The 115,620-nt window shown below is 41.1% G+C and overlaps 6 protein-coding genes across 8 annotated transcripts; 1 reads left to right on the forward strand and 5 right to left on the reverse strand.

Annotated features, from left to right (window-relative positions):
* Positions 1 to 17,471: 17,471 nt before the first annotated feature.
* c16h2orf42 (chromosome 16 C2orf42 homolog) lies at positions 17,472 to 25,486 on the reverse strand. The gene is made up of 8 exons (XM_028600929.1): positions 24,248 to 25,486; positions 21,870 to 23,049; positions 20,776 to 20,895; positions 20,064 to 20,168; positions 19,059 to 19,166; positions 18,273 to 18,373; positions 17,920 to 18,082; positions 17,472 to 17,843 (listed from the first exon to the last, which is right to left on the reverse strand). Exons 2-8 carry the CDS (start codon positions 22,996 to 22,998, stop codon positions 17,611 to 17,613), a joined length of 1,959 nt encoding a protein of 652 aa, XP_028456730.1. The 5' UTR covers positions 22,999 to 23,049; positions 24,248 to 25,486; the 3' UTR covers positions 17,472 to 17,610.
* Positions 25,487 to 26,426: 940 nt separating this feature from the next.
* On the reverse strand, positions 26,427 to 38,062 carry LOC114570599 (nucleolysin TIA-1). 2 transcript variants are annotated; one of them, XM_028600932.1, is made up of 12 exons: positions 37,828 to 38,062; positions 34,022 to 34,118; positions 33,071 to 33,169; positions 31,251 to 31,305; positions 30,495 to 30,582; positions 29,860 to 29,935; positions 29,603 to 29,708; positions 29,189 to 29,287; positions 29,003 to 29,087; positions 28,732 to 28,870; positions 28,455 to 28,606; positions 26,427 to 27,577 (listed from the first exon to the last, which is right to left on the reverse strand). In XM_028600932.1, exons 1-12 carry the CDS (start codon positions 37,851 to 37,853, stop codon positions 27,439 to 27,441), a joined length of 1,161 nt encoding a protein of 386 aa, XP_028456733.1. In that variant the 5' UTR covers positions 37,854 to 38,062; the 3' UTR covers positions 26,427 to 27,438. The 2 variants fall into 2 exon arrangements, with proteins under 2 accessions (XP_028456733.1, XP_028456732.1); XM_028600931.1 differs by having other exon boundaries at positions 28,455 to 28,609.
* Positions 38,063 to 38,686: 624 nt separating this feature from the next.
* On the reverse strand, positions 38,687 to 44,805 carry dtwd2 (DTW motif tRNA-uridine aminocarboxypropyltransferase 2). Its single transcript, XM_028601768.1, has 6 exons — positions 44,179 to 44,805; positions 43,801 to 43,891; positions 42,954 to 43,048; positions 42,647 to 42,845; positions 40,328 to 40,456; positions 38,687 to 39,444 (listed from the first exon to the last, which is right to left on the reverse strand). The coding sequence occupies exons 1-6, from the start codon at positions 44,340 to 44,342 to the stop codon at positions 39,265 to 39,267; spliced, it is 858 nt and encodes a 285-aa protein (XP_028457569.1). The 5' UTR covers positions 44,343 to 44,805; the 3' UTR covers positions 38,687 to 39,264.
* Positions 44,806 to 45,652: 847 nt separating this feature from the next.
* Positions 45,653 to 49,638, reverse strand: si:ch1073-398f15.1 (cardiomyopathy-associated protein 5). Its single transcript, XM_028601734.1, has 2 exons — positions 49,219 to 49,638; positions 45,653 to 48,417 (listed from the first exon to the last, which is right to left on the reverse strand). Exons 1-2 carry the CDS (start codon positions 49,341 to 49,343, stop codon positions 46,146 to 46,148), a joined length of 2,397 nt encoding a protein of 798 aa, XP_028457535.1. The 5' UTR covers positions 49,344 to 49,638; the 3' UTR covers positions 45,653 to 46,145.
* Positions 49,639 to 52,336: 2,698 nt separating this feature from the next.
* homer1 (homer scaffold protein 1) lies at positions 52,337 to 85,318 on the forward strand. 2 transcript variants are annotated; one of them, XM_028600814.1, is made up of 9 exons: positions 52,337 to 53,323; positions 71,828 to 71,984; positions 75,053 to 75,184; positions 75,311 to 75,403; positions 78,718 to 78,857; positions 79,360 to 79,519; positions 80,819 to 80,929; positions 81,014 to 81,094; positions 84,026 to 85,318. In XM_028600814.1, the coding sequence occupies exons 1-9, from the start codon at positions 53,319 to 53,321 to the stop codon at positions 84,212 to 84,214; spliced, it is 1,068 nt and encodes a 355-aa protein (XP_028456615.1). In that variant the 5' UTR covers positions 52,337 to 53,318; the 3' UTR covers positions 84,215 to 85,318. The 2 variants fall into 2 exon arrangements, with proteins under 2 accessions (XP_028456615.1, XP_028456616.1); XM_028600815.1 differs by lacking the exons at positions 52,337 to 53,323; positions 71,828 to 71,984 and adding an exon at positions 72,819 to 72,992.
* A 3,736-nt stretch (positions 85,319 to 89,054) lies between these two features.
* Positions 89,055 to 114,126, reverse strand: jmy (junction mediating and regulatory protein, p53 cofactor). The gene is made up of 10 exons (XM_028601602.1): positions 112,741 to 114,126; positions 105,289 to 105,462; positions 97,373 to 97,523; positions 96,553 to 96,722; positions 95,052 to 95,217; positions 93,716 to 93,906; positions 93,538 to 93,618; positions 92,122 to 92,217; positions 91,492 to 92,017; positions 89,055 to 90,860 (listed from the first exon to the last, which is right to left on the reverse strand). The coding sequence occupies exons 1-10, from the start codon at positions 113,617 to 113,619 to the stop codon at positions 90,550 to 90,552; spliced, it is 2,745 nt and encodes a 914-aa protein (XP_028457403.1). The 5' UTR covers positions 113,620 to 114,126; the 3' UTR covers positions 89,055 to 90,549.
* Positions 114,127 to 115,620: the final 1,494 nt, after the last annotated feature.

Here is a 115,620-nt window from a genome sequence, read left to right on the forward strand (position 1 = left end):
ACTTTTAATTGTAGTGGAGTATTTTCATGGTTCACTTCTCCGTGAACCATCACCTTATCGTGGTGGAGAGGTTTGTGTGTCTCTGTGAACCTGAGGGCTGTGTTGTCTGGAGCTTTGTGCTCCTGGTAGGGTCTCCCAAGGCAAAGTGGTCTCAGGTGAGGGGCCAGACAAAGAATGGTTCAAAAACCCCAATGAAGAAGCAAGGTAGAGATGGAGTGACCCTGCCCGGAGGAAGCCCGGGCCCCGCCTGGAGCCAGGCCCAGACGGGCGGGCTCGCCGGGCGAGCGCCTGGTGGCCGGGTTTGCCACGGAGCCCGGCCGGGCACAGCCCGAACAAGCTACGTGGCTCCCATCTCTCCAGCCCATGGGCCCACCACCTGTGGGAGGAACCGTTGGGGTCGGGTGCGATGCCACATGGGTGGCAGTGAAGGTCAGGGGCCTCGACGGACCAGACCCGGGCGGCAGACGCTGGCTCTGGGGGCGTGGAACGCCACCTCTCTGTGGGGAAGGGAGCCGGAACTGGTGCGGGAGGTGGAGCGCTACCGGTTAGATCTGGTGGGGCTTACCTCTACGCACAGTCTCGGTTCTGGAACCATACTCCTGGATAGGGGTTGGACTCTTTTCTTCTCCGGAGTTGCCCAGGGTGTGAGGCGCCGGGCGGGTGTGGGGATACTCACAAGCCCCGGCTGAGCGCCGCTGTGTTGGAGTTTACCCCGTGGACGAGAGGGTCGCCTCCCCACGCCTGCGGGTTGTGGGGGAAAACTCTGACTGTTGTTTGTGCATATGCACCAAACAGGAGTTCGGAGTATTCGGCCTTCTTGGAGACCTTGACTGGAGTCCTGCATGGGGCTCCAGTGGGGGACTCCATTGTTCTGCTGGGGGGGACTTCAACGCACACGTGGGCAATGATGGAGACACCTGGAGAGGCGTGATTGGGAGGAACGGCCTCCTGATCTAAACCAGAGTGGTTGTTTGTTGTTGGACTTCTGTACTAGTCATGGATTGTCTATAATCTAACACCATGTTCGAACATAGGGATGCTCATAAGTGTACCTGGTACCAGAGCACCCTAGGCCGAAGGTCAATGATCGATTTCATAATCGTTTCATCTGATCTGAGGCCGTATGTTTTGGACACTGGGTGAAGAGAGGGGCAGAGCTGTCAACCGATCACCATCTGGTGGTGAGTTGGGTCAGGGGTGGGGAAGACTCTGGACAGACCTGGTAAGCCCAAACGTGTAGTGGGTAAATTGGGAACGTCTGGAGGAGGCCCCTGTCCGACAGACTTTCAACTCACACCTCCGGGCGGAGCTTTTCGTGCATCCCTGTGGAGGCTGGGGGCATTGAACCCGAGTGGACAATGTTCAAAGTTTCCATTGCTGAAGCTGCGGCGAGGAGCTGTGGTCTTAGGATCTTAGGTGCCTCAAGGGGCGGTAACCCACGAACACCGTGGTGGACACCAGTGGTCAGGAAGCCGTCCGACTGAAGAAGGAGTCCTTCCGGGATATGTTATCTCGGAGGACTCCGGAGGCAGTTGCAGGGTACCGAAGGGGCCGAAGGGCTGCAGCCTCTGCCGTGAAAGAGGCAAAGCAGCGGGTGTGGGAGAAGTTTGGAGAAGACATGGAGAAGGACTTTCGGTCGGCACCAAAGTGTTTCTGGAAAACTGTTCGCCACCTCAGGAGGGGGGGGGAACCATCCAAGCTGTGTACAGTAAGGATGGGACACTGTTGACCTCCACTGAGGAGGTAATAGGGGCGGTGGAGGGAGCACTTTGAGGAACTCCTGAATCCGACTAATACGCCCTCTATGTTAGAGGCAGAGCTGGAGGATAACGGGGATTGTCGCCGATTTCCCAGGCGGAAGTCACTGATGTAGTCAAACAACTACACAGTGGCAAAGCCCCGGGGATTGATGAGATCCGTCCAGAAATGCTCAAGGCTCTGGGTGTGGAGGGGCTGTCCTGGTTGACACGCCTCTTCAACATTGCGTGGAAGTCTGGGACGGTGCCAAAGGAGTGGCAGACTGGGGTGGTGGTTCCTCTTTTTAAAAAGGGGGACCAGAGGGTGTGTGCCAATTATAGGGGTATCACACTTCTCAGCCTCCCTGGTAAAGTCTACTCCAAGGTGCTGGAAAGGAGGGTTCGGCCGATAGTCGAACCTCGGGTTGAGGAGGAACAATGCGGATTCCGTCCTGGTCGTGGAACAACGGACCAGCTCTTCACTCTCGCAAGGATCCTGGAGGGAGCCTGGGAGTATGCCCAACCGGTCTACATGTGTTTTGTGGATTTGGAGAAGGCGTATGACCGGGTCCCCGGGAGATACTGTGGGAGGTGCTGCGGGAGTATGGGGTGAGGGGGTCTCTACTCAGGGCCATCCAATCTCTGTATGACCAAAGTGAGAGCTGTGTCCGGGTTCTCGGTAGTAAGTCGGACTCGTTTCAGGTGAGGGTTGGCCTCCGCCAGGGCTGCGCTTTGTCACCAATCCTGTTTGTAATATTTATGGACAGGATATCGAGGCGTAGTCGGGGTGGGGAGGGGTTGCAGTTTGGTGGGCTGGGGATCTCATCGCTGCTCTTTGCAGATGATGTGGTCCTGATGGCATCATCGGCCTGCGACCTTCAGCACTCACTGGATCGGTTCGCAACCGAGTGTGAAGCGGTTGGGATGAGGATCAGCACCTCTAAATCGGAGGCCATGGTTCTCAGCAGGAAACCGATGGAATGCCTTCTCCAGGTAGGGAATGAGTCCTTACCCCAAGTGAAGGAGTTCAAGTACCTTGGGGTTTTGTTCGCGAGTGAGGGGACAATGGAGCGGGAGATTGGTCGGAGAATCGGGCGCAGCGGGTGCGGTATTGCATTCAATCTATCGCACCGTTGTGGACGAAAAAGAGAGCTGAGCCAGAAGGCAAAGCTCTCGATCTACCGGTCAGTTTTCGTTCCTACCCTCACCTATGGTCATGAAGGCTGGGTCATGACCGAAAGAACGAGATCCAGGGTACAAGCGGCCGAAATGGGTTTCCTCAGGAGGGTGGCTGGCGTCTCCCTTAGAGATAGGGTGAGAAGCTCAGTCATCCGTGAGGAGCTCGGAGAGCCCGCTGCTCCTTTGCGTCGAAAGGAGCCAGTTGAGGTGGTTCGGGCATCTGGTAAGGATGCCCCCTGGGCGCCTCCCTAGGGAGGTGTTCCAGGCACGTCCAGCTGGGAGGAGGCCTCGGGGAAGACCCAGGACTAGGTGGAGGGATTATATCTCCAACCTGGCCTGGGAACGCCTCGGGATCCCCCAGTCGGAGCTGGTTAATGTTGCTCGGGAAAGGGAAGTTTGGGGTCCCCTGCTGGAGCTGCTCCCCCCGCGACCCGACACCGGATAAGCGGACGAAGATGGATGGATGGATGGATGGATATTTTCACAGTGTGGACTTATGTTATACTTCTACTCAAGTAAAGGATCTGAGTACTTCTCCCACCACTGGAGGTGACTATTAGTTGAGAAAACAGTATCTATTTCTCTGATTGTTTGTGTGAATCTAGAAAGAAGACGCCCTCTCTCGTTGTTTCCAAGAAACTGACAACTGTTGATGTATTTGGTAGCTGGAAAATGTAAGCAAACTCTGCTCGAAATATAATGAACGTAACATCACTTCATGCACATTTGATGTGGTGTTAGCGAAGAAAAACATACCAGGAAATATCAAAAAGTCGTTTTTTTAAGAGCATTTTAATAAGCGTTTTAGCATAAATGTTCCCCTGAAGCCTCCCTCCTCTGCAGTGAGAGAATTTGGCATCTCTGCCGCTGCTTTGCCGGTCTTTATGTATCTGTATCCACAGGACATCATCCATTATAGCTGTGATTTCCAGCCTTTGATTCCCTCATATGTCTCATAAGTCGCTGTTTGGAACTCCTTCGGGGCTGGAATGACACCAAAGCATAAATACAACAAGCTAGGTTTATCCACAGTGCTCTACTCAAACTTTTTTCAAACTCCTCCCGGAACCGTCCCAAAATACAATCTAAGCTGTCCCAAAATTCATGTGGACCATCCTGAATTTAAAGTCTTTGTTTTTCTACATTATCCTTAGTTAGACTAATTGAAATTGACCTTTAACATAAATTACATTATAAAAAGGATTAGATGATCAATCATAAAACAAAACAACAGTGCTGTCCTGCTCAAGGAGAAGCTGGCCCTTTTTGAGGTCCAAAAGGGCGAGACTAATGCATTATTGGATTATATTTATCAATAGATAAATGTAGGTATCACTTTTATATTGCAGCTGGTAAAGGTGGGGCTAATTTTGTAACTTAATTTTATTTGTCAATAATATATTGTATCATTAATCTAAGAAACAAAATGTATCAAAGAAATGTAGTGCAGTAAAAAGTACAATATTTCCCTCTGAAATGTAAGTATAAAGTAATATACAATGGGATACTTAAGTAAAGTAGAATTACCTCAAAATAGTACTTGAGTAAATGTACTTAATTACTTTCCACCACTGCAAACATGGTGGTTGTAGTAATCTCCTCCCACTATAAAGCACACTACCTGTATAATTTTCTAAACAGGGTAGAAGTGACCTGCGACAGCAGCATAAGTTGGGGGGGGGGAGTGGTTCTACATGCAGGCGAGTCGAGTGAAAAGATGAAAGTAGTCATCTGAACGAGGGATGAGAGGTGAGGAGGAAACAGAAGGAGGAGCTGAAGCCAGACAAGCTCATTAAAGAGAGGGCAGCGGTGTGACAAATGATGCATGGAGCTGGCGGCATTGATCTCCCCCCTCCTCACAAGGGTTAGGGGGGTGTCTGGGCAGGGAGACGCATGGAAAAGTGTGTGTGTGTGTGTGTGTGTGTGTGTGTGTGTGTGTGTGTGTGTGTGTGTGTGTGTGTGTGTGTGTACGTACACTGAGTAACACTCAGGTGCCACTGCCCTAATGGAGAGGCCAGAGCCGCCTGCCCATTGACAGATGACTTGTCAGAGGAGGGGAGAAGGAAAAAGAGGAGAGGTAGTGATTAGATAGTCGTGCTAATGCTTGACCTCCTCTACCCCGGTGCCTGTCCTTCATCTCCACTGAAGAAGAGGGGAAAAATAAGTGAGGAGAAATGCTGAGATGGGGGGTATAAGTGGCTTTCTTGGCACTACATCAGCACATTGTTCAGACGGTGAAAGCTGAAATAAATTTCAGGGATTTGTAAGTGTGACAGCATACACAGCTTAAATCTGGGCAATCATTTAAATCACCCTACATCATATCCTGTCTCATGCTTCTTGTACTTGAAGGTTGTATTAATAATTCATTTTCTCCAAAACTGTCCTTTAGTAGCCTACTATCTTCATTTAATAAGAAACACTATGGGCTTCCATATAGAAGAAACACCTGTACAATTAAATGTTATAAATACTCTGCAACAAAGTTTATAATGGGCAGTTTGTTAAGATTAGATCCCAGAGGTGTTGATTAAACTGTGGTAAATTCCGAGGCCCTACTCTGTGGAGTTAATGCATTGGGTTACATGATATTGTAAGGTATACCTAAACTACAGCCTAAAGAAATGTGTGAAGTGATGTACCAGGCACAGCGCCACCGTGGTTGGCTACGAAAAAAGCCGAGCAGACTCACTGTTGGCATCTTGCTGTATAGGCAGCTGCTGTGAGTAACATCCAATGTCTGTAGAATATCTAAAGGTTATCAAAAATCAAGTTAAATGTAGCACTAGACCTGTGAACGATGAATGAATGACTGACAATATAACACCCCTGTTTTCAAATCCTGCCGTCAGATATTCCACAGCAGCAGAAATTTAAAACGTATTGTCTTCCTGTTAGGAGAACTCTGTGGATCAGTTTGAAAAAAAAACACACAAGTTAACAGCTTGTATAAAACAAAGAAGTTTAAAATACACTGACCAACAATAAAGTATTCCCTAACAAATACTTTGTGAAAGAAGCCTGTTGTACGACTTTTTTTTAAATAATAACTGCTTGTCAACAAATGCACCAAAGAAGCTTTAATTTACCTAAGTTTACTGACAACTTGCCATGTAGCAAACATGACTGTTTAAAAAGGGGGTTTGTCAATTTTATTATAGGTTGCAGTAAGGGCATTTTCCCAGAAAGACAGCTTTATGTATTTGTGTGCGTTTGTGCAAAGATGCAGTGTATTATTGGGAGATGAGCAAAGACAACTGCAAGGACAAAGTAAAAAGATAACAGTTTGCAAAAGAAAGGCTGTCATGAAGGGAAGAAGGGAGCAGGGAAAGAAAGAAGAAGAAAATAAATGAGGGGGTTTGTTGCGATTCAGGCAGCCACACCGGGACTATCATTACCATACATCAGGACAATGAATGAGGCTTTCAGCAAGCGGTAATAAGAATTTGATAAATCATGAGCCGAGAATTAACTAGACGCCAAAACAATGAGAGCACCCTGATAGATGAAGAGAGGATGATGGCATAGATTAGTCAGAGCAGAACGTAGTAGAGGAGAGAGGGGAGGTAAAGAGAAGAAAAAGGGAGTCTACACAAGGTCAGGAGAGGGTAAGGAAGGGTCAGCAGCAAAGAAAACGGTAGTTAAAACTAACGCAAAAAGGGGAAAGAGAAGGCTGGATAATGGAAGACGGATGACACGGTGAGGACATTTTTTCCAACGGTTAAAGGGGAATTATGCTTTTTTTTAGCTTAATTTACTTTAACTGAACAGCTTTGGAGTTATTGGAATGGTTCTATGACTTTTTTCGAGTTGAATGGTGAATGGTTTTTGCTGAGACATTAAAACCTCCCTGCACCATCGCCTTGTCTGTAAACTCTCCTCTCTACATCTATCCTTAAAAGGACATTTAATATCTGTATCATATTCCTTGACAATCCATCGAATAGTTGTCAAGATGTTTCAGTAAAAACTAAACAAAAAATATGACCCTCTTGGTGGCGCTAGAGGAAAGGCCAGGGGGATCACCTAAGTCCGTAGGATTTACGCTCTGGGGAGCATCCGTGTTTGCACCAAATTTCATGTAAATCCATATTCATATTTGATGAGATATTTCAGTCTGGACCAAAGTAGTGGAACGGCAGACTGACACTTCCATCCCTACAGCTACGCTGCTAGCAAAACAGCCCTGCGAGCGATTCTGCAAGAGCATCAACTGAAATTTGGCAAATGATTTGACTTTGATTGACACGTTTTTCATTAACATTTCACTTTATTGTCTATCTTACTCATACCTCCTCTCCTCTTCACCCCTCCTGCCTCGGCTACTCCTCTTCTTGCAGGGTGAGGGATCTGACAGGAGGATGTTTATTTAATGAGAGCAGTCTGGAGGGGGTAATGAAATCTACCCTAACACCATTAACAACCAGGCTTATCAGCTCGCGGGACACACGTCAGCATGCTGCAGCCTTTTGTTCTCTGGCTCGAGGCTGCCACCGACCTAAAGGACAGATTAAGGATTCCCTGAATGCCGTTGACACCTACCTTGAGAAATTAAAAACGGACCACCAATCTCTGCTGAGAACTAACTATATCATTTTTCACTTAGCTCATTATAAAATGACATGGATGGCATTAAAGAAGACGGGGTAGGTGGGCAGGTGTCTGACAGGTACATGTAAGTTATCTGCAGAGTGAGTGTTGGAGTGCGGGAGGTGGTTGGTTTGTTACTTGACCACACACTCCCTCTGTGTCGCGGTAATTGATGCTGATGGATAGATTTCTCTTTCTCTAACACAGACAAGTACAGACAAGGCACAAGACAGGAAGTCTGTGTCTATGTATGGCAACGCGTAGAGGGACAAAAAAAAAAAAAAACTATCTTCTTGCAAATATATCCAATTCCTAAACCTCCTTTTCCTGCCTCGTTTCAGATCCATGTTTGTGGCGTTTAGTGCCATCCCGGTGCCGCTGTTCCACCCTTGAATCGTACAATATTCAGTGAAAGGCTCATTTTCTGAGCACTACATTAGAGCCAAGCTGCTGATGGCCACACAAAAGCCATGTAAATGAGCTGCGAGAGAGGCCCATCAGTCATCATGCCACATGCGCTCTCCCATTATTATTTATGGCCATAATTGGCCCATGTTTCCTCAGGCAATGACTCTGCACTGATAGATCTGATGATGACTCCCGCTCAGCTCAACAATCAGGAGGAAGTCAGAAGGGAGAAAGTTAATGTGCAGTGGTGATGCATGTATGAGAAAAGCAGTTTATATGTTGCAAAATGGTTTCTAAGGATAGCTAGAGTAAGTACTACTGTTGTGAATATTAGGATGTAAATATTACAGATTAAAGATTTGTGATATTGGGCCATCTAAATAAAACTGACTTGAGTTTTAGGTGTTGGTGATGTTCATTTTCCAGTCGGGTGCCATTAGACATTAAGAATGTACCAGCTGCACCTCAAATGAAGGAAAAACATGGACAATGTTTCAACTCAGGTTTTCTATGCGTAATTTAAATATATTCATAAAAACAGGTAGATGGAAACACACTAATCGACAATGTGGTTTGTTCACTTTTTTTCTAAGCTAAGCGATCGCATTACCGCCAAACGCACTTCAGCTCGCACATCAGTAAGTAAACGCTTCACTGTCCACACCGCCACAACGTTCAGCACACATTTTGCAGACTGATCTCAGAAAGTGGCGTTATGTATGACACACCAATTCGTATGCCATTTTGGCGTGTTATCAAGACGCGTAGTCGATTTTTAGCGTGTTTATCAACGCCGTTTGGCCTGCATTGACCTACATTACGTGTGAATTTTTGCCGTAGTGAGTAGTATGAAAGGATGCAAGTCCGCAGAGGGAGGTTGACTGGGGCGGTGGATGGGTCTAACAGGACTTTCACCCAGGAGAGCCGCATGTGGCATTTATCAAATTTTTTTTTTTAAGCCTTCCCCGATGTTTCTTTCCTAAACCCAACTGCGTTTGTCGTTTTTGTGTGTTAGTAAAGCCTTTCCCAATGTTCTTTTCCTAAACTCAACCTTTATTTATTTATCTTTATTTTTTACACACGTTCTCGCGATAACACAATGTGGTGCGTATGTTTACGTCCGCTGTATACAGCGTAAACCTACACGTGGAGAGCTCAAAATGAGTGCAGATAACACACCATTTGGCTTTAGGAAAGTGGCGTGTATGTTTACACAAAGTCATGATGCCATGTTGGATTTTGACATCTTCAGAAGTAAGTTCAGTCTTTTGCTGGTTCAAGCAACCAATTATTCAAAACAAAGTTGCATCATGATTGTTTCTGTGGCTTTAAAACTTTCAGTAAGCTTTCAACTAGGAAGTTATCAAGGCTGAGCTGACAAGAGTGGTCTCAGTCACCAGTGAGGAGCTACTCTGCTAAAATCTACTAACTGTGTTAAAAACTCCCTGGAACATGTACTTAACACCTTTACTTGGTTGAGGGTCTAATACACGAGATAGTGACAATGCAAGGCCAAATCGAGTCACTCCACAAAGTCATCCATCATTCAGGGATGATTTAACCCTCCTAATATGTGGTTATCAATACGGGTTGTTGTGCGGCCAGTGGCAGTCATGGGAGACAGGTTGGGGAATTGAGATATGGATTGTCAGGGGATTGACTTTGGATTTGGATGGTTGACTGGAGGATTGACAGGCAGGGTTCAGAGGCCGTTAGGTAAAGGGTCCATCGGCTCATTATTGCCTCCTCTCCCGATCACTTTCTCTGTCTGGTCCTGCCTCAGCCATGAGCTAATGACTTTCTGTTGAGGTAGGGTGAGTGGAGTTTGTATCGAGGATGTAGAAATGTTGCAAGTTTGTCGTCAGTCATCACGGATGTGTTAACAAGTCCTGTCAGTCTGCCTCTACCTCTTCCAGTTGGCAGGTAGATTACTTGTTGGCAGGTCTACTTCCCCCTTGTCTGACACCGAAGGGCACCACATTAGATTAGCGTGTGTGTTGTTGAGTGCAGGTGCACGGAGTATGCATATCTAATACGTGTGACTGCCAGGCAGGCTCGGTTCATTTGTTTTGCCATGTTCATTTGGCTCAGAAAACGCTGACCTCTGTTACTGATGAAAAGTGTTTCCTCAAGGTTTTCCCCCTTTTAATGTTTTAGTTTCTGCTCGGTAGCACGGTATCTACTCATTGCGTGCAGATTGTAGTAACCTTTCTGACATTATTATTATTATTATTATTACACAGTTGACTTGAGAGATGAGGGACTATCCCTCAAGACGCTGCAACAACAAACTAACGAAGTAAAATAAAGAATAGATTTGTACCTTCGAGGATTTTAGAGTAGCGTCTACATTTATAATGCTAAAATTACATTGCTCGATGATTGAGGAGAAATCCACCAAGCAAACACACAGAAGATATTTTGCTTTTTTTTTTCATGATGATGATGTGCAATTAATGGATGTCCTCACTGAGTTTATTTGTATATGGACAACATTTAAAAACAGTGTTGTTTTGCATAAGAACGTGTTTCCTTTGTAACACAGATGTGCATCAAGAAAGAGACAATGACATAAGCTTATTGTGTATGACAAAGAGACAACAATTGATATGTTTGCACTTTATTGGTCTTTACCTTAATGTTCTTTGGCCTTCAATACAAAATCAATACCTGAATGGTTTTTAGCCATGCCAGGAGCTTGGCTCTAGAGATGGAAATGTTGGTCGATCCACCACTTTAGTCCGGACTGAAACATCTCAATCGTTTGATGGATTGCCATGAAATTTGGTACAGACATTTGTAATCCCCAGAGGATGAATCCTAATGATTTTGGTGATCCCCTGGCTTTTAATCTAGCGTGTCGCCATTTGTTTATGACCAAATACCTGCAAAACTAATGACATTCCCATCGACCTCAGCTGTACTTTGTGTTTAGTGTTAATTTGCAGATGTTAGCATGCTAACACGTTAACTAACATGGTGGATGTGGCAAACATTACAGCTCTCAAACATCAGCATGTTAACATTGGTATTATTAGCTGGATAGCATAATGTCATGAGAACCTGTACTTTGGTACCAAAATTCTGAAAACGTGACAGTACTCGTTTCTCTACAGTACCGTAGGTACCGAGGGACGCACTTTTTCCAGACCTGACGGGGTCAGTATACGCCGACAAGTGTTCTAGTCTGCCACTAAATGCTGGAGAAGAAGAAGAAGAACGCCAACTAGCACAGAAAAACAGAGCGCCTCATCTCTGTGCACGGCTTTACCGTACATAACATCTACAGCAACGGCTTTCACGACTTCACCTGGAGCTCACAAACAGAAAGTAAGTCTGTTTCTCTCTGCCGTTGTCTGTCACAGCCTAACGTTAGCTGACATTAGTTAACTTTAGCGCTTGTTTTAGTGGACGTCTATAACATCAGTTAAGTCAGAGACAGTTTAGAAACGAGGGCGCACCAACTCAGAGCAGTTTCCTGTATCTGTGTCACGTGGGCTCCGCCACAGCCACGCCTCTTTAGGAGACTAGCGGCAGGTCCTCAGTGTATTGATTCCAACGGGAGAAGTGAACGTGAACACAGATTTGGAGCAATTCTTTCGCCCCATAGTCACTAAAGTACAGTACACGCCAAAAGTTTGGACACACCTCATTCAATGCGTTTCCTTTTTATTTTCATGACTATTTACATTGTAGATTCTCACTGAAGGCATCAAAACTATGAATGAACACATATGGAATTATGTACTTAACAAAAAAGTGTGAAATAACTGAAAACATGTCTTATATTTTAGATTCTTCAAAGTAGCCACCCTTTGCTTTTTTTATTAATAAGGGAAAATAATTCCACTAATTAACCCTGACAAAGCACACCTGTGAAGTGAAAACCATTTCAGGTGACTACCTCATGAAGCTCATTGAGAGAACACCAAGGGTTTGCAGAGTTATCAAAAAAAGCAAAGGGTGGCTACTTTGAAGAATCTAAAATATAAGACATGTTTTCAGTTATTACCACTTTTTTGTTAAGTACATAATTCCATATGTGTTCATTCATAGTTTTGATGCCTTCAGTGAGAATCTACAATGTAAATAGTCATGAAAGTAAAGAAACATTGAATGAGAAGGTGTGTCCAAACTTTTGGCCTGTACTGTATATATTGGACCCATTTTTCAAAAGCCACATATCTCCAGAACATTTTGACACTAAAATGGCATTTTTCAGACTGACACATCAGGAGAAAATGAACTTAGTTTGAGACCTGTTTCTGTCTCAGGAACAAACTCTCGCGAGATCTGGCAACACAGAGAAGCTAACGTCAGCTAACGTTCGTGAACACCTTAACAAAACTAATCTCTGTGATGCTAAATATGTCTTTTAGCTGTGTAAATATCTAACATTAGCAAAAGAACATATTAATGAATCATTTAAATATAACTATTCATCCATCCATAAGACGTTCACTACACGTTCAAACAAGGCCACGCCTCTGTAGGAGACAGGAAGTGTGTACCGTTTTATACCATTGGCACTGCTTGAAATGCGCTCTTTAGTATTTGGTTAAGTTAACTTTAACCAGCCCAGTTCTATGTGAAAAACAACAACAGCAGAGAGAAACAAACGTTCAAATCTTTAAAAGTATCTAATTTACTGACTGACAGTCTTATAGCATTAATGTGCACAACAACAGCAATGTACATTATCCTAAAACCAATGACCTTAGAGGATAATGAAAGCAATGTGCAACATGTAGATTAATGAACAAAGACTAGTTCTGATTAATGAGAACATGAAACATCTGTGATGGGCTGTTTCCAAATGATGTAACCTGCTCTCAACCCCAAATATGCTATTACAAAAGACAGGAAAAAGGTACAGTTAGATCACAACCTGTGTGTCAGTAAATGCAATTTATATGATCTTGGAAAACATTTGTGTGTAGATAATGTGTAGTGACAGAGCTAGAAGAGAGCTGTCGGCTCAGTGCTTGTCTGTTGCCTGGTGTTGACAGACATGCAGTTATGGTCAGCCGTATTTTGGCTGCTTCCACTCACTCAATCATACAATAAGATAGACATTGCTGACTTGGCCATGAACTTTGTCACATTCCACCTGACATGTGGTTGCGAAAATTGCTCCTTTCTCCTTTTTTTCCCCCCCCTCTCTTTACCAAACTCGTTTTAGCCATGATGGCTGTAGAGAGGGCAAGGTCCACTTTGGTTTGGACATTTCGCAGCAAATATTCAATGGACTGCTATGAGATTTTGTAAAGACATTCATATTTCCCAGAAGATGAAGCCTACTGACTTTTCCTCCAGCACCACTAACTGTTAGCAAGCTAGCTAGCACTACACACAACGGTGAACAAAATGCCATCAAGGAGTAAACTAAACAGTAGAGCGAAAATAGAGAGAAACAAATTCTGATAGCGATTTTGGCTCCTAACAATCACAAAAACAATGTAAACGAGAAAAAAACTATTATTTTGAACATTACAATTTGTAAGTAGACTCCTATTTTGTCTTGTGCTGTGAAGGGGAATTCAATAAGTTCAACAGGAAAAGTATTAAAGGGACATTTTATAGTTCAAGGTAGTTTTTACTGTTGATTTGTTTAACGGTTTGTTTTTTTAAGTTCAATAAATGCAAAATCTTTCCAAAAGTCAGATGAGTAATCGTGTTAAATAATCAGGATTTGAATTTTGGCCCAAATAAATGGGATGACTTTTTTCCATAAAAGCCCTACTTTCTGTTGTCCAGAATTTTTTTCCTTCTCTCTTACTCACAGGAGGAGGAAGTCTCTCTGTCTCAGTGGGCTTGCTATTCCTTCCAGGAGAGGATTGATGCGTCTCTGTGACTGACAGAATACATAAACAGCTAAATGCGTGGCTCAGAGCTGTCTGGCAGCCGGGCCCCCTGTGCAGGCAGAGGCTGTACTCAACACTAATGTCCTGGGGGCCTGTGAGGGAGGAACGAGGCCAGGGGGCTGGCAGTGTTCTTATACGCCTACACCCCCGATGTAGATACACAGTGTGCAAGCTGCTATTCTGAGGAGTGCATATAATTTGGCATGATGTTCTCATGGTATTAACTTGTAATCTTAATTAATTCATGAACATTTGGACACATTTTGGAAGCATCTGTGATGTTTCCAGTGATATATCTCACAGCAAGTGTGTAATTCCTGCTTTGTGATGCCCAGAAGGGAAGAAACCAGTTCCAGCCAAATTAGAAAACGCAGTTAAACACTGAATTTTCTTCTATATTTGTTCTTTTTCTGACACAGAAACGGAGTACAACGAGACACTGGTTACACTGATTTTCACAAAGTAAGGCTGTTTGAATAGTCCTTTCATGTATTCCACCTTCTCTGCTTGGGTTTCCTTGAAAAGCATTAATCCAATGTCCTGTTGGGAAAAGAGCAGGCTTATGTCTCCATCTGCTGGTGAAAATGTGGGTATTAACTAATGGAAGTTGGGGAGGTAATACAGAATAACTTCTTTTCCACAAAAAGTGCCACCAACATTCAGCACTAACAACAACACACATCTCTTATGTGGAGCAGGTCCTGAGTTGCAAGATATTGAGGACTTTCAGCACTTTCACATCTCCAGTCAGCGTCAGGAAACAGGCAGGAACCATTAAGGTCACTCCAGAAAGCTTCAAACTGGAAATAAACTGTTGTTTAAACGCATTGAGCAATAAAATACAACACATCTTTGTAGCGTCCATGTTGTTTCCACATTATACTAACATTAAAAGATCAGGGACACAAAGTCTACTTCCCAACTTGGAAATGTGACCATGCCAGGAGCACGTGCATGCAGCACTGCTCTGAGGAGCTAGCTAAATGCTAACGTCAGCTAACATGCTGATGTTTAGTTGGTTACTGTGGTGGTTGTGGCGATTTTAGGTGGAAATAAAATGCTGGGGCAACAACTACGTTGAATATAAACAAAACCAGAAAACACAACTCGACATAATGCCACATTTCACACAGCTTAACACAGGTGATAATGTGGCTGCTGGGCACATACCTGTTCTCCACAGCTGGCTGCTCAATTCCACGTTTGTATGCGCGCTGTCAACCTGGGCTAGCTAAATCCACTTTTAGATGTTGTCCTGCAGCTTTCATGTTTTGGTAATCCTCTCAGAAAGATGCTTGAGATCCTGAAAGCCTGTTCTTGACCAAGAACCATCCCCTCCGGTGAATTAACGTTACACACGGCGGGAAGCGGAAAAAAACGTCTCATCTGACAAGCTAGCAGTTAACATTTAGCCATTTTGTCCTGGAGAACCACTCTACCTTATATCTGATTATTGATAGCAGAGGTTTGTTTTATAACATGATTTCGCATGGAGGGGTTTAATTAGGGATGGCTGAAGTGAAACTGACGTTCCGAAGCTTTGTCGAGATCCCGAAGCGCAGATGTTTCGCGTGATTCAAAATACCCATGTCACGTGACTACGGCTAAATGAAACATCGGAGTGTTTCATAAGTGTTTCAACAGGTGGCATGAATCAGCGTTTGATTGACAGGGTCGGGAACACACAATCGCACATCAGTATAAAAGTGAAGTCAACGCATCTTGACCTCGTGGGTTTTTGTGAGAGGAGTTTGATTTTGAGATAGCGGATTTTTGGTGATATAGTGTCATTCATAGTGCGAGTTGTTTAGTTATATTTAGGCTTACATTTAAATTTACACATTGACTGATAGGCTAGAGACAGAGTATACATACAGTGACACATTAATAGATAGATACATATATATAGATAGATAAATATGGAAGCTCCGTTTTCATTTTCATTCAGAGCCACAAATGTCAACATCAGGCCCGTCATAATCAACATCAACACCAGTAGAAACACAGGACAGTTTATGGGATGATCGTATCCGTAAAACCCAGATGATACACAATGCTACAGCTGATGCCACAGTGGAAGTGAAAAAATACCTCAACTATGCATTTTTTGCCCAGAACTCATAATCCCCTAACTTACTTGAAAGAGAGAGCAGTAATCTTTCCTCATTTGTATGTCCTTGCTAAAAGATATCTTTGCATGCCAGCAACAAGTGTCCATTGTGAGAGGATATTTTCAAAGGCTGGAGAAATTATCTGTAAAAAAAGAAAGTCCTTCCACAGCAGAGAAATTATTTTTGAATAAACATCTATAAAAAAGTGAGACATTGTGGCTTGATTTCTTTTATTAATATTCATTTTTCATGACCAAAATAACATTATGCACAGTGAGTAGCCTACAGGCTTCACATATTAGAAAAATACAATTGTTTTTTGTTTAATGGCTCATTGTCAAGGTTGTTTCAGATCAACACCTGCAAGTGACCACTAGGTGTCATCGTTGAGACGGGTGTCGGATTGTTTCGAAGCCTCGACACAATATGGCACATTTGCTTCAACTGTTTCATTGTTTCACGAAGCCTCGATCTGCCCACCACTAGGTTTAATCTGTTCTCTTTTTTTAAGTAAGACTTTAGCTAGCTGTTGTTCTGTAGAAGATAATCCACATCCTTCATGGTGACTGACCCATAGACAGTATATAAGGACTGACCCCATCTATCTTCTAAAATACTAACGGCTGCCAACTACGAGCCAATGAGGTCACCAGTTTGGTAAACGGCCAATCAAACTGCAGCGGGGCAACGGCCAATGAGCATTAAGCACAATTAAAACACTTTTTAAACTATTTTATCATGTCATGCACTTTATACAGTCTATGGGCATGCATTCATCCAGAATGATATTATTTCTAAATTTCACTGTACCACTAAAACCACAATTTATTCTGAGGCCAGCAGGTATAATGTTTACCATGTTCACTATCTTCCTACATTTGCTAATTAGCACTACAAACAAATTACAGCTGAAGCTGAACATTAATTCATTCTGAAAGGGAACATTTCATGGCGATCCATCCATCAAATAGTTGTGTAGACATTTCACTAAAAACCAAACATGTCAGGCGGCCTCTAGCTCACCCAGTACGAGCGTTCGTCCCATGCAGGCGGAGTCCTTTGCAGCAGCGCAGGTTCAAATCCAAATTGTTGCCCTTTGCTGCGTGTCGTCCAGAAGAAAATCCATTCATCTATAAGAGGGCTACTTATCTTTGACAATAAAAAGACATTTTATCCATTAAATGTTTTTTATTTTCTTAATGCTTACATTGCAAAACAAAAATCTTTCTGAGAGTTTTGAAACACAGGTTTTACTACTTTAGGAATAGTTGGGTAATTAGATAAAGTTAATGTGTCTTGTGTGACGATGTGTCACCAATTGATAAAAACAAACAAAAAGTTCTTATTTTGTTTTAAATGCTTGTTGTTTCTTTACATTCTTTCTGGTTGTATGCTCTGTCTTTAGTTAAAAAAGTGTATAGGTCATATGTGTTTAAAAAAATAGATATTTTTCTTTAAAACATACTTCCTTTTTTGTTGTTTTTTGTGAGTTTGACATTATACATCTTTTAAGGAAAATGCATTATGACGAGTGCTCCACTACAGACTGGATTGTCTAAAAATACTGTTGATCCAATTGTACATGACATGGCAATTGATACGTTGCATAATATAACATGGATATATGAGGTAAGTCACATACTGTACATGTAAATATGAGTTATATTCCTCCATATCTGTCATGACAAAACGCATTGTTGCAGGTGTTGACACGGGTTACTCTTAGACAACCATCTGAAGTATGTCAACAGCCTTTTTGTGTTTGGATTGGGTTAGGTCCGACTTGTTACGACCGCCTTTCTCCGCCGCACTCGTTTTCTCACAGTTCTCCGGCTGACCACTCTGCTGGTGGCCAAATTCAAAGCTGATCCGGAGCTCTCCCATCTGACAGCGAGGGAGAACGTCTGGGATCCACTCGATCACAAACGGACTGACCTCCTTCTGATCTGCTGGTCCTGCACAGATACACAACAGTGTGAATATACAGCGGACTCCGTGGTGCTACATCGCGGCTGAAAACAAGTCACTCACCGACTTTGAGGAAAGTGCGGAGCTCCATCGGTCGTATGGCCTGCGGCCGATCCGTCCTGTATCCGTCTGGTAGTTCTTGTTCAGGCGGAGGCTCAGGGCAGCGAAACCGCGAATAGGAGCCGTCGGCGTTCTTTACAAAACTCTGAGAGAGCTCCAGAGGCAACTGGAGGGAAGTACAGAGGTAAGAATGGTGTAAAGGTTGAATGTATGAACACTTTTGTCCACTCATAGCTTCTCTGCTTTCTAGCAGCTTGACTGTAAGAGAACAATGTTCAGAGAGGTTTCACTCAAAAGATCCAACCTGAAACCGTAAAAGCCGGGGGCACAAACACTGAAAATGGACGCGTTTTTACCTCTGAGGTGTCGAAGATGCGTTTGACCTGCATGAGATTGGTGATGTGCCAGGTGTACTTGGAGAAAGAGCCGAGAGGAAGGCCATCATTTCTCACAAACGCTGACGTCCAAACAAACAGACACAGAGAGACAGAGAGACAGAGAGAGAGAGAGAGAGAGAGAGAGAGAGAGAGAGAGAGAGAGAGAGAGAGAGAGACCATATTTATTTATATACTGCTGGGTAGCTTAATTTTTTAATAATACATTATGATTTATTTGTTGATTATACTTTGTATTGATAAACTCTACAAAGTAAATAGTAACTAAAGTTTTCTAATAAATGAAATGAAGTTAAAAGTGCAATACTGTGGGGCGGCCTCTGGCTCACCCAGTAGGAGCGTGCGCCCCATGTAGGCTGAGTCCTTTGCAGTGGCCCGGGTTCGAATCCGACCTGCGGCCCTTTGCTGCGTGTCATCCCCCCATCTCTCTCCCACCTTTCCTGTCTATCCACTGTCACTATGTAATAAAGGGAAAAGCCCCCAAAAATGGAAATATTCAAATTCCTAAAAATAGTATTTAAGTACAGTACTTGAGTAAATTTACTTAGTTACTTTCCGTGAGATAACTGGGTGTGACGCAGCACAAACACTTGTAGCTCCAGATTTCCAGGCACGCAAGTGTGATAAGAATTATGTTATTAATGAGGTCTAATGACATCATTGATATCATGTAGTGAATGATGGTTGTTCCACCTGTGAGGTCTAATGACATCATTGATATGATGTAGTGAATGATGGTTGTTCCACCTGTGGTGAAGTTGGGCAGCCTCCTCTTCTTGGAGCCCAGCGACAGCCGCTGCTGCAGGGCGTGGAAGAACTCCTGGGGGATGTGGTACACCAGAGGTTGTGGTTTCCCTGATGGAACGACACCAACAACAGATTACTGTATGCAACAAGGGACCAAGGCCAGTCATCCTGCAGACAATTACAGGTTTAGGTGCAAAAAAAAAAAAAAAACAGTTAATAATGCTTTGTATATCATTATGTAAGCCATGAGTACGATTTATGGGTTGCCGGATTCTAAGAAATCATTTTTTTCTCTCTCTCATTTATTAAAGGAATAGTTAGACACGTTGGGAAATATGCGTATTCTTTTTTTCTATCCAAGACTTAGATAAGAAGATCGATGACTCTCCCATGTCTGTATGGTAGTGAGCGTAGCTTAGCATAAAGACTGGAAACAGGGAAACACAGCTAGCCTGGCTCTGTCCGAAGGGAACAAAATCAATTTGTAGCATCATACGGCCAGAACACAATCTTTTTTAAAGCTATTTTTAGGGCTTTTTCCTTTATTTAGAACAGCTGAAGAGAGACAGGAAATGGGGGAGTTGGGGTGGTGGAGGGGGGGGACATACAGCTAAGGGCCCTGGGTCGGATTCGAATCCAGGCCGCTGGCAAGGACTTAGCCAGCATGGGACACGCACTCTACCAGGTGAGCTAGAGGCCGCCCCACCAGAACACTATCTTATGGCCACCCATAAATTGGTCTCGATATGGAGCTGTAACGCATTATTCCTCCAGAGTTGAAATAATATTGACGTAGAAGAATATTTGATTAATGAAAGTTATTACTACTGATTTAGGAAATCCTAATCCTAGTATTGAAGGCATTACGTCCTACAAAGTATGCCTCTATTCCTTTGATTAATATTATGTTACAGAAGTTATTAAAATCATTACTAAAGGATTCTTCCACTACGTCAACTTTGGATATGCTGCCAAAGAGAACAGCCTAGCAAGCTGCGGGTTTACCATCAAACTGGTAGTGCATCGCCTGGTGGATCCTCTCGGTGACGCTGGCCAGCCACTGCTGGAAGCCCATCGCCACTGTGCGCTCATCCACAGCCTGCGCACTCCCTGAGACATAAAAACACACAAATTAGAAGATCAAGTAACACAACAAAACACTCATTCATTATCTTCTTTCTTTCTAAGTGGACCACCCAGCAACCAGTCATTTAGTCTGCTAATCTTTTGCCTGTCAACTTCAATTAAAGAAGCCTGGAAATGTTTTCCAATTAAATGTTACACTACGCTCTGTGTCCGCTACAGTGCGGCCCTGTTCTTTTCGGGATTAGTGCTGCAGGATTAGACAGAGGGATGATAAAGGTAGAGACAGATGTCTAAGACGATGTAAGGCTCTTTAACAGACAGATTTAGGCAGCAGAAAGATGAAAAGGCAGGGAGGGGAGGGCAGACAGGCAGCACCTGGAGCCTTCAGCCCACCAGCACAGGGGGCTTTCCTCTGACCAGCCTTCGTCAGGCCGCAGGCTGACACTCCCTCCTTCCCCACCCCAGAGACAGAGGCCACTGAGGGGGCTACACGGAGGCAGGAAATTAAAGAACAACAGGTTGAGAAAGATAGACAGAGAAGGGAGGACAGTGGAAGATTCAGACAAACATGCTTTGGAGAATCATCCTGCATGAATGATAAATACTTCAGGAGGTATTATGATGCAACCACCAGAGAGAGTGTCATCCAGGCGAACTTTCTTTGTTTTATGATGAGAGCTGATGGGTCCAGCCTGTTGCAGAGGCTTCTCACTGGGACTCATTAGTCTACTGGTAGCGTTATGCTGGACACCTGGAAGGAAGAACATTCTTATTAAATCAAATAGCACATCAAAGGAAAAGTTTGGCATTTTGGGAAATATGCTTATTTTCTTTGTCTTTCTTGCTGAGCCTGGAGCCACCGGACAATTAGCTCAGCTGAGCTTAGGGTGAAGACTGGAAACAGAGGGAAACAACTCGGCTTAAAAGTTTTCTCTGAAAAATATTAGCGTAGGAGTTACTGATGTTAATCATCTTTGATTTGGTCGGTTTTTTTCTTTTTCAGGTTTGTGGACCTGATGTTAAGATCAGGACAGGAGTCCTGGGAGGGTGGATTAGATGTAAATACATTCAGTGGCCAGTTTATTAGGTACACCTAGCTAAAACTAGAGCAGTCTAATAAAAGAGTTGTGCAATAAGTCCTTCCTTCATGAAGGTTATAATGTTTTAGAGGTGGGTTTATGATCATTTTGGAGGCTGCTGTTTGTGGTGCTGTTAAACTGTACTGTGTTAAACTGTTTCTATTATGTTGTCCAACCCGTTTATATCAGTGAGGGCAGGCAAAATAACAGAAGCACCTCTCTAAAACAGAACCGTATAACCCTCATAAAGGGAGGATTTATTACAGTAGTTTTAGATAGGTGTTCCTAATAAACTGGCGACTGAGTGCATGTCCCAGTTTTATGATTTGTCAGAAAGTGGTCTAGGTGGGAAGGTGGTTTCTTTAGAGGGAGAGAGAAGTGTGAAAATGTTTTCTTTCTTATTTTTTTTTTTCAATAAAAAAATATATTGCAAAAACCGAAAATGACGAGTTCAGGTTCTAGTAAATGTCTTGGCTGGGAACAGTGACCTCCTTGAGTCCAGTCATCACCCTGATATCGCGAGGAAAGGCAGTGGAGACTCTTATCCTCTCGGCGAGAAACCAAAGAAGCGCGTTTTACCAAAACGTGAACTATTCCTTTCAGACCGGTTGAAACTGACAGAAACCAACAGGATCAGTTACGGTACCACTCGGGGTGTAGCTGATGAAAGCAGCAAACTCTGACGCCAGTTTCTCATCGCTTGCAAAGGCGCACACACAGGCGTAGAAGTGCAGGCAGGGTTGTGACGTGGCAGCGCTCGGAGGTGGGGGGTGAGAGTCGGTGGGTCCACCGGCTCCATCGACACCAGCTCTACTTCTTCTGCTGCTGCTGCTGACCTGACAGGCACAGTGAAAGACGGCCTGCTGCTGCTGCCGCTGCTCTCGGCCCCTTCTCTCGCTCTTCCAAATCCCAGACAGTCCGCCTGCGCCCACAGTGAGATGCAGCAGCCCCAGAGGATGCTGGGAACACGTGTGGCACTTCACCACCATGCGGTCTTTTGCGACGCGCTGCACCAGGGGCCCCGGGGACTCTGTGGCCAGCCTCCACAGCTCCTCCCTGGCTTGTATGGAGGCCTGCAGACCCTCCAGGACCGAGCTTTTCAGCGTCAGCGGAGTCGCACGGCTCTGGCACTCTATGGCTTGCTTGATGTGGACGCAGAGGCTGTCCGAGGACTGTTTTGAGCCGGCCTCTGCTGATTCCGTCTCGCCCTGATTTGACCTTTGACCCTGCCTGCACGACGGCAAAAAGCAGCGGCCCAGGTTGATGCGGGTAAGCAGCGTGGCGCCGTCCCCTGTCGCTATAGCCGTGTCGGTGGGGACGAGCTCGACAAAGCCCAACTGCGTGGCTGTGGCTCCTCTTCCTCGGTGACACACCGAAAACACCTGCACTCCCCCACCTGAGCCGCCGCCCAGGTCTCCTCCACCCTCACGCTCATTCCCAGCTCTCTCCTCGCTGTCTATGATCACCTTCACCACCTCCAACGCACATTTCTTGCTGTTCCTGCCCGCCGCGGCGGAGGCATTTCTGAGGGAAATCCCACAGGCTTTGTTCTTGCAGCTGAGCCCACGGGTGCCGTTGTAGACGCCACACTGCGGACACTTGCGGATCCCCCGCAGGGTGGCCCTCCCCAGGTTGGAGAGGAAGGCGGGAGTCGTGGATGTGGTCTTTCTGCTGTCTCGCTGCTTTGCTGCCAGATTGGCCTGGGCGGTCAAAGCGTGCGGAGCGGAGGACGAGGCCGCGCTCAATGAGGTGGTCACGGTTACTTCAGTTTCCATTTGTGGATTCTCTATCACTAACGGTTTAGTTGGAGGTGAAGGGGTTGAAACCTGGGAAAAGAGGGAAAAGAAACAATACATTTCTTTGGCGATAACAGGAAAAATGTACCTACGCTACCGTTCAAAAGTTTGCAATCTCCTGCCACAAAAGTTTGATTGAGTCCAGTCAGATGTCTGAAAGGACTCTATGTGTCTGAATGGTCTTTGGTGCTTTTGGGTTGTAGAAAGCCCTCTTTACAAATAGTTATTTTGTATCAAGGGTTTGTTTAGTACATGGAGAACAAAATGCTGTACAATGGCTCGACCAGACTGACAATTGAAAGGGCAGAAAGAGACAAAGATCCCTCTGAGCAACAGTTTAAGAAGAATAAGAAGTCAGAGAAAAGAAATCAGCAGTCATTGGTAAAATAAACTGTAAGCTTAACCTCAAAATGGGTGAAGATTTAAATAGGAACGGGTTCCTGTTTCAGTGTCAAGTGCACAATAGGCTCTTCTTCAAACTTTACAATAGAAACAGAAGGTTAGTCTAGGGTTAGCACTGTTGGAATAGCAGCTGATCATACTATGAGCTGAGTAATAACAGAAACCTCATATCTGTTGTGCTTCAATAATTACCGTGGGTCTTCTAACATTATTTTCCTCTGTCGTGCAACACTGTGAGGAACTCCACTATATAGGAGGTTCTAATCATTTACTAGTTCTTCTTATGGTGGCAAATCTACTTAAAATGTCTGAATTTTACTGTATTTCTTTTTTTATTTCTGTTAAAACAGCAATAATTGAAGTTAAAGAAAACATCAATATGACAGCTGATTCCAAACTGGTGGTAATAACTATAAATATATAAATCCTATTATGTAGACAGGTTTGAACCAGTGAGAAACCAGTGCAGTAGAATCATACAGTGTATGAGTATTAGTACTGTATGTACGGTACCAATATAATATCAGTATGGCAGTAATATAGTGACATTCATGTATCATACAGTGCGTGTAAAGTGACTAAGAAAAGAATAATCAGTCTGTTTTTTTTTTTTACACAATTAAAATTGCATTCAACTTTATTTAAAATCACATTGCTTTCTTAAGTTTTGCTAACAATTTGACTTCACTATTAACAGTTAAAATGCTTTGTAATGCTTTAAATGTATCATGTGGGTTAAAATGCCGCTCCAGCTCGCTGTAGACACACCACCCCGCGGCACACACGGTGTAACGGTGTGGGTTTTTAAAGCAAATGTTTAAACTACCTGTGTTCAGCTTCTGTTTGGTCACATTCAGCTCTACTCTGGCGTCCAAAACCGTGTCGACCGTCGCCATTCCTCCTTACATCCCGACAACCGCATTGCGCCTGTAACGACAGTCCCCATTGGTCGGAGACCATCACGTGGGGGGAAAGAAGGAGGGCGGCCTCTCTGGGAGCGCTGCATCATTGGAGGTGTAGTTCATGTAGATTGGCGGGCAGACGTTTGAGTTTACATTAGTTTGCAGGCGTTTCCTTTTGACTTTGGCCTTTACAAATAAAATTAACTAAGAGAACACTCACTTAAATTCTTTTCGATTTTATTTTATGATGAATCAATTGATCCGTTTTGTCTATAAAAATGTGTGAAAACTCAGAAGAATGTCAACCGTGGTTCCCTGAAGTCTCCAGATGTCTCGTTTTGTTCGACCATAAGTCCGAAACCCAAAATAAATTCAGTTTACAATGACGTAAAACAGAAAAATGCAGTAAATACTCACATGGGAAAGCTGAAATCAAAGAATGGTTGCAGATTTTCTAATGATTGCCAACTAATTTTCTGTAGATCGACTAATGGACTAATCAAGTAGTCTAATTCTATAAAGATCTTGTAAGTTGTATTTAGCCTAAATGGGACAGTTAAGAAACCCAACAACTGCTCATAAACTCAACACAACTAACCGGCCCGGATCAACGTTAAGTCTCCCTGAGCACAAACATCTTAAAAAAGTTCAAATGTTTGTCCGACCAACAGTCCAAAACCTTCAAATATTCAATTTATAGCGAATATAACAGAGAAAAGCAGGTTATCCTCACAATGGAGATGCTGAAACCAGTGATTTGTTTTAGTCATTTTTGCTTCATTAAAGCTGCTGTCGATCATTTCAATTCCAAGCCCAACTAAAATTACGGTCCTACAACATTTGTCTCCATTTTCTATTTATTAAGTACCAGGTTACCAATTTCGCAAAGTTGGTTAATTGTAAATTACAGCTCCATAAAATAAAGCATTGCAGTAACAGGAATACAATTCAGGTGGAGTGCTGAATTTTGTTTGTCAAATTGAAATGTGTATAAACAGAGGCCTACTGGAATCATCCTACAAATCATTTTAAAAAATCCATAAAAGGACATGATCCACAGTCTCCTCAATGCTACAACCATAGGCAACTAATAGTGCATTGTACTGTATTAGATCAAACGTATGACATGCTTGAGACACTTCTGGCTCTACAGCAGTGTGCTATAAAGGAAAGTGGAACACAACAAACTAAGTGTTGTCAAACCTTCCATTCTCTGCACTAAAATGGTCCACCTAGTTTTAAAGAGGAGATGCAAACAGTGTAACTGGGAGCTGTTTTAAGCATCAGCATTTTAATGGGACAAAGCAAAAACTCAAACCATGTTACCGAAGCATCAACAGAACTTCCCTTGCCAAAACATAGGTTGAAAACATTCTTAGGCACCGCCTACTCTTGGATGATTTTTGGTTAAATTAAAAAGTAACTCACTGATAATAATAAGGTAACACAATGGATTTTTCAACGATATTAAAAATGATGGTGGCCACAGTGCAAAAAATCTGATCCTTATATGGTCGTTTCTTAATCTATAAAAACAATGGTTATTTAGGTTTAAGACACAATAACTTAAATTATGTATTACTTGTCAATTCAAAGGCTTTTGCATTGCATAGCAATGCTGCTTGACGTCGGAGCCTCTGGAAGAATCAAATGTTGCACTGTCTCTACTGTACAGACCAGCACTGGACAGGGATGCTACGGTCAAACAGCTGTTTCTGGAGTCCATTAGACCAACCAGAAACCATCTCGCCTCCTTAATCAACATGTCGTCTTTATACAGTTTCAGTACAATTGAACAGACTGGTTATTTACATAAAAACAGACAAAAGAAAGTGGAATGCAAAAACAAAAACACCCTAGCATTTCAAATTTTGTGTAAAGATAACCTTAAGTATTTGTGCAATATTTGTCTGCCTATAAGTAAGATACGAGTGGCAGTAATCCCTGCAATCGGTTTATTTGAGATCTTGAAAATCTAATTTAAAAAATAAAAGTTGACAGCGACAATGTTTTATAAACAAACTAAATGTCTCACGTGTCATGATTTCGATGGTGTCACTGCAACATTTCTTCAAAAGACAGTCCCGAAATGAAAACACAAAAAAAGGCAAAAAGCTCTTTATACAACGTCAGCATTTTAAAGTTGCTCAAAACAAAGAAAGAAAATTACACTATTTCATCTGTTGCAAAAAAAATTAAAGATGGCATAGTCCTTTCTGTTTCAGGGGAAGATGAACTGGACATTGTTCTTGTGTGTAAAAGCATCAGTTCATGCACACACGCAAGCACACACACATTCCTTCTCCTCAGACTGGATGCTCTTCAGTCGGTTCAGTTCGTCCCGGGAGATGAAAGTGAAGGAGCACTGAAATTTGACTTGTTTTGTGATTTCCACTTTTCCCTCAACCTGGCTACTTCTTCTACTCAGTGATTTCCTACATTTCACAGAATGACTGGACAACACCCTGAGAACTTGCTTGGACTTGTTTTTCACTTTAGTGACAGGTGGACAGACCAGATGTGAGAGTAAGAGGTTCCAATTGAGAAAAAATAAAAATCACACCCCTTACTCAATACACTGCATTACTTACTGTGGACCATTGAGTGCTTTCTGTGGCAAAGTTGGTAGCCTTTTCTCCCTGTATGACTGCAAACATTGGTATACAATTCTGCCCTTGCTCTTTGGCTCTGAGGGGCTGAAAACAAAGAAAACCTGGTGTTTTAATATAATTAGTTCATCTTAAGTTTAAACTAAAATGTGGCTGTGCTGGAAATATCTTGACACGGTCGTATAATTTACATTTGGCCAGTTATCTGCAGGCATTACAAAAATACGCCAAACAATAAAATGGGCCCAGGAATGCAAGGTGCATTAGCAATTAGCTGTATTAACAGTGTTTAAGTGTTCTGGAGTGGGTTGTTTTCTTTACACTTGTAGATTTGGGCAGTGGGTGAAGTTATGGGCTGGTAAAGGTTGATAAAAATGGCGTACCAGCCTCTCTAACAGAATAACTTTGAGTGGTAACAGAGAGAGCGCATCTAATGCGCTCCTTCCCCCAGCAGAGTATCATCCTTGTGGCCTCAGAGGCTTAGAGAGGGCTACTGTGATCGGTGATCAGTGGGTGTGGTAGCCAGCGGCGTTCATGCCAGCCTGGTTGGTCAGCACCGTCCCGTTGACTCCCTGCCCGGGCTCCACCATGCCCCCGTTGCTCACAGCGCCCACACCTGTCCATCCGGCACCAGCGTGTAAGTGACTGTGACGACAGATAGAAACAATCCAGCAGGACAAAGGTTAAACGAAGCTGTTGTAGCGTTCATCAGACACATAAGTTTGACCATTTAATGACGTGCGGTGTGAGGGAGAGCCTCACAAAGCTTTTGTCTGGCTTGTCGTTTATGAATTTACGATTTTTTGATTTCGAGTTTTTGTTAACATTTGTGGATAGTTTTTAAGCTAGCTACGCAAACTGCTCAAGTGCACAATTTATTCTTCTTTTGGCAGTTATCAGACAGCTTCAGGTGCATGAACACCATCTGCTGGACTAGATTGGGGTTTACGCTGCTTAACACAGCCCCGAAAACCAAGAACACCGATTTGTGAGCAGGCCAATGGAGATGAAAATGTGTGGCTAAAGCAACGCTGCGAGATTCTGATGGCAGTAGAGATTGTCGAGAGTGAAGACAACAGGAAACTCATTGAAAAAAAGTTATTGTCTCCTTTTCATCAAACCACATCTAGCAATGCAATTTCTACAGCCAACCTTCTAACCATCCTAAATACATATCATAAATACACATTGAAAATACGTTGACCGCAAAAAAAAAAAACCAAAACAACAAAAAAAAAAAATAGTCCCCCATTCAGAATGAAACCTCCCGCTGTTCGTATTACAAAGCGAGTGAAACCACGTGAACAGGGTTACTATGGGGAATATTATAAAGCACAATACGAGCCGAACATGTTGTATACACTCATTCAACGTTGCCATGGCGATAGCGAATGGCAGAGCAAGAAACAATCAGGTTCAGGGAGGGCATGGAAACAAAATCGCTGCGCGAAAACAAAGTTTGCCATAAAGGACGCTTGCTCTCGAGCGGTTCATCTGATCCTGCGTCATCTCTGGTACTCACTTGTAGCCCTGCTGATCCCAGGTCTGCCCGTAGACTCCGTAGCTCGGCACCTGCCATCCATTGGGCACATACTGACCAATCTGCTGTGCAGCTGTGTTGCTGTACCACTGACCCCACTGACTGTAGGGCTGCGCTGCGAAGCTCACCGTGTTCTGCTGACATACAGAATCATATTTTGAGAGGCCGAGTATCACGTTGCACCACGGCCAAATGAGCAAACACTGTAGCAGTCCAAGTAGTCCAGACGTGGGGAGCTGGGGACAATCCTGGTACATACCTGTGGCAGCTGGACCTGCTGTATGGGGCTGACCATGTCTGTCGTTTCTTTGCCCCAGTAACACTTCACAACATAGCCCTCTATGGATGTGCCATTGACTGACACGATGGCATGAGCTGCTGCTTCATGAGAGTTGAACCTTTTGAGAGAAAGCTCAGCTATTAAGACCGTTTAAGTCATCATAGTGCCCATAGCGGAGGTTCACGAGTGAACGTTAAGCCTTCATCGCATCAAATAAATGTCCGACAGGTCAGTCAGGAAGTCAGCTTACCTCACAAACGAGTAGCCTTTGTCTGGGAAAACTCGGATTTCCATTATTTGGCCGAAAGGCGAGAAGGTCTGTCTCATGGTTTGCTCTACAAAAGAAAAAAAGAAAAATAAAACCGTTGCCATTCATTCATTCACGTGTGCAAATAGTGCCTCTATGCTGGCAGCTTACTCTAATGGACAAACTCACCTGTGAGACCGGTTGTGACTCCCCCGCAGTACACGGTGCAGTTGCTAGGGCTGGACTGGCTGACCACCTCATCAAAAGATAGCTGCTTGGAATTGGTTGCTAAAAGACAAATCAGAGCAGTTTTTATTTGATGCGTTGTCTTTTCTCAAAATATTTCTTTTATAATACACTTGTGTGCCTCGACTGTGGGTGCTGAATTTAAAATCAAATCTAAAGATTTGAAGCACTGGGCAGCTTAGGGTTTAATCGTTTATTGGTTTGGTGAGAATTTCATGCACGGAAGGAAAAAATAAAACGGAAAATTCAAACATGTTACGTTCTCAGGCGCTCCAGAAAGTCTTGCACGTGCAACGGAAAACCTTTGCAAAGCAAGGTAGGTAGGGAGCTAAGACGCTTACTCTTACTCACACTTACTCTCATTTGTGGTTTTAGGAGCAGGCTTCCTTGTGGCCCAGTTGGTCCTGATCTGCCTTCCTCCCAGCCACTGTCCTCCCATCTGCTGAATGGCATTCTCTGCATCCTGATTATACAGAGAGAAACACGCAAACTGCTGAGTCACCGACACCAAACATCTCACTGTAAGTAAACCCTGAGCTTCAGCTAAGTCAACATTCACAACCTGCTCACATTTTCTCAATCCTCTAACACATGGGCATTACTGGCACACTTACCCATTTGTTGAAGAAGGAGACAAAGCCATAGCCTTTAGATTTACCTGTGGCCATGTCTTTCACCACTCGACAATCCCTGTGGACAAATACAACACACGTCAAATTCAGTTTATGGTATACGCATTTGTTTTGATATACTACAGTATGTTTTTATGAAACTAAATGCAGAGATCAGACTTCAAATACTCTTAAGGATGAGGCTGGCAATGTTTTATATTTTTCTTGGTCAACAAATCCCATGAAAATACCAAAACCAACAATTCACTGATTCCACGGATACACAAGTATGGTGTGTATCCAAAGCCTGATATATTTTATTCTTATTAAATTGTATTAAAAACACATTAATGAGCCAAACTGTTGCACTGGGTGAAATGTGCCTTCATTACCACGAACACATCCCCCATTCACCGTCCTGCCGCTCTAAATACTCACTAGAGCACCAAATGTGGATTAATCCGCTGCTAAAAATGAATACAATGCAATATTTAATATTATTTAAGCTGGGTGCCACAGACAATATTGGGAGACGAACTAACACATGGTGTTGGTCTTTTTACAGGATTTGTTGAATTACACAATCAAATTATTATTAATAATAATAATAATAATAATAATAATAATAATAAACGTACGATATTTTCCCAAATGGAGCAAAAGCTGCTTTTATGTCATCTGTGGTGATTTCAGGACTAAGATCTCCAACAAAGACGTGGAAGTGACCTAAAAATAAAAGAAAAACATATTTCACATTGTATTTCATACAAACTATTTAACACAGTGCAAACACAGATGGTATTAGTTTGTCAGTAATAAAAACATTCCCGACCTGACTGGTAAGTCTGACTCCAACAACTTTATTTACTAAAATAATTACTAAAATGGCTGCTAATGGCACAATACCTGTTGCCATTTTTTGTACAGTATGTCCTCCATTTAACTGTTGCAAGTATGGTTACGATTTCATGTACAGTTTAATCTATTTAAACATTGTACTGTTTTGAATAAAACAAGACACTCCCATAGTTTTACAGCTGAGCGAGGTCCAATATCCCAGTCTGGCGGTGCTTTCAAATGCACACGTTCAGATGGTAAAAGATGGCACGATTTGAAACAAAGGACACCCCTTATGAATGCACTTCAGTTACTGCCAACTTGAAGACGCTAATAATTACACTGTAACTGCATGTGTGGCTTTTAGCACTGATCTTTGTCAATTGGACTGTTTTTGCAACGAGAGTCATTTGCCAATTTTTGCTCCAAATGTCTGCCGATTACCTTATTTAAATACGTGCGAATAGGACAGAAGCACAGAGACTTCTACCCTTAACCTGGAAGAAGAAACCATGTAACCGCGAGATAGTTTCTTACTACTTCGATGAACTACTTACTGCTTGTGTCTTTCTTTTGGCTGGTTGGCGTGGTGGCCCAGTTGACCTTGACCTCCTGCAACAGAGACAGATGTCGAGAGCGAAGGAAGAGGAGAAAAAGGTGAGAAGTGAAGTATGCTTGCAGAAGAGAGGAAGTTGCTTTTTCTTTGATTAGAGGTTTCGTCACACACCAGGTTTACTTGAGAACTTTTTTTTTTAATAAGGTGGTCTCTGTATGCCATACGTGAGTTTTTAAACCACCACTACAAATTGATTTATCCATTGTTATTATCTAGTTTTACATACCTTTGCATTAACTAATAAAACAGTAAAATACAGTGGAGAACATAAAGGGATATTAAGGTTTCACCTTCATAATCAGGAACATTTCAGTCAAAATTTGGAGTAAAACGGTAGGAAGTAAGGTCCAAATAACAAGGGACTTACAAACAAGTGATTTTTACGAACTTGTTATACTCCTCAAATGGTCCTTCAATACCTGTTGAGGATAAAATATTTTCAACTGAATATATTTCTCTTGTTGCTCTTATGTGGATTCTATGTGGAAATAACTTTGCAAAGAACACATAGCAGTAAAGATGTAAGGGGACAGAAGAGCATCAGTTAAAGTAGATCAAAGACATGTAGCATGATTACATAGCAGGGCCATGTTAAATCAATTCATACACAAAATCTTAATTAAAACAGACAGCATGGCGCATAAAGTGGCAATAAAAAAAAACAGAACTTTGTTTACACCTGTGTAAATAGAAAATGTAACTTATGAGTTTATTAGCTGCGCCTATAATGTAATACTACAGATCCTGCCTTTAAAGCCTGGGATGTTCAGTATTTCTTGTAACCGTGTGGTGACAATTATCCCTAACAACACACAACATACGGAAAGAACATTAATTGAAGCTTTTTAAAAATGCTTTCATTATATTAAAAATAACATACTTGTTGAAATGTCTAAACTCTTTTAAAACACTTATTTTGATAATCAACTTATTATTTCAGGTCATTGTTTTAAGTAAAACTGCCAAAACTATTTCACTATTTTATAGACCAAAACCATTGATCACTGAGTAAATAATCGACAGATTAATCAATAATGAAAACAATCAGTAGTTGCAGCCCAATGAAAAATGGCATGAGTCGATTTTTTTGGTAAACAGGCTGCAATAACAAAGGGTTTTGTGTGTTCACAAACTTCAATGATATTGTTGCACAAATCAAATATTGCTAAACTAAATATTATTGTCATTTCTTCGGTGCTTGTGCAAAACAAGTCTAAATTAAATAATAAATGATGTAATTTTTTTTTCAATAAACTGCTTCAGTCTGAATGTTGTAAAAGTCTTTTAGCCTCCTAAACCTCCAACTGTGATGGGGGAAAAACGGAAAAATGCAGAACAGACTATAAAACTCTAGTAACGTATTGACTGATTACTTTGTATCTATCTTTCCATGTAATGAATCCAATCACTTGGCGGAGCATCTACTGACCTGTGTTAAAACCACGAGAAAGCAAGAAACCAGGAAAACAGTTAGAAAGAAAGACCAAAAACTCATATTGTTGAGTGTTTAGACATTATGTTTTTAGGGTGATGATACTTCACAGCAGTAACATGATAAAGATCAGTGTGTTTCCACCCCAGTCACTTTAGACTGTCCACAGAAGAAGAATGTTCACAGGGGACAAAAACTAATTAAGTGAATGGGAGCAGGAACGGGGAAGATAAGGTCTAAAAAGATACAAGTTTTGCCAGCCGGTTCATTTCAACCCTGCCCACCCAGCCTCGCCATAGTTGACTCACCCAGGAGATATGATAGCTTACCTTACCCAGTATTTTCCGACCATTCATGGCTGCGATTGTGGCAGTGGCATGTCTATGCTCATAGAACTCCACAAAGCAGTACGGATCATGACCTGCTGTCTGGAGTGGACAGGAAACACAAATATTAATCAAGTGTACTGCTAATCATTTTTATTAAAGAAATAGGAAGAAAATAGGTCTTCGGGGAAATTAAACAAATGCTCCTTTTCGTCTCAGCCGGCTGGAGGAACAGGTTGGTGTCGGTGTTCAACCGTAGAGAACGAGAGAGCAAGTAAACCAACATGCGCTGTAGCCTTCATGTCACAGGCAGACATCGGGTTGTTAGTTGTAGAGGACCACACCAGAATCTAACCAGACCAAAATGGAATTGGCAGGCATGTTTCCATGCTTTTCAACGTGCTGCAGCTGAGCAGCTATTTAGCTAACTAGCCTGCAAACTGACGTTAGCAGTACACTTTTCAATGCAAAATTTGATTGGCTGTATCAAAATAAAGTCTTCATCTACATAGACTGATACCAGAATGGTATTCCGTCAAATTAATGCAATAATAGGGGGTGCCGTCATTAAACCAAATAATATATTAAAAAAATTTATTCCTTTTGGGTTCTGATATTTTTTCTCACGGAGAACACATGCGACTTTAAAGTCACTGTCTGTGGCCATAAGGAATTTAAGGACATCATTATTTAGCATTAAAACAAGAAGCCAGAATAACCGTGGACGCTGGAAAAATATTTGTGAATCAACAGAATGAACATTAGAGATGAGCAAGTGACTAAATTAGATCACAAGGTCGGGAAGCAAGGTGTTGCTGTATTCATTCTCAAACATTGTCCGACAGCTTGTCCTTGGATTGTACTGCCAAAAGGTGCCTGCTGCAGCCAAAGTACATTCTCAGGCAAATGGGGGAAAGCAACATAAGAATGGAAAAATGTGACAAATTAACTTACATCTACTATCATTTTACAGCTCTTGCAGGGTCCAATCTGCCCAAACAACTCTAAGATGAGGGCTTCTGTCACGTCCCGGGACAGATTCCCCACATACCTACAATGGACAGAAGACACAGATAGTACAGTATTACAGTTTTGTGACGTAAATGTTGACGGTTGATGTTGTGTGGGTACTGAAGCAGGGGCAAGCTTTTCATCCAACTTGTATTATTATTATTATTATTATTATTATTATTATTATTATTATTATTATTATTATTAGCCCGAGCGCCGACAGCGGCGAAGGCCCTATTGAAACTGAAGGAATTATTGTTTGTCCTTTCTCTCTCTCTTTTTCCCGTCAAATTAATTGCCTTTTTGAGGGGCTTAACATATTCAAAAACTCACCAAATTTGGCGGTCACATCAAGTCTGGTGAAAATTTACGTATTTTAAGCGTTTCGGGAATAGGCGCTCAAAAATGGCTCGCTAGCGCCCCCTAGGAAGTTAAGAAAATTGAGCCCCTGCAGTGCGTTTAACACAGACTCACGAAACTTGGTACACATATGTAACATGTCAAGATGTACAAAAAAACTTCATTAGAGCCATACCCTAAACCCAACAGGAAGTCCACCATTTTGAATTAAATGTTCGAAATTAGTGCGATTTTGGCCATTTCAAACTCCTCTTAGAGATTTCATCCGATCAACTTCAAACTCGGTCTGTGCCGTCTTAAGATGTTAAAGATGAAAAGTTGTTAAAAGAAAAACTTTTCGTCAAAGGGCGTGGCCGTGGCGGGGCGGGGCGGCCATTTTGTGCGTTTCGCCAACGATACAGGAAGTGGGTGTAACTCAAGTGTACGTTGTCCGATTACCTCAAAACTTTTCAGGATTAATAAGAGTCCAACCCTGAGGACAAATAAAGGCCGATATTTACTTAAAGTCATAGCGCCCCCTAGTGGCAACAGGAAGTAGGCCTAAAAGTCAAGGTGCTGTACTTTAACGAACTCCTCCTAGAGATTTCATCCGATGGACTTCAAACTTGGTCTGACCATCTCAACACCTTAACGATGAAAAGTTATTAAAAGAAATACTTTTCGTCAGACAGTGTGGGCGTGGCAGCCATTTTGAGTGTTTAGCGATGAACAAAGAAGTTGTTGTAACTTGAGTGTACGTTGTCGTATCTGCCCAAAATTTCTCACGATTGACAAGGGTCCAGGCCTGAGGACACCTACAGGCCAAAATTGACTTTTGGTCATAGCGCCCCCCGATGGCAACAGGAAATCAAATGCCAAACATCATCCAATTTACATGAAACTCAGAATGTGTGGTCTACGTGTGATACTGAGCCGGCCCCTATAATATGGGCACGCCCACTTACTCAGGCCACGCCCCCTTTCATAACATTTGAACCGTTTAAGGTAGAGTCTCGTGTGAGGTGTCATTGAACTCAGCAGAGGCTTCGTTTTTAATTGGTCATGGTTTGACCCGCCCCCTATGATTAAGCCCCGCCCCCTTTCTTACAATTTGAACCGTTTAAGATAGACCCTTGTGTGAGGTATCAATGAACTCAGCAGAGACTTCCTTCTTCATTGGTGATGTTTGGCCCGCCCCCTATGCTTTGGCCACGCCCCCTTTCACAGCTAATGAACCTCATGACGTAGAATCTTATGTGAGGTATTGTAGTCGGCGGGGTGTTCCCTTTTCATTGGTGAAGATTTGCGGTGTCTGAGTGCCGCGCAAATGCACGGTCGCAAGGAGCGGCGTCCGCCAGTAACCCCAACACGCACAACTAGTTCAGTCAACTCGGGGTTTCCCAATCCAGTGGCGCGCGCGTTCACATAAAAGAGGCGGTGTTTGCACAGCACGACCAATCGCAAACATCTACCAGAGCCGCATGTTATATATAAGAAGAGCATATTATAATTCTACATAAATATGAAGAACACAGACACGGTTTTACAGGGAAAACGCAATACAGTCGCTGCTTCCTAAAACAGGAGGAAAGCTGGCAAAAAAATAAATAAATAAAACCTAATTCAAACAGATGTTCGCGACACATGGCTCAAGAAGCCAATATGTAATTCCCTCCCATTAAAATATATAGGCTATATTTCAAAAAAATACCCATCTTGGGGGTCTCTCTCTCTCTCTCTCTCTCTCTCTCTCTCTCTCTCTCTCTCTCTCTCTCTCTCTCTCTCTCTCTCAGAGCCGCCTCGCTGCGTCCACAACCTGGCGCCGCCCAAGACGATTGTGATTGGTTTAAAGAAATGTAAACAACCCAGAGCGTTATTTTCTCCTATTGTAGAATGCATCTGTGGTGTAGCCAGACCCTTGTAACATACAACTCCAAAAACATTTTTAAATTTGTACAATCTATTGGATAACAAAATAATCTTTTTAACCTAATCTTTCGTTACTTTCACCTAACTTTATTTCTTGCACAGCTATGTTACTACCTCATACACTTATTGACTAGTTGTTTTTTTTTAATACTTATTTTTGCCTTAAAATTTGACTGTGAGCAACTGCAACTTCCCTGAGGGAATCAATTAAAGTATTCTGATTCAAATCCATATTCCCATGGAATATTACCACAAGAGACTGATGCATGTGTAAATGCCAAAACCACACGCACCAACACCAACATAATAATACAAAAAAAAAAAAGAATTAAGATACCAGCAGCCAATAATAATCAGATTTCAAGTCCACAGGATTCAAGTGAACAATTAAATCTCAAGGCTGTTTATGTTTCTGTAGTCTGCATTTAATAATCCAAACAGAGTTGCTGCCTTTAAATAGATTGTAGTTCATCTAACCCAGGTAATTGAAATAACCAGTTCTCAAAACCAAATTCACATCAGCATTAGCCTATATAACATTTAGCGAGGTTAATGGTAACAAAACTATCCATACAAATACGTTCCTAGGCTGTTGCAATAATAATTCTATGCCCAAGAGAGGTTATGGAGTGGTTATGGAAGCACATTTCCGCCAATCTGATGAAAAAAGAAGATCCTACAGTCATGAGTTAGTCTCTCCAAATAATGAGAACACTTCTCAAAATAATGACTAAGTATCTCAAAATAACGAGTTAGCATCTCACAATGAGTATCTGAAAATAATGAATTAGCATTTCAAATAAGTTAGTATGTCAAAATAATGAGTTAGTATCCTAAAATACATTATCATTATTTTGAGATACGAATGACTTTTCTTTTTAAATGACCAGGTATATTTTGTGAAAGCTTCTCATTAATAGAGAAACTAACAAATGTATTATTTTGATAAGATTTCTCATTAAAATGGACTTAAAGGGTCTATTTTTTTCATTACATTGGCGGAAATGGGCTTCCACATTGATAGCACACCAAACTCCATAGATAAGCTGGCAGTCCGGTGTTCATCTGCTTATCGTCAGACTTGTTTTCATTTTTGAGCGGTCTCGATACATATGGCCAATATCTGCAAGTCACCATTTAATTCGGCATAAGCAAAACACACCAAACTGTATTTGTTGTAATAATAACTACATTTTCCTTACCAAGCAGTGGGAAGCGATGCGTTAATTAGAGTTTTTTCTGGAACGAGTTAGCTGGCTAGCGTTAATGACTGAGCCGAATTTACCAGATGTTAAATCATTACGATGGGTTTAGTTATTATTAAGTCGTATTATGTTAAAACTACATACAATTGTTGCATTTCTAATTTAGTTAAAGGTCCAAATCTGGAGTGCGCTACATCTGAATGCTAATTTAGCTAGCTGGCTACGTGACGAATACAAGCGGTTAGCTAACAGTAATGCAGACACACACACACTTACAGGGTTTTGGGCGTGTCATCGTCCATTCTGTTTAACTTGCTGGCCGAGAACAAGTCGCAACCCTGAGAGCAAATCCACGACTGTCGCGGGCAGCTGCCTGTGACACCGTCAAGTTATTTTGTTGCGCAGTACGAACTGGTAACCGCAGCTGTTAGCTCCAGAGTGAACAATGGATAGCCGACAAAGATGGCGGAGCGACCGGGCCGAGGCGAAACTCGCATGCGCAGTGGCTCAGCCAGTGCGCTCCATTTGTGCTCGGAGCTCTGGTTGGCATGTATATATCTATTGTTGGCATGTATCTATGGTTGGCATGTTACAAAATACTGTCAACTGGAAGGAAAAAATATACAACACATACGTTTACATGTAAATGTAAATTCACCAATAAAATACCTCTATTTCTGTATTCCATTAAGAATCTGAGCAGTACTTTTATACTTTGAACCAATCAAAAGCTGCAAAGACAGATGGGTGTGATGCGTTTAGTGTATTTATGTAATCTACTGTTATTTTCTTATATATTTATGTACTTTAAAATCCTTTCTATTCTTTCTGCTCTGTATCGTTTACTCCTCCTTGGAACTTGATAGTAGGGTGAGAGGCTGAAAGGGTTCAATTATAGGTACCTTGTGTTCATCTTATTTGATCTGATGTTTGACTTGATATACAGTATGACTAAGGCACTAAACGGCCCCATTAATCCATCATGTCAACATTAAAAAAATACTTTACCTGCCTGGTTTACATTCAATGAGGTCGAGTTATATTATATTTTATTGCAGTTATAAATCATTTGATTCAGTTCTCAGCATCAGAAATGGCAACTTTGATACCTAACGTAAGATTAGAAAATAAGACATATTATCCATGTAAATTTATTGTATTATAGAAGGACATTATGCAATCAGATTTACTATAAAAACATAACAGGTAAAAATGTGACCTTACTGTATATTCATCAACAATCCTGACGTCACATACAGTGCAATACAATTCTCACTTTTCCTGCTATATTATGTGTGTTGTTGTGCATGTGGTTTCGTGGAATATCATGTGTTTTAGAGGTATTTTCAGTTTGTAACATAACCAAAAACATCAGCCCTTCCAGATGTGTAAAGTCAATCTCAACAGAACCACTAGTGTTTATAAAACTTAGGGAGGAACCATGTACATTGTTTTAAAAACAATAAAACCAGATTTACTGTCAGACCATGACATTTAAACTACAACTTTAATGTGTCATTAATTTATTTTAAATGAATGACAAATACATAAATTAATTTACCAGCAAAACAAAACAAAGTCCAAAAAAGTCCAGTGGTTTCCGTGTCTGTGCCCTGATGCTGCTACATGCTGCCCTGATGATACAGTCCTGTGCAGCGTATAAGACAGTTGGGTGTACAGAGATTGGTCGAGCTTCTCTGCTCAGTCCCTCCCTCATCTCGGGCAAACGCTGTTGTCGGTGATGAGTTTCTCCATCCTCTTTATCTTGCGTTTGTTCTTGGGCATGGGTTTGTCGTACATGCCGTTCTTCAGTAGATGCTCCTTGCTATGATGAATCTGAGCGCCGTGCTGCAGCTGGAAGGAGCACAAGGCTTTTAGGGGCCTCAGCAGAACCTGGACACACAAATGGGGAAGCGAAGGGTGATGAAAAATACAAGAAATGTATTTATTTTACATTGCAACCTCCGTTTGCTCCAGAGGACTTCTCAGAAACAAAAAAAAAAAACATCATTCATCAAACACATACGTACATACACGTATTTTGGTAATATATCTATAGTGATTTCACACTTCTTGTCTTAAAGCTGCTATAATTAACAATGAATCAAATTACCACATGTATGTAAGGAGTTGCACATAGCAACGAACCTACAGAGATTTTCTGCAGTTCCTCCCAGCTCTACAGAGCATTTCTAAGTTCTTTTGGATGGTGGTTTTGTTTTTAAGGCCTGCAACTTTACAGTTTTGGTTCAGTCTAAACTAAGATCAGCCGTCCAGACACAGGCAGCTGTTTTCAGCAAAAAAGCTCTGATGATAACCACACTGCACATTATCTGTCCACCACCAATAAGCAGACACAAAGTTGGCTGCTAGACATAGTGGAGCGTTTGGCAGCTTAAAAGCCATTTATTTGTCTTAGGAGTTGGTATGGATCAAAACAGAGCTAAAGGGAGAGTAAATATTTTATTTTTATTTTTTTTGCACAAGTAGCCTATAGAAAATGGTAATTTGTAATTTGCACAGCTTTTTGAGTAGCCGGTTTTAACCCTGTGTTTGTTGTGTGTCTCTATTGTTACTCTTGCAGTAATTTCTCTGTGTGTCCAAAACTAATTTCTCCTTAGGGAGACCAATAAAGATACTTTGACTTTGATATTGGACTTACATTTACTTAGTGGACACAAACATGACTTCAAATGATCGCTAATGTTGCTTTGTATCTGCTGAAGGTGTAATTAACCAACTCTATATAAAATACACAACTATTTCCCCACGTCACCTCTTGGATGTGGTCATTCTGCTCCAGGATGGACAAGGCGACAGCAGCACATTCCAGCGTGGACAGACAGATGTTGGAGGGTTGTGTGCGGATCACATACTGACTGGAAAGAGTCCTGCTGAGCTGCACCTGATATACCAAAGCGGAGGTGATCAGTAGTGGAAGTGTGCTATTCGCTCTTTGCTGACATTTAACAGGCAATGGCTTTTATGCATTAAAGTTTTAATGCTTACAATTTTCAGGAAATTAAACCCCATTTTTGATACCATTTAAGGTCTTAATTTAATGTATTTACATTTAGTAATTAACAGGGATGTACAGAATCCAGGATTCGGCTTCGGCCGAATATTGGGTTTTTTTCGGGGTTCGGTTTCTGCCAAACCTTAGAATTTTTTTCCACCGAACCAAACCCTACACTAGCACTACGCTGGTTGACGTAAGGACGCCGCCATTGATTACGGGAAGGTGTTTACGTAGGTGGACCGTTCAATGCAGTAGGCTGTGAGGAAGTGAAAATGGAACTCGTGAGCGGATAAAGTGTTGTTTGGCAGCACTTTCAGTCAAAAGAAGGCCATTCAAGTCGAGCTACATGTTCAATTTGCAACACCGATTTGTCTCGTGGTGGCAAGGACCCTAAACATTACACAACATGGCCGCTGTTAAAACATTTGCGTGTGAAACATCCAAAAGAATACGAGTTGTGCATGAAGGAATCTACAGACAGCAGCCAAAATGCAGCAACTTCAGGTACGGCAAAGGAAGGACAGTCCCAGCTAACCAGACCACCATAACCAGCTTCGCTAGCCCTACACCGAACAAACAGCGGGCCCGCTGTGTTAATGGACTGAGGATGGGAGTAGGATTCGATATTCGGTTTCGGCAGAATCTTAACCAGTGGATTCGGTATTCGGCCAAACCCCAAAAATCTGGATTTGGTGCATCCCTAGTAATTAACTCTCTTTATAGTAGTTTCCATTGTTAAAGTAACATAGCTACAATAAGAAATAAATAAACCATTAAGTAGAAGTAAGTGAGATTAGGTTACAAGTAAGATTAGGTTAAAAAGATTGTTTCAAATGGATTGTACAAATTATATTGTAGTGCAGTGTCAACAAAAATACAGTACAAACATAAATAAGTACAGGATGAATATAAGTAATATAATCCAGCTTTACTGGACCTCGTCTCACTGGGGAGCCGTCTCAGAGCCGTATTAAGTTAACGCTAAACCAAACATTTCCTGCTGATGCTGCTTCTCATTTAAAGCGTTCAACTGGTGAAAACATGGGCTGGCGTTTATTGTGAAATATTAAGTATCACAGGGAGTAACGGAACAAAAAGTAGCAGCCACAGTTCAATTTAGGCCAAGAGTTTACAAGTGACTGTCGTCACACCTCCAACTTCTCAGAATGGTAACCAACTCTTTGACTTTGCCCTGTGTGTTGCGTGGAAAACTTCCAGTTAGTTATTATTAACTGACTTCTTTATTAAAACAACTCAAGTTTGTTTGGCTGTGCTGTAAACAGATACACCACTCGGTCTTCTGATGTATTTCTGACAACAACAAAAACTGCTCAACGAGTGTTGCTACCCCCAAAATTCTGGGACCTGTAGTAGTAATCTGCATTTGTTGCTACCACCAGTAATCACTGATGTCGTAAAATCAACCAGGACTAAAAATCTTAAGGTTTACAACTTGAGGAGCTAATAAAAAACAACTAAAAAAGATTTAGTAGGAGTAAAAATAGATGCACCAAAGCAACATTAAAGCCACTGTGAAATCAACATTAGTAAACGGCACGCAGTGCTCTTCAAAAACCCAATTGGTCTATGATTGCATTTAGCCAAAACACAAAACACTACTTAGAAAATAAAAAGACATGACGAGAATTGCTGATTAGTCCACAGTGTTCACTTGGCCACATTTAAAAATAATTTTTTTTGTTTTGCTTTATTTTCAAATGAGTCATTTCTTGTGGGTAAAGCAGCTTTCCCACCGGTGGGTGTAATTAGAGAATGTATACCGTCTCAGGTGGACAAGGCCCTCTACTTTATTCCAGCAAGATTTTGTGATTTAAGCTGATAAACGAAGATCTTTTTAACGTGCAAATCTGTTATTGGCTTCAGGAAAACAAAGGTTTGTTAACTCTTTTTTGACAACATTAAATCTCTTTTCTCTTCGCACCTAACTTAACATCCACTAACGTTTTGTAGTTTTTTGCACTATCCCCCTATCCAATGTCCCCATTGTGGTATTAATAAAGGATTTTGAATCTTTGAATCTAACCTGTTATAATGTGACAACACAGTTATACACACCTGTTTAGGCAGGTGGAACAGGCTGTTTTTGAGAAACATGTTCTTGGCCTGGCTCCAGGTGCCATCTATGATGATCACATTGTGTTTTAAAGTGCCTACTTCCTGGTATTGCACTAATTCCTCCAGGTTCTGAGATTTGGGACCTGGGTATAGTATCAGCGTCCTGCTGTCCCGACACACCGCTGCCAGCTCTGGGTGCCTGAGAGGAGAAACGATGGGAGACAAAAACTAAATCTATTACAGAACTCAGTGACAATGGTGTTGCGTATGTTGTGGAATCAGTGTGCTAACAAGAAACACAGCTTACTTTTCCTCGTTGAATCTCCTTCCCACTATGACATTGCACTTTTCTTGTGGCAAACAAGCTGCAAGTAGCGGCACTGTGCGAAGTACTCTGCTCTCCTGAAAGTACACTAGAGGTTAGAATAGTTGATCTTAACAATGAGCCTCTCATAAAGATGTGCTAATGATTGTCATGAGCTGGCATGTTTGATTAAAAGTTTTTTTTTTTTTAAAAGTGCATACTTTACATCTCATCGGCAGGAGCGATTTGGGTTTTAGAAGTACAAGGATATAGAAGGTGCAAATGAAGATAATTGGTCAGATAAAAAGAAATAAACTAGGAGGATGAGCTACAGTAAGTGACAAAATAATGTAAGATAGAACTTTATTTATCCCGAAGGAAAATGTTGTGCAGCAGTTGCAGTACAAAGGTATAAGGTGCAAATCGAAAAATATGCACAATGTCAAAAATATAAACAGGTTACCTGTAACGATTACATATGTATGAGGAGTGGCATAAAGCTCTGTTTGCACAATATCAAATCTGAAGTACAGGGATCTCTTTATATCTAGTATGAACAGGAGGAATCATTCCATTGGACATATGTGCACCTCACTATTGTTTTAAAACAGATTTGATTATGAACATGTTAGTTTATGACGTTGTTTTTTTTTTTGCACAATTAAAAATGACAAACAAACAAATATAACAATGTACAGTCCTGAGAGAGGCAGAAAACCCAATGAAGCCTCCACCTAAATAATAATAATTTCACAATATTATACAGAACACATAAAGAAAATAATATGACTACATGAAAACGCAATATATGAAAAAAAATTGATGTCATATTTGACATGTAGTAACTCACCTCTGCAGGATGCTGCACTACGTACAGACATGTGGAGACCTCCAGGGGTTGTGGTGGAAGAAAAGGACAGAGACACACCTTCTCAGGGCGACTACATGGGAGGAAAGTTGCAGACGTGAAGCTGTGATTGCCCAGATACTTCCCAGCCTATAGCCCCAATCTCTTTGTTTCAGCTGGTCTCTTCAGCTTCTCTGTAACGACAATAATCTGTTCTCTCATTAAAGCATGCCAGATACTTGAGAAGGAGGGAAGGAGGAGGAAGAGAAGGACTCCTTTCCTGCCTGGTCCAACCCATGGATGTAAAATACAACGGTCCAACCACTTTAACGTTAACGTGTTAGCTAGCTAGCATTATAGCTTCACTTTAATTCAGCTCACCGGCAACGTAAACACGTCGGTCTTCTCTCGCCAACCTCGACAGGGAGGGCAGCCAGGTCGCCAAAAGCGTCGACTAATCCATCTTCCGTCGACGAGCTGTCACCGGTTTCTGGTCCGTTTTCTTCGGAAGAGAGTGACGAACAAAAACTGGGGACATTGTCCATTGCAGAGTTAGCAAAAAGCTAACTTATCCAATGCTGCATTTAAGTGGCGTCGGAATAACTGTTTAACCGTTAGCTGCTTTCCACGTAGAGCGATTTAGACATAGAAATAAAATGGATAGAAGGTCCATTTACATTCCAATCAACGTAGAATAATGGACCTAGCTTCGTTAGAAAATGTAATTATTAGCATTAACTCTGATAACAAGTCAAATAAAGCAATATTTTAGAGGTTTAAAACCACTGGTATTAGGGAATGTACTTGTGACTGCCTGGAGTCTGGGACAAAGTCACTGACACATAATGTAGCCTACAGCTTCAATCTGGAAAGTAATACTGGAAACATCTATTGTTTAAACGCTCTGAACAATAAAATATAACACAACTTTGTTGTAGCGCCCATGTTTTCCCCCACATTACGATTAAAGCTCACAAACACACTGAACTCGGAAATATGGACCATCCGAGGAGCACGTGAATGCAGCACAAGTAGCCTACTCAAGGCCATGCTGGAGACTACACATAGATATATATCTATGGAGACTACACAGCGCCGAGTAGGGACTTCTAGTATAGAAACACAACAACTAGAAAGACCGCAAACTGGTTTACAAATAGTTATTTATTTCTAATAAAGTTATTAAGTATTTCAGGCGTGACTGAGTTCTTTTGTTTTTATTAATACTGTTTTAAATGTATACAAAAAGCTAGCTATACATGTCAGTTATCTTTAAATTAGGGCATTAGGCACATATATCAACAAAACAAAAACTTAGAAAATCTTATTTTGCCAAGTTGAACAGCATCTTCATTTTAACAATTGTTTAATTAATTTAATTAGGGAAATGTGATTATTAGCTGTGAGAATTAGCCAATCCGCTATATCTACTGTACTTCTATGACCTTGAGTCTCACAGCTGCCACATGTGATGTGGAAAAAAAGGTGATTTAAAAAGGAAAATAAGTAACACGCCAAAGAGCATTTAATCTGATAATAAAAGGTCCAAAAAAGCCTTCAAACACAACCATTACTCTGATGGGATCCACTGGATTCAGGCCTAGAGGCAACTGTATCTGCAAATAATGCCTGCCATAAACCAGCTTTAATGCCCACGTGTTGGGTAAATACTGCACTGTCCAGTCTAAAAACAGCTCATTTGATTGGCTCCAAAAAGCATGCATGGTCATACACATCAGTGTTTGTTGATATGTGGTGGATAATACAGAAGCAGATGCACATAGTTAAATGTTTTAATTTAACATTAATTGTAGTTATGTCGGAAAACATCAAGAATTAAACAACGAACATGCATGTTATTTTTTTTTTTTTTTTTTTTTTTTTTACAGTTTACAAGAAGGTACACAGACTCCTAGTTGAGACAAGGTGTCAGGTTAACAGCCAGAGAGGCTTATTTATAGCTGAAGATCCGTACTAACGTCACACCAACACCGACACATGCACTTTCACCTGTTTTAATTCCCACTCGTGACCCAAACATCTCCCTTCAAACACGCTATGATTCATGCACTACTTCCACCCATTCACACTGAGTAAACAAAGGAAAATATTCTTTTATGGATATTTGATCAACTGTTTTAGATAGGATTGTTGACTTCATGCCGTATGAGTACAGCCAGGTACAAATGGGTACAAATTATAAATATATTGTAAGCTATTTGGCACTTTTAATATATGATGTTTTAAGAATTTACCTCAGTTGATTGTAGGATGATTCTACTGCGATTTTAAGACCTTGAATGAAGACACACCAGCAAGGCACTTGACAATAAACCTGTTAAGAACAGTTAAAGTATTACACACTGTCCTTTGTCTTTAGCTGGTTCAGTTGAATGATCGCCTTGTTTCTCTGGACTCTCTGTTTTAGCTGATTCTGAGGACTGAATCTCTACTCCTTCTGGTTCAGTTTGTTTTAAAGCTGCTTCAGTCTCGCTTGTTTCCTTTTCTTCTACTGTTTGACTTTCTTTTTCCTGGGCTGCAGCTGGATTTGTGTTTCTCGCAGCTGTTTCGATGCAATCTTCTACACTTTCAGTTTGTGGGGACTCCACTGCAGCCAGGGCATTTTCGAATAGGGCAACATCGGAGAAGGGTTGCATCGTTTCCTCTTCATCTGCATCTCCCTCGTCGGCAGGCTCTGCCGGTGATGCGGTCTCTTTCTCCTCCACCCTCTGTTCCTTTCCACCAGCCTCTTCTTTTTCCTGCATAATGTCATCAACTGGGGTCAGAGGTGTGAGGTCCAGACATGCCTTAGGAACGGATGTGGCCTTTCTCCTTGGGGGGGCAACTGGCCTTTGCATTTCCAAATCTTTTTTCCACAGTTCCTGATCTGTACTGACTGTCTCTTTCTCGTCCAGAGCTTCACGATCATCTACGCTTTCCCAGTCGAGTTCCTCTGAGAGAAGCTCGAAGCTTGAGACGCTAAGTGGATCTTCTGGGATTTTAGCGACCTTTTCTACCTTGATGGAGACATTTTTGTCCGTCTTGACTTTAGTTTTTGTAGTTGATTGGGTTTCATCCTCTTTGAGGGATTGAGGGAATGGGTCTACATCACATGGAGAAGAATTGTCACAGGTCCTCAAGAAGTCTGTGATTTCCTCCTCTGTATTTTGCATCTCACCTTTTTCAGGCTCGGACAGCAGATCGCCAAAATCATACAAATCTTGGGACAATACCCGAGGACCTTCCTCTGGGCATTCCTCTTCATCGGTTGGTTCGACTTCCACCGCAGGAGTCTCATCTATAAGGACATATTTCTCTAAATATCCCCTGGCCTCCCGGTCCGAATGCCTGCTGTGAAAAGACTTCTCAGACGTCATACTTTCTGTATCCTCTTCTTTTTTCCGACTGCCGATTGCTTCCTCGTACAGGTCAGTGTAAAGGAAAGCCATGGCTTTGGGCTCCTCCAGCAAAATTTGGTCGATAATTTTGCGTGGTCCTTCTGGTAGAAAGATTGGAGTCAGGATGTCCTCTTGGCTCCCGAACAAATTCGAACCGCTCGGTTTTGAAGGGAGCCTTGAAGGCGCATCACATTCGTCTTCCTTGTCTAGAGTTTTCATGACATAGTTGTCTGTACCGCCGTAGAAGACTTCATCTAGAAGATCGCTGTTGATTTCCTCAAGGCTGATTGTGCCTAAATTGTCATCATCCACAGTTATGGTTGCAGTGGTGTTGTCTTCAGACTGCACAGGTTTCTCGGTGTCCTGGATCTCAGTGGCAGCTTCTGCCTCTGTTTCTTGCTCCACCAGTCCCTGTGCGATCACAGCAGGACTTCCTGGAGCCTCAGCATCAACCATGGTGAACGCCTCAAAGTAGTCCACATTGCCAGCAGCTCCTCTGCCCAGAGGTCTGGCCACTGGAGCCCCTGGTGGATCCATTACATTTGTACTTATGGAAGATGGGGGCTTGACCTGGTCACCTCCTGCTGCATCTAGTCCCGTGAACACCAGCTCGTTATCATGAGTCTCTTCACTGGCTTTAGGAAGAAGGCTCTCCTCCAGATAAGAAAGGTTGTCCACCATTTCTTTGCTCTCCTCTTCATCCACAGAAGCAAATTTTGGAGGAACAACGATGTTGAGGATTTCAGAGCCCTCGGACACTAACCTGAATAGCTTTTGCTCTTTATCTACCCGAGGATCATTCACCTCCTCTTCGTCTCCTTCCTCGGTTTTCACATTTGGCTGCGAGAATTCTACTAACTCCGGCCTTCCGGAGATGTTCCCAGAACTTTCTGCAACTTCCCGTAGTCTGTCGCCTTTGCTCTTCTGATTTACCCTCTCTTTAGTTTTCTTCCGTCTTGAAATCAACTCCTCGTCCATGACAAAGATAATCTTCCCTGCTGGAACAGAGCCAGGTGTTGCAGGCCGCACTGCAACCGGAGAGCTGAGATCCACAGTAAAGTTTCCAGCTTCGGATGCCCAAGGCGTGGTGCAGCGACTAGGGGTAGTCTCCCACGCGATCCCGCTGTCCTCGCCTTGCATAGTTACCATAGAGAAGGAAGAGTCCATCATCAGGCACTGCATCTTGGGCCGGACGTTGTCATTGTGGACGGCCTCGCGTAAGCTGAAGGCGGAGAAACAAGATGGCAGCAAGATAAACAAATGACATCTAATCGAATGTTTCATCCACGTGTGACAGAAGTAACTTCGAGTTTATTCAGGTGTTCTGAAATTCAAGATCACTCAGATCAAGAAAAACTAATCAAGTCAGCCAAAGAGGAGCCTTAAATGTCTTACTTAATTACTGTTGACACTTTTCAGTTGACTGGATTAGAAAATATCTTGACATTAGAAATTACATTTTTAGATAGCCTTGTGATTCATTTTTGTAAAATGATCATGTAGCAGCAAAAATTACTGGCATTTTATCAGTATTTAGCTGATTATATCTATGTTGACCTGTATGTGTCCTTCTCTCACTTTCACACCCTTTCACACACTCACAACTAGCTAAAACTAATGCAGTCTAATATAACAGTCATGCAATAACTCCTCCCTTGATGAAGGTTATTAGCTCTAAAAATGTGTTGATTAAACTTAATGATAATGTTGGAGGCTACAGTTTGAGTTGCTGTTGAACTACATTGTGTTATACTGACAGGTGTTTCTATTATTTTTGTTTTAGACTGCATTAGTTTTAGCGAGGTGTACCTAATAAACTGACAACAACTGAGTGTATATACATGCCCTTAAACACTCAGTCAAATGCACAGACAGGTTAGTGTCACTTATGGAATTTCATTTCATACGGGAAAGGATCCAACTTATTTTGGGAAAATACAACTATAAAGCAAACCTCATCACATTTGGCTCTGAGCTGCTGTAATAAATCCAGAATACAATATTAAGAATTACTGATCTGTACCTGTTTCTAAGGATTTCCACTTCATCACTGCCCTCGAGGTTTTGTTCAGTAATATCCTCAGGTGTCAACGCTGTCATCTCAGTGTCCATATCCGACCGTGCCACATCTTCAGTCAAAGCATCCATTGTTGTAATATGTTGATAAATCTGCTTTCGCCTCTCACTACGACTCAGCGCTGCTCTGTTGATCACATTCTAAGCCGGGCGTGCTCCAGTTGAGTCTCCATGCTCAGCGCAATCTTGAAATAGAAAACTGGTCTTCCAGTGTTTCATCTGAAGCATTTGCAACATGCAGGGAGGTAAATTTGTCTTGTATCTGTTCACACTGGCTGAACCCTTGCGTTTGGCACAAACAATACATGGGTTAATCTGGGTTAATAAATTGTAGCCCTGTGATGAATTTGAACTGTAAAAAAAAATGCAGCCGCATGAAGTAAATACCTCTGCTTTTTTTTTTTTTGCCAGGTCTAAATACAATGTTTTGCTGGTAGCCTATCTGATGCCATGAGTATGTCTATAAGTCTGTCAAATGCAGATAAGAAGTTGAAGAAGTGTTCAGTTTGGTTTTTAGTATCAAATAAATCCTATATTAAATATTAAGCTTTAGCAGTGAACTGGTGATGAGGAAAACGAAATGCATAAATAGCACATTTATCACCCCTTTACCCCCTAATAACACATTTTTATGGCCTAATGTGCTACTTTAATCGTCAGAAAGTTCAGCATATTGTATTAAAGATCTGCTTTTCTTAACTTGTGATCCACACTTACTATGAAAATGTCAACCTTGCACCTGTTTACGTCTGTCTTGCAGCGTGACAGGGATACTACATGGGAAATGAAAGACTGGAGGAGTTGCGGAGGGGTTTTATAGGTTATACCTGGGCAGAACATGTCCTCATGTATAAACTAGTCTGGCAGACCTTCTGTAAATCATTATCTTGCCCAATGGACATGGCTAATATAGGCTAAAAATGTACTGGAATTAAAAATGCGCTTTCTTCTACCAATGTTATTGCATTTTTAGCTCATTTACTACAAATTACATCATATAAAACTTACAGTAAACGGTAAATAATTATTCATTAATACCAGCTGTGGAAGAAGTACTCAGATCTTTTACGTAAGTTAAAGAAGCTATACTCTGTTACAAGTAAAGGTCCTGCATTCAAAATCGTACTTAAGTATGAGTACAAAAGTATTAGCATCAAAATATATTTAAAGTAAAGTCATTATGCAGAATGGCCCATTTTAGAATAATGTATCATATTACTGGATTCAAATTAATGATGCATTAATGTGCACTAAAGTTTAAAAATTAATGTAGTGTAGTAGAAGCAATATTTTCCTCCAAAATGTAATAGAGTAGAAATAGAAAGTAGCACAAAATATAAAAAAAAAGAAAATAAAAGAAAAGAAAGTACCTCCAAAATGTACAAAGTACAATACTTAAAAAAAATTCCCAAATAACTTTTTGGTCTTTAAAATGGTTATCCCACTTTTTAGAGTTGGTTTTTATCACAGCACTTTTATCAAAGTGATAAAATAAAGGCTCTGTGCTCTTCAGTACTGACTATATCATTAACTGTCCACAAGATGGCAATCATCAGTAACATACAACTTGTTTTGTATGTTTGAAGACATTAACAGCATTGAGGGTGGTTTAAAAGTAGAATTTAGATTGTTTAATAATTACATTTCATTAAGTACTGTACTTAAGTAAAATTCTGAGGTATTTATACTTTATTTTCTGTTTGATGCTACTTTATACTTCTACTCCAACACAACATTTCTGAGGGACACATTGTACTTTTTACTGCATTTGACAACATTTGTTACTAGTTACTTTGCAGATTCAGATAATTAATACAAAATATTACTAACAATGGATGAAATGAAACAATGAATAATGATGTATTATTATAGATTAAGCAACCCAGCAGCAATTTAAATTGTTAAATGTACCCCACTTTAGCTGCAACATTAAAGTGATGGACACATTAATGCATCAATAACTATAATCCAATTATATAATCTATATTATTCTGAAATGGCTCATTGTGCATCATGAGTATTACTTTTGGTACTTTAAATTGGCAATATTTTGATGCTAATATTTTTTTGACTTTTTAATACAGGACTTTCTCTTTGTAGCAGAGTATTTTATACACCATGGTATTGCTATTTTTACGCATGTAAAAGATCTGAGTAGGCTACTTTTTCCATCTTTCAAAATTTACAACTTTTGCTATAGCCACACCGGATGTGAGGAAACACTTTATAGCTAATAACGTCACAATTTCAAGGGTGACGTGATGACGTCGTTAGTAATGCATAGATATAAAAACGTAGATAGGCTACCCCATTGGCCACTGCTGTTTCTTGGAGCAATACGTCGACGAGGCTGCCATATTGGTCCGGAGTAGCCGCGCCTCCTAATGCAAGTATGTGAGTCAGAAGGTCTTCACAATTAAAATCATTATTTCTCACTGAACTCCTAACACTTTTTAAAGTGGTTTACTTTGTTACAAATTCCAGACATTTACTTATAATACAGGATAGCCTATAGCCTATTTGGTTAAATTAAAAATTCGGTTTTCATATCAAAATAGCCTACCCTATGTAGCCAAAATAGTAAAAGTCTTATATATTAAATGATAGTAAACTTATTTATTTCTACTGTTAAGTTGATTTTTGTTTTTATTGACATGGGGGTCTTTAGGGATGGACTCTCCTCAAGGGCCCACCTGAAGAAATGCAGTTCAGCCCGGAGCTGCCACTTCAATAACATAGGCTAGCCTACATGACAAATATTAGGCCTACTAATTACTTTAATAAAAAATACATCACCTGACAACATAAGCTTAAATCAGTGCCAGGACAGTCACAGTTAACATGTTACAGTCACAGTAAACTATTTTAAAACACCCTTTTCATCCGTGACATTTTATTTCATGCTGCTTACCATCGGCATAATGTCTTTTTCGCATGAAAATCCAAAAGCAGCACAAAGTCCCACAAAAGTATTTCTCTAGTCTTTATGGTCAGAACGGGTGTTACCCCGGACCAAGATGGCGGCGGCAGAGACGCGTCTCACAAGCCGGATATGGTATCTACGTATATCTATGCGTTTAAAGCTTCCTACAGACTACAGAGCAGCAGCGGAGGATGGGCCGAGTTAAATGAATGAGATGCGGGCTGATAGAGACCAGACAGGCGGATGAAGATAAGAGGATGAACCGGCCGATGGAGCATCAGGATCATAATTTGAATCCTGGTTTAACGCTTGGCTAAATTACGTGAACAATTAAGTGAATCATAAATTAAATTGGCTGGTTGCACACACATTAGCCCTATACATTCCTCGGTTAACATCGACGTCGGTGAAGCCGAGCTGTCTTGGAGGATGTTAAAGACTGGAATATGCACCAAGTGTTTTCTGTCTGAGATGAAGCTTTCTCTTGAAAGAAGATGTCCTCCATCGCAAAGCGGCGTTAAAGGTCTGGATTTGCGGCAGTTAAACAACTCCGATAACGTTACCACACTTGAAGGTTGAAGGAATTTGATTTAATGGCACAGCGGACTGCTGCAAGAACGAGCCAACGACTAAAAGTGGGATTTATGAACACTCGGTTTATTGAGTCTTTTTGTTAGTCTCTTTCGACATTTTCTATTTGCATTTAAAAAGGCAACTTCAGAAGCTTCATTTGGTTATAAATCACACTGCCTTTCCTGTCAGTGTTGCCCCGAGTTTAGCTCCGCAATCCTCCTTTGTGAGTTTTATTTAGCCAAGGGGTTGCAACTACTATAGTTGGCGTCAGTGCTGCTTCTTCGTTCACCATGCATGCACAGACACGTTTACTTGGATGAAATCACCAAACAAAAATGTACCAGAGGGCACTACAACAACACCAAGCCCATGTCTGGACTGAGAAGAGCACCGTGGCTCCGCTGCCCGTGAAGCCACAACAACCACAGCGGCTTTAGTTGGACACCGAGAGGGGATCAAAAAAACTAGCCTCCAGGCTGTTCACACCGCCCTCAAGAGACCACCGAGAGGATCATTTTCGACTCAACTGAAGCCAGCAAAAGCCAGCAAAAATGGGGTATGTAACTTGCATGTCAAGCGACAGTTCTCACTCTACACGTCAGGGTATGTGACTGACCTGTGTTTTTTTTTTTTTTTGTACATATGAGCAGCCCTTCCGCAGATTTCAGCAGGGCACCAAAGCTGGTACACTGCTAGCTTAGCCACCCATGGCTAACTGTATGAAGCACTCCTGTCATTCTCTTGTCAAATGCTAAAGAAAATGCTTTGCCACTGTAGCAAACTGAGACCCAGAGATGCAACGAATATACCGCATTCTCCTGACACAAGTAGCGGTCCATCAATATATCCACTCACAGCTTCCATACACTGACCTGTAGATTAGTGAAGCGAAAAGATTAGGCTGTAATGAAACAGGCTATTGTTGGGGAAAGTATCAGAGCTCAGACAGTTGCTTATTTTTGTACAGTGTAAAAAATAAAATAATTAAAAAAATTTTTTTTTTAAAGGGAAAGCAAACCTACTTAACCCCCCCACCTCCCCCACCCAACCAGACACTAATGATCTCCCCTGCACTTGGCTCAAAGCATGTAGCTGAACCTGCAGATGTATGGGGATTCTCCTGATCAAGAGCGACCTAGTTCTTACTCCAGATGAAAGCATGTGATTGGTTTGTTGTCATATTGTGGTAAGGGTGGGGTTGGGTGGAGGGGTGCGCACATCCTCTGTAATTCTCAGAGCCAATGGATATAATCCAGTCCAACAATCAATTCCTCAGACACCGAAGGAGAGCATGTCCTGCGTGTGCACTTACCCCCATAATTAGCAAGTCAGACTTAGCTGTTCCAACAGGCTTCTGTTGTTGTATAATAGATGATTGTAAACAAGCTGTCCTCCTCAGACTTGGCACTTCTGAATAAAACAGTGTCCAGGAAATAAATCAGAGTTCAGCCAGCATGCTTTTTTTTTAATTTTTTTTTTTAACTGAAAACACAGGAGGCTAGTAGTTACAGTATTAGTGAGCACATTACATGCAATAGTCAAATAGAACTGGCCTCATATTGACACCTGTTATGCCTAGACCACGTAAGGCAACAGATGAGTCCTACTCATTTATTGGCTGCCAGGAGTAAATATAGCTCTGGATAATTTACTGAAACCTAAGATAATTTTGTGCATTTGTGTGTGTTGTATGATAGATCATAGAGCTGGCCAATATATCGATATTATATCTATATCGCGATATGAGACTAGATATCGTCTTAGATTTTTGGATATAGTAATATTACATAAGTGTTGTCTTTTCCTGTTTTTAAAGGCTGCATTACAGTAAAGTGATGTCATTTTCTGAATTTACCAGACTGTTGTAACTGTTCTATTATTTGCCTTTACCCACTTAGTCATTATATCCATATTACTGATGATTATTTATCAAAAATCTCATTGTGTAAATATTTTGTGAAAGCACCAATAGTCAACACTACAATATTGTTGCGGTATCAATATTGAGGTATTTGGTCTTTTTGTTGTGTAATATGGTGCATACTGGCTTTGTAGACTTTTGAAGCATACTTTTTCCCCCCCAAACTAGCAATTTGCCTTTATTTTATAAAGATAGTATATTTTTTATATAGGCAGGAGGTCTATCCACAATTGAAATAATAATTTCTCGCTAAAAACTAGCAGTTTTGTCTTTATTTTATAGCGACAGTAGAGAGGTCAAATGAGAGGAGAGACGACCTGCAGCAGCAAAGCTTCTTGGCCAATCCGGCGACGTTGCGATTAGGTGTTTAGCGTTTAAACCTGCAGGCCACCTATGAGTCTTTAACTTTAAAACCATTTAATTAAACAATGTTGTGGAAAGATCTAAAATGAACATACACATATATATATATATATATAAAAAAAAATATCACACTAAAGCCGCCTACACATGATCCGCGGCAAAAGCGCGAGGTGGGGCGCAGCGCAGGAACGTTCTGGAATTGTTGCGCCTTGAAAGGTCAGCGGCAAAGAACGGACGATATAATTTGAACTTTTTTTTTTTTTTAAGATTATTTTTTTTTGGGCCTTTTCCCTTTTATTGACAGTGAATAGACCAGAAAGGGTGAGAGAGATGGGGGATGACAAAGGGCAGCAGGTCGGATTCGAACCTTGCGCCGCTGCAAGACTCTGCCAACGTGGGGCGAATACGAAGTCTTACTGGGTGAGCTAGAGGCCGCCCCATTATTAGGTGCAGCACCCAAGCAGGTTTGGGCACCAACTAGCCTAAGCCAAGTGAATCTAAAATCTGTGAGCATCAAAACTATATGACTTTTCCCAGATCTAATGATTGTAGCTGCAGGGTTTTCCCTTGGTATGTGGAAGGCTCAGGTGCTCGTATTTGGCGGGGGGTTTAGGGGTCCTTGCTCAAGAAAATGTGATTTTTTTTTCAATGAAGAAATATGCAATTTGACATAAATTTGTGACATTGCACACTGTCAAATATGTGCATCAAACCTAGGGGAAAACACTGGGCACAGTAGTACATGGACCTGTGGTGCTGTTGGTGAAGTGTTGCGTACAGCAGCTGTGAGAGACCTCTTACTGTCCCTTTACTCTTACTTTACCCTTTACAGATAAAGGTTGACAATCATGAATCAAAAATGGCTCTCACTCTCTCCAGCTCCTCAAATGTGAATATTTGGCGTTTCTTCCTCATCTTCTATGATATTAAACTGAATTGTTTTGGGGTTTGGGACTGTAGGTCGGACAAAAGATGACACTATAGGCTCTGGGAACTTGTGATGGGCTTTTTTTGTTGCTATTTTCTGACATTCTAAATAGACCAAATAACTATTAGATTAATAGAAAAAATAAAATGAAGATTAAATTGGTAAGGAAATAATGATTAGTCGCAGCCCAGATTTCAAGTGGTTCTCTGCCATAGTTGCGTGGTTATGTAGGGTTGTTCCAACTTAGTTGGGTTTTGTTAGCGTTTTATCTTTCACTTCCTTTAATGGTCTTATTATATCTTCCATGGAGGTCAAGGAGAAGTTATTTGAAAAGGCAACAGACAAACTGTAACTCTGTTTGATTTATTACACCCAGACAAGGGTTCAGCCGTCAGTGCACCTAAAAATGAAAAAAAGATTTACGTGTCAACCAAAATTTTCCACACACACACATACACACACTCTCTTTCTTCTTCTGACTCTTTTCTATCTGCGGCTGAAAGCTGTAAGCCCCGGTGAATGGCACATGGGTGTTTTTTTAAACTGGGTGTTGAGCCTTGCCAAGCCCCCGCTGCCTTCCTCTGGGAGTGGGTTAACCAGACAGGGACGCTGGGATCGGATTGGGCCAGAGAGACGCCCAGCCCTGAAGTCACATGGCTGTTGCCATGACGACCCAGCAGCTAAGTTAGTAATGCAGGGTTATTTTTCCTGTAACCGTCTGACGCAGCGTCTGATGAGTATGACTGAAGAATGTTTACTAATTCATAATGGGAACATTAATCAATATGGATTTGAATTCTTATTTTAAGAGTGTCAAGACGTATAGACGTATTAGAGAACGATTAGTCCATTAATCAATAGTAGAGCTGGGCAATATATCAACATTATATCGATATCGTGATATGAGACTAGATATCGTCTTAGATTTTGGATATCGTGATATGACATAAGTGTTATCTTTTCCTGGTTTTAAAGGCTGCGTTACAGTAAAGTGATGTCATTTTCTGAACTTACCAGACTGTTGTAACTGTTCTATTATTTGCCTTTACCCACTTAGTTATTATATCCACATTACTGATGATTATTTATCAAAAATGTCATTGTGTAAATATTTTGTGAAAGAACCAATAGTCAACACTACAATATTGTTGCGGTATCGATATCGAGGTATTTGGTCAAAAATATTGTGATATTTGATTTTCTCCATATCGCCCAGCCCTAATCAATAGTCGACTGACAGAATCGTAGAAGTAATCGTAATGTGACTATTTTGTGGTTTTCGTTGCCTTGATGTGATACGAATGGTTCGGTCTACATTATAATGAACAAAGCGTGGCAATTTTGTGTGAATATGCAATTGACAAAAACTATTATTTATAATTATACGTTTACAACAATCTATTTCACACAAATAACAACTGAAAAAGTAATAGGCTGAAGCCCAAGGCTTATTTTTGCCTATCCAATCTATAAAATAACCCAGAACATCGGCAATATGACAGAAAGAAACAACGGAGGAAACACGCAAAAAAAAAAAAAAAAAAAAAAAAAAAAAAAGGGTCAGTTTGGACCTGTGAGAAATTGTGACGGGCACTTTTTTTCTGACATTTTATGGACCAAAAGTCATCAGTTAATTAAGAAAATAAACCGATTATTTGATAACTGCACAAGATTCTACGCGTAGCTGTGTGAGCCACATCAGAGAAAAATTTATGTTACTATTAGCACTGAAAATTTTGTGAGGATTTACTGCGTTTCTCAGTTATATCTTTGGATATTTTTAGTTTTGGATTGTTGTTGTTCGGACAAAACGAAACATTTATGAATCGGGAAAATAATCGTCACATCAATTGACTTTGAAAATAATCGTTAATTGCTACTTAGAATTAGGACACTGATCGCAGTGTTAATTAATAAGGACTCTGGCTCCAGAGAGAGACTAAGGCAGGCAGACAGAGGGCAAACATTAATTGGGATAATTTGACGAACCCCCTGAATCCGAGTTGGTCTGAGGATAAGGCTCGGTGTCCAGAGTGACTGATTTGCAACAGTCCTGATAAAGGCCGTGCTGTACGTAGTTAGAGATAATCTGAACACATTAACTTTGTAGCCGCAGACCGTACACGTCTCTGTTTTCCAGTATGCAAACACTGGCGTCTGTGTGTGTCTTCTGTTTTCTGCTGATTTGATAACATCTGTGGTCAGATTCCTCTGTCAAAGCACTTGTCATTGAGACTTGAATGCCTCAGTACGTTTCATTGTGAAAAGGGATTATGGGCTAACAATTGCCACACACACACACACACACAAACACACAGATTTTGATCTAGGCCACGCTGTCAGACTAATGACTCCCTGAAATATAAAATGAACTGCTAAAATGTGGTCAGGACAGACACTTAAAAACAATGGGTACTTGAGACTTTGACTCTATGGTTGAGCAGAGCTGAAGTCAGCATGTTTTCCAACAGTCAAATTTAAGGTAGTGACTTAATCCGGTCAAGCCCCTGAATCTGATTAATTCTCTCCATTATCGAATGATCCCACAGCAGTATTTTATCTTTACTAAACCCATGACAGAATACAAAGTATTTCCACATTTTTCAAGCTTTGGCTTTTTTCCAGAAACAAACATGAGCAAAAGTGGAAGGATTAAATTAAATAATATCTGCTGTAACAAAAGCACGTGGGCTATCTAGCTCAGTAGTAACCCAACCCAGGATTACTTCGAAGAAGCACATCATTAGCTAACGACATTTCGTGGAGTTACAGGTTACCTTCGTGTTAGCGCATCTTCCGTGTAGTGTTTCCTCACTGTGTGGAGGCCGGTCCTGGGTGCCATCAGAGTTTAGGTTAATGTAAGCAGCTCTGTCCTGCTCTTTATTGGATTTGGTTAGGTTTATATTCCAGCAACCCCAGCCACACATGGTGTTACATTCGGCAGACACACCGGTTAGTCCTAGGATTGTTTTCATGCTAATCGAATGTGACCAGTTTTAGCGTGAACTGCTAATTAGCTTATAACGCTAGTAGTCGGGGCACTGCTAAAGTAAAAACAAATAGCTATTTCTATACCACTAACAAGGCGTTACAAGCTAATTAGCCGTTCACGCTAAAACTGGTCACATTCGATTAGCATAAAAACCTATCCCAGAGAACGGTCGACTCGCTACCCCTAGGTTCATTTTGCGCCAGAATTGTCCTTTAATAGTTAAAACATACACAAACAATGAAGTATAAATCTAACAAACAGGGTTATCTTAGAATTAAATAGGAGTCTAATCCTACATGATTCTTTATTACTATAATACCAGGGCTAACTCACTCTACACTTCAATACAAACGCAATGCTGTTTCTTTATTTCCATGGATCATCAGCCGGCGAGGATGCTAACGTTTTGCCTGGGAAATGTTGGCTTAAGCCTGCGTTTTTCAGCACGATATCGTTCATGTAGCTGTCAAGTAGGGCTGCAACTAACGATTATTTTCATTGTTGATTAATTCATCTGTTGATTAGTTGTTTGGTCTATAAAATGTCCGAAAATAGTTTAAAAACATGTTTTCCGAAGCCCCAGATGACGTCCTCAAAAGTCTTGTTTTGTCCACAACTCAAAGATAGTCCGTCTACCGTCACAGAGAAGAAACTAGAAATAATCACATTTAAGAAGCTGACATAGTTGACAACTAATCGATTAACCTTTGCAGCTCTACTACTCAAGTGCATATTTTAAGGGTTGAGATGGAAACATGAAAAAGTCAGCCACACACACACACACACACATACATATATACATATACATATACATATATATATATATACACACACATATAATTTAGATTTCTCAACATATACAAATCTTGTAATAATTTTAATGCGAGAACCAAAAGCTTGACAGACATTGCAACATGTCGACTTAGGAGCCAACCTCCCAAACTCAACTGTCTTAAACCGGTTTTTACATACAGTACTGGAATAGCTTGAACATGTCCTGATAGATGATACTGTAGAGTGGCGGTAGGCAAATCCTGTCAGAGGAAGTCAAACGCTTTCATGGTGATCGCACGAAAACACAACAAAAGACAAATGTAGTTAGCGCACATTATACTAAACATTTATAAATAACGATCTTAATAACAGTCTTACAAAAGGAGAAGTTCAAATGGCTATTAATAAGGCTAAATTGGGAAAAGCGACAGGGGTCGAAAATATCCCAAATGAAATACTGAAATCACCCAAACTATTTGATATTTTGTGTGATTTATTTAAAGGATGTTTTGAATGTGGCAAAATACCATCTATGTGGTTTAAATCAATTATTAATCCGATACCAAAATCCCAAAATGAAAATCCAAGGGTGCCCTTAAATTATAGAGGGATTAGTCTAATGAGCACAGTTTATAAACTGTATTCTACAATACTTAATGAGAGGCTCATGTTGTATTTAGAGAAAGAAGAGCTTCTTGTGGAAGAACAAAATGGATTCCGTAAATCAAGATCATGCTTAGATCCCATTTTTGTATTGTCTACAATTATAACTAATAGAATAAGTGAAAATGAGCCAACATATTCGTGCTTTATCGATTTTCACAAAGCTTTTGATATGATCAATAGGGATCTGTTGGCATATAAGCTTATAGAGTATGGGGTAAATGGACATTTTTATATGGCACTGAAGTCTGTTTATCACAAGCCCATAGCATTTGTAAGATTGAATGAACTCCATACCAACTGGTTTCCAACATCATCAGGGGTAAAACAGGGCGATGCTTTGTCTCCCACATTATTTGCAATTTATATAAATGATTTGGCAAAGGAAATTAAAGCACTGAATTGTGGGATAAGATGTGGAAATGAAATGATAAGTATTCTTTTGTACGCGGATGATATAGTACTACTGTCTCCATCTGAAGATAATCTGCAGCGCATGCTCTCTTATATTGATGATTGGTGTAATAAATGGAGATTGTTCATCAATGGAAAGAAAACGGAAATAATTCACTTTAGAGAACCTTTAACTACTCGCAGCACTTATGAGTTTAAAATTGGGTCACACAAGCTGAACTTTGTAGACTCATATAAATATCTAGGTTTTTATATTGATGAACATATGAATTTTAGAAATGGTGTTAAGGTTCTTGCTGATTCAGCACGTAGAGCTTTGGGAGGAATTATTGGTAAAAGCAGGAATCTGAAAGACATAAGTTTTCAAACGTATTCTAAATTGTTTCAAGCCTGTGTGTGCCCTATACTTGATTATATTGTGGGTGTTAGAGGACTTAGGAATATATCTAATTGTGAATTAGTGCAAAATAGTGCTATAAGATATTTTCTGGGTGTGCATAAGTATACCCCTACATTGGCGATAGTGGGAGACATGGGATGGGAATCATGTGAGGCTCGCTGGAAGATATGTATGGCCCAGTTATGGAATCGTCTATTAGATACGAACGCAAATAGGTTGTCAAGGAAAATATTTCTCTGGGATGAACACATTCTTGGTCTTTGGTCTAACGACATATGCAAATTGTTTTGTAATTATGGTTTTGGGGATTCGTTTCTTAATAATGAAAAGCTGAATATCAGTTTGTTTAAAGAATCTGTGTTTGCTAAAGACAAAAAGCAGTGGGCTGATGATATATGGGCTAAGCCAAAATTGCGTATTTTTGTAATGATAAAACCAGAATATGGCACTGAGAATTATGTTGTATATAATTTGTCATAAAGGCAAAGATCCTTATGCGCTCAAGTGAGATCTGGTGTTTTGCCTTTGACTATTGAAACAGGACGATATGTTAATGTAGAAGAAGAAAAACGTATTTGTCCTATGTGCTGTTTGAATGATGTAGAAAATGAGTTCCATTTTGTTTTCTATTGTCCTTTTTATCGTGAGCAGTGTGATTTTTTTGTTTTGTAGGATAAAAGCAGAGATTGATTTGGTAAATATGGATGATGCTCAAAGATTGAGATGGCTGTTCACATATGAAACATATAAATTGGCTAATTATTTAGATAAAGCCTGGGAGAAGAGGAAAAAAGCTCTTTATCGAGTGTAGATGAGAACTAGTTGTTTGTCTGTGGTATGTGTGTACGTGTATATACATGTATGTATGTGTATGTCTATATATTTGTATTTGTGTATTTTTTCGAAGGATTTGTATATGCAAGGGGAAGATGTTTGTTGAATAAGTGAATTTGTGGTGTCTTGTAATCCCATGTGGGATGGGCCAAGATGTTTGGCATGACAGAAATAAAATATAACAAATTACCTACTCTTATTTATTTATTTTTATATATATATATATATATATATATATATATATATACACACACACACACACACACATATATACATTATACATATATATACACATTTTTTATATATATAAATATAAATAAAAAAACATTTTATTTAGATTTCTCAACATATACAAATCTTGTACTAATTTTAATGCAAGAACCTAAAGCTTGACAGGCATTGCAACATGTCAACTTAGGAGCCAACCTCCCAAACTCAACTGTCTTAAACCGGTTTTTACATACAGTACTGGAATAGCTTGAACATGTCCTGATAGATGATACTGTAGAGTGGCGGTAGGCAAATCCTGTCAGAGGAAGTCAAACGCTTTCATGGTGATCGCACGAAAACACAACAAAAGACAAATGTAGTTAGCGCACAGACAGAACATGAACCTACTGAAGTAAAAGCAACGCCACAGTGTAAAAAGTCCTGCATTTAAAACCTTACTCAAGTATAAACATCCAAATGTACCAAAAGCTAATTTGCCCATTTAGATAAATATATACTATTGGATTATGAATAGTGATGTATTAATGTGTTCATCACTTTAATGTTGCAGTGGGTAAAGGTGGAGCTGATTTCCACTACTTCATAGCCTATAATAATTCATAATGATGTATTAGGTAATCATATTTTTTGTATTTTTAATCATTTGAATCTGTAAGGTAGTACTTAGTAACTATAGTTATTAAATAAATGTAGTGGAGTAAAAAGCACAGTATTTGCCTCTGACATGTAGTGGGGTAGAAGTATAACGTAGCACAAAATGTTTATACTCAAGTACAGTCCCTAAAAATTTAATTTTTAAGTACAGTGCTTGGGCAAATGTACTTAGTTACATTCTACCACTAGTACTGTTTTTATTTATATATATATATATATATATATATATATATATATATATATATATAAATAAAATTGTCATGGACAAAGCAGTTAGACAATTAGGATAACAGGAGTTTGTTGGAAAAAAGTGGGTTTTTATTTACCCAAAAAATGCACAAAACAATATAAGACCAAGAACTTAATATATAAACCAATAAAATAGGTAAACTCAATATAACTCCAACCAAAAATAACTATAACAAAAAATACATGTGCACATCAAAACCATGGCATCTAATGGTACGGCCCAATTGGTAGGCCATAGTATAGAACAGTCCTTCACCCTTGGCCACGCCTTTTCTGCATCAGGAAGTACCTCTCCACCAGCATGGTAACAAAGACAAAATAATGATTAATATAACAAAACCTTGCAATGTAGAAAAGTGTATTCCATTTAAAACATATAAAGCTACAGGAAATAAATGTGGATTATTAATTAACCAAACAATGTAATGGGTTTGTTTTAATGTTGAAATTATTTAAAGTGTGACTGAATGAATTAACGTGTACCAAAAAGCATGGGGTGAAATGGTGTATTATATTACCATTGCTGGCTGTTTAACCTGTGTGGCTTAGGCCATCACACATGCCCCCCCCTCAGGACTCTCGCTGGAACTGCGAGAGAGGTAGTCAGCTGTGAGGTTGTTCTTGCCTTGAATGTGCTGGATGTTGAAGCGGAAAGGTTGGAGTGCCAGGTACCACCTGGTTATTCTGCCATTGCTATCCTTCATCCTTTCCATCGACTGAAGAGCTTTGTGGTCCGTCTCAAGGGTAAATTCCCTGCCTAGGAGGTAGTACCTTAAGGAGTCGAGAGCCCACTTGATAGCCAGGGCCTCCTTTTCCACTGTTGAATACCGAACCTCTCTTGGGAACATCTTCCTGCTGATGTAGGCGACTGGATGGCGGTCACCAGGTGGTCCCTGGAGAAGCACCGCCCCCAGACCCCTGTCAGAAGCATCGGTTTGCAGAATAAACTGTTCATCAAAGTTTGGACTGTACAAAACTGGTTACTTACTTAGTGATTGCCGGATGTCATAGAAAGCTGCCATTGCGTCCTCTGTCCACAGGATCTGATTGGGCCACCGGGATCCAGTCAGGTCTGTGAGGAGAGCTGCCCTGGTGGAGAACTGCGGTATGAAGCGATGGTAAAAGCCTGCCATGCCCAGAAAAGATCGAAGTTGTTTCTTTGTCTGTGGCAAAGGACATGACTCTATGGCCTGGATCTTGTTGACCTGTGGCCGTATCACCCCATTTCCGATGATATGGCCCAGGTATGCCGTCTCTGCAGCCGCAAAGACACACTTTGATGGGGTTATGGTCAGCCCGGCAGAGTGGAGAAAGTCCAAAACAGCCTGCAGATGTTCCAAATGCTCCTTCCAGGTGTTACTGTAAATGACAATATCATCCAGATATGCCTCGCCTGCCTGTTTGAGCTGGTGGGTATCGCGTGTACATGCCCTCATGTCACCACCATCTCTGTGATTAACTGTGTCTATCTTTAAATAACATCTGCTGACTTAATTAACCCACTGAGATGTGACGAGAGGATTCCACAGAGGCTGAAGAATCGCTGAGTGTCCCAGAGGAGACCTGGGACACTCAGCGATCACATCTACTTTCCCTGGAAGACTGGCAGATACTGTAGGCGTGTTTAGTTACCTCTCAGACGACCGTTTCTTCATCCCCTTAGTGGTCAATGAAACGGCCCATTTGTGTGACGTCCTGTTGTTTTCTTAAACCCCCCCAACAAAGCACAAGTAGACTTTATATTTCACAGTTAGTTTTCTGACAGATAAGAGACAAGCGAGACCTAGCGAGTGCTTTGTTGTTGCAGGAAACATTCAGCTATTACACAAACTCCCGGGCAGTTCAATGCTTGCATTTTGTTTTTTTACCCTCCGTAGTGTTTTAAAACCTTGTTGTGTCAGCGATACAGTTAGTGAGGTTTCCGGTTTACTGTACGGGACTCTAACACCGCCTCAAACCATAGTTTAAAACAGACTGACAAGTCTGATCTCCGGTTTACATGATTGGCCACTCCAGCGTGACGTGGGGTTGCGTTGAGTGAGTCGCAACTTTTTCCCTGCAGCCTAAACGCACTACCCCGATTCAAAATGAATGGAAAGACCTCGGATGGCCGACGAAGGCTGTGTGAACGCAGCCTTCCTGTCAAGTGAAAACCATGTGCCTCCAGATGTGTTGATGTTGAATTTCCTATTATTTTAAGCCAAATAAAGTCTTTAAAAAGCGTCTTAGATCAGCTGGAAAACCCATCGTCACAAAGCTGAAAACAGGGCTGTTTTTCTGACACCGTAAAAAGTTTACATTTTAGAGATACGTGAGATTCTCACAGGACAGCAACGCTACAACCATATGATGATCTTACAGAATATGGTGCATTGTTGTAGATTGAACTAATCCACAGTATATAAAAGGAGTTAAAATTACCAGTGACATGCAACATACACATTAATGCAGCAGTAGTATTAATCCAGAAACATCAGATATAATAGGAAAACACTGACAGGGAACATTTTACTGCACTACTTTTACTTAAAGGAACACGCCAACTTATTGGGAATTTAGCTTATTCACCGTAACCCCCAGAGTAAGACAAGTCGATACATACCCTTCTCATCTCAGTGCGTGCTGTAACGCTGCCTGACGGTTCCAGCATTAGCTTAGCCCAGCACAGATCCTGCAGGTAACTGGTTCCAACTAGCCTACTGCTCCAAATTGTGACAAAATAACGCCAACATGTTCCTATTTACATGTTGTGATTTGTAGAGTCACAGCGTGTACAAAAAACATAACATGAGACACAGCCATCTTCTAACAGTAAACAAACCGGGAACTATATTCTCAGACAGGCTTGCTGCGAGCATATCACTCTGCCCAAGTACTATATTCTTCCGCCTGAGAATATAGTTCCCGGTTTGTTTACAGTTAGAAGACGGCTGTGTCTCATGTTACGTTGTTTTTTGTACACGGTGTGACTCTATAAATCACATGTAAATAGGAACATGTTGGAGTTATTTTGTCACTTATTCGGAGCAGTAGGATTGCTGGAACCATTCACCTGATGTTCTGTGCTGGCCTGATGCCGCTGGAGCCGTCAGACAGCATTACAGCACGCACAGAGATGAGAAGGGTATGTATCGACTTGTCTAATTCTAGGGTTACGGTGAATAAGCTAAATTCCCAATAAGTCGGCGTGTTCCTTTAAGTAAGGTTTTGAATGCTGGTGTTTACTTGTAGTCCTGTATTTCCTGTATCAGTGTGGTATTAGTACTTTTACTTTAGTAAAGGTTCTAAATACTTCCACCACTGTTAATGTTGAAGAGCAAACATTGGAGAAACTCAAGTCCAACAGCAGCTCACTGCCCTGTTGGAGAGCCTTTTTGTTGTTCAGTCATTCAAATACAGCCAGGAAATGATAAATCTAGCTACACACTGATTTTTATTTTTGTCTTACTTTAGTGTCTAACGAACTGCCTAAATGTAGCATGACTGACAGTGCCAGCTTTAAGCCTCAACAGCATCGGCCCTCTTGTTTATTTTCCTCCGGTTGTCCAGAGTGACAGAGAAACTCAATTATCCAGCAGATGCAGCAGCAGAAACTGGAAGTGATTATGTTTTGCATTTTGATAACTGGTTTCAGATATGGTTATCAGCTTTGGTAGGCAAAACATTTATCACGTTCTTGTTCTTTTTTTTGTTGTTGAGGAAGCAGCTTTAAAAGTATCAGTTGCAGCATAGTCCCAAGGGGGGTAAGCTTCGCTTCAGAACTCAAACCTCCTATGGCGCTGTTTTGACGCTACAAAGCAATCCCCTCCCGTTAGCATTCCACTGACTAGCATTAATTTTGACGTCACTTGACAGTGAATAACTTTACATCTGAAGCGTTTAAAGACTATTTGTCCATTGTTTATTTCTAAAGAAACAGGACAATGTATAAACGGCTCCATTACCTTGTACCTCAAGTTATGGCTCCGTAGCAGACGTTGTTGTAAAAATAGGCTAACGACTGTGTCATAGTAGAGGAATTACCGTATAGTACAGGAGAAGCTCGCAGGCAGTTTGGACTTACGTGAGCTGTTTAGGTTTAATTACTAATGTTAACTAGCACTTTAGTTAGCAATAATTAGCCTGTGTCTATGTTATCTCCTTACATATACCTATGCTCTCCGTCTCTGCAAGATTGGGAATGATTGAGATTTCTCTTGGCACAGCTACCAGAAGACAGGTTGCTCACGTCTACGTTGTCTCTCTCAGTCGGAGGCTGCGCAGTAACGCAAGAGATCACCTGAAAAGTGCTTCTAATATCCTTCACTGGTCTCCGTCCAGAGCAACGGGATCTGTTGGTCCATTCTTATATACTGTCTATGCATAGTCAGTGTAAATATTGAATTTAAGGTGGTTATACAAATGTAATTGTCCATTTTTATTGTACAACTTAATTACATTATTTTACTTCACATTTTTTTAACAATCTGTCCTTATTTTGAGCTGGAGAAGATCATTACTTCTACACTTATACTGTATATATTATCTATATTATATAGAAAAGTTTACACACACACACACACACGCACACACCCATTTGTACTTGGGACATTTCTAAACAGAGTCTGGACATCTTTTAGACATAAATCTGTTTGTTGTGGATTTGTTGTGAAGCGTTCAGACCCAGAACGTTACAGCTTGTTGAGCTTTTTATCCATAGTTTGGAACGTTTGGAAACCGTCCACAGCCTGCTGATCTCTGTATGTTGGCACAGGTGCTTCCAGGTCACCTTTGGCATCACTGCACTGTCCCTACGTCAGTGTTCGCCCTGCTGGTCAGCTCCGGCCTGCACACACTCACATACTGTATAACATCCTGCTGCTTCTTCTAGCTGAATCATTCCACATCTCAGTCTTGAGCTGCCTCTGTTACAGACTCGCAGGGTCTCTGCTGCACTGGCCAACCACATATGGAAGCAACACAACTCTGTCCACAGTATCGAGCTGCACCAGCACGATCTCAAATCATCGTGTCTTAATCATTTTTATTTTTATTTTTTTAAATCCGTCTAATCTCCGCTTCATCTTTACAAGCATTGAAGAGTAGAGCCTTCTAGAGCTGCAATTTACGATTATTTTCTTGATTAATCAATTAGTTGTAGAGAGAGAGCCCTATATAACCTTGGGTTTTACCGGCAGCTTTTACGATTGCTACGCCGCTACCACTCTGCAAAACCAAACTCTGATTCAACTTTGGCAAACGGGCGGGGGATCTTCTAAGCTCATTTAGATCTCCAAGCCAGACTCATCAGAGCCAGATGTGTTAGAAGACCAGCCAGGTTAGACTCCGGCTGCTGCTCTGCACTTGTGACTGATATCGCGAGACAATGTTTACCTCGACAAGAAGTCTTGTCACATTTTAATCTTTTGAGATTCACACTGCTGACATTTAACACAGCCCTTCTAAACTACAGATTTAATAATATGTAGGGCCCTATTTTAACGATCTGAAACTCCAGTATCAAACGTGAAACGCAAGTAGCTTTGTGGGCGGATCTCGAATCTAAAATGGGTTGGTCTGAAGTAGCTAGGTGTGGTTTGGGCGTAACGTGCAATAAACCAATCAGAGCGTCATCTCACATTCCCTTTAAGAGCAGGCGTTGGGCCTCCAAACGCACCACCTGCTCCTGTTGTGCCCCTTCCTCCTCCCCTCTCCCCCCACCCCCCCTCTCCATCTCCGTCCACCCGCTCCACCAGGAGCGCATTGCCACTCCCGGAGCAGATCCCGCTGGAGTGTCCAATGCCGCCGTAGTTTAACATCACGTCTCCTTAAGTCCTCTAATATTTCCTCATTTATGTCCTCAACACCTCCATCATTCATGGAAATGTTGTGTAAAACACAACAAGCCACAAAGAATGCTGCGACTTTTTGAGGCCTGTACTGTAAAGTGCCTCTTGACCTATCGCATTTTCAGTAATATTTTTCCTTGTAATTATGTATGGTTTGCAAAAATGGAAACTGCTGCGTAGATGAGAGAAGCAAAGTGTGTGCGCGTTGTGCGCACGCTACATTATGGCCAAGCATGCGCCCCTAAAATAGCATCTGAATTACGCGCCACTGACTTTAAACTAGCGCCACTGACTTTAAACCAGGTTTTTCCTGGTCTCAGGTTTTTCCTGGTCAGTGGCGGAATTGTTTTCTGAAACTGCAAAATAGCACCAGGGAACGTTTACGCCTGAACACACCTCCTCTGTCCGCTGTGCGTCGGGTGCAAAATAGGAATGATACATGCGTCGGTGTACAAAGGCAATTGCGCTGAGTGCAAGATAGGGCCTGTAAGCTCTTTGGGTTTTTATTGCACACATACAAGACTAAAACTATTATAATCAGCGAGTTGTTGTTGATGTGATTCTAAGCCAGTCTTGTCACTGTGCTTGCGGAGTTTGAAGCCCCGAAACTTTGAATCTTTTAAGAAAGCCCCAATTAGGCTTCAACTGCAAAGTACTGTTTTTTTACAGAAGAAATGCCAAAATTCGTGTCAGTAAGGTAAATCACATGCTGATACAACTTGAAATATCTCCGTTTTTATCCAAACGTTGTAGTAGTAGTAGTAGTAGTAGTAGTAGTAGTAGTAGTAGTAGTAGTAGTAGTAGTAGTAGTAGTGTGTGATTCTCCATTTTTCATATTGTATGTCCCTTCAATAATGTCCAGCCACTGCCCTAAAGGAAGGGTTTGGTCCTTTTTGCACCTTGGGATTGTTTTCTTGGTCTCCGCTAACAGAACTTAAACAATAAAGTGGTCCTATAGAGCCAGTAGAGCCAATAGAGAAGTCAGCTGGTAAAGTCAGCTATAAAATGATCCATAATCCATTTTATTTTGATGTTACAAACAGCTGGTCGAAATGGCAGAGTTTTAGACGGAGCCTCAACGACCACCCGAAAGCACGATAACGTTAATGGTCAAGCGAGATGGAGAGTGACTGAAAAGAAGGAGCGCTCTAGCCTGGTCCTACCAGACTCTGGTCCATTAGCCTGGTCCTACCAGACTCTGGTACACTAGCCTGGTCCTACCAGACTCTGGTCCACTAGCCTGGTCCTACCAGACTCTGGTCCACTAGCCTGGTCCTACCAGACTCTGGTACACTAGCCTGGTCCTACCAGACTCTGGTACATTTCATGTGTCCAGAGAGTCTGGCCACTCTCCATTGACGTGTGTTAACTTCCTTGAAGGCGGGTACTCTGTTGAAGTTTAAAACTATTGGATCTGCCCAGATCGTTGCGAGAAGTTGCAAGTTTCAACTCGTCTCGTTGGTCTGAACTCGGCTGAACCGAGATCGTCCCAATACATTACCATTTTCTGACACTCCCAAAATATGAGCTGCAGCAGCGTTCTAGCAGAGTAAATATCATTTAGGTCGCCTGAATCCGAGCATTATGATTGTTTGTACTACATTATTGTTGTCAAGCTTCCATGAAGCCTTATTTTGAACATAAATCATTTTTAATGACTTCATCACCCACTGGCTGCAAAGGTTCATTAACTCCAAGTAATGGAGTGGATCCTGAGATTATTATGAATTTATTTGTTTTGAAACATTGCAGAAAATCAAAATTAAAGCACATTTTAATATTTGCAGATTTTTTTAATCTTTATTTTATTTCTCCTGACAAGTCTTTTTTTTTTTTTTTTTGTTCTTTGCAGATACAATGCATATTGAGTATGTTTACTATCTGCCCTGTGTTCCACTTTACACCTTTCACCACATGTGGAGAGGGAGACTGTGTGTTTGTACATAAACACACCGTTCCTCTTCAAGTCACTGGTAGCGCAGCAACGCAGCAGGCTGGTGAATTATGGATGTGATGGGATCTGGGAAGCTGTTTTTCTCACCTTCCTCTGATTCATCACGCTTCTCAATGCTTCCACTCCCTTTTCTCTGCAGGACGGTGTTGGATATCAGATGTGGAGCTTTATTCACACGTTTGCTTTTGTCTTTCAGCCACGCTTGGCTCTACGAACTTTACATTTTGGTCCCAACAACTAGTGGATGGATTTCAGGGATGCTACAATGCATCGTGAATCGGTTAAAAAAACTAAATAAATGTGTAAAGAATACAACCAGTTGAGATTTAAAAAAAAGGAATAATGCAATAAATAACTTGTCCAATACTTTGGTTTATGCCCAAATTCCTGCTAATCTAATGGCATTCCCATCAGCCTCAGCTGTACTTAGTGTTTAGTGCTAATTAGCAAATGTTAGCACATTAACACGGCTAAACTATTAGATGATGAACATTTAAACTGCTAAACATCAGCATGTTAGCGTGCTGACGTTAGCATTTAGCTCAAAGCACCACTGTGTGGAAAACGTAGAAGAGTGCATGAAGCCTCGTCTAGTCTTGTTTTTCTTTTGTCTTTTGGGATCTATGTCTACATGAACACAAGCGCTGGCTGAATTGTTGCAGTGGCACAATGATGACTAAAGTGTTTTGTTGTTTTATCCATTTCCGTGCAGCCAAAGCCTGTTTTTCCCCTCCTCACCGAGCAGTGTCTCGTTACACACTGCATATTTAAAGCTTAACCTCAGAGTTGAGGCGTTTATCCAGATACTTATTGCTCCATCTCCCCCCCTTTCTGTTTCTTCCCTTTTCTGTGCAGAGAGCAGCCCATCTTCAGTACCCGGGCCCACGTCTTCCAGATTGACCCAAACACCAAGAAGAATTGGGTTCCCACCAGCAAGCATGCTGTCACCGTCTCCTACTTCTTCGACTGTACCAGGAACGTATATCGAATCATCAGTCTGGATGGATCTAAGGTGTGTTTAAAGCACTTAAGCACACAAAACCGTGTTTGTGTATTTATATATGTGCAGTGGTGGAATGTAACTAAGTACATTTACTCAAGTACTGTACTCAAGTACAAATTTGAGGTACTTCTACCTAACTTGAGTCACTTCTTTTCATGCCACTTTCTATTTCCACTCCACTCCAGCTAACAGAGAAATGTTAACTTTTTCCTCCACTACATACATCTGACAGCTTTATTTACTTTACATGTTAAGATTTTTGCACACAAAACACATTTTAGTTTATAAAATACACAATGTTTTATTCTAAATTAAACTACCCAACAATATAACTGCCTACAAGCCCAGCTGAAATGATTAGACCATAGACCTTAGTTGATTGACACAACTGTTTGGATCGTTTCCAGTTTCTAAAATGTGAGGATTTTTTCTGCTTTGAGTACTATAAACTTGTAATACTTTAAGTAAATTTTTCTGATGATACTGACATTACTTTTACTTAAGTAACATTTCCAATGCAGGACTTTCACTTGTAACAGAGTTTTTTTTTTTTTTTTTTTTTTTTACAGTGGGTAGTACTTTTACTTAAGTAATGGATCTGAATACTTCTTCAGTCCAACTTAACTTGTGTGGTGCAATATATCAATATATATATATATATATATATCCCACCTCGACCCAGCTCGTCTGACTTGTTCACCTCGGCCTGGCCTCTCTCGGCGCTGAGGCAGGGAAGGAGGCGCTCGGGCCTGTCGTATCTATGTGGCAGTGGTTATTTTAGTCTTGAGAGAGGTGCAGGGGTGGAGTTAGCATAGTTATGCAAGAGCCTCTCTGGGTGACTGCTGCTGCTGTTGAACCAGCAAGTTTGCGCTGTGTTCTGCTGGAAATAGCAGCGACTGGGTGGGAGGACGTTATTATCCAGACAAACAATAAGTCTTCTCAGCAGAGAAAAAGAAAACCGAGACAGATGCCACACAATGGAATCTTTGTGGTAGAGTTTCTTTCCACATTCCAGAAGTGAGAAAACATTTTTTGAAATGTGTTTTTGAATCTTGGAAATTAAAATGTCACCAGTTTAAACTTGTGACCGCTTAAAACAAAACAATACCTACCATTTGTGTTCAGTTTAACCAAAGACTAGAATATTCTGTAATTTCCTAGACAAAAAAGAAAGAGGGAAGTCTAAAAAAAAAATATTACTTTGTGTAGCATGCATGTTTTTCTTCTGTTTTCCTCTTCTGTTATTTGTCTTGCAACACTTCAAATGTATCTTGTGACCCGGTGTGGGGGTCCTGACTACTGTAAACCTCTTCATTAGAAAAACAAGGATTCTTTTAACACACACACACACACACACACACACACACACACACACACACACACACACACACACACACACACACACACACACACACACACACACACACACACACACACACACACACACACACACACACACACACACACACACACACACACACACACACACACACACACCTTGGTTAAAAGAATCCTTGTTAGAAAAACTACAACACCACACCGGATCTAGCTAGACCGAAACAAAACAGGCACGACACACACGCTTGTTTGGGCTCGCGAGCCGGCCAAAGAGTAGCAGGCTAACGTTACGTTTTGAGTGGATGGCGAGCGCGAGACGCCAAAATGGATGCCAATAAGATTCTGAATGGAAAGTTTACTTTTAAAAAGTTGCCAAATGGTTCCATTTACAAGACCAAAGTGATCTGTGTTTTGTCGTTGTGAACGGAGCTATCATCGCAGCACGTCCAGTCTGAAATACCACTTGATGACCAAGCACACAGCTGATATATAGCTGCTATATATATATATATATATATATATATACATACATACAGTGTTTCCTCTGGTTTTGGGTTTGATTAGTTGACTGCTGTACAATATTACATTTACAAACTGACTTCGTCATAAAATACGACAGTATTTAGTAAATCGATTCTTCCGACTGCATCTTCAAGCAGATTTTATTTATCCATCGGTTTCTTTCCATTTTGGGGCACATCTCTCTCTTCGCTGCTTACTCCTTACAGCCTTCACATTCTGTCAAACTGCTGAGAGTGTAACGCATGTGTCTCTGCCAATACACATGGAGTTGCCAAATAACTTTAGAATTTGTGGTGAAATTTTGTGCAACATTGCGATTTCCTGTCACAGGATGTCTTCTGTGTCAAGCTACTCGCATGTACAAAATGGACGTATTTTAAAAATGATATGTGAAAAAAAACAATCTCAACTCAAAGTCCTCTCACTCACTTGTTCTGGAGCTTTCAACCCTGTTCTCATCTGCTGTTTTGTTGATTGTGTGATTCAGTCAAAATCTTCAGAAAAGCGAGTAAGTGAATCTTGAGTTGAGATCAGTTTCCAATGTCAAGAATAAACTCATGAATATTATGCATTTTAAAAAGCTATAGTGCGTAGTTTCTGTCCCCCATGAGGAATTCTAAGTAATGACAACAACACTGTCGCCGGATCCACATGATACAAGCCTTCAGTGATCACGTGCCACCCCCACCCCTCCTCCACGCCAATAACCAAGGAGGACACTGAGGATTAAAAAACACGATTGACACTTCAGAAGAGGCAATTCTCTTTGCTCGATTTTTCTGCCCGCGAAAGTCGCCGGGTGACACAATTTGGTGATATACTGAGAAATCCAGAGAGAGTTGTGTGGAGCTGATGGTCATAATTAGCTTTGTAGCAACTCATTTGGCAGTGGCTTGAATGAAACTGACATTTATTTATATCAAAATGTTATGCACTAAAGCTTTAACGGTGAATACGTTTTTTCCGCCTCTCTCCCAGCTCTGCTAGCGAGTCCTCCCACACTGATCAATAACATGACAGCCAGTTGGACTCACTTCAGAATTCCTCATTGACTGCTTCCTGTTTACCAATCCGCTCAAACACAGACAGACAGACAGACAGACAGACCCAGTAGCTATCAAGACATCCAGCTGCTCTCGCCAAACTCCAATTACAGCCATTTCCTGAATCACTCAACAATAGATTTCACCGTTTTGAATTGGTTTTGTCCTCCACAGGCCATTATCAACAGCACCATCACCCCCAACATGACGTTCACCAAGACGTCGCAGAAGTTTGGCCAGTGGGCCGACAGCCGGGCGAACACCGTCTACGGCCTCGGCTTCTCATCTGAGAGCAACCTGGCCAAGGTGAGAACACTGGGACGCACAGCGGAGTCCTGATTTTGATCTAAGTGTGTTTTTCTTTCCCTGTTTAAAAAACAAACAAGGAGGTTGTTGTTGAGCTGTAGTATAACTTGCTCCTATTACTTTTAGTTTGCAGAAAAGTTTGCGGAGTTCAAAGAGGCAGCACGGATAGCAAAGGAGAAGTCTCAGGAGAAGATGGAGCTCACCAGCACTCCCTCTCAGGTAACTAACGCCATCACTGCATCCTGTTGCGTACTTTGAAGAAGTGAACTTTAAGGTTCAGCTTTATTACCATTAGAAGACAGGATTGCACAATGAAACACAGTTGCAGCTCCATCCATGCAACATACACAGACAATGTATAAACAAATATTTAAACATTTCAATTAGAATAGACTGAAACAAAACAAACAAAGCATATAAAAAGTAGCGTTAAACACAGGATTATAAAGGAAAACTTCATTATATTTAAAAAGAAGATATACAGTTACGTATACACACAGAAAACACGTAGAGTTAACCGTAACAACAACCACCATACAGACAGGTTTCCAGTTAAAGAGTTCAGGATGGAAAACGTTTTGCCACGTGTCATGATAGCTTACATATTTGGACATTTTCAGTGTTTAGAAATAAAGGCTAGAAACAAATTCTTTGTGGCACTCATCCTCGCATTTCCAAAACTTTTCTACTACACAGCTCACGTTGATAGATGTCTGTCGGCTCAAGCTAGCTAACATGACAAATGGAATTGGAGTAAGAAAAGGCAGCTAGTAGCAGTGATAATGCTAACCGAGACCACACAAAGTTACTCTACAGGTAGTCTCGCATTGCCAGACCTTCCGCCACAGCGCTGCGGAGGAGGGTCTGGCGAGTCCACACAGCATTATGGGATGGGAGAAAAACATGCTCTGGTTTATTGGCATTTCTTAAACCAATCACAATCGTCTTGCTAAGCGCCAGATGGAGCCACGGCGCCGCTGCCAAACAGCCTTGGGAAGGAACTTGTTTTGGTGGAACGTGTACGTTCAAACGTTTTTTTTTAGTCGTACAACAGAAAACTCCGATAGGACAGATTAACCCTGCAGAAACCTGAGGAGCAGTTAACCATAGTCCTCATAAACTCTTAAGAGTTTAAAATTACAACACAAAGAAAGCGGAAGGTAACTGACATCTGGCCGAAAGAAAGGCCATTCAGTGGAATTTCTGGCGGCAACGGAGCAATCCCGGAAGTGGACTACTCTACAGGTAGAGAGAAATGACCTGTGTGTCCTATGCTAAAGCACTGAAGCCCTTTTCTCCTCATACAAGTAACGTTGGCATTAAAAAGTAACGTTAGCATATATGAATGTCCTTCTGTGTTGGCTGCTGCACGACCTTAGAGCATCAAAGTGTCGTCATTCTGGATGTTATACTGTATTAGCCCTTGTGTTGACTTCGGGTCAAATTGACCCATTTTCAATTTTTGTTTAATATCAGAAAATATGGGACGTAGAAATAAGCGCTGAAAATGTGTAGAAGAAAAAATTAACAATTTAAAACGTTGGAAAAAGCAAAAACAAACGGCAAAAAAAGGCGTCAAAAATGTTGAAACGTCGGGTTGCATGAACTTCCTGCTGTTTGCCATTCAAATACACCAGACATTGCATCTACAGATGTAGAGCCAGATGTTTTCTATTAGTGCAGGAGCTCATAAAGCAGCAGAAAGCTCACAGGCACCTTAAAACAGATGTTTCTGCCGCACCAGTTCCTGTGCAAAACTATTCACCCCTTTAATTAAAATCCAGGGCTTTGACCAGATTGCTAGATGCTAGTAGCTAATCCTGACCAAACGGGGAGAGTTTCTCGTTCAGCCTTCACTTTCTGTGCCTCAGTTTACAGTTTAGGGCACAAAAACTCTTCATCTTGATCTCCTCTTCAGCTCTCAGTCATTCTGATTTAACATTTTCCATTCAGAATCAATGTTAGTTCGATGTTAATAACGTTTGTAACGAGCCCCATGCGACACTAAAGCCAACTTAGAAGAATTAGAAATTGATGAGAAATGAATGCAAATCATGTACTGAGCTGTTTTCTCTTTCACTCAGCATTACGCTCACATTACAGCCACTACGCTAACACCTTGTGGCTTCTTTTACCTCCTCTGCTCTCCCTAAATAATCCTCCCCAGGGTGGCGCTGTAAAAAGGAATGTGTTTTCAGTCAGCAAAGCTGCTAAAAAGAAGGTAAAAAGAAGTGGAAAGGATCATTTTCATGACTCCGATGGCCCCTTCCCCCCCAGTTTTACCCCCCCCCGTTACCAATGCAAACTCCCCTCAGGGAGGTCTCCTCTGCAGCATTCTTGCAAAAAAAAAAAGTACTTTTTTTTTAACCGTGTGAGCACAATGATGGACTAAACCCTGTGAATCTCTAACAACTCTGTCTATCATCCTAATGTCAGACTAACAACCAGAGGAACCCCGTCTCTGTGAATTCTACCTGTATAACCTTCCGGTTCTCCTTTCATGCTCTCAAAAAGTCAGCTACAATTAGGGATGTTTGAGCAGCTGCCAATCACCAATGACAATGATTACACATAGGTAAATTAAAAAAGGAAACTCACTGTCTTCATAAAAATGGAGTCATAGTTCTGAAATGTGTCTGCAAATATTTATTTCTGAGCTCCACAGGAGTTTAAAAGATGTAACGTTAACCCAGCAGCTCAGGCACAAAAAAAGCTTTTAGCATCCCTAACTACATTACAGCAGAAAGCAATCCTGTTCATTTTTGAGAGCACCGAATCACTAACACTTTGTTGGTTGTTGATGTGTTGTGTCTCATAATCCAAATTTAAAGGAATAGTTCAGCCATTTGGGAAATTACCTTGTTCGCCTTCTTGCCGAGCGCTACTCTTATGTCTGTACAAGACATTTGAAGCTACAGCCAGCGGCCGGTTAACTTAGCTTAGCATAAAGAGTGGTAACACGGGACGCCCTGGTAGCTCACCTGGTGGAGTGTTGCGCCCCATGTACCAAGGCTCAGTCCTTACTGCAGCGGCTCAGGGTTCGATTACAACCTGCGGCCCTTTGCTGCATGTCTTCCCCTTCTCTCTCTCTCTCTCCCCCTTTCCTGTCTACAACTGTCCTATCAATTAAAGGCCAAAATACCCCAAAAGAAATCTAAAACTAAAAAAGAAATAAAAAGAGTGGTAACAGGGGGAAACGGCTAGCGTGGCTCTGTCCAAAGGTAACAAAATCAGTCTACCACCACCTCTAAAGCTCAATAATTAACATGTATGTTAATCTGTTAATCTTGTAGGTCAGTTTGGAGTTTGTTACAGTTTGAACAGAGCCACGCCAGCTGTTTCCCCGTGTTTCCAGACTTTATGCTAAGCTAAGCCTCTCCTGACTCTAGCTTCATATTTACAATACGCTCAGCGTGAAAACGAATACAAATTTTTTTCCCCAAATGTTTTCCTTCAACAAAAACTCCATGCATTTTTATTTTCTAATTCTTTTTATTTATTTTATTTCCGGATTCACCAATGTGCCGAAGCAGGAGTCGGCCCCTGGCGATCTGCAGTCACCGTTGACCTCGGAGAGCATCAACGGTACAGAGGAGAGAGTCACACCAGACACCACGCAGCACACCGAACCCAGAGCAGAGCCTTCCCAGAATGCACTGCCCTTCTCACACAGGTAAACCAAAGCCAGGTTAACACAGAGTCACAAACAATGTTTCGCCAAATATTGTCTTCCTCTTATTACAGTTGTGTTTTTCGAAACCAGCTCCTGTTGTCAAATAACGTTTTAATTGGTAACGCATCCTGATCATGAAATCCTCTCATTCAGGAGGGTAAATGAGAGTTGTCCGTTAAAATGAAATTGGCACAGTGCAGCTCAGAGCGCTGCAGCTCATGTTGATTCATTCATTCATTATTAATCTGCCTCCCCGGGCCTCTGGACAGCATTAAAGCATTACATTAAAACACTACGCATGCTTCCCTATTAATTATAAACCACTAAGTGAGTGGAGATAGTTTTGTCAGCTGTGCTTCAGGGGATATTAATGCAGCAGAAAGACGGTAGTTTGAAAAAGTTGGAACTGCGTAGAAATTAAAGCTTTCTACAATGCTTTTTCACAATGGACTGAGGTTGGTTGCAGCCCTTCTGATAGCTTTCTCTCTCCCTCCCATCCCAGTTCGTCAAACATCAATAAGCACTGGGAGGCAGAGCTGGAGGCACTTAAAGGGAACAACGCCAAGCTGACGGCGGCTCTGCTCGAGTCCACGGCCAACGTCAAACAGTGGAAACAACAGCTGGGGGCCTATCAGGAAGAAGCCGAGAGGCTGCACAAACGGGTATCACCGCACAAGCTCACTGATTTGTTGAAAGTAGGGCTAGAGCCTTATCGGGACTTAAAAGTTCGGCCCAGCAAGGCCCGAGCCCGACAGAATTCGGCCCGAGTCCGACAAGTACATTTTGATTGACAGCTTTTTCATATCTAGCTCCTATCTCTTTACATAAATATTTTACATAAATATTTTTATTTTATTTTTAGACATACATTTAAATGCCCTCTCTAAATGGTGCCCTGCTGGTAGGTTTTACAACTTGACCTACTTTCACTTAACTACGGTGCAGTAAAATCAATCAGATGTCCGTGATCTGCGTAATGACAGTACAGTGGGACGTTTGCCTTCAACAGAGCGACAGTAATAACCGAACATACCATCATTACTGAGATTAAACTACATTCACTGTTATGTTTGCACTGAATAACGCATTCAATAAACAGAAACATAACTCTCGCAGCACACATGAACAGATGCGCAATATTAGCTCACACATAAAATAGCACCCTCGCGAATTAGCCTGTTGCTAACGTACATTCATAAATCCTGCATAACATCGTCCCGTACCTACAGGACCACGATAGTGGCTCTCCATCATGATGTCGGCCAGCCATCGGCACAACACTACCCGACATTATTCAAATGTGCGCACGCACACAGCTCTTTTGCCTTTTGTCAAGAATTGGTAATTTCTAAATTTTTTAACATAATTTATTCATAAATAATGTAGATTATAGGTCACTTGGAAGTTGGAACAAATAAATAAAAGAAGTCCTCCAGAGGCCAGCCTCCGTTTCACCTCCTCAGCATCCATTCTCGCGCTAATCGAAACACATCACCAGACCGCTCATTTACCGCGCAACCCGGAGTGGGCCCGAGAAATGAAGACAAAGATCTTCAGCTCCAAGTAGGGCTGCTCGATTATGGGAAATATCATAATCCCTATTATTTTGGTCAATATTTAAATCATGGTTATTTAATTTGATTACTCATTGACTTTTAGGAAGATGTTGCGTTTATTAAACTTAAAATAAAACCGATGAACAAATCAACAGTGAGAACACCTTAAACTGTGAAATTTCACTTAATACTTTTTCCGTTTTAACTCCCCCAATCAAAACACCAAGACAAAAGAGTTTACTTGCAAAATGTTATCTGCAAAATAATCGTTTTTTCGTTGATATTGTTTTTGTGATCGTTAGGAGCCAAACATAGTCATTGCGATCCAAATTTGATTAATTGAACAGCCCTAATTGAAATTAAAATGTTGACCATGTTGTGATGGAGATTTTGGTTGTATTCCAGGTGACTGAGCTGGAGTGTGTGAGCGGCCAAACAACGGTGATTAAATCCCAAAAGACCGAACTCAACCAAACGATAGAAGAGCTGGAGTCGGCTTTGAAGGCCAAGGAGGAGGTAGGAGGAGTGTAGACGCGTTTGTGTACGGAGAAGAGTTACACATCTTATTTCATCTTTGCTCTTCCTTTTAATAACTTCCAGGAGTTGGAGAGACTTAAAGCAGAGGTGGAGAGTGCCAACGACTTTCAGTCTCAAAAAGACTCCCTTACACAGAAACTACAGGTGAGTAATGCACCGTACCTACAGTAACATCTGCAGCTGATTAGCATGTTGCTGCTAATGCTGCATTCATGTCCTATTCCACAGACCGTAAATATGAGCAGCTGAAACCCAAGACTCCACATAAGGTGAAAAGAGCTCAGAAGTCTCCACAAACTGGTGCCAAATTGGCCATAAAGCAACCATTTCCTGCAGTTCAGGGTTCATAAAACGCAATAAAAACAATTCTACAGTCAATACAGCTATTTAAAAAAGGAGCTCCTGAGCAATGTGATTGTTAGAATAATTCTTTATCAAGAGATGGACAGAAACCACTGAAGATATATTAAAGTTAGTTTTTACTTGCAAGTAGAGTCAGTTTATAGCACTCACAGCATAAGTACAGAAAGTGACTACCATATTTTTCGGACTATAAGTCGCTCCGGAGTATAAGTCGCATCAGTCAAAAAATGCGTCATGAAGAGGAAAAAAACATATATAAGTCGCACCGGACTATAAGTCGCATTTATTTAGATTATAAATACAAGAGTTATTCAACTACACAATAGCACACAGAACAATACGCTGAATACGGTAGGTGTCCGGTATGTTAACGTAACACATTAACAGTTATTGAACTATACAATAGCACACAGAACACCTAGCTAGCAGGGCGAGGAGCACGGAGGTATTAAAAGGCGTGGAGACGTAACTGCACCGTGAACGAGCCCCTGCCGACTCCTTCCTCCAGCTCTGGCCGTCTTTCAGCCCACGATTAGCCGATTAGCTTTCTTTGTTTTCTTCATTGTAAGAGTCACCTTTTCGCCAGTCTCCCTCACAAGTTTCTCCCTCATTTCAAACTCTCTTTCTGCTGCTCGATTACCGCTTTCGGCTGCATATTTTACTATTTTAATAGTCCGGAAAATACGGTAACATAAGCCTCAAACAGGAGCTTATTTACGTGTGAAATACAATCCTAATACGGAGTTGATGTCGTCAGTTGTTATCTAGTCAGCCGATGAGCGCATGTTCTTTCCTCAGCATCACACCGTGCTCAGACAAGGACACGCAATGGCTCCATGTTATCTTGTATCAGTATAATATTCTATGCAAAAACAGTTTAATAATAAGAAAAAGTATGTAAATAAAAAAATTTCTAACAGTGATATATCAGGTTAAACTGCTTAATATGTATTTAAATGATTTAGGCCAAAGCAGAACCATCCTCTGAGTGGAAACAACAAAATGATTTCAGCAGAGCGATACTGATATGTTCGATATAAGCTTATTGCAGATATCAGTATTTAAGCATATGTGTCGCCCAATAAGTAACAAAAACCTCCAGTAGAAATACAAAAATATGCTTTAGGCCATTTAGAAATTTAGTGTCTTTATTACAATTCTATGGAAATCAAAATTTTACGTTGGCCGTGTGCTCTTTTAAGTATAAAATTCCCTTTTTGTGTTTCCTGTTGCGCTGCATTGGAAGGATGGTAACAAAACAGGGAATTTGTCTAATATTTCATCAAATTCAGACTGTTGAAGCCTCATATTAGCTTCAGCTAAACGTTGGAATGTATATTTGCTTGTGCCCCACCATTTACATTTAAACCACATTAGGAAAAGATCTTTTAGTTTGAGTTTTTAAATGGCCAGTAGGAACATGAGGAATGATTACAGCAATCAAAAACTGTTTCAATGTACATATGGCCACCTGACTTCTGTTTGAGGACATTTTGAACCTATTCTTTAAAGAGGAACTCCGGTGGTCGGCTTGGCTCAGTGGGTAGAGCAGGCGCACATATATGTAGAGGTTTATGCCTCGACACAGAGGTCTAGGATTTGAGTCCAACCTTTGTCGATTTCCTGCATGTCTTCCCCCTCTCTCACCTAGCTGTCCTGTCCATTAAAGGCATAAATGCCCCAAAAAATAATCTTGAAAAAATAAAGAGGAACCAATACGATTTTATACTACTGCATATGTGAAAAGCCTTGGATGGTCTAAGAGTTTGTTTAAAACTAGTTTTGATGCACAAAAATTAAATACTACTGGCAATATTTTTTATTCTCGTGACAAATGCAATATCCCCCATAGTTGTCACAGACCCATTACACTTAGGATAGGGTTTGTAACCTGTATATGTATTAATTCTCTTTCTCCTCCTGATTTACTGTAGTACTCATACTCCAGTTACAGTATCTAATTTTTTTGTGGGTCTTATTTTAATTTATTTACCTTGTATAATCTTTTTCTATTTTAGTCAGTGTGCTTTTCTTTGCCCTTAAGTTTTTTTTTTTTTTTTTCTTACCCAAAGAAACTGCACAAGAATTCCCATGTGCCTGGACTGCTTGGTGTATGCCACCATGGCATTGTGACTTTGCGTAAACGTACACGCCACTTTCCTAAAGCCAAATGGCGTGTTATCTGGACACATTTTGAGCTCTCCACGTGTGTGTCTACGCTGTATACAGCGGATGTAAACCTACACACCACGTGGCGTTGCGTTGGCAGTTATCGTGAGAACGTCATACGCTTGTAAAAAAAAAAAAAAAAAAATTGGAAAGGCTTTAATAACACAAAAAAACAAGAAAAAAACATGCTTAGGAAAACAATAAAACGGTTTGGTTTAGGAAAGATATAAGCTTAAAAAAAAAAAAAAAAAACCAAACAGCTCTCCTGGGTGAAAGTCCTGTTTGACCCATCCACCGCCCCAGCCAGCCTCCCTACGCGGACTTACGTCCTTTCGTTGATAAAAAAGCGATTATGCATCTTGATAACATGCCAAAATGGCATACGAATTGGCGTGTCATACATACGCCACTTTATGAGATCAGTCTGTGTATGCAATAAAAAAATCTTGAATCTTTAAAATTCGGACAGGCATGGTCTTTTCTCTTTTTTTTTGTGTTTTTTATTTTCTTTTTTTATTCATAAAATGTGTGGTTTGTTTCCAGGACATGGAGTCGAGGAACCAGACGCTGGAGGCCCAGCTGAGCGATCTGGAGCAGCGTCTGGAGAGCAACCAGCAGGAGAGGGAAGCCTTTCGCAACAGCCTGCGCTCGCTGCTGGAGCTGCTGGACGGAAAGCTCTTTGAGCTGACGGAGCTGCGGGACACGCTGGGGAAGCTCCTGGAGAACAGCTAGAGAGGCCAACACGTCGTCGCCAACGTCCCCACGGAGGAGAAACCACCTGCATGTGTTGGCATTCACGTCGTCACTGACATGTAACTTGAAAATTAGTTTGTTTTTTTTCCCCCCTCACATGTATACGATACGTGTAAAAGTTTACACACGACTTTATGCATTAACGGTACACGCTTGTTTTGCTACGTCAGATCGGTACACGTTTACAAACGAGCCAAGTAAAAGAGGCTTTGCTTGGACCATGCCTTCCCTCCGCTCTGGAATATTCTGAACACAAAAAACTCCGAATGAATCCGTTTTGTTTGTTACTTGAATATCGTTTGCGGGGGGACATTCTGGTTTTTGCTCCTTCAATCATGCAGACTTTTATTAATTAAAGACTATTCTTCTTTTTGCGAGATTCGCTTTGGTGCATTCTGCAGTCGCCTGGAGCCGATAATCTTTTTTGTTTTTCTTTTCATCGTCAGCCAAATGAACATTTGGGAGTCAGATGAGAAGGACTCCTTTTTAGTTATTCGAACTCTGGAAGGTGACCGGGCGCTTCGAATGTCTTGAAGAGACAAATGTTCCTCCTGTGACTGAAATTCACAGAGGGACTGTGCAAAAAAAAATTTAAAAAACACATCAGCCGGGGAGAACTTTGTCTTATATTCTTATACAATATATGAGCAATACAAAAAAGGGAGCATCAGAGGGTAAATAAACACTTTCCACTCACTTTCAGGTAATTTTACTCCTCTCTCGGATAAGTTTAGACCACAAGCAAGATTTTATTCACTTTCTTTCTATACACTTTTTTTAAAAGACTATAAACAAATTCATAGTGCACTTGTAAAAATGGGGTTTGTGTGTTTGGGTGAATCTTTCTTTTCTCCTCTTGCTTCTGTTGCAACTTGAAGTGCAATGACTGAATCCTTTTTGTTGTTAATTTATTACTAACTGTTACTGAAGATAAAAGTTGTACAAAAACAAAGATCTTTATTTACATCTCGTTTTTCACTTAATCTTTTTTTTTTTTTTATTGTCTGGTACGTGGGTGTCAGGTAGTTTTTGTATGTGTGTGGAAAAACTGGCAATATTTTTGAACTATTTATGAAAATGAAATGAGAATATAACAACCTGCGATCGCAGGTTGGATTTGCAGAGAATCTTTTTTTCTTTTGCCAAATAACCTTTTTCCTGTACAGATTAGAATTGTTGCTGATGTTGCCTTTGGTACAGAGATGCATCAAGAGTAGCTAACTAGCAGTACTTTGTTTTGTGGGATTTACTATTGCCAAAAATTCAGCGACGTTAAAAGGAATAGTATAGAACACATGAAGAATACACTACTTAAGGGCTTGTTGTTGGTTCGGGTACATTTGGGAGACTTGAATGATTTTAGCGGTGACTTTATCACATTGGAATTTACGACTATATTACAGCTTGAAAGGGAAAAAAACAACATTTGAATAAGACTTTTAAATGTTGATTATACCACATGCTTAAAAAAAACACAAATTGTAATTTTGAGTTTATAGTAAAAGAACACCAAATGCAACTCATGCTGTCGTGTCATTCTTTCACATTCCAATGTCATGGCTTCTGTAATCTGTACATTAATAAACACTTACATCTACATTATAGTGAGTTTATAAGCCATTTTTCTTTATATTTAGAAACCGCTTACAAATGCTAAATAGGGGACTTATGTAAAGTTGTCAGCCTTCACACACCAAGGGCCATTCAAAGACATGTTGGTGCTTAATTTTATTTTGAAAGGGAGAAAAAAATATATAGAATTGGGATATAGAAAGCAGAGAGGAATGTCATGATAGGAACCAAAAAGCAACAAAAAAATAAAACAACCTTTTATAAAGTACATTTACATTTGTATGCTTTTAAAAATCATTTTAAAATATGAAGTTTAAATAAATACTCCAATACATTTAGGCATGCAGATATATTTCTTTACATTTCATTACAGTACTTAATAAAAAAAATGACTTTTTCTTAATCTTAATTATTGCACTTACGTTGTGATGGGTTCGTCCTAAAACCAGTCACATGCATAAGGTGGTAAAGGGTTAAAACGGACAAATAGTGTCATGTTCAGGATCGGAGAAAATCTACATGTTAAACAAAAAAAGGGGTTTTAAAAGCACAACGGTTTCATAAACACAAATTAAAAAGAAGAGAAAAAAGGAAAGAGCAGTGTGAGGGAGTTACTGTCACTGAGCAAACACCTGCTGCACAACGTTAGAGTTAAACACCATGTAAAAAATGTTTAATAGCATTAAAGATCTCTGGATGAAAGAGGAGCAGAGTTTAAGCCACGATGTAGCGGACGTTACTGCATGCAACACGTTCAAGAGTCGCGGTGATTTTTAACACTTGGCATCAGTGTCTCGGTTTACATGGCAGCTGTAACTCCATATGTTTACAGGAATAGTTGGGACACTTTGGGGAAATACGCTTATTTGCTTTCTTGCAGAGAGTTACATGAGAAGATTGCACAGTAAATGAAGCTAACAGCTAGCAACTATTTGGGGTTTTAAGTAGTATTAGCTAGCTATGTGTTGGACGGGTTCCCTAACCTCTACCGGTCGTTTTCTGCTGTGCTTAAACCGACAATACCGGTTAACACAACACTCATAGCTATCACCTTTCATGTTTCTATGTTAGCAAACAGTTAGATACTCACACATCCAGCACGTATGCCTACAGCGAAACATTAGCATCCACCTCGAGTTGTGTTTGTGTCCATGATGAATGGAGCGAAGTCCGATATTCGCGCGCTTTTAGCTCTGGGTTTGATTCCCACCAACTCCTGAGGGAAACGTCCGGCTGCTCAGCTACTAAATGCTGTTAACCAGACGTACATAACCAGTTAGACTTCTTCATTTAAGTCTTTTTCCGTGTAAAACTAAAGAAAAAAAAATTATACTGTTTGAAAACACTGCAAATGAAGCATAAATGTCACTTTTGTGTCCCTTGTCCCAAGTTTTCTTGTCTGGTTTCTTCTTCGTCCCATTGCGTTGTACCATCCCAAACCCTAATGTGTTCATTATTGCCCCCTGTGGCCCGATGGCGGGAAACACCCACTGGTAATTTATGGTTGGGGAGAACTGCAGTTGTTGCATGGATGTAGAATATTCAATATAGGGCTGCACAATTAATCTCAATTTCATCGAAATCACAATAGTGCAGGACTAGTGCAATATCCAAATTTGTTGAAGGCAAAATATGTGTCAAACATTTCTGAATTAAGTATTGTGCGTCCCGGCCTAGCAATCATATCCTACAAACTAAAGAAAAAAAACAAATCTTTTGGTACTGATCCTTGCAAAAAAAAAAAAATCATATCGCAATCGCAATATCAGTCCAAATAATCGCAATTAGGTATTTTCCTCACATTGTGCAGCCCTAATTCAATAACCATAAGAAGCAACACATTTTTCCCCCACACATTTGAAAAAAGAAACTTTTACAGGTGACACAAAGGTCAGATTTATCTATAAACGCTGGTAGGTGGATTTTTTTAAATCTTTGGACAGAGCTAGGCTGGCTGTTTTGACTCTTTATGCTAAGCTAAGCTAAGCTAAGCTAAGCATCTGTAGCTTCCCAATTACTGCACAGACAAAAGTGGGATCTAATCTTCTCATTGAACTCTCGGTAAGAAATCAAATGAATGAATTCACCCCAAAAAGTCTAACTATTCATTGTAAATGTAGCCATGGTACTCAGTGCATGACTGTTTAAATACAGGAAAGTGTGTTTCAGTTAAAAACAGGTTTGACACACCAAGTAAAAAGAGAGGTATTAAAAAAAAAAAAAAAAAAAAAAGAAATCACACACACGCACAAACAACTCCAGTAAGTGAATAAGCTCGGAAAACAAAATGTCTGAAGGCAGTGGAAAGAGAGAGACTCTCTCGGGTTAATAAAATGACAGTAAAAATAAATATGAACATAGGATCTGAATGTTGGTCAGGTGTGGAGAAACAGGAGGCTGCGTCTGTTACCAGCAGATGGCGATGAAGCCTCAGACTTCAGCTAACTAACTTCCATATGCTGCATGGAAAGGTTTCTGCATTATGTATCCAAGCTACATAACCTCCACATGTGCAGTTAATTATATGTGTGTGTTTAAATAGGGGGGGGGAGTCCTCTTAAACAGTTCCTCAGTATTATTTTAAAGACCCCATGAAACATCAATTTTTCTGTAGGTTATTTTCTCAAGTAATCCATTAATCGTTTAGTCTACAAAAGAGTGAAAGATGTTGAAGGTGATCATGTTTTGTCCAACCAACAGTCCAAAACCTAAAAGATATTCAGAGAAAGGCAGCAAACTGTCACATTGGAAAATGTAAAACCAGAGAATGAGGAGTTTAAAGAACTGATGGCTTAAATAATGTCAGATTAAATACTCTGCGGAGTCGTTCCAGCTCCAGTTCGAGTAGAGATCCATAAAATAGATTTTCATCATCTGTCTGAAACATAGCAAGCTTTTTTTTAAGTTTCCTTTTTTTGGTCATATGCTTTTGGGTCTTGAAGAGTAACTTAACGGTAATGAATCCTCACAGGATGATCACAACAGAGGCCATTATTATTCATCACAGGGAACCCCTGTGATGAATAATAATATTAAAATATTACATCCATCCATTTCTCCATCTCAAAGAGTGACAGCACAATCAGCTGATCACGGAAAACGACTAAAGCTAGATTCAAGTAATGGTTTAGTATATATATATATATATATATATATATATATATATATATATATATATATATATATATATATATATATATATATATATATATATATATATATATATATAAAAAAATACTGTCCTGGTTAAAATGGCATCCTTGGAGGAGGAAAAGCAGAGGATGCACAAGTCAACAGATGTTTCTTATGAATATTTATCTGAAAAACTACAGCGGTGTGTGCTAATATTTCCAGTGTTGGCATTTCCAAGTTTACTTTGTATTTCTGACCCAGCTGTGCTGAGCTTCTTACAGTCCGAGCCTGTGTGGGCTGCAGGTAAACGCTTTGTTTGGAAAACACACTAACATGAACTCTCTCGCTCCCAGCTACAGCATGTTGAACTTTCAAAGTTCCAAGACTCTCCAAGTCTGGCATGAATACAGGAAATAAAGGATTAGGTCACGCCCATTATTAGAATCCTGTTCTAAATTGTGCAATTACATTTCCCATGATGCTTTGTGTGATGTACACAGGAAGTGTAATGTCATTAGAGTAAGTTTTGGCAAATTGGCACCATTAAAAATAGTATACCGAGTTAGCGGTTAGCAGTTCCTGTTTGCAGTGTACCCCTGGATGTACACACAACTATCACTGGATTACTCTGATACTGAAGAAAACTTAAAACGTGATTATTATCAGGCTAGTTCTGCAGTTTTCTATGATTTCTAAGTCCGAGATGGACATCGGCGATACGGACATCCTCTGGAAGTTTAAGTCACACTGAGTCTAAACATATTGTAAGTTGAAGCAAATTTCAGCAATCTGGCGCCAATTACCTCCATGAGCCGCTGCTGCTGCTGCTGCTCCAGCTGCTGCTGACCGTGTTAAAACTACAATTATTAAACCAATGTGTTTTCAGAACAGATTATGGAGATTGAATTTGAGTTGTATGTCCTTCCCCCAAAATCTTCTCCTCTTGTTATATTATACTTTACTCAATATGCTGCATCTATTAATTATTTCTAAAGAGAAAATGCTAAAAACAGGCATGTCTGATTTGCTAAATGCACTAATCAAAAGTTTTTGCATTCTTTCCACCGGGATGATGAAAATGACCCAAATTAGCAACTAGTTTTACATTTTGGGAAATACGCCGATTTGTAGTTACAGCCAGCAGCTTTCTCCCTCAAAATGTCAAACTACTCCAAGTGGGATTTGGCCTATCCTGCATGAACGTTCAGGCCTTTTATGCACTGAAAGATACAGTAGAAATGGTTGTCACGTAGTTGAATGTAAAAAGTGTACAGCACACGTGTTCAGTGAAGAGTCTGAATGCTTACCGTGTCGTTGAAAGCGAGAGAAACGTAAAAACTAAATACTCACTTCCTAAAACAAACCCATCACAGCAAGCTACAGTACGACTCGGACATGTAGACTGACATAATGAGAGGTTAGAGGTTGTATCCTCGGCAAGAATGCCACAGCAACGACATAAAAAAAAAAAAAAAAAAGATTAGTGGTCCATCTTTACAAACAACAAATTGCACCAAGGTATGTCCAGGTGATTTAACCCTGGTTTGTCTGCTTGTTTTCTCTTCGTTTTGGCTCCACGTATCCATAAAAAAAACTTCCTATAAGCCAAACTAGTTTTCCCAGTCTGTGCACGGGAGGCCTTCGTCCTCCGACTCGGACTCCGGCGAAGCCTCTTTGATTCTCCGCAGGGCCTCGTGGATGCTGCGCGTCAGAGCGTCGGCCGAGTGGGGGAAACCCTTGGCGTGACGCTGCTGCTCCGGCCGGGTCCGCACCTTCTTCAGCCGCACGCCCTGCCGGATCTGAGCCAGGATGTTGTCGGTGTCGTCGTCCGGGTCGGGGGCCAGGACTCGCAGCTCGGCCTTCCTCAGGTGGAAACAGCCCCGTTTCAGAGAGGCCAGCACCTCGTCCATGGGGGAGCTCGCTGCAGAAACACGCCGTGGACACAGTTAGCCTCACGTACAAGGTAGAGACTTTTTAGAATGCAATTTAATACCCGTTCAACGATCATACCAGCCACAAGTATGATAGAAAACCAGTGGGTAACCTAAACACACGGCCCACTAGGGATGGGCAATATATCGAGGTTATATCGATATTGCGATATGAGACTAGATAGAGTCTTAGATTTTGGATGTCGTAATATTGTAATTTGGTAAGTGGTGTCTTTTCCTGGTTTTACAGGTTGCATTACAGTAAAGTGATGTCATTTTCTGAACTTACCAGACTTTTCTAGCCCACTTAGTCATTAAATCATTTCTGCTGATTATTTATTAAAAATCTCATTGTGTAAATAACATTTTGTTAAAGCACCAATAGTCAACCATACAATATCGTCGCACTACGACATCAAGGTATTTGGTCAAGAATATTGTGATATTTGGATTTTCTCTGCACCGCCCAGCCCTACTGTCCACACTTCCATGACACCGAACTGGATTTAAATCAGTAACATATCTCTTTAGCGATTATAACTTCAACCAAAGACTTTTCATTTATTATGATACACGTCAACAGAATGATTATGAAGTGAAAGATGTGAGTTTTCTCCTCACCTCTCCTCCACTGAGACGAGTCCAGCGAGGCCGTCTTCTTCAGCTTCTTCCTCGCCGTCTGCAGCTGACTGCTGTCAAAGAATCGAGGGGAGAACGGCGCCAGGGGCAGAGGGGACGATTCGGACTTGCGCTCATGGTGCCGCACTGGGCTGGGATTATTCTCCCTGCCCTTACCCTGCTGCTGCTGCAGCTGCTCCTCCGGGGAAGGAAGTGGTGGAGGAGGCGGGGGAGGCGGGGGAGGAGGAGGCGGACCCAGGGAAAGAACAGATGGAGAGTCTGAGAGGGGAGGCAGTGAGAGGAATGGCGGTGAAGAGTCGAGGTTTTCGAGTTCAACTGTCGGTAAAGAGACGCTGTCGCAGCTGCAGACATCGGGCGGAGGAGGAGCAGAGAGTTCTGGGAGATCGGAGATGCAGTCGGTCTGAACGCTGGCCGAGTGAGTGCTGGGCTGCTGTCCGGCTCTCCTCCGGCTGTGAGGCTGACTCAGACGCAGCCGGCTGGACTTCAGAGTCACCTGGCCGGGATAACGCTGACATGGAGAGTCAACAGACACGAGGATCAGTCGCGGGTCAACAAGGTACTCTTCAGAAGAAGCTGACGGAGCTAAACGTTAGTGGATGTCCGAGTTCTCACCTGTTTGAGGCTGCGAAGTCGGTCCAGAGTCCTCTGCCTCTCCTGGCTCACTCTGGCGTTGCTCTTGGCTTCATCATCTTCCTCAGCTTCACCCCCCTTTACAGGAAAACAACAGAGTAGATCTGATGTAGTAACATGTGTGAGAGTGTTGGGTTTGGTGCAAACAATGTGTAATAAACGTAATATTACACTGCAAGATGTCCCTTTTCTCCTCTCGTTACTTCCGGTTTATCATGATTTATAATTTTTGAGTTCCAGCTGCACGCCATACCGTTAATGTTCATAATAAATGATGTAACCTTAACCCTTAAATGAGGTCATAAGGAGCAAGGTTACCTCCCCTTTCTCTGCTTTGCCCGCCCAGAGAATTTGGCCCACCCATGAGAGAGAGAGAGACATCATGGCTTTCAAACGAGCAAAGTGGCAGTTGGTCAAGGCCACACCCCCCTCCACCTTGCCCCCCCTCTCTCCTCCTCAATATCTACAGACACAGAAATGGCACATCCTAAGGAAAGCTCATTGTGGGACTGGCTCTAGTGGCTGTAATTCTGCTGAATTTCTGGGAAAGAGACTTCAGATACACCATTAGGGGACCACTAAGGCCTATATAAAAGAGACTTCAGATACAGTATTAGGGGACCACTAAGGTCTATATAAAAGAGACTTCAGATACAGTATTAGGGGACCACTAAGGTCTATATAAAAGAAACTTTAGATACAGTATCAGGGGACCACTAAGGTCTATATAAAAGAGACTTCAGATACAGTATTAGGGCACCACTAAGGCCTATATAAAAGAGACTTCAGATACAGTATTAGGGGACCACTAAGGTCTATATAAAAGAGACTTCCGATACATTATTAGGGGACCACTAAGGTCTATATAAAAGAGACTTCAGATACATTATTAGGGGACCACTAAGGCCTATATAAAAAGAGACTTCAGATACAGTATTAGGGGACCACTTAGGCCTATATAAAAGAGACTTCAGATACAGTATTAGGGGACCACTAAGGTCTATATAAAAGAGACTTCAGATACAGTATTAGGGGACCACTAAGGTCTATATAAAAGAGACTTCAGATACAGTATTAGGGGACCACTAAGGCCTATATAAAAGAGACTTCAGATACAGTATTAGGGGACCACTAAGGTCTATATAAAAGCATCTAAAAAGCAGCATGTCATGGGACCTTTAAGCCCTCCGTGAAGTACTTATCATTAAAAATTAAACCAAGACTAATTATATACTAAAACTAATATACATTCTTATTTTGTGTTTTTCTCACTATTAATTGCTACTCTGTATTTACTACACCAAAGATTCATAAAACTAAATTTGCAAATGCGTATACATTGGAAGTACACTACCAGATGCAGCCCCAGACTCCAAATGCTAAATATTTGAGTCTTACCTGTTGCAGTGTCTGCAGGGACTCGCCATGGCTACCTTGTTGCTGTTGTATCTTCTGGTTGTGATTGACAATACAGATTTCCTATTCAAGAAGAAAAAGCACAGGCATGATGCACTAAACTTACCTGTGGAGCCGTTTGAAAAGACTTTCCAGAGGCGTCTTCGTCGTCGGTGCTTACCTTCTTGTTTTTGAGGTAGACTTTCTTGGCAGTGATGCGGCCCCTGCGGGCCTCGAGCTGCCGTGTCCTCTGCTGTAAGACGCCGAGTTCTTCATCTCGGAGGGGGGACGGCGGGGTGGCAGGGTCTTCGTCACCCTTCATGGCATCGGGGCTCTCAAAGGCATCGTAGTACACCACCTCATCCTGTCGCTCTGGGACAACATCAGAGCAGATTCATCAAAATGCAGTTTATAAACACTGCTGGTACTGTCCAGGTTCTCAGTTTATAAACACTGCTGGTACTGTCCAGGTTCTCAGTTTATAAACACTGCTGGTACTGTCCAGGTTCTCAGTTTATAAACACTGCTGGTACTGTCCAGGTTCTCAGTTTATAAACACTGCTGGTACTGTCCAGGTTCTCAGTTTATAAACACTGCTGGTACTGTACAGGTTCTCAGTTTATAAACACTGCTGGTACTGTCCAGGTTCTCAGTTTATAAACACTGCTGGTACTGTACAGGTTTCTAGTTTATAAACACTGCTGGTACTGTCCAGGTTCTCAGTTTATAAACACTGCTGGTACTGTCCAGGTTCTCAGTTTATAAACACTGCTGGTACTGTCCAGGTTCTCAGTTTATAAACACTGCTGGTACTGTACAGGTTCTCAGTTTATATAGCTGGTATAAAGAACCTGAAAAGGAGACAAACAATAGTTCATTCAGCTGTTAATGAGCTACCTGAAAAGCTACACTTGTAGCCGTATTAAAGTTACTAATTAAATGTTTTGCTGGCCTTTTTACTAGAAAACTTATATTAGCAAAATGTGGTACATGTTTTCTGTTTGTGTGGGATTTGTTATGGTCCCTGATAGATAAATAAATGTAATAAACTAAAAAAAGATCAGAGTGGGTTCAAAACATTTACTGTGTTTAAAAAAAAAAAAAAAAAATTAGTTAATTGTTAATTTCATTTACAGTTATGCAAAGCTTCAGCACTACTAGATTTTTTGAAGCCAATAAAAACACGATACAGTACTTATCGTGTTTTTATTGGCCATTATTTATCTTTTAACACTAACACCATGGATTTTTTTGATGCCTTACATTTGTTTTTAAAGGATTATGAGTTAGATATGTGCTGAATGGCATGTTTTACAGTTGAATAATACATTTGTCAGTGCTGTCTGGCATCTTAAACATTTCTGTACTGATACTGTTTGTTACCTATCAGCCCATTTACACTCTGATATCAATATATCTGTAATGAGCACAGATCGTTTGATAATATCAGCCAGACTGATGCCATCAACAACACAGTCTTTCCCACTGAGCCCTTAAAGAACAGAACAGATGCTCACCTGTCATTTGCCTCCGTAGACTCTGCAGCTGTGCATTGAGCAGCAGCTCTTCACAGCGCAGCACTTCTGCCTGAATATCATACAGCTGCAGCTGCAGCTCGTAGTACAGGGCCTCCAGCTGGTCCAGACGCAGCATGGCTTCCTCCCCACCTTGCAGACCCTGCATCTACACGCCACAGCACAACAACAACAACAACACACAATGGCATCATTACTCTACCGAAGACTAGGGACGTTGGAACGAATTCCGAAAGTTGAATATAATTGGAATAGTAAAAAAAAATCAATACTATTCAAATGCTGAAATTACTATTCAAATGTGATTTATTTTGTAAATAGGTTGACTAACGGCAGCCAATCTCCGTCTTCTCATGTCACGTCTGATGAACAATAAGTACGGGAGTGAGAAACCCAAAGCATTGTGAGCTAACACTACGTACAGAGTAACGTCAGCATACAGGGGGGAGTGACAGGCTGCGGCTGGAAATCGGAAGAAGGATGGGAAATAGTTTTAGGTCCCCTTCAGGCTAATGTTAGAAGTCCCTCTAGTGGACAGAACGTGTAACAACAACCACATGCTTATAGTGGCATTGACAATGCATAAGTCTGATTAGTGTAGTACATATTTAACAAGCTGCATTTGACCATTAAATAGTTGAATATTATTTGAATATAAAAAAAAATCTAGTAAAATTCAAATGGTATTATAGAGGAAGACAGCTCTACCTCAGACCAGAGGGCATATGCCACAGGCTGGGTGATTTTGCACTACTTCCTGTCTGTGGATTTGTTTTTAAACACCAGTGAATACTGAACCTGAGTCAGTGTTCCTGTTCTCTCTCTAAGGGCTGAGCTACACCACTCCAGCAGACAACATGTACTGTTTATGTACTGTAAACGTGCAAAGCAAGTATTTGACCCCAACAGTAATTCCCAATGAGTCATCTCCACTGTTACACCAGGATGTTTTTCACTGCATTGCAGGATGTTGGAGCCATGAGGTCATTTTACCAACACGTCCATTATCTTGCTTTTTTCCTTCTCTCTCTCTCTCAACTTTACTTTTGGAACTTTAAGTATGTTTTAAAGCCAATACTTGTGTAGTTTTTAGATGGAGAACTTTTACTTGATCAGGAAGGCGGGCTCTGTTATTGGCTGCAAACAGGACACATTTGAAGCTGTGGTGGAGAGGAGGTCACTGAACAAACCGTTATCTATCACGGAAAACCCAGACAACCCTTCTTACAGACAGACAGACAGACAGACAGACAGACAGACAGACAGACAGACAGACAGACAGACAGACAGACAGACAGACAGACAGACAGACAGACAGACAGACAGACAGACAGACAGACAGACAGACAGACAGACAACTTCTTCCACCTCTGGTTATTGTGGCTTGCGTATCCCAAGCTTTTTAAGAACCCACTCTGATCTACATCTGTGATAAACTTTCTTGTGAGTAGCATGAGTGTGTGTGTGTCATGGTGTACTTTACCTCCTCCTTTAAGCCATGTTTCCTCTGTTCCAGGCAGATTTCCTTGGCCCTCATCAGCTGCAAAGTTTCTTTGGAAACCGCGTACTGCAGCCGCTCCATGCGTTCAACCGCCGCTGCCCACGCCGACTTGCCAAAATTTCTCTGGTCAGCACGCATCCGCTCATTCAGAGCTGCAACACAGAAATAAAGTGGGGCTGCAATGATTGGTTGATTAATAATTTAGTGGATAAATGCCAGGTTAAATGGCAACTATTTTGAAAATCAATTAATCCTTTTGAGTAATTTTTTAAAGTGTCAGCCTCTCCAATGCTAGGGATTTTCTGCTTTTCTCTGTTCTATCTCCATTTAAACTAAATAGTTTGGTTGATTGGGTCAGACAAAACCTCTTCATATTTTTTCAACATTTTCTCCATTTTCTAATATTTTATAGAGTGAACGATTAATCAAGTAATTTACAGGTTAAACAAAGACTAATCGTCAGTTGCAGCTCTAAAAGTGGAATCTAAAAGCAATGGAATAGTGCCTCAGCTCAGGGTAAGTGAAGCCTGCTCCATGCCTAAACAGAAATCAGTTGACGTGTTTCCGAGCAGCTCATAGCGGAGATGGTTTGAGGATTTAAATACTTTTGGAGGTGTGTGTGTGTGTGTGTATGTGTATGTGTGTGTGTGTGTGTGTGTGTGTGTGTGTGTGTGTGTGTGTGTGTGTGTGTTTACTTTGTTATGGCGTAAACATAGAACACAAACGTTCAAAGGTCACAGCGGAGACAAAAGCCCCACACTGCTTTATAAAAAGGCAGGAAATGCCTCCTCTCTCTGTTTACCTTTCTGTGCCCGAGTCGTGGTTTCAAAGAACTTGACAGTCAGGTCTTGTATGGAGAGAACGGCGGCGTGAGCCTTCTTCTGCCACTCCTCATCCTCTTTCCTCAGGCTCTCCACTCGGCGAGGACCCAGGCGCTCCGTCTCCAGCGAGATCTGATGGGGGGAGGGGGAACAGGTTGTTGAAGCAGGTTAAATATACAACATTTGCTTCAGCACAGATAACAAAAGTTCAGCCAGTACGGATCAGGGGTTTTCAAAGACCCCCACCAGATCACCACTTAGTTTATATACATTTATCATTTGTGTTAATCTATTATTATATTTTAGTTTTACATTTATTTGGTAGGTATTTACAGCCTAGGTTTTGGTGGATGCAAACAGGAAGTGTAATGTTGCCATGGATTCAGCAAGTTAGCTTTGGACTCATTAAGCCTGTATATTTGTTTTACATCTGGCAAACTGCTAATTAGCTATTAGCTGTTTGTTTGCAGTGTTACCATGGATGCACAGACAACTATCACTGGATTAGGTTGATACTGTAGGAAAAAAAAATTGTGATGACTCTCATGCAGGTTGTTAAGGTAAAAGATTTTTTTTTTATTTTGAAGATGTGAAAGGGTAGAGAGAGGGAAGGACATGTAGCAAAGGGCCGCAGGTTGGAATTGAACCTGCGGCCGCCGCGGCAAGGACTGAGCCTTTGTACATGGGGCGTACGCTCGACCAGGTGAGCTATCCAGGCGCCACAGCATCCTTTTCTCTAGGATTTCTAATCACTTGCTTTGTACTTCTAAAAGCAGGGTCTTTTTTACGTATGACTTCTAAGCAGATTTATGGACGTTCATTTGCGAAATGATTAATTCAGAAAGTCCCACTAGGTCTAAAAAATAAAATGGAATCTGGGTCAGGCCAAACTACAATAACTAACTTCCTGTTTTAAGAACACTTGCATGCATCAGTCCCTTTCACCTCACATAGTATCTCTCCCCCCCCCCTCACACACACACCTCTGCAACCCGTTTCAACTCTCCCCTAAGAACCCCTGGTACACTACAGTCCTACACCAGCACGTAATACCAGCACGTCACAGCAGATGGGGGTAATGACGATGCCTGGCATTCCTGTGCATGTTTATGTTTAGAGTAACACTAACTTTTAGTGTCCTACTGGGCTGGTGGAACAATAAATAAAGAAAAAGAACCTTTGATAACAAAACAGGACAAGTCTGAATACACTCTAGAGGGAGTCCATATTACATGGCACAACATCACATGTCAAGTTCACTTTTCAGCAGCTCGTGTCAGGCCATGTGAGAAAGAATGAGAAACAGAAAAAAAGCTAAGCAGTGCCACGTGGAGTCCTGTCCTGGCTGTTGACTAAGAACTGAACCCCCCCCCCCTCCTCCAAGTGGAGACCACATGGAACACTATGTACACAGGGCCTCATGTACATAAAGTCATAGATTAATAGCTCAATGTACAACAGATGTGTGCTCAAAGGTGCTCAAAAATAAACACCAACAAACCTTAAATGCCTTGATTTATGTCAGCCAGCATACTCTGTTTTGGGCTGTGTGTGTGTGTGTGTGTGTGTGTGTGTGTGTGTGTGTGTGTGTGTGTGTGTGTGTGTGTGTGTGTGTGTGCACGTGAGGCACAAGAAGTGGGAGGGGTTTTGGGGTGAAAGTGGGAGCGAATGGGGGAGGAAAGATTACATCAGAGACCAGAAAGAAAAAAGTATTGGACATAAAACAAAAAAAAAAATAATAATAATCACTTTCAGGAATTAGGAAAGAAGAAAAAAAATAAGAAAAAAAGAAAAGAAAAAATGAATCACTCCAGGAATGGGGGGAAATCAAAAAGAGAAAAATTATATTAACCCAATACGTAAGCAGTGATCTCATTGTTCAGGTATCCTTTAACAGAGCATACAGTACCAAAGCACCAACATGTGAACACATCTGAAGAAGAGCAGGCTCCAACATTTAGGCTAACACCCACAGACATAATGCTAACACCCACAGAGCACCAAATGGCAGAGGCATTTGCCGTCAGGAGAGCTGGTGACAGGTCACACTGCCGTTGACCCATCAGTTGTTTAACTTCTGTGCATGCTGTTGTTGTCAAACTAAAGCAAAGAAAGAACAACTGGTCGGACGGACGGACGGACGGACGGACGGACGGACACACACACACACACACACACACACACACACACACACACACACACACACACACACACACACACACACACACACACACACACACACACACACACACACACACACACACACACACACACACACACACACACACACACACACACACACACACACACACACACACACACACACACACACACACACACACACACACACACACAAACTGAATGCACTCCGGTTAACATCAAGGCTGCAGCACAAGGTGATACATGCAGAGAGAGAAGAGAGAATAATAGTCTCTAATGTGCAAAATCAATTTAATAAACTAGGAAACAGTGTGAAAAAGCTAATTTAAAAATACTGCGGCGATCAATCGCCTCAAAGCTCTTCTCACAAGACAAGTATGTAAGTAGTTTAAAGGAGTCTCACAATTGACAAAAAAAAAAAGGGATCAAAAAAAAGATGCTGCCGAGATGGACATATTTTTTTTATTTGGTGCATTCTTCGTCCTTCAAAAACCTGGCACCTACAAAATACTAAATAAATCCCAGCGTCAAAGGAGGCCGCTACGATGCAGAAAAAGAAGAAAATAAGATCTGTTGTGCAAAACAGTGAACAGGTTCAACTGAATTGTGTAGAGCTGATCTGCAAAACAGGCAAAGTGACATTTGTACGAAAAAAAGGACAGTCCCATTTTTGCGCAGTAAAAAAGCACTGGACGGAATAATAAGCGGATAGGATGGAATATCACCTATAAAGCACTTTCCCACTCACCTGTCACCCAGTCCCTGATCTCATAAATAATACACAATGCAAGCGTTATTTATTCATCACAACTCCTAATCATACAGTGGGAGACAAAGACTAAGGAAAGATGAGGTCACTGAGAACACCTTTATATACCTAAATGATGATGTGGAGTCAAATATACTCAATTCTTTAATAATTTACACCTCTAGTACCTTTTTTTTTTAACTTCCCTTCTTGTGTACAACTGAAACTAAACTAAAAGCAGGCAGGAAGCCACGGGGGAAGAGTAGAAGTCATTTGCTTGATTTCCTTTAACGCCTCTGGTCAACAGCTAGTGGTGACAAAACACAGACGTGTCAAACTCTGAAAATAGAAGTGACGGCATCTCCTGTGGTAAAGTGCTGGGATCACAGCGTGGATACCGTCATGGTGGTACCTTATCTCATTTGGTTAAAATAGTGTTTATCAGGCAGCTGGGGGGGGGGATTGTCTCTCTCTTTCTCTCTAAGATCGACAAAAAAAAAAAAAAAAAAAATCAATCTGCAATTTGATGGTTTACTGCGTTTCTCTGTTTTATATTACCATAAAATGAATATCTTGAGGTTTTGAACTGTTGGGCAGACAAAACAAGACCAAATCATACCTAGATTACTTGAGAAACTAGTTTGATCTATAATGGAAACAATCGCTAGTAGCAGCAGCCTAATCTATATAGCCAATACCTAGACATGCGAGTCATGATGTATGTAATTAGTTCAATACAAAGCAACATTCAGGTACACCATTTACTTAAATGCAGGTCATAGAGCTACATCATTTGCATATTATTTAATCTTGTGTGTAAAATCTGCTTGAAAGCTGGAGGTAAACACAGCAGGTGTTTAAGGGGCCGCCATGACAACCGTTGCCACTTAATAATGCAGTCGAAAAGTAACAGGAGCTCACTGTGGTACAATAGTATCTCAGACTTGTTACAGTGAAACCACATTTTTAATTCATGGCTGCCCTCCGACCTCCCAGGCAACAGGACACCGCTCTAACACGCTGCAGGGCCGTCCAACAAAGCACCGCTCACCAAAATACTCCACGCCTTTTGTTGTCGACCGATTCATCGTTCGCTCACTGCTCCATCTGCTCGTTCATTCACCGATTCAAAGCTCAGATGTCTACGATTGAGGAGAGTACAACGAGTTAAAGAGATAACATTTGGCTGTAGAGCTGCGACGATTTACTGAGTAGTTGATCGATTTTTCAAGCAAAAAAAGTTAAACATTGTCAAGTTTCAGCTTCTCATTTGTGAGGATTGGCAGCTTTTCTCTGTTTAATAATAATAATAATAATAATAATAATAATAATAATAATAATAATAATAATAGATAATGGAATAGAAAACCCAACAATATATGTGATAGTAAACTAATAGTAAACTATGTGTGGATTTTGGATTGTTGGCTGGACAAATCAAGCAATGTAAAGATTGTGATGGATATTTTTCCCTAGTTTCTGACATTTTATTGACCAAACGATTAATCGAGACAATAACAGATCATTTGATACTGAAAATTGTTAGTTTTAGTCCTAATTCACTGTACAACTCAGCCTGTGTAGCCTCTGAATACAACAACCTTGAAAAATCACAGCTGAAAACACTAGATTAACTTCTCCTAACCTACAATATAACATTTGCTCTACTCTTTGATGCCTCTCGTCGATTGAATCTCAACTCCAGTCTGGCTTTTTAGCTTGAAGCACTACTGTTGGCTTTTAAACAACCTCACACGTGTCCACGTGTATTCACACTTTCAGATGAAGTCAGGGCAGCTGGTAATTCTATCAAGCAACAGATACTCTGCTGCTCTGGTCCTTTTCACATCAACTCTGCCACATTAAGTAGAATGCAAACTGCATGCAAATTACAGTAGCATGTGTCCTAATTCCCCAACACCCTCTGCTCCACCATCCCCTGACTCATCAGTTTGGGAGAAACCAACCGCCTCTGCCGACATCAAGAATTCATTTGCATACAGCTTTGTTTTCAGCCGTTGGATCGCCCCGAGGGGAGCAGGTGGTTGAGCTGGAAACTTTGGCATCGTGCATAGCTCAGATTCTCAAAAAGCTTCATAAAGCATAAAGTCAGAAACACGGCGAACAGGTAAGAGGGGGGTGGACACCTCAGCGTTTTTAAGTAAACGCGACGTGGAACATAGTTTCCAGCAATTTAGTAATGCAGCTCTATAAAGTTGGGGGGGACTCTCAAGACACCTAGGCCCAGATATCCAAAATGTTAGCCTCTAATACGGGCCAAGCTCCAAGACACTGGACACTACATTACCCATAATGAAGTACAGATTTCTAAGAGATGTTCTTCGACAATGTCAGCAAGATTGTTAATCTTACAAGATAGAGCTGGCGATAGAGCTGAGAGGATTAGTCGAGGGTGTAGTCCAAGTCGATCAAATCGGCAACTACTTTGATATTCAAGTAATACATTCTTGGGGGTTTTAGCTTTTGAAAGCCGATTTAAATGCATTTATTTATTTTCTAACCCTAACCCAATGGGCTTTTGTCACAACTTTTTTTATAACAATACTTTATAATACAAAAGATTCACTGATTAACTGAGAAAATAATCTGCTTGATTTATTGATGTTAAAAACATTGATTAGATTATTATTATTTTTTTTTTTTATTGTCAGCAAATCTCATGAAAAGACTAACACCAACAATGTTTTTGTTGGTGTTTCATTCTTAAAAAAAAAAAAGGATAAATAATTTCATTAAACCAGCTGGACACTGTAGTGCTTAGCAAATGTCCCTCAAAATGGAGGAAATAGTACATTTGTTGGGTACTATTTTTAGCAGCAGAGTAATCCTCAGTTGGTCAGCTCTGGTGAGTATTTGTGTCAGCAGGACGGTGCGTGTGAGATTGAGTCAAAATAAACTACACTGTGAGTGTTCATGGTAATGAAGGAAGAGGTCGGCCAGTGTGGCTCACTGACGTGTATTTAAAAGGTTTTTGGACAACTTGTTGGATACATTCATTGTTGGCTTTTGTCTTTTCATGGCATTAACTGACAATAACAAAAATATCACCAGACTGATCCTTTAAGAAAAAGCTGCTCCATAAAATGTTGGCAATTCAGTGAAATGTCTTAATTTAGATCAGCATCCGCCCAAGAACCCAAATACTAAAACACACCCACACAGTCACTTGCGCTGGTTAACAAGATGTCGGATGAGTGTGAGGAATGTAGTTTAGAGATGGAAAAGTACTCGCAACACAACAAAAAGGGTGAAAGTGTCTGAAGAAGGATAAAGATACAGAGACAGACAGCATGTGTCCAGTTAAACAGCACTCAATACTGTATTACATAATATCGAAGCCTGTACATGTTGCACAGTCCAGTCAAAGTTGATTCCCCGACCACTCTGGCTAACAAGAAACAGACGTTCTGCTCATGTTTTTTTCTTCACTGTTGGATAAGCTTGTTATTTTTGCCGTCCTATCACTGACTTTCTCCTCCGTTGTGTTATTTCTGACTCGCTGGATTGGACTCCAACTCATGAAGTTATGTGGAACAGACACACCGGTACGTAGTGGTTATGGGTTATGGTGAGGTACAAAGGCTGTGTCCGAAATCACTCCCTATTAACTACAGTATATAGTGCGCTACATTTACTGCCTGTCATTTAATTTGAGTGTCCAACTTCTGTTCTATATAGTGCTCTAAAATATTCCCACAACGGAACGGAAAAAAATAGTGTCTTTGGAGAGTACAATACTTTCTGCTAACAGTCCCACAATGCAAGGTGCAGTCGTGCAATGCTACACCTGTCAGCGATGACACAAAACGATGATGATTCACAAGCGTCCTACATCTCGATTTAATGCCCACTGTAGAACTCAAACTGTGATGTGCACAAAAGGGAGAGACATGAGGGGAAAGGGACAGGTGCGTCTTGGTGAAAACAAACGGAAGTGGTTTAATTCTAACTTAGTCAATAATAACACTTACTTTTAGATTCAGTGTGACTTACATTTCCAAAGATAATGGTATCTTCGGAAATGTAAGTCACACGCAATTGCAAATAACAGTCCATAAATCTGCTTAGAAATCATAGAGAGAAGATGCTTTTTATAGCTTTTAATCATCACATATTTAAGTTTTCTTCAGTATCAAAGTAATCCAATGACAGTTGGCTGTACATCTATCTGCATATTGCAAACAGGAGCTGCTATGCGCTAATTCGGCATATTTTTAATGGCCAATTTGCCACAATGTAAACAAATATGGGCTAAAAAACAAATCCTTGGGAACATTACATTTCCTGTTTACAGCGCTAGTTGTCTAGCTTAATGGATGTTACCTTTCCTGTCTGGCTGCTGAAAGAGTAAATGTACTTTGAGAGTGAAGTACTCTGACCTATTGACCCAACCAGGCATGTGTTAAGACTGAACCCCCCCCCTCAAAGAAACCGTAGGGATTGCCCTGTGGAAAAACAACAAAGATGGAGTGGGGAAAGAGTGTGGAAAACAGAAGAGTGTGCTTAGGCTGCAAAATTACCGAGTGGTTTAGTGGCTGCTGTAATAATACTCATGCTGGTTGTTAAGCCGCTCTGGGTGGAGGGGGGAAAAAAAGCCTCTCTGGCTGATCCTCTGCTCTCCTCAGCCCCCAGATGCAAAGCTACAGGGTAGCACAGACCGGCTACTACATCATCATCATCGCCGCACGATTCCTCAGCTACTAATGTCATTACAGTGGGTTTAGGAGGGTAGGAGGCTCAAAGGAGGACATTACCATGCAGTGGTTCATGGCTCGTTGCCCAGCACTAACCGTGGCTTTTAAAACCACAAGAATAGCATCATAACTGGCGTAGTACGCTGTAGCAGAGAGGCAGTCATAGTGTGTTCCAGGACAGGACAGACCAGTTAGCCGGCTACAGCGAGGTCTAAACCTACTTAAATCAAGCCCTAAAACAGATGGTATTTGTATCTGTGCTTGTGTGTATTACCTTAATCTGCTGTCTGCGCAACATTGCCAGTTCCCTCATGTCCCTGAAAGGCTGAAGCAGGTAATGGTAGAGCTGAGTTGTTGCCTCCAGCAGCTCTCCATATGCCTCGTCCTCCTCGGGGTACACCTGCAGCAGCTCCACCATGCTGTCCATGGCTTTGTGTCTATCCAACACCTGGGACAAAAAAACAAAACAAAAAAACACATGTAGAGGAAAGACTTAGCAGGGAAATAGGTACAGGGTACACAGGTTATTTATATATTTTTCTTATGGTCAACAAAGTCCATGAAAAGCCCAAAACCAACAATGTGTTTTGTGTTCGATCGTCTTCTTCCCCAGTCCGTCTTTAGCACTCAGCGCGGAGCCTATTGGTTCCTACTACAGACGAAAATCTTTGCTGAAACTATATATCGAGAAGTTGATGAACAGAAAATTAATTTGCAACTATTTTCATAATGATTTTTAGGAGTTTCTTTTAAAGCAAAAAAAAAAAAAAAAATCCTAAAAGTTCACTGGCTCCAGGTTCTACAATGTGACTATTTGCTGGATTTACGAGTCTATGATAGTAAACTGAATAGTTTGGGGGTTTTGGACAGTTGGTCAGACAAAACAAGATATTTGAAAACATGAACTCAGGCTTTAGGAGATTATAACAAGCATTTTTTTTATTTATTTATAAACCAAATGATATAGAGAGATATATAGTCATCGTTTGTTGTTTCACAAAGAGTTTAACCTGAGCCAGACCGACGACAAAAGATATAAATAATATCACATCCATACAGGGATAGTAGTATAAAGTTGTTAAAACATAATAAAATATATGACACACTGGTATCGGATCGGTACTCGGTATCGGCCGATACGCAAGTTCAGGTATCGGAAAGCAAAAAATGGTATCGGGCCATCTCTACTTTAAACCTTTCTTGGCAATAAGAAAATAAAGCAAATCACCAGCATTATCCTTCAAACACATCCAACCGAGAAGAAATTAAATGACACACTTCTGATATATTACCAGAAACTATTGTAAGGGGTACAACAAAAGAGCCTTTTTTCTTTCTTTTTTTTTTTTAAAATAGGGTTACTTATAAATAATACCAAGGGTGGATGCTAGCTTTTCTGATTTTAATGGCAAGCTGGATTTCAGTGTGTAGCGAGTCCAATTCAGGATTTAAAAAAAAAAAAAGTCCTAAACAAAAGCTTTTTCAAAGCTCAAGAAAATAATCCAAACCTAATCTATAAAAAGTGAGATTTAAGAGTGTGAGAAAATCTCCGTAAGCATGCGCGTGGGCAGTAAGATATCATAAAAACATATTGTTTGAGTGCAGTACAATGAGAATAAATTGGCCCCAACTGTTGCTGATTTGTACCATATGTCCTGCTATCCACAGAGCGCTCATTGTTCCTGAGATAAACGCTATCAAAACAGCTATTGTACACACAAATACAATTCATCTGCCAGCTCTTAGAAACCAGTAGCTCCAATTCATACAGCACAAAACTTCTCCTTCACTTCTGCCTCAGATAATATTGAAATATGCCGCCACCCAATCTTCGTCTAAAGCGGTGGGTAAAGTGCTCTTCTCTCTGCAAGGCGCTATGGATATGAATAGAGACTCTTCTATTAACTGCAGGCTGCCTTTCCAAAGCCCTCCATGTTGGGGATAGACACTGCATGATTCAGCTCGAACACTGCTCCTACTGTTTACCTTGGGCTGGGTCTCCCTGGTAACCACTGGCCAACCGTACACCGGCTCCCTGCCCCTCCAGTCACTGCTGACCAGGAAAACCCCAGGGCTAAATGAGCCGACTCCTGCCTGGCCACAAGCTACGCAACTTCGCAAGCAACAAAGGATCGGGTTATGTGCCATTTAAGTTATGAAACTTTTACAAAACGGCCCGCATAGAAAGTAATCTCTGAAAATGGATTTTCTTTCACCGCTTCCTTTGATGACCAAGCCGTTCCTTTACAATGCACCATTCCGGCTGTAATTGTATTTACATAGTCAAATCTATTTGTTGATATTGAAAAAGGCAAAAAGACAGAGGGCCGATGAGCGTTTGGCGTGTGGGCCGATGAGCCAGCACTTGAAAAGGCAGCAGGGTGACCCGTCGAAACCATTAGTTGACCAATTGATTAGCCAACAGAGAAATTAATTTGCAGCTGCTTTGTATTTAACATTCCCCTTGTCCCAGCTTCCCAAATGGGAGGATCTGCTTTGGTTTTTCTTTGGGGTTTGGACTGTTGCTCAGACAAAATACAGAAACTCCAATAAAAAGTTACCAAACATTAGTTATTGACTGCCGTGGAGATATTCCTGGAGACTAAGTGCACAACATTGGACTAAATTACCATGGTTTAGCTCTCCTGGCCACTCCAAATTCTGGTCAATTTCCAAAGCACCATCTGGGCCTCTAGACCGGGTTATCTTTTCACATAGTTTATGTATGTATCATTTGTTTAAACCCCTGTCTCTTATCATTTTTAACTCTGTTTTTCATTGCAGTCTGGTGACATCATCGCAATGGCTTTCATTGGCGCTTTATTCAGTAAAAGGGAGCACATGTCGTCTCATACCTGATTTAATTACAATTTTATTGTTGAAAAATCACCAATATTTCTGTTTTTCCAAACAAAAATACTAACTAAAGCATACGAAAAACTGGCTGAGCTACAGGGGTGAGCATGACATTAAATGTAGTTTATTTCTTACTTTTCCAAATTGTTTGAAAGAGGTCATTAAAATAGAGTTGATCTTGTGTATATACGATCTACACAGTCTGAACGAAAGCGCTCCAAAGTGCAATGAGTGCATAATTACAGGAGTGGTCTGAGCTATAGTATAGACGCTGCAGCCCTGTCATTAATCTAACTCTTACAGTTTGTCGGCACTAAATCTGCGCCGTCTTGCTGGAGTACTTTTCTCTCTGCCTTTTAATTCAAGTATCTCACAGGAGGAGCGCGCCTTGACTGAGATCAGAGCAGGCACTCTGTTTAAAAGCAAAAATATATAAAAAATAAAAAATGCAATGTGATTCTAAAAAGGGGAATACCAGTAATACCAGTTATCTATAGCACTCAATGGTAAGGTTCTTTGCAGAGCTGCCACCACCTGTGAATCAACTAAATTCGGACCTACAGTTAAAATCATATGACCAATGTGGTCATATGATTTTGCCTATTTTCCTCCCCAAAATATTTCATGTAGGGATGACCTGCATAAGAGGATTAATTGTTAACTGTAGCCAGCAGAGGCATGTAATATTACTGCTTTCAGCTCAAAGATAAACACAGAAGTAGTGTAAAATGTTAGTAACATAAATGAAAAGAAAAAAACTACCTGCATCATGCAATGTAAACCAACAACTAAACGGTGCACACTTACCATGACAAATCAGAACCTGTGTGGGCACACACACACATTAACACACCATTATACAGTAGTACATTAACTGCCTATTATCCCTTTGTGTCACCAAGTAAAATGTATAGAGTGAGGAAATTACATGGCATTACAGTTGAAACTAGGGCTGGGCGATATGGAGAAAATCAAATATCACAATATTTTTGACCAAATACCTAGATATCGATACAGCAACCATATTGTAGTGTTGACTATTGGTGCTTTCAAAAAATATTTACACAATGAGATTTTAGATAAATAATCATCAGTAATATGGATATAATGACTAAGTGGGTAAAGGCAAATAATAGAACAGTTACAACAGTCTGGTAAGTTCAGAAAATGACATCACTTTACTGTCATGCAGCCTTTAAAATCAGGAAAAGACAACACTTATGTATATACGATATTACTATATCCAAAATCTAAGACGATATCTAGTCTCATACCACAATATCGATATAATATCGATATATTGCCCAGCCTTAGCTGAAACCATTATTTGATTCATCAAAATACCCTTTTGACAGAAGTTTTAATCAGCAACTATTTTGATAACTGTCCGCTTTTAAGCAAAAACTAATTTCAAGACTCTCTGGTTGCAGCTTCAAATGTGATGTGTGTATGAACACTGAATATCTTTAGGGATTAAAAACCAAATATCTTTAGGGTTTGAACTGTTGGTTGCACAAAACAGGACATTTAAATATAGGTCAACTTACAGGTCTGGAAACTTGTGAGGACATTCTTCACTGTTTAACATTTTATAATCCAAATGATTACTCAGCAGATTAATCAATAATGGAAATAACTGTTGCAGCCTTAACGTGTGCATTACATGCCAGGTTTACAATAGACTCACACAGAGTAAAGCATCAAGCCTGCTTTAATGATGCGGTTCCAAGTTCATCCACCGCTCATTACTAAATTTAGTTAATGTTTAATCAGCTTTCACACACTTTACATTATCATCACACAATAACAACTTCAAAGCAAAGCCATTAAAATGTAACTATTAGCTTGCAACGTGTCAGGTTTGCTGTAGGCAAGCCTAATTCTGTTTAACAACAGATAAGAAAGCCTCTGGTGAATGACTGACAGATACATGCCCTACATCTGTGGAGTGTTTTCCACCAGTCTGTCGGTTTGCATATTTGGCCCAGTTATCATCCCAAAACAGGGCTGAGATTCAGGCTGCATCTTGTGATAAGAAACACAACACTGATTCTCCAGCTGCTCCACACACACACCAAACAACCAGGGTCCCTAAAACCACCATCACCATAGCAGCGATGGGTGCCGGGCTGCAATACTAAAATCGGTTGGGATGCCCTTTTTGCTAACAGGCACTATGGGTGGCGGGTGGAGGAATCGATACAGCATAGATCGCGATATTTTCTGTTGCAGTACTGTATCGATACACAGACGCCAAGTATTGATCTTTTATTATATACAGCAGGGATGTCAAACTCATTTTCCCAAAGGGCCACACTGGAAAAAGAGAATCACACCAAGGGCCAGACATGTAGGGTTTATTGACGTGCTTTTGTTACTGCATGTCACTTTTTTTTTTTTTTTTTTTTTTTAAACATTTTGGTTGCTTTTTTCCTCATTTCTGTTGTTTTTGTGGCTTTCTCAGACATTTGTCCCCTTTTAGTAAATTTGCTGCTTTTTCCGACATTTTTGTACACTTTTTGTTGCATTTTTGTTGACATGAAGCCCCACAAAAGTCATCAAAAGAGTTCCTTAGCCATCGTAGAATTTAGGAAATCAAGAAAAACAATTCTACATTTTTTTAACAACAACAACAACAACAACAACAACAACAACAACTTGTTTCACAGCCTGAATATGAAAACTCTCCGCTTCTGGGGGAATTTCTGAGTCGGCAAATCTGCCATATTCTGCTTTGAATGACAGGCAATTGCAGTTTAGAAAACACTTTCCTGTGTTTTTGGTTTGGCACACAATTAGGTGGGCAATGAAATTGCAGCGAGATGAACAAACAGAAAAATGTATCTTTTTAGATAAAACAGATGTTGACAAAGTTCATTTGAAATTGGGAAACATTTGAAGTTGGAAAAAAGGTGGTAAGTTGCAATCTATCTCAGAATATTGCAATAGGTTTAAAATAGCAATATTGTATCGTGAGGATATCGTATTGTGAGGCCTCTGGGGATTCCCACCCCTAACAGGCACTACTCACAGAGGCATCTTAAGTAAAGCTCTCCTTATACTTTTCTTCTAATCACATAATATTTTAATCCCAGTTTATAGGCCCTTCTTCGAGGTAGCAAGTGTTGTGAAGGAGCTGCATGAGGTTTACAGCACATACCGGTAAGTGCGTAAGGTGATGATTTTCTCTCGAGTAATTGTTAAAAATGAGTGAGAAATGTCATTTATAATTCCCCACAGTCCAACATAACTTCATTAACTCTCATCTTGTTGAATCGGACAATCTTTAGTCCAAAAAGTGTCAGAAAATGTGGACCAAGCCCTTACTCAGCTGTTTGCAGTGAGTCATTCAGTTTAACAAAACAACAAAAGGAGGTGAAACACTGCCTGGGGCTTTGTCTCCTCTCAAAACACACACACAGAGACACGGATCATTAGCGTGATTCTGTTTAGACCTTTCAGTAGTTTCTGCAGTAATCTAGTGGGGTTTCGCACTCAGGTCTACTCTAACAGCTAGGTGATATTTGCAGTGGTGGAATGTACATTCACCACTGTACTGAAGGTACTTTACTTTAGCATTTCCATTTTATGCTACTTTACATTTCAACTCCACTACATCGTATCTCTTCACTCCGCTAAGTTCGTCTGGCAGGGTTAGTTACTTTTCAGATTACAATTTTTCATACCGTTCCCGTTCAGTAAAACCACTTATCTCCAAATTTGGTGATTTTGAACGTTATTTTTTGCGATTGATGTGCTGGAATTTCCAGCTTTCGAACTCATGCTATATAAACTGTGGTACCCCAGGTCTTATTCAGGTCAGTGTCCAACATAACCTCTTTGTGCCTCCACAGACGCAGCAGCTGTAGATGAAGGCCATAGGAAAAGTAAACGCACACAAACACACAACACATATTGTCGGTGTTGAGATATTTGGGCGCCCACAATATCTTTGTTTGCATTGAAGGTTCAGCTAAACGTAACGCCTCCAACACTAGTTCAAATACACCTGCCAGAAGACAGGCACTTCAGAGAGTTGGGACGAAACCTGCCTCAAATTCATCAAAACCTCCCGAACACTCTTAACGTATGTGAAACAACTTGAGCTGCTCTGGAGTTTTTTTTCTTAACAGCAAACTGAAGGATTTCGGTTTTGAAATAAATCTCCTACCTTTAAGCTAAATTAGTCTTTAAAAAAGCCTTTTGTAAAAACACTGACAGGGAACACTGTACTGCACAATGAGTAGGCAACTTTTACTTTGAGCAGATTTTGCAGATACACTTCTGAATGCAGGACTTTTACTTGTAGTGGCGTATTTTCACTGTATGGTCTAAGTACTTTTACTTAAGTAAATGATCTGAATACTTCTTCCACCAATGCCACATTCCCTACAGACATAAATTAAAACTTCTTACATGTCTCTTCAGCTGTCTGGACTAACACAGACACAATCTCAACAGCTGTGATGAAACATTATTATTTTTACTTTTTTTTTTTTTTTTTTAGGTCCGCCTCTTATTGTTCTCCTGTTTTTTTTCTATGAGACTCCCTTCAAACTGTTCAGCCAACTAGAGTGTGGTGTCTGGCCAGACCAGATCATATTACAAGGCCTGTGAACGTGCAGCAACAGATGGTAGATCACAGGGAGGGGGGGAGAGAAACAAAGGAAGAGGAGGAGAATTAAACAGGCCATGAGGCACAATTATGCTCCAAAAACTGCATGCTCTCTGCGGTTGTCCAAAGCCTTCCCATGTAATATAGGGCTGGCTTTAAAGAGTGTAAAATGTGCTTTTTAAACATCAAGTACCAAAATATTTATGTCACACATGCTTCTTATTCAAACAACATGATGGACACAAGTTAATTCACCTCTTGCATGCGCCTCTTGGCCCTCTCCAGAGCATCTTTATAGCCCTTCTCCCTCAGCTCACTCAGGCTCTCGTAGTACTCGTCCGTGTCCTCGCTCTCGGAGAAAAGCACCTCTGAGAGGATCTTCCAGCCGCAGGTGTCCAGGGCATGACCCAGGTACACCTGCAGCTGGTAGCACAATGCGTCCGTCTCCCGCTGCGACACCCCCGAGGCGCCGAAAAGCACCGACCACACGCCGGATTGCTCCTCGGGGAAGGAGGGTAAACATGGCTCCAAGTCCGAGTTGACGGCGCACAGCTGGAGGTGGGCTGCCTTTAGGTCCTGGAAGGAGAACACCCCGGCCCAGCTGAAGTCCTCACGACTGCTGCCGTCACCGTACCCGTCCCCTGGGTCAGCATCATCCGCAGAGACCTGGAAATCCACCGGGTCCAGGATCTCGATTTCCATTACTTTCGGTGTCACAATATCCCAGGACCCTAATGTGGGACTGACACACTCCGAGGTCTTTGAACCAGCGGGTTTTAAAGCATTTTTGTCCGCAACAACAGCCTTAGTTGTGGGCTTCCCTTTAGGGACAGAGAGCGGTTTAACTTTACCCGCTTGGCAAACTACATCTTTCTTACTTTTTGCGTGTTTCTCTGCCACGGAGGCACCGGGGGAAAGAAGCACAGCGCAAGCAGGGGCACCGTCAAGGAGCGGGTCCAGGAGAAAAGTAGTCCGTCTCTGCACGGTTCTGTTGTGGCAGGTTATGGCGAACTTCCCCTCGATTTCGTTCCAGGCCACGATGAAGACAAATTTATGCCTTTCTTTTTCGTCGAAGACTCTGGGTCGGACGGACACCCACTCGGACTCCAAGTTATCCTCCATCGTGAATGACATCTCATCCAGCCAGTGGAAAAACGGACAAGATTAACGTTAGCTAAAAGAAAAAAGAAAAAGAAAAAAAATCTGATGTCGAAGCTACTGCTAGCTACGGTTAGCTAACGTTAGCTAGAAAAGTAAAATTTGGCGCAGCTGAAGCGAATGAACCGACTAGCTAAATTAGGAGGTGAAACAAAGGCTGTCCAGCTTTGTTTACCCGCTGCCAGCTGCGTGCGAGCTGGAGAAAACGCAGCTAACGTCGGTATCCCTCCACACGCTCGGATTTGGGATCCAGACATGAAGAAGTTCAAGCGGCCAGACTCGCTCGGACACAGCAGCGCCAACGACGGACGAAAGTCTGCTTGATACCGCCGGTTGTCATGACACCTGGCCGTTCACCTCCACCCGATGCTTGCGCTGACTGTGTCGCTCTTTGTCCGCTCGCAGACAATCGGGCTCTCGGTGTCACGTGTGAGCTTCTGTTTACAAGCAGTCAAGGTGCGTGTTGTCAAATCCGGGGAGGGATTTAACTGGTGCACCCCACACACACATACACGGTGTTGCGTTCACGTTCCATGAGGAGCGCAGTACATACCAGTGGTAGAAGAAGCACTCACATCTTAATATACTTAAAATACAAAAAGTAGAAGTATTAATTATGCAGAATGGTCCATTTCAGAATAATGTGTGTTATATTATTGAATTATTGGCACACAGGACCCCCCTGGAATCTGATTAGCCCCCCCAGCAGAGTCAACAGGTAAACAGTGTGCACCGGGCTAATTGATTAAGTGGGCTAGTGCTACTGGTACTTAGTGTTTTGTCTGAATTAATAGAACAGAATATAATGCAAGTCAATGTAGCATAGCCTACATACATAATATAGAATAACATAAAATAGGCTTATAATATAGAGTAACATTATATTTAGTTATACAGTGCAGCAATATAACATATATAGTAATCCACTGGCCTGGGAACGCCTCGGCATCCCCCAGTCAGAGATGAAGATGAGCGATGAGTGAGTTTGTTACGCCACAGGTCAATGAAATGAACAAGAAGAGACATAAAACCGCCACAAAGTTACTCTAAACAATTACAAAGGGACGCAAAACTAACACAAGGTGGTGCAAAATTACCAAACATTTGTGCATAACAGCCACAAACGTCTCTTACAGTCTGGCTGTCTTGTTCCTAGGTTAGAGGGGTGGGGGTCTTTTTACACCCATTGTTTGGCCGTAGGCTGTTTGGAGTCACAAATATCATCTATTTACTGATATTATTGCAAAAAGGAATATTTTTAAAACTGAATAAACAATGTGGTTTTAATAATGTACTTTGAATCTGAGTTTTAAAGCACCATTTACTCATTTACCAAATGTGTCCCCCTTCTCTGAATCTGTGCCCTAGTCTGTCTATCTGTCTGTCTGTCTGTCTGTCTGTCTGTTTGTTAGTTATGAATAGAGCAACAAAAAAAAAATCTGTTGAGGATGACCACAAAAGGAAAATTCTTTTTAAAACCATACTACCTTAAAGCAGACATGCTTTTTTGTGCCAAACTAGTAGCCTAAATCTTAGTCTTTTCTTATTGGTTTTGATGCGTGCATATAAGTCTAAAAAGGTTGTTGGAAGTATATTACCAGACCATCCATGGCTATTTAGACTTTTTATTTATTGTGAGAAAAAGGCAGGTTAATTTATGTAAAATCATAGTGATATCATTTTCTTCTCTGTTCTCCTGTTTGATCATGCAACTGTTAAAGATTAAAGCTTTTATATTGTGTCCGGCACATATATGTTTTAAGCAAGTAAGACCTTTGAAACATGAAGCGATTGCCCGTTTTTTCCCATGTTACCTGAAGGCAGCACAGCAGTCCCTTTACTAGGAGAGTTTATCAAACCAAAGATTGTCTACAAAAAACGTCTCTGATTAAATTAAACGACAGGCAGAGGGTTAAAATAAACCCGCATTAGTTTTCTTATTCTATAATTTAATGTCAGTTTTCCTCCATCCTCCTT

The sequence above is a fragment of the Perca flavescens genome, chromosome 16 (genome assembly GCF_004354835.1).
Source record: "Perca flavescens isolate YP-PL-M2 chromosome 16, PFLA_1.0, whole genome shotgun sequence".
Taxonomy (NCBI): domain Eukaryota; kingdom Metazoa; phylum Chordata; class Actinopteri; order Perciformes; family Percidae; genus Perca; species Perca flavescens.

Excerpts from the sequence above, each read along its gene's own strand:
- c16h2orf42 (XM_028600929.1), bottom strand. The coding sequence starts at position 22,998 with ATGGAAACTGAAGTAACCGTGACCACCTCATTGAGCGCGGCCTCGTCC. Across the intron at positions 18,374-19,058 it reads GCTGCCCAACTTCACCACAG|CGTTTGTGAGAAATGATGGC; the intron begins GTGGAACAACCA and ends TTTGGACGTCAG. Across the intron at positions 18,083-18,272 it reads GCATCTTCGACACCTCAGAG|TTGCCTCTGGAGCTCTCTCA; the intron begins GTAAAAACGCGT and ends ACTTCCCTCCAG.
- LOC114570599 (XM_028600931.1), bottom strand. The coding sequence starts at position 37,853 with ATGGACGATGACACGCCCAAAACCCT. Across the intron at positions 29,088-29,188 it reads AGTCACAACCGGTCTCACAG|AGCAAACCATGAGACAGACC; the intron begins GTGAGTTTGTCC and ends TTTCTTTTGTAG. Across the intron at positions 27,578-28,454 it reads TGGGATCAGCAGGGCTACAA|TCACTTACACGCTGGTGCCG; the intron begins GTGAGTACCAGA and ends CTGTCGTCACAG.
- dtwd2 (XM_028601768.1), bottom strand. The coding sequence starts at position 44,342 with ATGGACAATGTCCCCAGTTTTTGTTCGTCACTCTCTTCCGAAGAAAAC. Across the intron at positions 40,457-42,646 it reads TGTTCCACCTGCCTAAACAG|GTGCAGCTCAGCAGGACTCT; the intron begins GTGTGTATAACT and ends TTGGTATATCAG. Across the intron at positions 39,445-40,327 it reads AGAATGACCACATCCAAGAG|GTTCTGCTGAGGCCCCTAAA; the intron begins GTGACGTGGGGA and ends TTGTGTGTCCAG.
- si:ch1073-398f15.1 (XM_028601734.1), bottom strand. The coding sequence starts at position 49,343 with ATGGATGCTTTGACTGAAGATGTGGCACGGTCGGATATGGACACTGAG. Across the intron at positions 48,418-49,218 it reads GTGGAAATCCTTAGAAACAG|CTTACGCGAGGCCGTCCACA; the intron begins GTACAGATCAGT and ends CTCCGCCTTCAG.
- homer1 (XM_028600814.1), top strand. Across the intron at positions 71,985-75,052 it reads TCAGTCTGGATGGATCTAAG|GCCATTATCAACAGCACCAT; the intron begins GTGTGTTTAAAG and ends TGTCCTCCACAG. Across the intron at positions 78,858-79,359 it reads GCACTGCCCTTCTCACACAG|TTCGTCAAACATCAATAAGC; the intron begins GTAAACCAAAGC and ends CTCCCATCCCAG.
- jmy (XM_028601602.1), bottom strand. The coding sequence starts at position 113,619 with ATGTCATTCACGATGGAGGATAACTTGGAGTCCGAGTGGGTGTCCGTC. Across the intron at positions 95,218-96,552 it reads AACATGGCTTAAAGGAGGAG|ATGCAGGGTCTGCAAGGTGG; the intron begins GTAAAGTACACC and ends TGTGGCGTGTAG. Across the intron at positions 93,619-93,715 it reads TCTACCTCAAAAACAAGAAG|GAAATCTGTATTGTCAATCA; the intron begins GTAAGCACCGAC and ends CTTCTTGAATAG.